The sequence below is a fragment of the Coregonus lavaretus genome (assembly GCF_964263955.1).
Source record: "Coregonus lavaretus genome assembly, chromosome: 13".
NCBI classification, from domain to species: Eukaryota; Metazoa; Chordata; class Actinopteri; order Salmoniformes; family Salmonidae; genus Coregonus; species Coregonus lavaretus.
In genome coordinates, this window is record NC_140000.1 from 31,572,540 (window position 1) to 31,716,718 (window position 144,179).

The 144,179-nt window shown below is 42.7% G+C and overlaps 1 protein-coding gene across 1 annotated transcript; it reads left to right on the forward strand.

Annotated features, from left to right (window-relative positions):
* Window positions 1–9,333: 9,333 nt before the first annotated feature.
* LOC311140570 (2-oxoisovalerate dehydrogenase subunit beta, mitochondrial-like) lies at window positions 9,334–109,490 on the forward strand. The gene is made up of 11 exons (XM_084175686.1): window positions 9,334–9,547; window positions 20,451–20,528; window positions 20,676–20,744; window positions 23,388–23,521; window positions 29,640–29,795; window positions 32,705–32,813; window positions 45,646–45,743; window positions 47,363–47,473; window positions 96,650–96,736; window positions 108,076–108,251; window positions 109,016–109,490. Exons 1-10 carry the CDS (start codon window positions 9,352–9,354, stop codon window positions 108,214–108,216), a joined length of 1,179 nt encoding a protein of 392 aa, XP_084031812.1. The 5' UTR covers window positions 9,334–9,351; the 3' UTR covers window positions 108,217–108,251; window positions 109,016–109,490.
* Window positions 109,491–144,179: the final 34,689 nt, after the last annotated feature.

Here is a 144,179-nt window from a genome sequence, read left to right on the forward strand (position 1 = left end):
CTGCAGATCCTCTCAAGCTCTGTCAGGTTGGATGAGGAGCGTCGCTGCACAGCTATTTTCAGGTCTCTCCAGAGATGTTCAATTGGGATCAAGACCGGGCTCTGGCTGGGCCACTCAAGGACATTCAGAGACTTGTCCCGAAGCCACTCCTGCGTTGTCTTGGCTGTGTGCTTAGGGTCGTTGTCCTGTTGGAAGGTGAACCTTCGCCCCAGTCTAAGGTCCTGAGTGCTCTGGAGCAGGTTTTCATCAAGGATCTCTCTGTACTTTGTTCCGTTAATCTTTCCCTTGATCCTGACTAGCCTCCCAGTCCCTGTCGCTGAAAAACATCCCCACCGCATGATGCTGCCACCACCATGCTTCAACGTAGGGATGGTGCCATGTTTCCTCCATACATGACGCTTGGCATTCAGGCCAAAGAGTTCAATCTTGGTTTCATCAGACCAGAGAATCTTGTTTCTCATGGTCTGAGAGTCCTTTAGGTGCCTTTTGGCAAACTCCAAGCGGGCTGTCTTGTGCCTTTTACTGAGGAGTGGCTTCCGCCTGGCCACTCTACCATAAAGGCCTGTTTGGTGGAGTGCTGCAGAGATGGTTGTCCTTCTGGAAGGTTCTCCCATCTCCACAGATGAACTCTGGAGCTCTGTCAGGCTGACCATCGGGTTCTTGGTCGCCTCCCTGACCAAGGCCCTTCTCCCTCAATTGCTCCGTTTGGCCGGGCAGCCAGCTCTAGGAAGTGTCTTGGTGGTTCCAAACTTCTTCCATTTAAGAATGAAGGAGGCCACTGTGTTCTTGGGGACTTTAAATGCTGCAGAAATATGTTGGTACCCTTCCCCAGATCTGTGCCTTGACACAATCCGGTCCTACGGACAATTCCTTCGACCTCATGGCCTGGTTATTGCTCTGACATGCACTGTCAACTGTGGGACCTTATATAGACAGGTGTGTGCCTTTCCAAATCATGTCCAATCAATTGAGTTTACTACATGTGGACTCCAATCAAGTTGTAGAAACATCTTAAGGATGATCAATGGAAACAGGATGCATCTGAATACTTATGTAAATAAGGTATTTCTGTTTTTTATTTTTAATACATTTGCAAAAATGTCTAAAAACCTGTTTTCGCTTTGTCATTATGGGGTATTGTGTGTAGATTGATGAGGAAAATGTTTTATTTAATCAATTTTAGAATAAGGCTGTAACGTAACAATGTGGAAAAAGTCAAGGGGTCTGAATACTTTCCAAATGCACTGTACATTTCATATATGCTATCGGAGGAACACTCATTTGGTTGTGTTTATGAAGGTCTTAGGTAATATTATAATACTAAATAAAATATATTTCAAAGAACACAATAGCATTTTCATTAGTTTATGTAACTGTAGGCTATATGAACAAAAGAAAAACCACTAAAACACCACAATTTAAGTGTTAAAATCCATGAAGAAAAAAAAAAAACATTACAAAGATCATTCATTATTAATTTGTTATGGGCAGGTCTTAAGAAATGAATTTATGAATTTAAGAAAATGCATTTCAAAAGAACGGAATGGCATATTTTGAGTTTAAATATATTACTGTGCTTTGAGTGTTGCGAGTGCACACGGGGAGCACATGTAATCGCAGTAATTCTGCCCCCCAAAAAAGTTATATTTAGAAATCGATCTCAAGGGGTCTTTTTATTTTTTTTGACCAAATCTTTATTATTTTTATCATTGTCTTGTTAAGGGAAAGGGGGGTGAGATACATGCACAATACACACATTTATATAATTTAATAGTTAGCTTGCATCACAGAACCAAAAAGTAACAATACATGTAGTATGTCGAGAGAGGGAAAAAAAGTGAGCCTCCACCCCAAACTGCTACCCCATTCCCCCAACCCTACCCATCCAGCACGTCTCCCTTCAATAACCCCAGCCCCCCTACCCGGAAACCATGTTTTCCACACCTTCCCACCCCTTCTAGCAGCTAGGGTTGCTTGTCAGAGAATGCCAAGCGTGTGCAAAGCTGTCATCAAGGCAAAGGGTGGCTACTTTGAAGAATCTCAAATATAAAATATATTTTGATTTGTTTAACATGTTTTTGGTTACTACAAGACTCCATATGTGTTATTTCATAGTTTTGATGTCTTTACTATTATTCTACAATGTAGAAAATAGTAAAAATAAAGAAAAACCCTTGAATGAGTAGGCTGAATTGTTGTTACTAATGAATTCATTCAATTCAGTTTCAAATTGTACACAGAAAGTAGGATTTTGTAGTAAGGAAACATTAAAGCGCCATCTTGTGGCTCATTTAGGAGATTCTGACATTTGTATCTGGCAGTAGTTAGTATTACGATCATATAGGCTCATATGTTGAATTTCTATTTTCTTGATCAAAGAAAATAAAGGGGTTGATAATAGTACGAAATCGATTCGGGAGAATGTTTTGTGCCTGTTTGAATAGAAAGTGTTATCTTTTGCTTTAGAGTTATGAGCTCTCCAGGCATCATTGATGTGGTAATCAGAGAGTATATGTTGGAGAGCCTTGGTTGCTGTGGATTGTAGTTTGTCTTATTAGATTTGTCCCGCATGTCCAGAATGGTGTTCATGTCTGTCCCAATAACTAGTTGGAATTCAATTAATTCTAACAATATGCTGTTCAGAGAATAAAAAAATGGAGGATCAATTTTCTTTCCATTATGGATACATTTAAGGAAAGTGATTCTGCCTTCTTGGTCGTCGCCTTTATCAAGGATGGTGATTTTGAGTGTCATATGTATCATTATGATTACACCCTTAGTTTTGTTTGGGGCTGATGAAAAGCAGCCAGTGTGTACAAATGGTTCTCTATTCTATGTGCGTCCTTTTGGAGCAGGTGTGTTTCTTGGAGCGTTGCTGGAACATTTGATAGGACTATTAAGGCCTTTCAAATTCCACAAGAGAATAGCTAGTGTTGCCATTGTTTTTTCAAAAATGTAATTGTTATCTTTAGTGTTGATAAGACCATGGATTTTAAATAAAAAGTAGGACCCACAGGAAAACCCACCCATTGGTCGCTACCCACCCTGAAGACCCTCTCCATAAACCCTTCCCTGCCCCCTCCTTTCTGCCCCCCTTCCCCCCTCCTCCCTAGCCCCCAGCCCCCCCTCCCTGGTTCCCCCCGCCCTGCACAATTATTACAGGGTTGTAGCATAACAGCGAGTGGCAGCCTTACATATGGAGTTTGTTATTAAGCAACATTTTTGGGGTCTTAAGGTATTTAAAAAATATATAATACATAAATAAATAATAAAACTAAATAAGTAACCAATTCAGACCTTTACAATTAAGATAGCAGAATTTATAAGTAAGGGTATGCAATGAGAAAGAAAATGAAAACAAAAATAAGATATGACAGATATGCAAGCTTAACATTAATGCCTAAACAGTCACGTCCACTCCCGCTCCCGCTCCCGCTCCCGCTCCCGCTCCCGCTCTCCCTCTCCCTCTCCCTCTCCCTCTCCCTCTCCCTCTCCGACACTCGACGTCGCCAGTCTAAAAACTGGTCCTGGCAACCCATCCTTGCGCACACCTGGCAATCTTCATTATGCACACCTGCGCCTCATTAGGCACACCTGGACTTCATCACCTCCCTGATTACTTCCCCTTTATACAGCACTCCGTTGTTTTCAGTTACCGGGTAATATTGTTTATGTTTCAATGTTTAGATGCATTTCTTGTTTTGTATCGTTCAATGTTTTCCGTCATTAAACTCACTAACCGCACTTGCATCCTGACTCCCTGCGTCTATGTTAAATAGCTGTAGAACCAATAGCAGTTAATCCATTATTTTCATTTATTATTAGCAATATGCTTTAAATGACAAACTTAAATTTGCCCTCCTTTAAGTGATCTACACTATGTAACAAAAAAGAAGAGGGTAGGAATCAACAGGAAGAAAAAACTAGCAAAAAAGCAATTGTGTAGTAGTCGCTTGACTTCAAATCATACAGCCAGAACCATTTTGGAGTTGGCCGTGCGGTGCGCAATGTTAATCAGCGGCATGGGACCCAGCTTCTCCTGCCCGAACAGTTCATAGAAACGATTGCTCATGAAGTTGGGTTGCCCGCTTCCACACCAGTTTCAAGTTCTGTGACATGCACATTGAATTTACGGGAATGATTTTCGAGTGATTCCGTTTTCTCTTTTAGGATTTTGATTATCCCTTCCAACTTAGCTTGCGCTGTTTCCAGGTCATGGAGTCGCACCTCTGTCGCATTGGCTGTTTTCTCCAGACTTTCCACTTTAGTTGATAGGTATCTACAGAATCTGCTCTTTATGATACTACGGTGCCTCCAGAAAGTATTCATACCCCTTGACTTATTCCACATTTTGTTGTGTTACAGCCTGAATTCAAAATGGATTAAATAGATTTCTCTCTCACCCATCTACACACAATACCCCATAATGACGAAGTGAAAACGTGTTTGTAGACATTTTTGCTAATGTATTGAAAATGAAATACAGAAATATCTCATTTACATAAGTATTCACACCCCACAGTCAATACTTTGTAGAAGCACCTTTGGCAGTGAATACAGCTGTGAGTATTTCTGGGTAAGTCTCTAAGAGCTTTCCACACCTGGATTGAGCAACATTTGCCGATTATTATTTTCAAAATTCTTCAAGCTCTGTCAAATTGGTTGTTGATCATTGCTAGACAACCATTTTCAGGTCTTGCCATAGATTTTCAAGTAGATTTAAGTCAAAACTGTAATTCGGCCGCTCAGGAACATTCCCTGTGTCCTTGGTAAGCATCTCCAGTGTAGATTTGGCCTTGTGTTTCCGGTTATTGTCCTGCTGAAAGGTGAATTAATCTGTAAAAGCAGACTGAACTAGGTTTTACTCTAGGACTTTGCCTGTGCTTAGCTCCTTTCCATTTCTTTTTTATCCTGAAAACTCCCTAGTCCATGCCAATGACAAGAATACCCATAACATGATGCAGGCACCACCATGCTTGAAATTATGAAAAGTGGTACTCAGTGATGTGTTGTGTTGGAATTGGCCTCAAGGTGAAATTCCTGAGCGGTTTCCTTCCTCTCCAGCAACTGAGTTAGGAACAATGACTGTATCTTTGCAGTAACTGGGTGTATTGATACACCATCCAAAGTGTAATTAATAACTTCACAATGCTGAAAGGGATGGGATACTCAATGTCTGCTTTTTTATTCGTACCCATTTTACCAATAGGTGCCCTTCTTTGCGAGGCATTGGAAAACCTCCCTGGTCTTTGAGGTTAAATCTGTGTTTGAAATTCACTGCTCGACTGAGGGACCTTACAGATAATTGTATGTGTGGAGTGCAGTGACTATTATTGCACACAGTGAGTCCATGGAACTTATTATGTGACTTGTTAAGCACATTTTTACTCCTGAACTTATTGAGGCTTGCCATTACAAAGGGGTTGAATAATTATTGACTCAAGACATTTCAGCTTTTTTATGTTTTTGTTTTTTTGTAAAACTTTCAAAAAACATATTTCCACTTGAACATTATGGGGTATTGTGTGTATGCCAGTGACACAAAATATCAATTTAATCCATTTTAAATTCAGGCTGTAACACAACAAAATGTGAAAAAAGTCAAGGGGTGTGAATACTTTCTGAAGGCACTTTCTGAAGTCACTTTTTGGCACTCTTTCATTTCCCTGCCTCTGTGTCAATTCCAAGCTGTGTTGTTAATCAGATTATTCATATACAATAAAAAACAATTGATCATATTCTCACCCATCAGACTATTGTCAAATTAATATTGTCTTTAGGCTAACTCTATTATTATATTTTTAAAATTCGTTTTGGTGTAGTTTAGGTGTATCATCAGCTGTGATGGGCCATCATCAGCTGCACAGGCCTGACAGGCATGGGGGAAAGAATGACATGTCCCCTTAAAACTGCTTATAACACAAATGATGTTTGTGATATGAAGATTCTAACAATGATAGTGTGTTAGACTTATTTAGGAAAGGCCAAGGACGGGGGGAAATAACTTTAAAATGGCAGAGTAATTTAAAAAGTAAATTAGCTTTGAATCAATATAAAGCTCTCCTATTGTTAAATGGTTACATTTGTGGCCCCTGAGCCAGTGAGAGGTTACCAATCTCATTGTGATTATTACTGTTTTACCAGGGCACTATGTTCTAGTCTCAGTCTATTAATTATAGGCCTATGGTCAGGGTGCGAATTATGGGGGCATTAATGAGACATTAGTTCCTCTAAATAATGATAATTCTCCTATTTGTTTAAAATGCAGTGGTAGGGCGGCAGGTAGCTTAGTGGGTAAGAGCGTTGTGCCGGTAACCGAAAGGTCGCTGGTTGTAATCCCCGAGCCGACTAGGTGAAAAATCTGTTGATGTGCCCTTAAGCAAGGCACTTGACCCTAATTGCTCCTGTACGTCGCTCTGGCGTCTGCTAAATGACTAAAATGTAAATATACATTACCATGGTAAATATGAAAATAAACGCTTCCAAATGAAACGAACACCCCCACCTCTCTGTCATGCTTTAACCATTTATTTCTACATGGCTACATGAACTCTCCCTGTCCATGAATGTTACTGTAGAATTCTATAGCTGGTTAGACAGCAGCACTGTCCACTCACTTGTGCTGAATTTCAGCCTCAGCTGAGCTTCTTTAAATGCATAGATTTTCCTTTGTACTTCCTCATTTTCGTAATTTGTTCGCCATGCATCCTTGATAAAAAAGAACCTTTATTCCAATGCATTAGATTTATCCGTTGATTTATCATGGTTTGCTTTTGTCAGTCAGCTGTTTAGAGCACTCATTGCTTTGTTTTTCAGGTGCATGTGGGTATTGGTTCTCCACAGGGGCGCAACTTTGGTTTTAGAAGTGGGGGGACATACATTATTATTATTATTATTATTATTATTATTATTATTTATTTTTATCCAGTCAGATAAACACTCCAAACAGCCTACCCGACCGCTCTGAGGTGACTGCATGATCCTAAAGTACGACAAAAATGCAATTTCAGAATGTGGTCATCCGTGACCAGAAGAAGTAGACCATTTATTTAGCTTTATTATTTTCTATCAATATTTGTAATCTTTCCTGGATCAGATGATGATGGTTGCCAATATCACTAGACAACTAGCCTACAGCTAGACACCAATGCACATCCAATCCATCCAACAAGTATACTTTAATGACAGTAGGCCTATAGTTGACTCTTTCGGTTAGAAGCATTTGATTTTCCAATGGCGTAGGCCTACATTATATGGGATTTGTGTGCCCATGAGAACTGTTTTCACAGCGAAACACAATGAAATGTTACATAGGCATAGTTAAACTTACAGTGCACTTTCTGAGATCTCCAAGATCCAGGATTCATACAAGGTTTAAGTTCAATTTACTAATTAAAACGCAGCTTACCCACATTTTTCAGAAAAATGCATTAAAAGTATAGGGAGCATAACTTTTTCACTGTGACCGGCAATCATAGCTTACCCACCAATTTTTTTTTACCACTATATCACTGGCTTCGTGTAGGCCTATTTGAAGTTCATGGTAATACACATTGTAGCCTAGTCTATTAAATTGACCATGTGTGTTAGGGTGACCATCCCGTTTTCCCTAGGACAATTTCAGCCCCATTTCAGGTGTCCTGACTTTTCAGGCTACAACAAAGGTCAATTTGTCAGCAAGAAGCGTCAATTAATGTAGGCCTAATAAATGGCAATCACAGAATGTCATTAGGCACACTTTTTGGTGTTTTGTAAACAAATGTCTATTTCCATTCATCAAATGGTTGCGAGTGTACATACAGTGCATTTTTTAGATGCTGGAATTATTTTGGAGTGGATGAACATGCACAGGTAGCCTACTTTTTTAAGAGATTTGTTTGACAATCAGATGAAAACATCATGATTGGTTGTGTTCATGCTACATTAAAAGGTAATTAGTTTTTACCTTTAAATTAAGTCTTTATTATTAGGCCCTGCCTATAGTTTATTATGTGTAGGTCTATGTGAGTAGCATGTTAAATGCAAGAGTCATGGATTTACATAGGACTACAAGACTATTTGGTCTATAATGCGAAATCACGTTAGATGGTTTGTTGTTTGTGATCGATTATAGTAGGGTATATGGTAGGATTTTATGAGAATTTAATGATGATTTGAGAGCCCAAATTTTGGCCCAAATAACTTTTTGTTGGACCTGCCGGCCGACAATGGATTTCTGCCTATGCCACTGGTTTAAAATCAAATTTTAAGTACATCAATTGTAGAAATGGGCGCGATTTATGACTTTGTGGCTGTGGTAACTAGTAAAGACCCAGTTTCATCATCCCACAATAAAAAGTAATTCGTTTTTTCATGTTTAGCACAACCAGAAAGAGGAAGAGAGAGGCCCGACTCGACGGAAAAGCTTGAGATTGTTATGCATATTCATTAAATGAGGCGTCTCTCTCCATTGAATACAGGCGGATGACGTCAACAACCCTCATCAAATATTCAATAAAAAGATTACAATAATGAGATGTATCCACCAATCCAAAGAAAGGGTGCTAGACAGCCCGCCGTGCCGCTTTGTGGACAACGATTCCCAGTGTTAGGGCGAAGAGACTATCTTGTTAGTATATCCATAATCTTTGACACAACTTCATTACCTGGGTCAAAGGCTGTGTTCGAGAGAATCAAAACTGTGACGTATCATGGGTCAATTGTGACTGACTGACTGATCAACAAATAATATTGAGTAGTTATTTAGGATGCAAGGTGATTTGTAGATCAGTCAGTCTCGACTCGCTTTTAATGTCGGCTCGCTGTCGAACATGTCAAGGAGGGAGTTCGATTAATCTCTCTCGGGCGCCCGTGTAGGCGTGTTTTGCACCGGCTGAAAGTTGATCGCATTCGATTTGCAACCGGGCTGCCTCCCGGGCTTGAGTCGGCTCAAAATAAAAGTGATGTAATAAACACGTGTAGTAATGAGTTGGATTCTGTGTTTTCCCGTGCAAAAGTGATTGATTTTGATAAAAACGCTTTATCTCCCTTCCCAATAAAAAAATTATAAAACATTTATTTTATGGAAAATATATTTTGTATGTTTCTGGACGATGCCATGCTGCCTTGATTACTGTTCGATTTGAGAAGGGCGCTCCTCCCTACCCGTTTTCGCCAGATGACGTGACGGACATGTCAACGCGGGCCAGCGTAAAATAACTCCCTCAAGTATTCAGGGTCGATGGAGGGCGATTGGACAAGAGGCTGAACCCACCGACACCACCCACTGTTTCAACCAATCACAGCCCCTTTCGTCTAAAAAGGGACTCTGTCATCTTTCTCTGCTTCCTGTTCAGTCCACTCACAACAGTAATGGCGGCTGCTGCACGGTTTCTGCTCAGAGGTGCAGGCTCGAAAGCCTCCATCGCGAATGTAAATAGCGGTGCTCAGAGCTCGTTTGGGATCACTCTGCTGAGGTTATCCCCGAATTGCTCATCCCAAACAAAGACACAAAGAAGGAATGCAGCGCACTTCACCTACCACCCTGACCCTGTCCCCACAGAGTATGGTAAGTGAAATGCCCTTGCATTCTCAAATAATTTGTCATACAGATAACTATCTTTGCTGAAAAGGTCTAATTTTTTTCTAAATTAGTTAGCTAACTAACATGCTAACATTAGCTAGCTAGTTAACGTTATTATTTTTCTGTTGGCAAGTTGGCTGTGTTGCATGCCCGGACTTTTGTTTGGCAGATGTAGACGGCCGTCACATGGGTATTTCTATTAACTAGGGTACCAGTGAGCATTTCGTTTTTTTCATGTGAATACATTAAGATATAAAGGGGGAACATAGATACATTCAATATAGCTAATTCATGAGTTGAATCAAAACCTATGATCAAACCCTTTCTCGTGCTTGGCGTCTTCTTCTCCCGAGTGGCGCAGTGGTCTAAGACACTGCATTGCAGTGCTAGCTGTGCCACTAGAGATCCTGGTTCGAATCCAGGCTCTGTCGTAGCCGGCCGCGACCGGGAGACCCATGGGGCGGCGCACAATTGGCCCAGCGTTCTCCAGGGTAGGGGAGGGAATGGCCGGCAAGGATGTAGCTCAGTTGGTAGAGCATGGCGTTTGCAACGCCAGGGTTGTGGGTTCGATTCCCACGGGGGGCCAGTATGAAAAATGGGGGTAAATTATGGACTGTCGTTTCTCTTTGCTTATTTGAGGTGTTCTTGCCATAATATGGACTTGGTATTTTACCAAATAGGGCTATCTTCTGTATACCACCTCTTACTTGTCACAACACAACTGATATGCTCAAACTCATTAAGAAGGAAAGACTTTCCACAAATTAACAAGGCACACCTGTTAATTGAAATGCATTCCAGGTGACTACCTCATGAAGCTGGTTGAGAGAATGCCAAGAGTGTGCAAAGCTGTCATCAAGGCAAAGGGTGGCTACTTTGAAGAATGTAAAATATAAAATGTATTTTGATTTAACACTTTCTTTGGTTACTACATGATTCCATATGTGTTATTTCATAGTTTTGATGTCTTCACTAATATTCTACAATGTAGAAAATGGTAAAAATAAATGAATGAATGAGTAGGTGTGTCCACATTTTTCACTGGTACTGTACATCACAGAAGACAGAATTATAACAAAACTGTTTGACATAGAAACACCAGCTTTTCTGTGTAAAAAATTAAATAAAAATAATGAAAAATATTAACATTCCACCCATGAGGCCACTAGGTAATTTCACAGTAGGAAAGGGCTACAAACGGCCTTCTTCAAAGGGGCGACGCTTCACGCTGAGTGAGTTTCACAAACCCCATCTGCTGCAAGTCTTCAAGATCCAGCAAGGTTACTCATCAAAAGAATGTGCTTTGGTGACCCATGCTAATGTGATGAGAACCTTGCCTGAGACCTGAAGACGTGTTAGTTTGACATGTTAAGGTGTCCGCATGCTTCCCATTCGAAACAGTTGGATGAGTTTGTGCATATAATGTATTATGACGACATTCTGTGTGGTTTTTGTTCGTTTTGGACTTCGGTGAGGGGTTTTTCGGCTGTTTGGGGACAAATTTTTCTAGAGGCAAGCCGAAGTTCGGAGCTGAAGTCTACACCCCTTCATCGGTGATTGGTCAACAGTAGGGATTCTTCAATAAAGTCTTTGTTGTCATTCAACGAGGGACAACTTGTTTTCATGCAATTTTTTCATTGAGAAATACTGCACCAAACAACTTAGTTGTATGTAAAATTGCACGACTAAGATCTAATTTGCAAAAACATCAAAATGAATGACAGATTTCTTGGGTTAATTAATTTTGGACCATGTTGAGGACTGGCTACGGCATCTCAAAATGGACAAACGGTACTATTGCGCTTTTATTCTCATTTTTTTCAAGCAAATGTTTTTTTTGTATTGTATTTTAAAATAAAATATTATCCTTAAAAAATATATATATTTCCCTTTATTACTTTCCAACCCCACCATCCCCTCCCCAATTGGAGTAAACTAGTGAACAACAATGCTTAGGCCTCTACTTCATGCCCATACATACTATATACATTTTATGGACACAGTCACTAATTATATTTTGTTTGTTGTTTCATGATGTCCATCTGGTATGCTTCTATATGCCATATCTTTCCAACTGTGCTCTTTCACAAAAGCTCACAATATATAACCTATATTATTATGGACACAGCATGTCTTACACTAGTTATCTTGTTGTTATTAGTTGTTGTAATTAGTCCCATCCTTCAGCTCCATTCAACACCTCCCATCTATCTCCCAACACCATCCACACTGGATATCTACTTGCCATATATTTCTCAACTGTACTGTGATGTTTTACAAAAGCTCTGAACCTTTCTATTCTCATTGTTTCTACAATTCTCATTGTTTCTCATTGTTTCTACAGAATTGAAAATAAACATCTTTGCTAAAAGTATTATTATATTATTGATCGATTGACTATGACTTTTCAGATCACCCAGTAGTGCTATCTGCAGGGTCAGCTCCATGCAAATATTGCAATCCTTAGCCATTCCTGGACCTGTGTCCAGAAACAAGCTACAAATGGACAGTACCAAAACAAATGATCTAATGATTCTGTCTCTTCACAGCCAAATCTGCAGAGCTGGGAAGATTGTATCCCCCATACAAATAACATTCTATTGGTAGCAAGAATTTTATATAATAATTTAAATTGAAAAAAGTTTTGAATCCGGCGTCATTTTGCGTATCAGTTCATAAACACTATGCCATGGAATCGGTACGTCAAAAATCTCTTCCCAACTATTTTGCAATCTATATGGGACGGCTGTCAATCTTTTGGTCCTTAAATGAAACTGGTATACTTTTTTATTTATCACAATTTTCTTTAACCAATTATGATATTTAATGCAAGGCCGACAGACAAGTTCCTTACTTTTTCCTTCTTCCACTTTCCTTTTCCATTTTTGCGGTAATGCTGCAATTATTTGGTTGTAATTTTGGGTAGAGCAGACATTTCCATATGTTTTTGTTAGCTGCGTGTGCGACAACTCCACCATTCCTACCGATAATATCATTTACGAAGATTATACTTTTTTTTATTTTTTTATTTTTATTTAAATAACGGTTTTTTATCAATTAGTATATTTGAGTTTAACCACAATATTTGTTGCAATATTTGTTCTGTCATTTTTTGGAGGATTAAATTGAAATTGCAACCAACTTTCTATGGCTTGTTTTAGAAATAGTGATATTTGAGAGATGATTTCCTTTTCAAATACCTGAAAGTGAGGGGTTGTAATCTGAATAAAGGGAAAAAGTCCCTTCTTGAACATTGGGTGAGACAATCTTACTAGTTTGCTAGAGAACCAGTTCTGATTTAAGTATAATTTTTGAATGATTGAAGCTTTTAGTGATAGGTCTAATGCTTTAATATTTAATAATTTCTGTCTTCCTAATTCATATTCATTATATAAATAGGCCTGTTTAATTTTGTCTGGCTTGCCGTTCCAAATAAAATGGAAAAAAAAATTTCTCATATAATTTAAAACTGGGATAATACTGAAGAGTTAATCAATGTGATTTTTCCACAAATTGACAGGTATTTACCTTTCCATGTTGGCAAGATCTTATCTATTTTTGCTAACTTTCTATTACATTTTTTTGGAGTGAGATCATTTATTTCATTTGGGATATGTATTTTGAGTATATCCACATCACCATCAGACCATGTTATTGGTAAACTACATGGTAATGTAAAAATTGTATTTTTTAGTGATCCAATACGTAATATAAGTACATTTATAATAATTTGGTTGTAATCCAAAGAGGTTAGAAAATGTATCTAGATCCTCTGAGGCTGTGGAGGGATTCAAGTTGTGGATTTAAAAGAAAATATGAATCATCAGCGTACAATGACACCTTTTGTTTTTAAGCCCTGGATTTCTAATCCCTTGATATTATTGTTGGATCTGATTTTAATAGCTAACATCTCGATGGCAATAATAAATAGATATGCCGATAGTGGACAACCTTGTTTCACTCCTCTGGACAGTTTAAAACTTTCTGAGAAATAGCCATTATTTACTATTTTACACCTAGGGTTACTATACATGATTTGAACCCAATTTATAAGAGATTGTCCAAAATTGAAATGCTCCAGGCATTGATATATAAACCCCAGTCGTACTTTATCAAATGCTTTTTCGAAGTCTGCTATGAATAGTAGGCCTGGCTTCCCAGATTTTTCATAGTGTTCTATTGTTTCCAGTACTTGCCTTATATTATCTCCAATGTATCGCCCATGTAAAAAACCTGTCTGATTAGAATGAATAATGTCCGACAATACCTTTTTTAAATTCTATGCGCTATACATTTTGCTAGAATTTTTGCATCACAACACTGAAGTGTAAGGGGGCTCCAATTTTTTTAATGGACTGGATCTTTATATTTTCCACTTGTATCCTGTTTCAGTAATAATGAAATCAGGCCTTCTTCTTGAGTGTCTGATAATCTACCATTTACATAGGAGTGGTATTGGTAGTTAGTCTTGTCTCTTCGCTGCAACGCCCCTACGGACTCGGGAGAGGCAAAGGTCGAGAGCCATGCGTCCTCCAAAACACGACCCTGCCAAGCATCACTGCTTCTTGACACACTGCTTGCTTAACCCGGAAGCCAGCTTCACCAATGTGTCGGAGGAAACACCGTCCAACTGACGACCGAAGTCCGCTAGCAGGCGCCCGGCCCGTCACAAGGAGTCGCTAGAGCACGATGAGACAAGGAAATCCTGTCCGGCCAAACCTTCCCCTAACCTGGATGACACTGGGCCAATTGTGCGCCGCCTCATGGGTCTCCCGGTCGCGGCCGGCTGTGACACAGCCTGGGATCGAACCCAAGGCTGTAGTGACGCCTCAGCACTGCGATGCAGTGACTTAGACCGCTGCGCCACTCGGGAGTATGCAAGCACACTTGTTCGGTTTGGCTAGCCGCCAGCCGAACTGAAGCATGCTGACGCCTTTACTTTCATGTCTCTGGCAAGGGTACTTATTATAAGGGTAATGTGAAGGACTGGGTTAAGACTTTGTTAGCCTGCGGAGCTAAGGCCTAGGCATTGGTTCTGTGACTTGGGTGGGTCTCTTGAGGAGGTCAAAGGGGGGTGAAGTGTGTAACAGGTGGTTCGGGGACCACGCTTGCATGATGAGTAACTTGTTAGAGACCTGTTACATTCTGTGGTGCACAGGAGACCTGGGTTAGAACCCCATCAGTCAAACTAACACGTCTTCAGGTCTCGGGCAATAATGTTGCTCATCACATGCTTGGATCACCAAACCACCTCTGTTGCAGTCTCATTGGGGTCCACAGATCTTTCTGCTTCTGTTTGCCACAGGTTCTCAATGGGGTTCAAGTCTGGAGGCTAAATGTTGATTTTTGTGGCCAATTAACAATTTCATTGTGGAATTTGGGTGGCTTGGGTTTATTATCTTGCTGGAAGATCCACCTCCGGCCAAGTTTCAACCTCCTGGCAGAGGCAACCAGGTTTTTGGCAAATATATCAGGGTACTGGGTAAAGTTCATGATGCCGTTGGGCTTAATAAGGGCCCCAGGACCAGTGGAAGCAAAATGGCCCCATAAAATCAAAGATCCACCCACCATACTTTACAGTAGGTATTGGGTTATTCTCTGCTTATGCATCCTTATTTTGATGCCAAACCGACCACTAGTGTGCGTGGCCAAAAAGCTAGATTTTCATGTCATCCAACAAATGTAAACGCCTAGAGTTTGCTAAACGGCATTGGCACTTGGATTGGAATCCGTGATATGGTCAGGCGACATGAAGAATTGTTATGGGGGCCAAATAGCATTTCTTGTCACACTCCCTTATAATGTGTCCTGCCCGTCCTGTGAGCATAGTAGCTTATAGCCCAAACGGTTCAAACGCTAGAGTCAAATTCATAGGAAGAAAATAAATTCAACATTTTGATTTATTAGGATCCACATTAGCCGACGCCAATGGCAACAGCTAGTCTTACTGGTGTTCGACACATAACGAAAAATACATTACAGACAAAAGGTTTTACAATTTACATACATTTTAAAACATTAACGTGTGTGTGCGTGCGCATCTATCTGTTACACATACATGTCAGTACATACAGTGAGGGGAAAAAAGTATTTGATCCCCTGCTGATTTTGTACATTTGCCCACTGACAAAGACATGATCAGTCTATAATTTTAATGGTAGGTTTATTTGAACAGTGAGAGACAGAAAAACAACAAAATGTTCCAGAAAAACGCATGTCAAAAATGTTTATAAATTGATTTGCATTTTAATGAGGGAAATAAGTATTTGACCCCTCTGCAAAACATGACTTAGTACTTGGTGGCAAAACCCTTGTTGGCAATCACTGAGGTCAGACGTTTCTTGTAGTTGGCCACCAGGTTTGCACACATCTCAGGAGGGATTTTGTCCCACTCCTCTTTGCAGATCTTCTCCAAGTCATTAAGGTTTCGAGGCTGACGTTTGGCAACTCGAACCTTCAGCTCCCTCCACAGATTTTCTATGGGATTTAGGTTTGGAGACTGGCTAGGCCACTCCAGGACCTTAATGTGCTTCTTCTTGAGCCACTCCTTTGTTGCCTTGGCTGTTTGTTTTGGGTCATTGTCATGCTGGAATACCCATCCACGACCCATTTTCAATGCCCTCCCTTTGATGCGGTGAAGTTGTCCTGTCCCCTTAGCAGAAAAACACCCCCAAAGCATAATTTTTCCACCTCCATGTTTGACGGTGGGGATGGTGTTCTTGGGGTCATAGGCAGCATTCCTCCTCCTCCTAACACGGCGAATTGAGTTGATGCCAAAGAGCTCGATTTTGGTCTCATCTGACCACAACACTTTCACCCAGTTCTCCTCTGAATCATTCAGATGTTCAATGGCAAACTTCAGACGGGCCTGTATATGTGCTTTCTTGAGCAGGGGGACCTTACAGGCGCTGCAGGATTTCAGTCCTTCACGGCGTAGTGTGTTACCAATTGTTTTCTTGGTGACTATGGTCCCAGCTGCCTTGAGATCATTGACAAGATCCTCCCGTGTAGTTCTGGGATGATTCCTCATCGTTCTCATGATCATTGCAACTCCACGAGGTGAGATCTTGCATGGAGCCCCAGGCTGAGGGAGATTGACAGTTATTTTGTGTTTCTTCCATTTGCAAGTAATTGCACCAACTGTTGTCACCTTCTCACCAAGCTGCTTGGTGATGGTCTTGTACAAGCTGATGGTTTTGTAGCCCATTCCAGCCTTGTGTAAGTCTACAATCTTGTCCCTGACATCCTTGGAGAGCTCTTTGGTCTTGAACATGGTGGAGAGTTTGGAATCTGATTGATTGCTTCTGTGGACAGGTGTCTTTTATACAGGTAACAAACTGAGATTAGGAGCACTCCCTTTAAGAGTGTGCTCCTAATCTCAGCTCGTTACCTGTATAAAAGACACCCGGGAGCCAGAAATCTTTCTGATTGAGAGGGGGTCAAATACAGTGGAGAAAAAAAGTATTTAGTCAGCCACCAATTGTGCAAGTTCTCCCACTTAAAGATGAGAGAGGCCTGTAATTTTCATCATAGGTACACGTCAACTATGACAGACAAAATGAGAAATAAAATTCCAGAAAATCACATAGTAGGATTTTTAATGAATTTATTTGCAAATTATGGTGGAAAATAAGTATTTGGTCAATAACAAAAGTTTCTCAATACTTTGTTATGTACCCTTTGTTGGCAATGACACAGGTCAAACGTTTTCTGTAAGTCTTCACAAGGTTTTCACACACTGTTGCTGGTATTTTGGCCCATTCCTCCATGCAGATCTCCTCTAGAGCAGTGATGTTTTGGGGCTGTCGCTGGGCAACACGGACTTTCAACTCCCTCCAAAGATTTTCTATGGGGTTGAGATCTGGAGACTGGCTAGGCCACTCCAGGACCTTGAAATGCTTCTTACGAAGCCACTCCTTCGTTGCCCGGGCGGTGTGTTTGGGAACATTGTCATGCTGAAAGACCCAGCCACGTTTCATCTTCAATGCCCTTGCTGATGGAAGGAGGTTTTCACTCAAAATCTCACGATACATGGCCCCATTCATTCTTTCCTTTACACGGATCAGTCGTCCTGGTCCTTTTGCAGAAAAACAGCCCCAAAGCATGATGTTTCCACCCCCATGCTTCACAGTAGGTATGGTGCAACTCAGCATTCTTTGTCCTCCAAACACGACAAGTTGAGTTTTTACCAAAAAGTTATATTTTGGTTTCATCTGACCATATGGCATTCTCCCAATCCTCTTCTGGATCATCCAAATGCACTCTATCAAACTTCAGACGGGCCTGGACATGTACTGGCTTAAGCAGGGGGACACGTCTGGCACTGCAGGATTTGAGTCCCTGGCGGCGTAGTGTGTTACTGATGGTAGGCTTTGTTACTTTGGTCCCAGCTCTCTGCAGGTCATTCACTAGGTCCCCCCGTGTGGTTCTGGGATTTTTGCTCACCGTTCTTGTGATCATTTTGACCCCACGGGGTGAGAACTTGCGTGGAGCCCCAGATCGAGGGAGATTATCAGTGGTCTTGTATGTCTTCCATTTCCTAATAATTGCTCCCACAGTTGATTTCTTCAAACCAAGCTGCTTACCTATTGCAGATTCAGTCTTCCCAGCCTGGTGCAGGTCTACAATTTTGTTTCTGGTGTCCTTTAACAGCTCTTTGGTCTTGGCCATAGTGGAGTTTGGAGTGTGACTGTTTGAGGTTGTGGACAGGTGTCTTTTATACTGATAACAAGTTCAAACAGGTGCCATTAATACAGGTAATGAGTGGAGGACAGAGGAGCCTCTTAAATAAGAAGTTACAGGTCTGTGAGAGCCAGAAATCTTGCTTGTTTGTAGGTGACCAAATACTTATTTTCCACCATCATTTGCAAATAAATTCATTAAAAATCCTACAATGTGATTTTCTGGATTTCTTTTCCTCAATTTGTCTGTCATAGTTGACTTGTACCTATGATGAAAATTACAGGCCTCTCTCATCTTTTTAAGTGGGAGAACTTGCACAATTGGTGGCTGACTAAATACTTTTTTTCCCCACTGTACTTATTTCCGTCATTAAAATGCAAATCAATTTATAACATTTTTGACATGTGTTTTTCTGGATTTTTGTTGTTGTTCTGTCTCTCACTGTTCAAATAAACCTACCATAAAAATTATAGACTGATCATTTCTTTGTCAGTGGGCAAACGTACAAAATCAGCAGGGGATCAAATACTTTTTTCCCTCACTGTACACATAACAAGTAGGTCACATGGGGAGCGGCGTTGTGCCGTGAGGTGTTGCTTCACTAAGATGGAATGGAGCTGGGGTTACTGATGCGTATATGGTTGAATCAGCAGCATACATGGACACACATGCTTTGTTTAATGCCAGTGGCAGGTCATTGGTAAAAATACAAAAGAGTAGAGGGCCTCGAGCACTGCTCTGCGGTACACCACACTTTACATGTTTGATATTAGAGAAGCTTCCATTAAAGAAAACCCTCCAAATTCTATTAGATTGCCATAACATGTATTCAGAGCTGAGGTTGAAAAGCCATAACACATACTTTTTCTCAACAGGTTATTGTCAATAATATCAAAGGCTGTAATGAAATCTAACAGTACAGCTCCCACAACCTCCTTATTGTAAATTTCTTTCAACCAATCATCAGTCATTTGTCAGTGCAGCACATCTTCTCTATAAGCATGCTGAAAGTCTGTTGGTCATTTGTTTACAGAGAAATTGCATTGTATTTGGTCAAACAAAATGTTTTCCAACAGTTTGCTAAGAGCTGGTAGCAAGCTGATAGGTCTGCTGTTAGAACCAGTAAAGGCCGCTTTACCACTCTTGGGTAGCGGAATGACTTTGGCTTCCCTCCAGGCCTGAGGACAAAGACTTTCATCTAGGCTCAGATGAAAGATATGACAGATAGGATTGGCTGTAGAATGAGCTACCATCCTTAGCAGCTTTCCATCAAAGTTGTCAATGCCAGGAGATTTGTCAGTATTGAATGATAACAATATTTTTCCACCTCTCCCACACTAACTTAACAAAATTCAAACTTACATTGCTTTTCTTTCAATATATGAGTATGATGGCTCACTGTTTGTTGGCGTTTCCTGCCTAAGTTTGTCCACTTTGCCAATTAAGTAATCATTAAAATAATTGGCAACATTGGCTTCAGAAACTACCAGAAACCTGTTTAACACAGAGCGTTTGATTCTATCTGTTCTCTTCTACCATTCCTTGCTGGCAAAGGACCAGGATGTTGTCTCTGCTTTTTAATATGAATTTAGAGAACTGAATTTGCAAACTGAATCTGAATGCTACGGTGCGACCGTTTTACTCGCATACGTGCCAAATATTTTGCTGTGCGACCTGAAGTTCAAATTTAGGGAGCAGCAGTTAGCGTAGAAAAATGAAGGATTCCATCTTTATTACCTCATATTTTTCATTGTTCTCCTAAATGCCTTTGTGTGCCTACATTTTTCAGCTTAGAACCCTGGAATGCATCTAAGAAGTAGAAAAAAAAAAATATATATATATATATATATCACTTTGGTAAAACTACAAATGATAGTTTGTAAACTTGATACACATACAATGAATGCGATTTTTACCATATTGAAACTGAATATATAAATATAGAATTTGAATATGAACTTACATTTAATTTATAGTCTGAATGCAATATTTACATTTACGTCATTTAGCAGACGCTCTTATCCAGAGCGACTTACAAATAGGTGCATTCACCTTATATTCACTCAATTCAGTTTCAAATGATGAAATACAAGTTAAATTGATGAATTAAATGATTCCATCTGTGCATTACAAATTCAATATCTATATACAAATAGTTTCTGTTGGCGCTTTAATCGCTCCATAAAATTCTCCCAACTTCTTGTAGGCCCCACTACAAAGATGAACTTATTTCAGTCTGTGACCAGTGCCTTGGACAACACTCTCGCCAGCGACCCCACCGCAGGTAATAAAACTGGTCTGGATTGTCATTTTATGTGTTAATGTATTCAGCCATATCTTAAAAGATGTAATGTGTAAATAAGATATGCAATTTAGAAATATTAGGCCTATGTATTAGTGTCAATCAATATGAGATGTATCTGTCCTTCAGTCATCTTTGGGGAAGACGTTGCCTTTGGTGGAGTATTTCGTTGCACCGTGGGTCTCCGAGACAAATATGGTAAGAGGCTGAATCCTTTCCCCTTACTATTTTAGTCAAATATATCAGTATGTTTGTGCTGACTAATGTCAGCACAAACATACTGTCCCACTGATGTCCTGGTTAATGACATTGTGAGACCACCAGATGGCAGCAGAGAACCATTTTCGTGCCCTTGTTGGTCAAAACTCAGTGTGTGTATTGGTCAAAACTGCAAAATTGTGTGTGTCAGTTTGGACGTGTGTGTGATAGTCCTAACATAGCTGTGCTTGTTTACAAAGGTTATTGCAAGGATACACATTTCTATAGAAACTTGATTCAATAATAATCACATTGTTTTTTGTCAGCTATGCCCATGCGTACTGTTAGGCTATTCATAGTACAGTTGAATTCCTCCTCTTATTATCCTAATATGAAATTATTTTTAGAGTGGATTAACTAGTGCGGGTGTACTGCTGCTACAAATGTGCAGGTTTTGAAATGGCCATTATATCTTTTGTGTGCTGCCTCCTGATAATGTAGAATACTTTACCCTCATCTCCATAATGTGGACACCAGTCGTGATTCACCCCTGGCTAGGTGGAAGTATATGATTAGGTTTTGGAAAAGACAATGCAAATCTCCCTCTTTGTGCTATCTTTTGTTGTCATTGACGTCAGAGGTGTTGACCTTCTGCTAGGGATCATTATTTTTAATCTCATCTAGGTAGATTGATGGCGGAGAGGGATTATCTTTTTATATATCCCTCTCTCTTTACCATTATACTACATGCAGGTTTATGGGCAGTATGCTAATCGCTATTTGTGTGGCTGACGCATTCACCCCAGTGATGCATTACTCCGCCACTGAGTAGTGTGCGCACAGGCAGTGTCTCCTGTGCCGTTCACCTGGAAATGACTAGCCACTTCGACCTCAGTCTTTCTATTTCTCCTAAATGAAAATGTGTCAATCATGAATGACTAGCCCATAGATGCCTCAAACATGTGAAAGTGCAGGGCATATTCATCTAATGTGAGCTCCAAACGTATTGGGACAGTGACACAATATTTATGGTACCAAAAGGGATAAATTCACTTGTGTATTAAAGTAGTTGTATCTGGTACCATATTCCTAGCACGCAATGATTACATCAAGCTTGTGACTCTACAAACTTGTTGGATGCATTTGCTGTTTGTTTTGGTTGTGTTTCAGATTAGTTTGTGCCCAATCGAAATGAATGGTAAATAATGTATTGTGCCATTTTGGAGTCATGTTTCTAAACACTTCCACATTACCACCCATACACAAAAATGTATGCACGCATGACTGTAAGTCGCTTTGGATAAAAGCGTCTGCTAAATGCCACATTATTATTGAGTGAGAATCTTAGAGGCAAAAATATCATACCCCCCCAAAAATGCTAACCTCCCCTGTTATTGTAATGGTGAAAGGTTAGCATGTGTTGGTGGTTTGATATTTTGTGTCTTAACATTCTCACTCATCATTATTCACAATTCATTCAGGACTATCTGTAATCATGGTAGCATCCACATTAATGTAGAAGTGACTCCAAAATGACACACTACGTAGTCTGTAACAACCAAAAACAACCAGAAAATGCATCCAACAAGTTTGTAGAGTCACAAGCTTGATGTAATCATTGCGTGCTAGGAATATAGGATCAAATACGAAACTTTTGACTACTACTTTAATACACATATAAGTAAATTTGTGGTCCCCTAAAATAGGGGAACTGTAAAAAGTGCTGTAATTTCTAAATGGTTCACATGATATGGATGAAGATGCCCTCATATTAAAGCTAACAGTCTGCACTTTAACATCATAGTCATTGTATCATTTCAAATCCAAAGTTCTGGAGTACAGAGCCAAAACAACAACAACATGTGTCACTGTCCTAATAAGTTTGGAGCTCACTGTGTGTCACTCATTGACCACCAGATGTATTTGTTGTTTACTCTGGCTGTGTTTTACAAGTACACAGGATTCTGATTGGACTGTGACGGGTTGGCCTAATTATACATTTCTGAGGGCTTGTGGTGCTCTAATGGTGTCCGGTCTGTGGTGAGAGGAGGGCACTTGAGGTCAGGTCTCCCTGGACGGGACAGAAACGAGGTTTGGAGGGATCAAAGAAAGAAAATACTTGCTTCTTGGCAATTAAACAAAGCAAGAGAACCAAAATAACATTCCTCCCCAAATGTAGAGTCCCCAGTCCTGCGGCTCGCTGTCAAGATAATAGAGTGGCGGATGGAAAAATAGTTTTTGTCTTTATTATTCAGACTTGGGCTTTTTAGTGCATCACAGCCTATTTTGCTCCAGTTAAGGAGGAGTCCTCTCTCTCCGAATGTCACTTAACTTATTTTAAGTCCGGATGGTATTTTAAGGAGACACTGCAATGATTATGAAGCAAGTGTTGGGTAGGGGGGGGGCGACTGACAAACCCTGTCATCCATCAGGTGCCCTGGCCCTATTACACTGTATTTTGCTTGGATTTCATCCCTAATTGAAAATGAATGAGTGGATGTTTTTGAAGTCATTAGTCAGCAATGCACTGCATAAACTCTCTCCTTTTGGTTGAAATGGGTGTGCTCTTATTTGTCGTCATCAGCCCCCTTGGTAGATGATAACTGAGTAACCCTCTCCCATCCTCTCTCTCTCGCTCTCCAGGTAAAGACCGTGTCTTCAACACTCCTCTGTGTGAGCAAGGCATTGTGGGATTTGGAATCGGTGCGGCGGTTGCTGGTGCCACGGCCATCGCTGAGATCCAGTTTGCCGACTACATTTACCCTGCCTTCGACCAGGTGAGCCAGTCTGTCTGCGCTCTGTGCATAAAGAATTATGGCTATTTCTATAAACTGTGTAATTTCTCTGTCACTTGTTTGCCTGTTTGATTACGCAGATGGTTTTATTTGTTGTCATCATAGCCCAGCCTCTCATGTGACGGGAACAGATTTGATCAGGGACTACTGGGATCCATTTCTGCTTCACTCATGCATATATGTTTTAAACCACCAACAAACACCTGCCTCATTTGCATCAATGTCAATCTTGTGTAATTAGTGTAAATATAATATTTTCCCCAGTGAGTTCTCTGCTCATAAGTGATTAGGCTTCCACACAATCAAGTTGTAATTAAACGCTATCAAAAAAAGTAAAACATTATAATTGAGGTGCAATTTGGCCAGATGCCAACCAGACACTAGCTTTTAACGCTATTTGCTGACGCTTTTCTGCTCTAAATAGCACGGGTGTTGTTTGAAAGACTGGAAATCTGCCCAAACTATGCCTCCCTCACTGTAAAAATGGTCTCAAAGAAAACACTAGCGTAGCGTGTCTACCTCAGAAGATAGCAATGGGGCTTTAATGTACTGACCTGGAAAGTGAGCGGCTTCGCTATCCGGCCTTGTCTGTTATGTTGGCACACGTTTCCCGGCAGCATGTCCGCACCCTAAAGACGAATGAGTTTCCCTCCCATGTCAAGGCAACCGAAAACAGCTAAATGTTGATAATGGGGAAATATTTCAGACTGCTGCCATATTGCTACAGAGCACAATGGCATTGACATAGCCTGGCGCGTTGAGTCACTCTCACACACACACACACACTCCTCTCCTCTCTCTCTCTGTACTCTCAATTAAAACGAGGGAGTCCAAAATGGCCCCCAGAGATGCTTAAAACCAGGAAAGAATTGTCTACCTGAATATTGGAGGAAATAGAGCCTTGGACACCACCAGTGGAAGGGTCAGGTTCTGTCAACCGTGAATACGTAGGGGGAAAATAGTTCTAAAATCAGGTTCCTAGGGACTTGGAGTTTTTCACCTGTTTTTATGATAGTCGGAATGTATTGGCAAGTATGAAGTATGCTTGAATATAGTAACCACAGACCTAAAAAAAAACTCAAGCTGTGGTCTTTAATAGTTTTTCGTGGTGGGTAAGGTCAGTTGTAGTGTGGTAATATTTGATATAAGTATTTACAGTGCATTCCAGAGCTTGAGAGGATCTGATGAGAAGAATGGGAGAAACTCCCCAAATACAGGTGTGCCAAGCTTGAAGCGTCATACCCAAGAAGACTCGAGGCTGTAATCGCTGCCAAAGGTGCTTCAACAAAGTACTGAGTAAAGGGTCTGAATACTTACGTAAATGTGGTATTTCATATATATACATTTTTTTTAATACATTTGCACTAAAAAACTTTAATTATGCGGTATTGTGTGTCAAATGGCCACCCAGACTATTTACATTGACACATTTACATTTACATTTACATTTAAGTCATTTAGCAGACGCTCTTATCCAGAGCGACTTACAAATTGGTGCATTCACCTTATGATAGCCAGTGGGACAACCACTTTACAATAGTTAATTTTTTGTAATTTTTTTTGGTGGGGTAAGGGGGGGGTAGAAGGATTACTTTATCCTATCCCAGGTATTCCTTAAAGAGGTGGAGTTTCAAGTGTCTCCGGAAGGTGGTGAGTGACTCCGCTGTCCTGGCGTCGTGAGGGAGCTTGTTCCACCATTGGGGTGCCAGGGCAGCGAACAGTTTTGACTGGGCTGAGCGGGAACTGTGCTTCCGCAGAGGTAGGGGAGCCAGCAGGCCAGAGGTGGATGAACGCAATGCCCTCGTTTGGGTGTAGGGACTGATCAGAGCCTGAAGATATGGAGGTGCCATTCCCCTCACAGCTCCGTAGGCAAGCACCATGGTCTTGTAGCAGATGCGCGCTTCAACTGGAAGCCAGTGGAGTGTGCGGAGGAGCGGGGTGACGTGAGAGAACTTGGGAAGGTTGAACACCAGACGGACTGCGGCGTTCTGGATGAGTTGTAGGGGTTTAATGGCACAGGCAGGGAGCCCAGCCAACAGCGAGTTGCAGTAATCCAGATGGGAGATGACAAGTGCCTGGATTAGGACCTGTGCCACTTCCTGTGTAAGGCAGGGTCGTACTCTGCGAATGTTGTAGAGCATGAACGTACAGGATCGGGTCACCGCCTTGATGTTAGCGGAGAACGACAGGGTGTTGTCCAGGGTCACGCCAAGGCTCTTTGCACTCTGGGAGGAGGACACAACAGAGTTGTCAACCGTGATGGCGAGATCATGGAACGGGCAGTCCTTCCCCGGGAGGAAGAGCAGCTCCGTCTTGCCGAGGTACAGCTTGAGGTGGTGATCCGTCATCCACACTGATATGTATGCCAGACATGCAGAGATGCGATTCGCTGCCTGGTTATCAGAAGGGGGAAAGGAGAAGATGAATTGTGTGTCGTCTGCGTAGCAATGATAGGAGAGGCCATGTGAGGATATGACAGAGCCAAGTGACTTGGTGTATAGCGAGAATAGGAGAGGGCCTAGAACTGAGCCCTGGGGGACACCAGTGGTGAGAGCACGTGGTGCGGAGACAGATTCTCGCCACGCCACCTGGTAGGAGCGACCTGTCAGGTAGGACGCAATCCAAGAGTGAGCCACGCCGGAGATGCCCAACTCGGAGAGGGTGGAGAGGAGGATCTGATGGTTCACAGTATCAAAGGCAGCAGATAGGTCTAGAAGGACGAGAGCAGAGGAGAGAGAGTTAACTTTAGCAGTGCGGAGAGCCTCCATGACACAGAGAAGAGCAGACTCAGTTGAATGACCAGTCTTGAAACCTGACTGGTTTGGATCAAGAAGGTCATTCTGAAAGAGATAGCAAGAGAGTTGGCTAAAGACGGCACGCTCAAGAGTTTTGGAGAGAAAATAAAGAAGGGATACTGGTCTGTAGTTGTTGACATCGGAGGGATCGAGTGTAGGTTTTTTGAGAAGGGGTGCAACACTCGCTCTCTTGAAGACGGAAGGGACATAGCCAGCGGTCAAGGATGAGTTGATGAGCGAGGTGAGGTAAGGGAGAAGGTCTCCGGAAATGGTCTGGAGAAGAGAGGAGGGGATAGGGTCAAGCGGGCAACATTTCACAGTAAGGTCTATACCTGTTTGTATTCCGCGCATGTGACAAATAAAATGTGATTTGAGATCGATGAGGGGAAAAAAACAATTGAATCAATTTTAGAATAAGGCTGTAGCGTAACAAAATGTGGAGAAAGTCAAGGGGTCTGAATACGTTCAGAATGCATTGTGTATATTCTCTGAGTGTACAAAACATTAAGAATACCTTCCTAATATTGAGTTGCTTCCCACAGTTGTCAAGTTGGCTGGATGACCTTTGGGTGGTGGACCATTCTTGATACACATGGGAAGCTGTTGAGCATGAAAAACCCAACAGTGTTGCAGTTCTTGACACAAACCAATGCACCTGGCAATTACTACCATACCCCGTTCAGAGGTACTTAAATATTTTGTCTTGCCCATTCACCCTCTGAATGGCACACATAAACAATCCATGTCTCAAGGCTTAATAATCATTTAAAGGTGTCAATCATAGCTTTCACCTGGATTCACTTCGTCAGTCTGTCATGGAAAGAGCAGGTGTTATCAATATTTTGTACACTCAGTGTATATACCTCAACTGCGACCCGTAATAAGACTATGCAATTGGCCTATTAAAATGTTTATCTGACTCCATTTAACATTATAGTAAAACCAAGTGAAATCAAGTATTATGTGTTTAGCTGACTAAGATCAAGGAATGGTCATGAGAAGCAAACATCAAAGCAAGTATTATTTAATAACTTTGAAATGAATGGATTCACATACAATGCATAAAGCTTAAGTTACAAGGCAATACTGACATTAACAAAGCATAATTCTAGGCATATACACTACTGGTCAAAAGTTTTAGAACACCTACTCATTCAAGGGTTTTTCTTTATTTTTTACTATTTTCTACATTGTAGAATAATAGTGAAGACATCACAACTATGAAATAACACATATGGAATCATGTAGTAACCAAAAAAGTGTTTAACAAATCAAAATATATTTGAGATTCTTGAAATAGCCAACCTTTGCCTTGATGACAGCTTTGCACACTCTTGGCATTCTCTCAACCAGCTTCATGAGGTAGTCACCTGGAACGCATTTCAATTAAAAGGTGTGCCTTCTTAATAGTTAATTTGTGGAATTTCTTTCCTTCTTAATGCGTTTGAGCCAATCAGTTGTGTTGTCACAAGGTATACAGAAGATGGCCCTATTTGGTAAAAGACCAAGTCCATATTATGGCAAGAACAGCTCAAATAAGCAAAGAGAAACGACAGTCATTACTTTAAGACATGAAGGTCAGTCAATGCGGAACATTTCAAGAACTTTGAACGTTTTTTCAAGTACAGTCGCAAAAACTATCAAGCGCTATGATGAAAATGGCTCTCATGAGGACCGCCACAGGAAAGGAAGATCCAGAGTTACCTCTGCTGCAGAGGATAGGTTCATTAGAGTTACGAGCCTCAGAAATTGCAGCCCAAATAAATGCTTCAGCGTTCAAGTAACAGACACAACATCAACTGTTCAGAGGGGACTGTGTGAATCAGGCCTTCATGGTGGAATTGCTTCAAAGAAACCACTACTAAAGGACACCAATAAGAAGAAGAGACTTGCTTGGGCCAAGAAACACGAGCAATGGACATTAGACCGGTGGAAATTTGTCCTTTGGTCTGGAGTCCAAATTTGAGATTTTTGGTTCCAACCGCCATGTCTTTGTGAGACGCGGTTTGGGTGAACGGATGATCTCCGCATGTGTATTTCCCACCGTAAAGCACTTAACCAGCATGGCTACCACAGCATTCTGCATCGATACGCCATCCCATCTGGTTTGGGCTTAGTCCCACTAGCATTTGTTTTTCAACAGTACAATGACCCCACACCTCCAGGCTGTGTAAGGGCTATTTGATTAAGAAGGAGAGTGATGGATTGCTGCATCAGATGACCTGGCCTCCACAATCCCCCGACCTCAACCAAATTGAGATGGTTTGGGATGAGTTCGACCGCAGAGTGAAGGAAAAGCGGGCAACAAATGCTAAGCATATGTGGGAACTCCTTCAAGACTGTTGGAAAAGCATTCCAGGTGAAGCTGGTTGAGAGAATGCCAAGAGTGTGCAAAGCTGTCATAAAGGCGAAGGGTGGCTATTTGAAGGATCTCAAATATAAAATATATTTTGATTTGTTTAACACTATTTTGGTTACTACATGATTCCATATGTGTTTTTTCATAGTTTTGATGTCTTCACTATTATTCTACAATGTAGAAAATAGTAAAAGTAAAGAAAAACCCTTGACTGAGTAGGTGTTCTAAAACATTTGACCAATAGTGTACATCCTAAGGTTAACTAACTTACAAGACAAAGCATGAACTAATCAGACCTACTCAGGGCATAGGCCTGGGTAGCTCACAAAAATAAAAATGTCCATACAACCTTATTCCATGGGCAGGATACAGGAGAAGAGCGAGAACAACAGACCTTCATCCCATTTTATACCAGATCTATTCAAAAATATATTGTTGACCAATCCACAGACTAAACCAAACGTAGTAAAACTAAGAAATCAGGTCAAACCAGCCAACATCCTCTAGGAAGCGGGTCACATCTACATGTGATGACCTGAGGGGGTGGGCTGGGTAGGACAATTTCATACAGTGTCGACAGAGTTCACTCTGAACAACTACAAGTAACCATGGAGATCATACATCCATTCTTCTGAGTTCTATTCAGAAGACACATTTTTTTATATAGAATAACACTATTGCAGCCATTGTTGGTATCTAACACATATTTCTGTAGTCAATTCTCTGGTTTCTGTTGGAGAGGGATACAGTTTGGCCCCCTCGGAGGGGGGTAGGGTGTACTGGTCCTTGACAGAGAGCACGTAAATTAGGGCTGAGCCCACACAATCATGTGAGGTCGTAGTCTTTCTGTTGTGGGAGACAAAGGTATTGTTATGAATGTCTAGCTGTGACTGACCAACTTGATGAGTGGTGACGTTATTATTTATGTGTCCCTGTCTGTCCTCAGATTGTAAACGAAGCTGCCAAGTACCGCTATCGCTCCGGCAACCTGTTTGACTGCGGGAACCTCACCATCAGGGCGCCGTGGGGCTGCGTGGGCCACGGCTCTCTCTACCACTCCCAGAGTCCAGAGGCCTTCTTCGCCCACTGCCCAGGCATCAAGGTTTGACTCTCATCCCTATCGCCTTCCCCCTCTCCCTCCATCCCATCCTCCACTCACTTCTCCACCTCACCTGTACTCGGTACTCTTAAAGCACCTTATAACCTATTTACTTCTGCACTGCCCCTTCCTTAATGAGCCTGTCTTTATGGTGTAAGGCACACATATCTGTCTCCCTGTATCAGTTAGCCAACCTCTCTTCACTTCACTGCACTTATTACACATATTTTGGTATAGTCGATCTCAAAGTTTATGCACCTTGCTAAGTCTCCCGAGTGGCGCAGTGGTCTAAGGCACTGCATCGCAGTGCTAGCTGTGCCACTAGAGATTCTGGTTCGAATCCAGGCTCTGTCTTAGCCAGCCGCGACCGGGAGACCCTTGGGGCGGCGCACAATTGGCCCAGCGTCGTCCAAGGTAGGGGAGGGAATGGCCGGCAGGGATGTAGCTCAGTTGGTAGAGCATGGCATTTGCAACGCCAGGGTTGTGGGTTCAATTCCCACGGGGGGCCAGTATGAAAATAAAATAAAAATAAATAATGTATGCACTCACTAACTGTAAGTCGCTCTGGATAAGAGCGTCTGCTAAATGACTAAAATGTAAATGTCAAACACCTACTGGACTGTTTGGATTGATTTGATGGGTGTAGAAAAAGATCTACCTCAAATTGCTGTTGACCTATTCATGCACCCACTCCCTTCATTTCCAAACCCTGCTGGCTGCTGCATATTGCTTTACATCTATAGAAATGAAAGGGAAATTAAGCACACAGACTCTCAAATAAATACCTGACTCACTGTACGCCGGTCGTGGTCATCTGGGGTTCAACTGGCTGATCTGTGAGCGTGTGTGATTAAGCTGGCATTTAATGAACGTACGCTTGGAGGGAAACGAGTGTGTGCTAAAAATGTCAAATATGATTCACCCCCCCCATCATGATAGGAATAAAAGTCTAAAGTTCTCCTACGCAGCCAAGCAGCACAGCACCAGTTAGCGCTTTACAGCCATAGTCAATGCAGTAAACATCCTCTGTTGTCTTTTTCAAAGGTCAAGGTAATAAACACTGTATATTTGCTACGCCATGACCGATAACTACAGACAGAGCCAGGGGGTTAGAGAAGGCTCAAATGTCTAGCTGAGCTTTTCCAGATTTTGGATTGAAAAATAAAAATCCTCAGCAATCTATACACAATACCCCATAATGACATAGCAAAAACTGTTTTTTAGACGTTTTTGCAAATGTATTAAAAACAAAAAACAGAAATACCTTATTTACGTAAGTATTCAGACCCTTTGCTATGAGACTTGAAATTGAGCTCAGGTGCATCCTGTTTCCATTGATCATCCTTGAGATGTTTCTACAACTTGATTGGAGTCCACCTGTGGTAAATTCAATTGATTGGACATGATTTGGAAAGGCACACACCTGTCTATAGAAGGTCCCACAGTTGACAGTGCATGTCAGAGCAAAAACCAAGCCATGAGGTCGAAGGAATTGTCCGTAGAGCTCCAAGACTGGATTGTGTCGAGGCACAGATCTGGGGAAGGGTACCAAAATATTTCAGCAGCATTGAAGGTTCCCAAGAACACAGTGGCCTCCATCATTCTTAAATGGAAGAAGTTTGGAACCACCAAAACTCTTCATAAAGCTGGCCGCCCAGCCAAACAGAGCAATCAGGGGAGAAGGGCCTTGGTCAGGGAGGTGACCAAGAACCCGATGGTCACTCTAAAAGAGCTGCAGAGTTCCTCTGTGGAGATGGGAGAACCTCCCAGAAGGTCAACCATCTCTGCAGCACTCCACCAATCAGGCCTTTATGGTAGAGTGGCCAGACGGAAGCCACTCCTCAGTAAAAGGTACATGACAGCCGGCTTGGAGACTCTCAGACCATGGGAAACAAGATTGTCTGGTCTGATGAGACCAAGATTGAACTCTTTGGCCTGAATGCCAAGCGTCATGTCTTGAGGAAACCTGGACCATCCGTACGGTGAAGCATGGTGTTGGCAGCATCATACTGTGGGGATGTTTTTCAGCGGCAGAGACTGTGAGACTAGTCAGGATCAAGCCAAAGATGAATGGAGAAAAGTACAGAGAGATCCTTGATGAAAACCTGCTCCAGAGCGCTCAGGACCTCACACTGGGGCGACGGTTCACCTTCCAACAGGACAATGACCCTAAGCACACAGCCAAGACAACGCAGGAGTGGCTTCGGGACAAGTCTCTGAATGTCCTTGAGTGGCCCAGCCAGAGCCCGGACTTGAACCCAAGCGAACATCTCTGGAGAGACCTGAAAATAGCTGTGCAGCGACACTCCCCATCCAACCTGACAGAGCTTGAGAGGATCTGCAGAGAAGAATGGGAGAAACTCCCCAAATACAGGTGTGCCAAACTTGTAGCGTCATACCCAAGAAGACCCAAGGCTGTAATCGCTGCCAAAGGTGCTTCAACAAAGTACTGAGTAAAGGGTCTGAATACTTATGTAAATGTAATATTTCAGTTTTTTTATTTAAGAAATTAGCAAAAATGTCTAAAGACCTGTTTTTGCTTAATCATTATGGGGTATTGTGTGTAGATTGACGAGGAAAAAATACTATTTAATACTTTCTGAAAGCACTGTAGAGGATGCCGGCGTCTGCTTTCCACCCAATTGCACATTGTTTGGATCTGGGTTGTTTGTGTGCGTACCAGTTGAATATTATGGTCTGTGTTGGTGCAGATACACCCTATTTGCACTACTAAGTCAAGGCAAGCTGTACTGTTGTCCTGGGTACACTGCCTTAATAGTTGCTGGAACCGTGCTGAAAAAGGACAACGTTATAAGAAAATGTCAGAGCAAGTACGGTTTAGGTTGGCACAATAGTGTGAATGGGTAATATTGTACTATCTATGCATTTACGATGTATTTATTTCACTCCAGGTTGTAATACCCAGAGGTCCGGTCCAGTGTAAGGGACTGCTGCTGTCGTGCATCGCAGATCAGAACCCCTGCATATTCTTCGAGCCCAAGATCCTCTACAGAGCAGCGGGTGAGTGATAGAGCCGATCTGACCCAGGTGATGTGATGTGTGTTTGTAGGCAAGGTGTGTGGTGGTGAAGTGTGTTTACAACAACAAGTCCATACTCAGTTTCCTCAAGCATTCTCAATGGCCTTCTGTCAGCCTTTTCGTCTCCTTGGTGACAGATGGCAAACAAACTATGCCCTGGCCACTTGGCTCTGTACTGAGTGTGAATGAGTTCACCAGATTCAATCGCAAGTGTGAATCAGCTGGTCCAAATGGGCTGTAAACTGCTGACAGCCTCTGGCCTGCCCTGTGTCCTGTCGTCTGGCTGGCGGTCCTCTCTGGCCCTGGCAGGACTGGCTGCATGCTGCCTCGGTTACCTGCCTCAGGCCTACATCGTTTTTTAGGCCTTTAGAGCAGGGATAGACAGCCTTCACAACTGGACGGCCTCTTATTATCCCTCTCAACAAAGCCTATAATTTCCACACATTGCTAGCTTTGGGTGATGAGTCAAATAAATGAAGTTGTGAGATACTCAAGCTGACCATTGAGACTGTTTTGATTAAGGCATTAGAAAGTGATCGTGCCCAGAACATTATTTTTCTTCTCAGGTATTAAAACCACTCGGTCCAAACAAGTCTTTCCCTCCGTCTCTTCTGGGACTGCGTTAAGCTGTGTTTAATCAAATCTCCCCTTACCATACAGGGCTCGACAAACAGGGCTGCCCGCTGGCCCGGGAAGGTTTTGGAGACCGTCCGGGCCAGTCAATCATCTATTGTAGAAATGCTATTTTCAATCTATATAATTGATGAAAAAACAGACAAATTCCCGAAGCTGTTAGTTAATTATGTAGATTATTTATGAGACACACGCACACACAGCCTAGGGGAATAATCTGTCGGGTAGTAAGAGCATGCAGCTCTCAACTGGTAGACGCGTGGAGCAGCTCACAGAATTTAATACGGCAGGACAGCCTGTGTAACTGACACTTTTCTCCATCATGGCATGCGCCACAGACAGACAGACAGACAGACAGACAGACAGACAGACAGACAGACAGAGAGACACAGACAGAGACACAGACAGAGACACAGACACACACAGACAGAGACACAGACACACACAGACAGAGACACAGACAAACCGGTTCCATGATGAAGCTCCACCAGAAATGAATATTATAAAAGATTTCCCTGCACTTAGCCTCTGCCCAGGCTTTCATCAATATTATCTTTCGTCATGATTCGTCTAGTTGTAGCATGTGATTTCGCGCTATAGCCCAACAGTGGTTTTAGCTGAGTTTTTGTTATCCATTAATAAAAACAAAATTTGGGGGGGGGGGACAATAGGGGGCAATACCATCGAATATCATGTACATAGTCACGATAGGACAAAGGTTGACATCGCCCAACCCTAGATTACGTAACAAAGTAAACAGAGAGAGGCAACATACAATAGGCAGTAGTTATACTACTAACTATGAAGAACATTATAAACTGGGTGGTTCGAGCCCTGAATGCTGATTGGCTGAAAGCCTTGGTATATCAGACCGTATACCACGGGTTTGACAAAACATTGATTCTTACTGTTCTAATTACGTTGGTAACCAGTTTATAATAGCAATACGGCACCTCTGGGGATTGTGGTATATGGCCATAATACCACAGCTAAGGGCTGTATCCTAAGAACAACACTTAGCCGTGGTATATTGGCCATATACCACACCCCCTCGTGCCTTATTGCTTAAATATACACATGTCACACAACTCACTTGGTGCACGCACACCATCCCACAAGTCCACAGCAATATGGAGGAGTCCAGTTGTGTTGGGCAGGGCAGAGGTGTAGGAGCTTGCTCCTCTCTCTGCAATTTCTTGAAGGAGACTGAGTAGTGTGAGACCTGGAGAGTCAGAAGGGTGTCCGGCCCCCTAGCATTCTGCTAAATGCGGAGAGGTATGCTGTCATCAATGTGCAGTTTACTTAGCATGAGTGTATGCTTCCAAATTGTAGAATATAGGATATGTGGCAGTGTTGACTCATTTTGCACCTCTGCCATTTCTATGCAAGTCTGAAGTGTATTATTGGCTCTAGTGCAGGGGTTTTTCCTTGAGCGGATGGTCGGAGGGCGGGAACATAGTTGTAAATAATGTGTGCACTGCACATTGTCTGCAAGAATCCCAAACAGATATAGTATTTAACAAAAACAGAATCATTTCAAACCTTGATTACATTGGGATACGATCACAAATGCCTCTCTATTTATGTGTGGGAATACTAGTGAACTTCCTAAATTAAAATAACTTTTTGCTGATTTCCTGGTGATTTTTACAGTCTTTATGTCCAAAGACAAATATTGTATTTTTGCTCAGAGTACTTGGGGGGCCAAATAAAATCACCCACGTGCCGAATCTGGCCTGCGGGCAGCCTATTGGGGAACCCAGCACTAGTCTGACAGTAATATGGTGAGGTGAACTGTTAGACACAGTAATATGGTTTAACAAACAAGTTGAATTCCGCCTCTTTAGGACCTGCAAGGATATGATGTTTCAGTTTTGCTGTGTTCTTGGCACAGAAAAGCAGTTGCCATATTATTTTTCCACTCCTTATCTTTATTTTGGATGTCAAATTGTGTTTGATGCTTCTCAGGAAGTCAAGAGGAGCCTTTTGTTCCTACTGCAGAGTAAAAATTATATTAGTCATGACACTTACTTCTCTCAAAATGTGAATGAAATAACACCTCAGTTATATATCCCACAACAAAACCCTAAATCTTTCTTTCTGTGAGGTTTGTTGTTGCATTTTCAGATGGACTAAACCCAGTTACTTGGAAGTACAGTGGGGTTTGCTGGTCCAAATTGTGTACAGTGTCTATGACTCAGTGAGACTTAATGAAACCATGTCAGAGAGGGAGAGATTGTGTGTCTCTGTGGGGAGAAGGACACAGTCAGACACTTGTCTGACTAAAATAGTTCCATGGTATTACATTTACATTTTTATATTTAGCAGACACTCTTATCCAGAGCGACTTACAGTTAGTGAGTGCATACATTATTATTTTTTCATACTGGCCCCCCGTGGGAATCGAACCCACAACCCAGGCGTTGCAAACACCATGCTCTACCAATTGAGCTACATCCCTAATGGATATTTCTCGTCTATCCTCTTCTCAAAATATCTCGTAGGTATGTTTCCCATAGCGAAATGACTAAATATTGTTCCTTTCCCCAACTCGGTGGCTACAATCGCTTGTCTGTCCCACAGGGCTCTCAGAACTGGCAGCAGTTAGGGAATTACTTTAATTTCTGAAAAGAGCAGAAAGCACTACCTCTCGTGCGGGGTCCTAATCCCTCTGAGCAATGCTTGTTTGGATGATGAGGTCATGTAATGTTTTTAATTGAAGCAGTCCATTTCGTTTCTTACCAGCCAGAGGGGATGGAACCACAAGCACTGGCTTCATCAGGACCGTAGTTAAATATAGGCTAGTTAGTGACAGAGATTCCCCCTATTAAGATTATATTTTTTATGAAGACTGTTATACATCACCATTGTCACGTGAGCTTATGATCTCTAAGCTGGATGTTGAGTGTACTTCCTTTAAGTGAATTGGGGACTTGATTCTGAAAAAGGCAATCACTGCCTGACATGGGTCTTCTTGAGTAAGATCAGTCATTACTAAATGACTGCTGTGTCACGGTCTGAAACGGGAAAGCTCTGTACAGCAGAGAAGGTTGATTTTAAATTCCACTAAATAAAGATCCCTGAAGCCAGTCACCAGCAGTTCACTGGTTTGTTCGTTGGTGGTAGGTGTGGGATTTTACTTGTTGCGGCTTTCTGTGTAAGGTTAACTTAGTAGATTTAGGAAAAACCTACGAATTTCAGTTTACTGTATGTTTACTTATTATAAGTATCTCAAGATGTTCCGAGAGGGAAATAATTTGAAATTCCATCATTGGAGTTGGTATTTTGAAAGAGTGCATTTTCTTTTCCCAATTCCACATTTTTCTGAATCACCCTGATGATTAGATTACTTGCTCTGAGAGATACTGATTAACCAAAATAAACACCCTCTCATCCCTGACATCACTTAAATCTGGAAGCCATTTAATTGTAAATAAATGTCCCATGTGGCCTATAGGTGATTCTATCACACCCCATTCAGTCCATGATTAATTTGAACCATGTACCAGCACACACTTCAGGATTGGGTTGTAAAAAAAAGGCTTGCCAGAGGTAGCTCTTTCGACTCGTTTGAAATTGCTGAAGAAACTTGAAGTCGGCAGCCTGTTTCTTAACCTCTAGAGGGGGAATGTGTGGAAGTCATCCAGACTGTTCCGGGAAGCGTAGAGTGGAGTCGCAAACCGTAATGTCTCCCGTGAGTATCAATAGTACGCCCAATGACATTTGCAGTTCATGTGTTACCATGCAAGAGACCTTTAAAGAGCACAGGTCTCCCCAATAAACCCCCACACACACCTTCTATTTTATCTTGCTCGTCAGGGTCAAAGCTGTGTATGATGAGCACCAAAGACATGTGTAATGTTGTTACCACATAACTACATGATAGGCTATGTTTTTTTTTTCTTTTTTTTTTTTTTTTTGGGGGATGGATCAGCTTAATATTGCAGATAGATTGCATCTTCTATCAATGTAATTGTCTGCATCACTTCCAATCCCCCATGTTTATTTTTATTTTTTATATATATATTCCCCTTTATTACTTTTCAACCCCACCATCCTTTCCCTACTTGGAGTAAATTAGTGAACAACAACGCCCAGGCCTCTACTTCCGGTCTATACTTACTATCTACACCTTATGGACAGAGTTAATTTTACAATAATTCTATATCTATATATATATATATATATATATACAGTGGGGAAAAAAAGTATTTAGTCAGCCACCAATTGTGCAAGTTCTCCCACTTAAAAAGATGAGAGAGGCCTGTAATTTTCATCATAGGTACACGTCAAATATGAGAGACAAATTGAGGAAAAAAATTCCAGAAAATCACATTGTAGGATTTTTAAGGAATTTATTTGCAAATTATGGTGGAAAATAAGTATTTGGTCACCTACAAACAAGCAAGATTTCTGGCTCTCACAGACCTGTAACTTCTTCTTTAAGAGGCTCCTCTGTCCTCCACTCGTTACCTGTATTAATGGCACCTGTTTGAACTTGTTATCAGTATAAAAGACACCTGTCCACAACCTCAAACAGTCACACTCCAAACTCCACTATGGCCAAGACCAAAGAGCTGTCAAAGGACACCAGAAACAAAATTGTAGACCTGCACCAGGCTGGGAAGACTGAATCTGCAATAGGTAAGCAGCTTGGTTTGAAGAAATCAACTGTGGGAGCAATTATTAGGAAATGGAAGGCATACAAGACCACTGATAATCTCCCTCGATCTGGGGCTCCACGCAAGATCTCACCCCGTGGGGTCAAAATGATCACAAGACCGGTGAGCAAAAATCCCAGAACCACACGGGGGGACCTAGTGAATGACCTGCAGAGAGCTGGGACCAAAGTAACAAAGCCTACCATCAGTAACACACTACGCCGCCAGGGACTTAAATCCTGCAGTGCCAGACGTGTCCCCCTGCTTAAGCCAGTACATGTCCAGGCCCGTGCTAGAGTGCATTTGGATGATCCAGAAGAGGATTGGGAGAATGTCATATGGTCAGATGAAACCAAAATAGAACTTTTTGGTAAAAACTCAACTCGTCGTGTTTGGAGGACAAAGAATGCTGAGTTGCATCCAAAGAACACCATACCTACTGTGAAGCATGGGGGTGGAAACATCATGCTTTGGGGCTGTTTTTCTGCAAAGGGACCAGGACGACTGATCCATGTAAAGGAAAGAATGAATGGGGCCATGTATCGTGAGATTTTGAGTGAAAACCTCCTTCCATCAGCAAGGGCATTGAAGATGAAACGTGGCTGGGTCTTTCAGTATGACAATGATCCCAAACACACCGCCCGGGCAACGAAGGAGTGGCTTCGTAAGAAGCATTTCAAGGTCCTGGAATGGCCTAGCCAGTCTCCAGATCTCAACCCCATAGAAAATCTTTGGAGGGAGTTGAAAGTCTGTGTTGCACAGCGACAGCCCCAAAACATCACGCTCTAGAGGAGATCTGCATGGAGAAAGGGCCAAAATACCGTGTGTGAAAACCTTGTGAAGACTTACAGAAAACGTTTGACCTGTGTCATTGCCAACAAAGGGTATATAACAAAGTATTGAGAAACTTTTGTTATTGACCAAATACTTATTTTCTACCATAATTTGCAAATAAATTCATAAAAAATCCTACAATGTGATTTTCTGGATTTTTTTCCATCATTTTGTCTGTCATAGTTGACGTGTACCTATGATGAAAATTACAGGCCTCTCTCATCTTTTTAAGTGGGAGAACATTCACAATTGGTGGCTGACTAAATACTTTTTTTCCCCACTGTATGTATATATATATATATATATATATATTTATTTTTTTGCTCCTGAACTTCTTCTACTCTCAACCTCTCCGATCATTTTCATGATGTCCATCCGGTTTGCTTCTAAATGCCATATCTTTCTAACTGTGCTCTTTCCCAAAAGCTCCCAACATACAACCTATATACTTATTATGGACACAGTATGCTTACATTATTAGCTATCTTTGTTATTATTTGTTGTTATTTGTTATTAGTCCCATCCTTCAACTCTATTCAATACCTCCCATCTATCTCTTAACACCATCCATATAGGATTTCTATTTGCCATATATATTTCAACCGTACTGTGATGTTTTACAAAAGTTCTGAACCTTTCTATTCTCATTGCTTCTACAGATTGTGAATTAAAAATAAACATTTTTGCTAAAAGTATTATTATATTATTGATTGATTGACTATGACTTTTCAGATCACCCAGTAATGCTATCTGCAAGGTTAGTTCCAGGTAAATATTGCAATCCTTTAGCCATTCCTGGACCTGTGTCCAAAAACAAGCTACAAATGGACAGAACCAAAACAAATGATCTAATGATTCTATCTCTTCACAGCAAAATCTGCAGAGCTGGGAAGATTGTATCCCCCATATAAATAACATTCTATTGGTAGCAAGAATTTTATATAATAATTTAAATTGAAAGATTCTAATTTTTGAATCCGGTGTCGTTTTGCGTGTCAGTTCATAAACACTATGCCATGGGATCGGTACGTCAAAGATCTCTTCCCAACTATTTTGCAATCTATATGGGACGGCTGTCAATCCTTTGGTCCTTAAGTGAAACTGATATACTTTTTTATTTATCACAGTTTTCCTTAACCAATTATGTTCTTTAATGCAAGGCCGACAGACAAGTTCCTTACTTTCTCCCCCTTCAACTTTCCTCTTCCACTTTTGCGGTAAGGCTGCAATTATTTGGTTGTAATTTTGGGTAGAGCAGACATTTCCATATGTTTTTGTTAGCTGCATGTGCGACATAACTCCACCAGTCCTACCGATGATATCATTTACGAAGATTATACCTTTTTTAAACATTCTGTCAAAAAATAAAGGTTTTTTGTCAATTAGTATATTTGAATTTAACCACAATATTTGTTGCATTATTTGTTCTGTCGTTTCTGGAGGATTAAATTGAAATTGCAACCAACTTTCTATGGCTTGTTTTAGAAATAGTGACATTTGGGAGATTATTTCCTTTTCAAATAACTGAAAGTGAGAGGTTGTAATCTGAATAAAGGGAAAAGGGCCTTTCTTGAACAGTGGGTGAGACAATCGTACTAATTTGCTTGAGAACCAGTTCGGATTTAAGTATAACTTTTGGATGACTGAAGATTTTAGTGATAGGTCTAATGCTTTAATATTTAATAATTTCTGTCCTCCGAATTCATATTCATTATATAAATATGCTCTTTTAATTTTGTCTGGCTTGCCGTTCCAAATAAAATTGAATATTTTTTTCTCATATAATTTAAAAAACTGTTTGCTAGGCGTAGGCAAGACCATAAGCAAATAGGTAAACTGGGATAATACTAAAGAGTTAATCAGGGTGATTTTTCCACAAATTGACAGGTATTTTCCTTTCCATGGTAGTAAGATCTTATCTATTTTTGCTAACTTTCTATTAAAATGTATTGAAGTGAGATCATTTATTTCCTTTGGGATATGTATTCCGAGTATATCTACATCACCATCAGACCATTTTATTGGTAAACTACATGGTAATGTAAAAATTGTATTTTTTAGTGATCCAATACGTAATATAGTACATTTGTCATAATTTGGTTTTAATCCAGAGAGGTTAGAAAATGTATCTAGATCCTCTATGAGGCTGTGGAGGGATTCTAGTTGTGGATCTAAAAGAAAACATGAATCATCTGCGTACAATGACACCTTTGTTTTTAAGCCCTGTATTTCTAATCCTCTGATATTATTATTGGATCTGATTTTAATAGCTAACATCTCAATGGCCACAATAAATAGATATGCCGATAGTGGACAACCTTGTTTCACTCCTCTTGACAGTTTAAAACTTTCTGAGAAATAGCCATTACTTACTATTTTACACCTAGGGTTACTATACAGTGGGGAAAAAAAGTATTTAGTCAGCCACCAATTGTGCAAGTTCTCCCACTTAAAAAGATGAGAGAGGCCTGTAATTTTCATCATAGGTACACGTCAACTATGACAGACAAAATGAGAAAAAAAAATCCAGAAAATCACATTGTAGGATTTTTAATGAATTTATTTGCAAATTATGGTGGAAAATAAGTATTTGGTCAATAACAAAAGTTTCTCAATACTTTGTTATATACCCTTTGTTGGCAATGACACAGGTCAAACGTTTTCTGTAAGTCTTCACAAGGTTTTCACACACTGTTGCTGGTATTTTGGCCCATTCCTCCATGCAGATCTCCTCTAGAGCAGTGATGTTTTGGGGCTGTCGCTGGGCAACACGGACTTTCAACTCCCTCCAAAGATTTTCTATGGGGTTGAGATCTGGAGACTGGCTAAGCCACTCCAGGACCTTGAAATGCTTCTTACGAAGCCACTCCTTCATTGCCCGGGCAGTGTGTTTGGGATCATTGTCATGCTGAAAGACCTAGCCACGTTTCATCTTCAATGCCCTTGCTGATGGAAGGAGGTTTTCACTCAAAATCTCACGATACATGGCCCCATTCATTCTTTCCTTTACACGGATCAGTCGTCCTGGTCCCTTTGCAGAAAAACAGCCCCAAAGCATGATGTTTCCACCCCCATGCTTCACAGTAGGTATGGTGTTCTTTGGATGCAACTCAGCATTCTTTGTCCTCCAAACACGACGAGTTGAGTTTTTACCAAAAAGTTATATTTTGGTTTCATCTGACCATATGACATTCTCCCAATCCTCTTCTGGATCATCCAAATGCACTCTAGCAAACTTCAGACGGGCCTGGACAGGTACTGGCTTAAGCAGAGGGACACGTCTTGCACTGCAGGATTTGAGTCCCTGGCGGCGTAGTGTGTTACTGATGGTAGGCTTTGTTACTTTGGTCCCAGCTCTCTGCAGGTCATTCACTAGGTCCCCCCGTGTGGTTCTGGGATTTTTGCTCACCATTCTTGTGATCATTTTGACCCCACGGGGTGAGATCTTGCGTGGAGCCCCAGATCGAGGGAGATTATCAGTGGTCTTGTATGTCTTCCATTTCCTAATAATTGCTCCCACAGTTGATTTCTTCAAACCAAGCTGCTTACCTATTGCAGATTCAGTCTTACCAGCCTGGTGCAGGTCTACAATTTTGTTTCTGGTGTCCTTTGACAGCTCTTTGGTCTTGGCCATAGTGGAGTTTGGAGTGTGACTGTTTGAGGTTGTGGACAGGTGTCTTTTATACTGATAACAAGTTCAAACAGGTGCCATTAATACAGGTAACGAGTGGAGGACAGAGGAGCCTCTTAAAGAAGAAGTTACAGGTCTGTGAGAGCCAGAAATCTTGCTTGTTTGTAGGTGACCAAATACTTATTTTCCACCATAATTTGCAAATAAATTAATTAAAAATCCTACAATGTGATTTTCTGGATTTATTTTTCTCATTTTGTCTGTCATAGTTGACGTGTACCTATGATGAAAATTACAGGCCTCTCTCATCTTTTTAAGTGGGAGAACTTGCACAATTGGTGGCTGACTAAATACTTTTTTTCCCCACTGTACATGATTTTGACCCATTTTATAAGAGATTCTCCAAAATTGAAATGCTCCAGGCATTTATATATAAATTCCAGTCGAACTTTATCAAATGCCTTTTCGAAGTCTGCTATGAATAGCAGGCCTGGTTTCCCATATTTTCCATAGTGTTCTATTGTTTCCAATACTTGCCTTATATTATCTCCAATGTATCTTCCATGTAAAAAACCTGTCTGATTAGAATGAATAATATCCGACAATACCTTTTTAATTCTATGCGCTATACATTTTGCTAGGATTTTTGCATCACAACACTGAAGTGTAAGTGGCCTCCAATTTTGTAAATGGACTGGATCTTTATATGTTCCACTTGTATCCTGTTTCAGTAATAATGAGATCAGACCTTCTTCTTGAGTGTCAGATAATCTACCATTTACATAGGAGTGGTTAAAACATGCTAATAACGGTCCTCTTAGTATATCAAAAAAGGTTTGGTATACCTCGATTGGTATGCCATCCAACCCTGGAGTTTTCCCGGACTTAAAGTCTTTAATTGCATCCAGAAGTTCCTCCTCTGTAATTTCACCTTCACATGAGTCTTTCTGTGTGGCTGTTAATTTGACATTATCAATAGAAAAAAAATCTCTACAATTAGCTTCAGTTAGAGGAGATGGAGGCGACTGAAAAGAAAACATATGCTTAAAATACTTTGTTTCTTCCTTCAAAATATCATTAGGTGAATTATGGGTGACTCCGTCAATTGTAACCAGTTTCATTAAGTTCTTTTTGGTAGCATTCCTATGTTGAAGATTAAAAAAGAATTTTGTGCATTTTTCCCCATATTCCATCCAGTTTGCTTTATTTTTATAATATATTACACTTGATCTTTCTTGAATAAGTTTTTCCATTTCTTTTTGTTTTTCCTCTAATTTATTCTGAGCCTCTATGTTACAGTTTTTATTGCCATCTATCTGTTCTGTTAGACTTTCTATTTCCTTTCTTAGTATAAACTCTTTTGACCTAAATTGCTTTTGTTTTCGAGATGAGTACTGAATTGCATGGCCTCTAAAGGCACATTTAAAGGTGTCCCATACAATAAGGGGATTCGCTGTACCTATGTTATGTTGGAAAAAGTCAGTTATAAATTCCTTTGTTCTAATTATAAATAAATTATCATCTAATAGGCTTTGATTAAATTTCCAATATCCTCGCCCACGTGGAAATTCAGTCAGAGTAATGTATATGCCTATTATATGATGGTCCGACCGCATTCTGCCCCTATCAACACTTTTTTTACTTTTGGTGCCAACGAGAATGAGATAAGAAAGAAGTCAAGACGACTAGCTTGATTCAGTCTCCGCCATGTATATCTCACTAGATCAGCATATTTAAGCCTCCATATATCTACTAGTTCTAATGTATCCATGACATTCACAATTTCCTTAAGAGCATGTGGGTGATTGTTTGTGGTGTGATTTCCTTTTCGGTCCATTGAGCTATTTAAAACGGTATTATAATCCCCCACCATAATAATATTGTCTTGAGTTGCTTGCAGGCTTGATAATTTATTATATATATTGTCAAAGAATTGTGGATCATCATTATTTGGTCCGTAAAGGTTAATGAGCCATATCTGTTTATGGTCCAATACCATATTTAAAATAATCCATCTACCTTGCGTATCTATTTGGACAATTTGCACATTCGGATCGAAATTACTATTAATTAATATCATCACCCCTTTTGAAGTTCTTTGCCCATGGGAGAAGAAGGCTAGGCTATGTTGGTTCCTTAGGTTTTTTGCTACCAAGTGTTTGTTATGAAGTCCAAGATTACTACAAATAGGGTGTCAAAGGGTTAGTCTCTTTGGAAAAGGATCCAAGAGAAAGTCTGATTAATTAATATAATGTCCCTTTGAACTATATCCCATCCCGCAAATGTTTTGTTGACCACATTGATCAGGGTAACTGGCCTATAGTTGGCACTAGATATTGTTAGTGCATAGATTTATCTTATTATTATAATAATAATAATAATAATAATAATAATAATAATAATAATAATAATATATTTCATTCAGCAGACGCTGTAATCGAAATCGACTTAGTCACGCGTGCATACATTTTACTTATTGGTGGTCCCGGGAATCAAACCCACTATCCTGGCGTCGCAAGTGTCATGCTCTACCAACTGAGCTACAGAGGCCCATAGAGAGGCGCACACAAGGCTCCACGTGATTGATGAGGTCTGGAAAAAGTATCTCAAATGGGCCAGAGACTTTGTTCCTGACTGGAAGCACAGATTGAAGGCTTTCATTTATGAGTGTGCCGGTCATTTCCGTGCTTGTCATCCTTACTTGACAGAGCAAACACAGTTTGCCATAACAGAATGATTAATGTGTGTTCGGGATTGACCCCCAATTATATTCATGGTGTGTGTGTAGTACTGTAGTTGCATATGTGCACCGGGTCATGTTGGCCGTACTGATAAAATACTTGGGCTCTTTCTAAATTGTCCCCCCCAGAAACCTCTCCTTCACTGCACTGATCTGCAAGAACTGACCGGGTGAAAGCCAGCCTAATTCCATAGGGTTTTCACCTGTCAAGTATTTTACAATCAGTGCAGATGAAGGGGAGGAGATGAGGAGAGGACAGGTTTTGAAACAATTGCGATAGAGGTCGTGTTTGCTTTTTCTTTGTGTGTTTTGCAGTGGAGCAGGTCCCTACAGAGGCCTACACCATCCCACTGTCGCAGGCCGAGATTATACAGGAAGGAAGTGACGTCACTCTGGTCGCGTGGGGAACACAGGTGAGACGTGAAAGAAGGAGCCATGGGTTGATTCTACATACTCGAGCCATAGAGGAGATGGAGCTATATATCCATCTATGACTGTGCATGAGTCATGACCTTAGCCGGAAGTCATTGTTTATGGCATGGTATGTAGGCGGGCAGAGTAGGGACATCCGCGTTACATCTTGGCTCTTTGACATTTAAGCCGGCAGGGACGAGCCATGGATTATCTCCTAGCTCCATCACAAGCCCACGCCTCTCAACAGGGGGTTTCCCACCAGGGGTTGGTGGTTTATCGTATCTACACTGACGTCTCCGTTGGACCGACGCTGCTCCACAGTGTTAACAGTCCACGTCAACACAAGGCCTTCCATTGTCTTCAACTCCTATCCCCCTGATTTATTTTCCTCAGGAGAGGATTATGGTCTATGTAGCTCTCTTGGTGTCGTCGCCCCTCACAAAGATTCTGCTAGCCCACTTAACAGGCTTAATCCACCCAGAGAAAGAGACTAATGTAGGTACAGCTGAAGAGCAGAAGGGGTCTAAGCCTGAGGGTGTGTGTGTAGTACGGAATGACGGGGAAATCAACTCTATCAAAGCCATCATTTTGTAAAGATGAAAAATCCACCCGTTGTTGAAATCGGGGCTTCTTTTTAAAATGCCACTCCTTTCCCCACCCCATTACTCCGGTAATCCATCAGCCCTCCATGGACGAGTGAATAGAAAACAACTCCCAGTGAGTGGAACAGTCGGAACCGCGCCTGGAACCTGCCGTGAAGGCCTGTTAATGAGCGAAACAGAGCGGTTCATTTTGCTAGTGCTGAAAATCCCTACTGTTATATTGTAAGGTTTTATTGCGCACTCTAAACCTGTTTATACTGTCTCTTGACAGAAGTACTAGGCTATATCATTGCTTCAGCAATATTCAGTATTTTTATTTTATTTTTTATTATTTATTTATTTTGTCATTTAGCAGACGCTCTTATCCAGAGCGACTTACAGGAGCAATTAGGGTTAAGTGCCTTGCTCAAGGGCACATCGACAGATTTTACACCTAGTCGGCTCGGGGATTAGAACCAGCGACCTTTCGGTTACTGGCACAACGCTCTTACCCACTAAGCTACCTGCCGCAAGGTTGACTAACGCCAGAATAGTTATCTTTTTAAATGCCTTTTGTAGACTTGTCTAAATGGACTGGAAGCCTATAGATTGGTGTTCCTTATTTATCAATTGGCTATCTGATTATGACTCATGGCTATCACTCAAGACCCACACATTAATAGATTTTATTCATCAACCCTCACACACATTCATAGACACACTCAAAGCCTTGCTGCACAGCTTGGGGATAATAACAATGTAGCCAGTATGTCCTGCTGTTAGATTCCCGATTTATTCACAGGCACAGCAGTCATTTATCTGGAAACAGAAAGCTTTGTAATCTGCCAATTAACATGGAGTCTATCCAAGCAACTTTCTCCATTAGTCCAAACTGACTTGAACGTTAATAAGGGGTGCTGTGTATTGCTTTTCAGTGGATTCTAAAAGGGGTTCTTGATGTTATTATAAAGTGTTCTAATATCCATTGTGGATTAGAATGGAATACACTGTCTTGATCTCTGACTCCTGCCTTGCAGATCCATGTGCTGAGGGAAGTGGCCAACATGGCTCAGGAGAAACTGGGTGTGTCCTGTGAACTCATAGATCTGCAGACCATCTTGCCTTGGGACACTGAGACCGTTTGCAAGGTAAGACGCACACTAGGGTATATCATTTGTACACAGACACTCTCTCACACACACACAAACACACTTACTAGTTACCTGTCGAAAAAAATGTAATCAGTAATGTAACTTTTTGATTACCCAAACTCATCTGATTACTTTCAGTTACTTTTAGATTACTTTCCCCTTAAGGCATTAGAAGACAAAAATGAATTACCAATTGATCTATTGCAGGATAAATCAATGTTAGAGTTTACATAGTTGGCCATAAATGGATGTTGCATTTTACTTTATGGGTTGGTTCTGTAGGCTTCTTCTAACCCACTACTACAGATAATAATGTGATTATTTCCAGTCATTCCAATTAATGTAATACACCTTGATCTTCAAGAATAGGACTTGGAAATGTAGATTAGTCAAAATGTTTTACCCAAAAACTAACTGTTATTTGTGATTTTGTTGTCATGAAGGACTGATTTGGGCTCATTGCTTCGTGTTGAAAAAAAAATGCTGCTGTCATGGAATGGCATGCTTTGAGTACTACAGAAAAGTGCTATTTGCAAATGAAAAATCAATGCTGTATGCTGCATTTGCTATAGGCCTGTTTACGTTTTTGTTGGTGACACTTTGATATCTCAATAATTTGCAGCTGTTTAAGTCTATCAAAAGTGTGCGAGTTTGAGCATGTGTCTGTTAGGCCTATGCTAGCAGATACCCATAGACGTCCAATCATTGCACTAACGCTAGTTAGCATTGGCTCGCGAAACTACCTCTAACTTCCTTAATACTGGACACAGAGACATACAAATAGTTTGTCTGACTCTGGGTAAGTAGATGCAGTGGCTTGCGAAAGTATTCACCCCCCTTGGCATTTGTCCTATTTTGTTGCCTTACAACCTGGAATTAAAATTGATTTTTTGGTGGGTTGTATCATTTGTTTTACACAGCATCCTTACCACTTTGAAGATGCAAAATATTTTTTTTTGTGAAACAAACAAGAAATAAGACAAAAAAACAGAACCTTGAGCGTGCATAACTATTCACCCCCCCCAAAGTCAATACTTTGTAGAGCCACCTTTTGCTGCAATTACAGCTGCAAGTCTCTTGGGGTATGTGTCTATAAGCTTGGCACATCTAGCCACTGGGTTTTTTGCCCATTCTTCAAGGCAAAACTGCTCCAGCTCCTTCAAGTTGGATGGGTTCCGCTGGTGTACAGCTATCTTTTAGTCATACACAGATTCTCAATTGGATTGAGGTCTGGGCTTTGACTAGGCCATTCCAATACATTTAAAGCAGTATGCTTAGTGTCATTGTCCCAGTCTCAAATCTCTGGAAGACTGATACAGGTTTCCATGTACAGTGGGGAAAAAAAGTATTTAGTCAGCCACCAATTGTGCAAGTTCTCCCACTTAAAAAGATGAGAGAGGCCTGTAATTTTCATCATAGGTACACGTCAACTATGACAGACAAATTGAGAAAAAAAAATCCAGAAAATCACATTGTAGGATTTTTAATGAATTTATTTGCAAATTATGGTGGAAAATAAGTATTTGGTCACCTACAAACAAGCAAGATTTCTGGCTCTCACAGACCTGTAACTTCTTCTTTAAGAGGCTCCTCTGTCCCCCACTCGTTACCTGTATTAATGGCACCTGTTTGAACTTGTTATCAGTATAAAAGACACATGTCCACAACCTCAAACAGTCACACTACAAACTCCACTATGGCCAAGACCAAAGAGCTGTCAAAGGACACCAGAAACAAAATTGTAAACCTGCACCAGGCTGGGAAGACTGAATCTGCAATAGGTAAGCAGCTTGGTTTGAAGAAATCAACTGTGGGAGCAATTATTAGGAAATGGAAGACATACAAGACCACTGATAATCTCCCTCGATCTGGGGCTCCACGCAAGATCTCACCCGATGGGGTCAAAATTATCACAAGAACGGTGAGCAAAAATCCCAGAACCACACGGGGGGACCTAGTGAATGACCTGCAGAGAGCTGGGACCAAAGTAACAAAGCCTACCATCAGTAACACACTACGCCGCCAGGGACTCAAATCCTGCAGTGCAAGACGTGTCCCCCTGCTTAAGCCAGTACATGTCCAGGCCCGTCTGAAGTTTTCTAGAGTGCATTTGGATGATTCAGAAGAGGATTGGGAGAATGTCATATGGTCAGATGAAACCAAAATATAACTTTTTGGTAAAAACTCAACTCGTCGTGTTTGGAGGACAAAGACTGCTGAGTTGCATCCAAAGAACACCATACCTACTGTGAAGCATGGGGGTGGAAACATCATGCTTTGGGGCTGTTTTTCTGCAAAGGGACCAGGACGACTGATCCGTGTAAAGGAAAGAATGAATGGGGCCATGTATCGTGAGATTTTGAGTGAAAACCTCCTTCCATCAGCAAGGGCATTGAAGATGAAACGTGGCTGGGTCTTTCAGCATGACAATGATCCCAAACACACCGCCCGGGCAACGAAGGAGTGGCTTCGTAAGAAGCATTTCAAGGTCCTGGAGTGGCCTAGCCAGTCTCCAGATCTCAACCCCATAGAAAATCTTTGGAGGGAGTTGAAAGTCTGTGTTGCCCAGTGACAGCCCCAAAACATCACTGCTCTAGAAGAGATCTGCATGGAGGAATGGGCCAAAATACCAGCAACAGTGTGTGAAAACCTTGTGAAGACTTACAGAAAACGTTTGACCTTTGTCATTGCCAACAAAGGGTATATAACAAAGTATTGAGAAACTTTTGTTATTGACCAAATACTTATTTTCCACCATAATTTGCAAATAAATTCATTAAAAATCCTACAATGTGATTTTCTGGATTTTTTTTTCTCATTTTGTCTGTCATAGTTGACGTGTACCTATGATGAAAATTACAGGCCTCTCTCATCTTTTTAAGTGGGAGAACTTGCACAATTGGTGGCTGACTAAATACTTTTTTCCCCACTGTATTTAGCGCCATCCATCATTCCTTCAACTCTGACCAGTTTCACTGTCCCTGCCGATGGACATTCCCACAGCATGATGCTGCCACCACCATGCTTCACTGTGGGGATGGTGTTCTCGGGGTGATGAGAGGTGTTGGGTTTGTGCCAGACATAGTGTTTTCCTTGATGGCCAAAAAGCTAAATTTTAGTCTCATCTGACCAGAGTACCTTCTTCCATATGTTTGGGGAGTCTCCCACATGGCTTTTGGCGAACACCAAATGTGTTCGCTTATTTTTTTCTTTAAGCAATGGCTTTTTTCTGGCCACTCTTCCGTAAAGCCCAGCTCTGTGGAGTGTACGGCTTAAAGTGGTCCTATGGACAGGTACTCCATTCTCTGCTGTGGAGCTTTGCAGCTCCTTCAGGGTTATCTTTGGTCTCTTTGTTGCCGCTCTGATTAATGCCCTCCTTGCCTGGTCCGTGAGTTTTGGTGGGCGGCCCTCTCTTGGCAGATTTGTTGTGGTGCCATATTCCTTCCATTTTTTAATAATGGATTTAATGGTGCTCCGTGGGATGTTCAAAGTTTGGATTTTTTTTTTATAACCAAACCCTGATCTGTACTTCTCCACAACTTTGTCCCTGACCTGTTTGGAGAGATCCTTGGTCTTCATGGTGCCGCTTGCATGGTGGTGCCCCTTGCTTAGTGGTGTTGCAGACTCTGAGACCTTTCAGAACATGTGTGTATATATACTGAGATCATGTGACAGATCATGTGACACTTAGATTTCACACAGGCGGACTTTATTTAACTAATTATGAGACTGAAGGTAATTTGTTGCACCAGATCTTATTTAGGGGCTTCATAGCAAAGGGGGTGTGTGCACACACCACTTTTACATCATTTATTTTTTAGAATTTTTTGAAACAAGTTATTTTTTTCATTTAATTTCACCAATTTGGACTATTTTGTGTGTCCATTACTTGAAATCCAAATAAAAATCAATTTGAAATTACAGGTTGTAATGCAACAAAATAAGAAAAACGCCAAAGGGGATGAATACTTTTGCAAGGCACTGTAAAGGGCATCATTGCCAAAATCCTGAGGTGTCCCTTTAAATTAAACTTGTTTTTGACAGTATGGAGCACAATACCACAGAGGAGTATAGAAGGGAGGAACTCCCTCAAACGTCAAATCAAATGTTATTTGTCACATGGTTTGTAAACAACCTGTGTAGACTAACAGTGAAATGCTTTCTTACAGGCCCTTCCCAACAATGCAGAGAAAAATATAGGAACAATTATAACTCAAGGAATAAATACATAATGAGTAACAACTTGGCTATATAAACAGGGTACCAGTACCGAGTCGATGTGCAGGGGTAAATATGTACATATAGGTAGGGGTAAAGTGACTAGGCAATAGGATAGATAATAAATGCTGGTAGCATCAGCGTATGTGATGAGTCAAAAGAGTTAGTGCAAAGAGGGTCAATGCAGATAGTCTGTGCAGCTATTTGGTTAACTATTTATTAGTCTTATGGCTTGGGGTAGAAGCTGTTTAGGGTCCTGTTGGTTCCAGACTTGGTGCATCGGTACTGGCAACTGCTTGGCATCCGACCGCAAGTCGCTACAGAGGTTAGTGCGTATGACCCAGTACATCACTGGGGCCGAGCTCCCTGCCATCCAGGACCTCTATACCAAGCGGTGTCAGAGGAAGGCACCTGTGTCTTGGGTGGCTGGAGTCTTTGAAAATGTTTAGGGCCTTCTCTGACACAAGCGGTAATGAAGCCAGTCAAGATGCTCTGAATGGTGCAGCTGTACAAAGTTTGTGGTTCTGAGGGCCCATGCCAAATCTTTTAAATTTTTATTCCATAGGCTGGGATCCGCACTATGCAGCTGTTGCAAGAGCGCATTTTTCACAGACTGCCCACTGGTCGCAAAAACAATGATTGATAGGCAGCTTAAACTTCTTCAATTCAACCATTATTGAGTTACACATATACATTTGTGAACAGCCATCCACAACAACCACAATCCGTAAGGCGCAAATGGCTAAATGAGAGGGCAGCAGTGTGATTCACATCAATGCGCTATGTAGATATCAATAATACATAGCCCGTAGGCTACATCACTGCTGTCGTCCTTACCCTTAGGGTTTATTCAAATTGAATAATCTTTGGATGCCGACAGCGGTCGCACCATTGTAAGACATAGTTTGGACTGTAGGCTACAAAATCCTATTCCTGCTCTTTTCCACGATCCATCAAAAAGCATTTGGTGTGTCATCATAGTGGTCTCTGATATATGGTCAGACTTGCTCAGGCAGAACAAACTTCAACTTGAATTTTTGTTGTTGTTGCAAACATCCTTTCGGAATTAAAAATGTATTCCAGAAACAATCATATAAACTCAGCAAAAAAAGAAAAGTCCCTTTTTCAGGACCCTGTCTTTCAAAGATAATTAGTGAAAATCCAAATAACTTCACAGATCTTCATTGTAAAGTGTTTAAACAGTGTTCCCATGCTTGTTCAATGAACCATAAACAATTAATGAACATGCACCTGTGGAACGGTCGTTAAGACACTAACAGCTTACAGACAGTAGGCAATTAAGGTCACAGTTATGAAAACTTAGGACACTAAAGAGGCCTTTCTACTGACTCTGGAAAATGCCAAAAGAAAGATGCCCAGGGTTCCTGCTCATCTGTGTGAACGTGCCTTAGGCATGCTGCAAGGAGGCATGAGGACTGCAGATGTGGCCAGGGCAATAAATTGCAATCTCCGTACTGTGAGACGCCTAAGACAGCGCTACAGGGAGACAAGACGGACAGCTGATCGTCCTCGCAGTGGCAGACCATGTGTAACAACACCAGCACAGGATCGGTACATCCGAACATCACACCTGCGGGACAGGTACAGGATGGCAACAACAACTGCCCAAGTTACACCAGGAACGCACAATCCCTCCATCAGTGCTCAGACTGTCCGCAATAGGCTGAGAGAGGCTGGACTGAGGGCTTGTAGGCCTGTTGTAAGGCAGGTCCTCACCAGACATCACCGGCAACAACGTCGCCTATGGGCGCAAACCCACCGTCGCTGGACTAGACAGGACTGGCAAAAAGTGCTCTTCAATGAAGAGTCACGGTTTTGTCTCACCAGGGGTGATGGTCGGATTCGCGTTTATCGTCGAAGGAATGAGCGTTACACCGAGGCCTGTACTCTGGAGCGGGATCGATTTGGAGGTGGAGGGTCCTTCATGGTCTGTCGCGGTGTGTCACAGCATCATCGGACTGAGTTTGTTGTCATTGCAGGCAATCTCAACGCTATGCGTTACAGGGAAGACATCCTCCTCCCTCATCTGGTACCCTTCCTGCAGGCTCATCCTGTCATGACCCTCCAGCATGACAATGCCAGCAGCCATGCTGCTCGTTTTGTGCGTGATTTCCTGCAAGACAGGAATGTCAGTGTTCTGCCATGGCCAGCGAAGAGCCCAGATCTTAATCCCATTGAGCACGTCTGGGACCTGTTGGATCGGAGGGTGAGGGCTAGGGCCATTCCCCCCAGAAATGTCCGGGAACTTGCAGGTGCCTTGGTGGAAGAGTGGGGTAACATCTCACAGCAAGAACTGGCAAATTTGGTGCAGTCCATGAGGAGGCGATGCACTGCAGTACTTAATGCAGCTGGTGGCCACACCAGATACTGACTGTTACTTTTGATTTTGACCCCCCCTTTGTTCAGGGACACATTATTCAATTTCTGTTAGTCACATGTCTGTGGAACTTGTTCAGTTATGTCTCAGTTGTTGAATCTTGTTATGTTCATACAAATATTTACACATGTTAAGTTTGAAAATAAACGCAGTTGATAGTGAGAGGATGTTTCTTTTTTTGCTGAGTTTAGTTTTTCAAAAGTATCTGTAATCTGATTACAATATTTGAACTGGTAATATTTACAGTTAGTTGTTTTTTTTACTTCCCCAACCCTGCATACACTCTCTCTCTCACACACACACAATACTACTAATCAGCTCCAAATGATTTTAATTTGGGAAATCTGTTCTTAAGTATTTCCACGCATAATCAAATGTAAGCAAGATTTGAAGTTATGTTTTAGTCAGGTATTATATCCGTTTGGACTTCTTGCGGTCAATTTGCAGTCTACAAATTATTTGTCATTATGTTCCGAACCCCCTACCATCCGCTCAATAAAAAATTGTCCCGCAGCTGAATCTACACTGAACAAAAATATAAACGCAAAGTGTTGGTCCCATGTTTCATGAACTGAAATAAAAAATCCCAGACATGTTCGATACGCACAAAAAGCTTATTTCTCTAAAATGTTGTGCATCAATTTGTTTACATCCCTAATAGTGAGCATTTCTCCTTTGCCAAGATAATCCATCCACCTGACCGGTGTGGTATATCAAGAAGCTGATTAAACAGCATTATCATTACACAGGTGAACCTTGTGCTGGGGACAATAAAAGGTTGCTGAAGAGAAGTTCTGTCTGTAATAAAGCCCTTTTGTGGGGAAAAACTCATGCTGATTGGCTGGGCCTGGCTCCCCAGTGGGTGGGTCTGACTGCTAAGTGGGTGGGCCTATGCCCACCCATGGCTGAACCCCTGCCCAGTCATGTGAAATCAATAGATTAGGGCCTAATTTATGTATTTCAATTGACTGATTTCCATACTAGAACTTTAACTCAGTGAATTTCAAACACAAATTCAACCACAAAGACCAGGGACGTTTTCCAATGTCTCGCAGGCACCTATTGGTAGATAAAAATAAAAAAGCAGACATTGAATATCCCTTTGAGCATGGTGAAGTTGTTAATTACACTTTGGATGGTGTATCAATACACCCAGTCACTACAAAGATACAGGTGTCCTTGCTAACTCAGTTGCCGGAGAGGAAGGAAACCACTCAGGGATTTCACCATGAGGCCAATGGTGACTTTAAAACAGTTACAGAGTTTAATGGCTGTGATAGGAGAAAACTGAGGATAGATCAACAACATTGTAGTTACTCCACAATACTAACCTAATTGACAGAGTGAAAAAGAAGAATGCCTGTATGTAATAAAAATATTCCAGAACATGCATCCTGTTTGCAACAAGGCACTTAAGTAATACTGCAAAAAAAAAGTGGCAACGCAATTCACTCTTTGTGCTGAATACAAAGTGTTATGTTTGGGGCAAATTCAATATAACACATTACTGAGTACCACTACCCATATTTTCAAGCATAGTGGTGGCTGCATCATGTTATGGGTATGTTTGTAATCATTAAGGGGTGTTTTTCAGGCAAAAACATTTACGGAATAGAGCTAAGCACAGGCAAAATCATGGAGGAAAACCTGGTTCAGTCTGCTTTCCACCAGACACTGGGAGATGACTTTACCTTTCAGCAGGACAATAACCTAAAACACAAGGCCAAATCTACACTGGAGTTCCTTTCCACAAAGACAGTGAATGTTCCTAAATGACTTAAATCTACTTGAAAATCTATGGCAAGACCTGAAAATGGCTGTCTAGCAATGATCAACAACCAATAATGGACAGATATTGCACAATCCAGGTGTGAAAAGCTCTTAGAGACCTACCCAGAAAGACTTACTGCTGTAATCACTGCCAAAGGTGCTTCTACAAAGTATTGACTCAGGGGTGTGAATACTTATGTAAATGAGATATTTCTGTATTTCATTTGCAATACATTTGCACTTCAAATGTGCCATATACTGTTTTGTTTGTGAACATGGTAAGCCGCTGGGGACATGGCGCTCTCTGGCAAAAGTGTCGGATTGATTTTTATATTGCCTGTTTTATCATGCAATTTTAAAGTCCCTCTGGTGCAGCACATGACACAGTCTGTAAGCTCTGCGAGGCCCGCCGCTGCCAAGTAAATCTTATAACTGACAGTTAAGGCACAAGATGAAAATTGTGGTCGCAGGCCTGTAATTTAATTGGGAGCCCAATTGGAATCGATGGCATATTATTATTGTCTTGGCACCGGGGCGCTTCAAATGAAGTGAGCAACAGTCTGTTATGGGCTGTTTGTTCAGAGACAATTTTCTCAAATAAACGGGGTGATTTTCAGCAACGGCCGCCCCATTTAAACCGTCTCTATGAAATTGAATAGTGTGTTTATACACCGCTTATGGTTCTCGGGGGCAAGGTCGCCGTCTCCACCTTGCCAACAACACTTGTCTTCCTCTCCACTGTTTTCTCTTCCCTCCTCTCCTTCACCTAAATGTGTTGTGGATGATCCATCCTCACACCTTTTAATTTCCCTTTTCCCTGCCAGTTTATAGCCCCCTATCTCCTCATTCTCTTATTACATATTAGTCTGTTTTCTATTGATAAGGCCATTATGTCCTCACTCAGTCCTATAGCCATAAAATTAAAATGCCGACAACACTGCCTGGGAATGTGGTGTTGTGCAGCAGTCTCTCAGCCTCAGTGTGTTGCCCTGTGTCATTATTTTGTGGTTGAGTAGAGAACCTTTTAATCATGCAATTAACTGGAGAGGATGAATTAACCACAGGCTAAATAATCACCATGTTCTTTGTACCCGATTGCCATGAATGCAATGTTAAAATATTTTGTTTTATCTTTTACTAAATCTGAAGCATAAAGAACTTCATGTCCAAATGTAAAATTAGGAACAAATGTGGGTCTCTGCAACAAAAAAAAAACAGACCCACAATTCCTCTCAAAGTAAAAGCAGATAATCCCTTTTTTTATGTTTTCAGACAGTGGGGCCAACTAATGAAAACAACCCTGACATGAAATAGAATATTGGCTCCTTTTATGCACAAAAGGTGGGTTAGTGGACAGGGAAATGGGGTTTGGTTACCCAGAAATGGCTATGCTGAAGTACTGTTTTTTTGTTGTTTTGTCTGTCTAAGCATTGCCTGTTTTGGTCACAAAGCACAGAAAATCTAATCATCATTGCAAATGGTCTGCCCTGACTGAGTGTATACTTTATCTTCCCACCTGTGGCCAATGGTCTGCCTCTGCAATGATGAGGTGTGTGTGTGTGTTGTGAAGACTAGACACAAGTATTCATCCACTGATTGCCTTAATGGAATTTTTTTGTGAAATACTCCTGTCGTCTTAGTTAGGAAGTGCTGGCTGCTGAGCGGTTGAATTACAGGTTTTGACCAGTGTAGGTCCCCTTAGGCGCTACAATGTATAGCACATGAAGGTCGCCTTTGAAACGAGTGTACTTTTCCATATCTGCATTTGAAGAGCTAGATTGATGCTACTCGCATTGCACAGCAATTTAGGCGGCATAGCTGCCTGACGATAGGGAAAATATTTCACTTTTATGGTTGGTTTCACTAACCCATATTGAATAAATCCAAGAGTAACAGAGAACTACAAATTTCATTTCATTAGCATTGACGTAACTGGGATTTCAGACACCAGGCCAGGACTATTGAATCTGAGTGGAACCTTTTAAATCAAATGAACTGCTGTCCAGGAAAATTTGTAAATGAAACAAAATTATCATTCATCCTACCTAAAAGTGCAATCTAGTCCAGGTCCCTGCTTAATCTCTAATGTGAAACAGACCCATTATGTGTGCTTACTCTACTCTTTGTGCCTTTGTCACCCCTCCGCCTACCCATTTCCAATCCTAAAGTAGGCCTTATATTCAAAGGTTGAGTGGAGAGTGAGGTCAAACCCTGGTACCCCTGGTCACACTGACTGACTGACTGACTGACTGAGGGCTAGTCCTGGGTGCCCTACATGTGTTTGTTGGGGCACAATTGTCACAAACCTCTTCTGTCCTCTTGACTCACCCTCCCGCCGAGCCCTCTGACTCACCAGCTATTTTGGATTTACAGAGGACGACTGTGGCCAGAATTACCCAAGTCACACAGCCCTCTCTGGTCTCAGAGCCTTAGATCTTTTGCTACTTAAGGGGCGATGTGACATTTAATCAAAGGATTGCTCAGAGGAATAACTCACAGAGCATTGTGACCTCAATTTTTATCCTGTTCCATCTGAGTTGGCTTTCTCAGACTCCATTGGGAATTCCTAGGATTCAGTATGTGCCAGTCTATATGCTGAGGTATGAAAAAGAAAAACTGGCATAATTGCCGCCATCAGAGGCTAGTAAATGGTATTATTCTCTGATCCATTGATTTTGATTTGTCAGTGCTATTCTTGGCCTCAAGTACAAAAATTCAGAGTCGCTTTTTAATTCAATGGTTGTTCGCTTGATCTCCAGCGTTTCCAGGAATACCTACGTGCGCTAACATCGTCTTGCATGAAATGGGTTGATAGGCTCATGTACACACACGCACAGCTAGTTGTTCCATGGACACACATCCAAACACTGGAGGCCAATTAGGACTTCATATAAATCTATGAGTCACAGTCGGTCCTGCATATCTCAGCATCTTTCAACAATGGACATCCATGGCCAGATTGACCATGATGTCCATATGAGTCAGTTAAATCAGTTCTTGTCTGTTTGAGCCTGGTGGGTCTTATAAATGAGTGTCCGTGTGTGTGTGTCTCAGTGCATGGGATCATTAACACAATAGCTCTGGGTTTCCTGTTCCCTCCATCCAGAGCCATCCTCCCTGGCGGTAACCAGCGGCGACACAGGGATCTAAATATACAGTCAAGTCTCTTGTTGACGAAGGGAATGGACAGAAATTGCTGTAGAAATGCAGGGAAAAACTGTATTTTGTCCCGCTGTCTGCGGCAGTCCAGTAAATGTAATAGTCGTTCATTTAAGGGATAAACAAAATGGCTGGTTTGGCCCTGCCAGACCCACAGGCTCAGATGATATAATGTGGAAAGTCTCCATCTCTCTTGCTCCTGGGTCAAAAGCCAGTGTGGCAATTTATATAAAACCCCATATCATCCTCTTTGACGGACCTTCAGTCTCTTGTTGTTTTGAGTGGCCTACATCTTAAGTGCTCTTGAGCTGGCTCTTGTACAATCTGAATTTGATCAGACATTTCTACCGCATTGTACAGCTCTTTGTCCATATTCAATAATAGTCCTGATTCAAATTAGTGCCTAGTCAGTGATTCAGAGCCATTTTCCAGTTCTGGTCAGACTCAGATCTGGCCAGTGTGAAACCGCTTGTTGAGGGAGTGCAGTCAGTAATAGAGCGGTGGCTCAGTTAGCGGTGATTGGAGATGGCACTTCCCATGCTGCACACACCAGACCCATCAGCCAAAAGGCCTGGGACCTGGAAGGCTTTGAGGAGCTCAGGCCCTCTCCCTACAATGAACCTCTTATTACTTTCCACCCATAGCTTCAGCTCTCTCTATTGAAAATAGCTATTTTGACTGCTTCGTCCTCCATGACACACAATACCCTTCCAGACTGGGCCTTTCCAAAGCAAAGAAACTGGCTAACGTGATCAAGATGTGGCTCTGGCTCTTGCGTTAAGGTTCCAAGCTCCATGCACGCGTGTCCCCTATAAAATGCATTTGAGAAAATTCACGGTAAATTATGTATTTGTTTGATTTTACAGTGAGACTCAGAAAGGCGTTTTGTACCCCGGCCCTATTCCTTCATGCACTATTCTTTAGTATCTGGACGGCAGAGTTCATGTACTGTTTCATTTCGTTGTGTCTGTGGGTTTAAAGACATTTTAAAGACTTCTTCTCAGGCTCATTTTAAGGTCACCAAAGCACTGATGAAATAAGTTGTTCCACTATGAACTGTCAAGATTAGCTTATTTCATCTGGGATTGATCTCACAGCAGAGGGCCATGGAGCTGACATTATAATAAGATAGCATATCCCTTGGGTCACGGCTGGGAAACACTATTTTAGAAATCTCCCTGTCTCCCATCTCTCCTCACACTTGGTCATCGATATCCCCTTTTACTTGACTTATTTTACCCCTCTTGACTTCTCTTGTATACTCTCCCCTCTCTCAACATCGCTATTGTCATTGCACACAATATTTCTTCGCTGGTTTGTGAATTCCATGCTGTCCATGCTGGTTTGTGAATCTGCAAGTCCTATCTGCTCCCATAAAACAGACCGTTCCCATTTCCCCAGCCCCAGCCTCGGCACACATTCCACATCATATGGTGTCCCTTAATGACCCCTGGAAATGTGTGTGTGTGTGTGTTCTCACTTCTCCTTCCTCCTCTCCAGAAATATGTACGACTTTGCCAAAGAAAAGCCAGAACACCCACTGTGTCAGAGCAAAAAGTAAAGGAGAGCGAAGACTTAACACAGACCACTCTGACTTTCAGCAGCATGGAGGAAACTCCTCTATTTCACCCTTCTGCTACATCAGATCACTGCTGCCACAGATGGAGATTGCTGCTGGTGTGTCCTATTTGACAAGTAGAAAGGGATGCGAAAACATGGAACAGCCAGTGATATGTTCTCCCTGTCTGCTCTGAGTGAGTGATGTGGGCATAGCGTGTTTGCTGAACTTGGTTACCCGAGGGGCTGGTGTTCCCGGCAGTCGGCACTTGACACTGAAGGCTAACACTTGCCATGGTAACAGAGATGTGTTGGCAGGTGGCATAGCGTGGCAGGTGGGCAGGTGCTGGCTGGCCGTGCCTTTTCATTAGTTTATTCAAAGTTTACTGGGAGTGGAAAATGTTATTTTAAAAGCCCCAGGGTTGCATGGGTACTTAAAAAACCCCACTATGGATAATATACAGCTTCTGTAGTTACAACCACATCTTTTACAGTGGGGAAAAAAAGTATTTAGTCAGCCACCAATTGTGCAAGTTTTCCCACTTAAAAAGATGAGAGAGGCCTGTAATTTTCATCATAGGTACACGTCAACTATGACAGACAAAATGAGAGAAAAAAAATCTAAAAAATCACATTGTAGGATTTTTCATGAATTTATTTGCAAATTATGGTGGAAAATAAGTATTTGGTCAATAACAAAAGTTTCTCAATACTTTGTTATATACCCTTTGTTGGCAATGACACAGGTCAAACGTTTTCTGTAAGTCTTTACAAGGTTTTCACACACTGTTGCTGGTATTTTGGCCCATTCCTCCATGTAGATCTCCTCTAGAGCAGTGATGTTTTGGGGCTGTCGCTGGGCAACACGGACTTTCAACTCCCTCCAAAGATTTTCTATGGGGTTGAGATCTGGAGACTGGCTAGGCCACTCCAGGCCCTTGAAATGATTCTTACGAATCCACTCCTTCGTTGCCCGGGCGGTGTGTTTGGGATCATTGTCATGCTGAAAGACCCATCCACGTTTCATCTTCAATGCCCTTGCTGATGGAAGGAGGTTTTCACTCAAAATCTCACGATACATGGCCCCATTCATTCTTTCCTTTACACGGATCAGTCGTCCTGGTCCCTTTGCAGAAAAACAGCCCCAAAGCATGATGTTTCCACCCCCATGCTTCACAGTAGGTATGGTGTTCTTTGGATGCAACTCACCATTCTTTGTCCTCCAAACACGACGAGTTGAGTTTTTACCCAAAAGTTCTATTTTGGTTTCATCTGACGATATGACATTCTCCCAATCCTCTTCTGGATCATCCAAATGCACTCTAGCAAACTTCAGACGGGCCTGGACATGTACTGGCTTAAGCAGGGGGACACGTCTGGCACTGCAGGATTTGAGTCCCTGGCGGCGTAGTGTGTTACTGATGGTAGGCTTTGTTACTTTGGTCCCAGCTCTCTGCAGGTCATTCACTAGGTCCCCCCGTGTGGTTCTGGGATTTTTGCTCACCGTTCTTGTGATCATTTTGACCCCACGGGGTGAGATCTTGCGTGGAGCCCCAGATCAAGGGAGATTATCAGTGGTCTTGTATGTCTTCCATTTCCTAATAATTGCTCCCACAGTTGATTTCTTCAAACCAAGCTGCTTACCTATTGCAGATTCAGTCTTCCCAGCCTGGTGCAGGTCTACAATTTTGTTTCTGGTGTCCTTTGACAGCTTTTTGGTCTTGGCCATAGTGGAGTTTGGAGTGTGACTGTTTGAGGTTGTGGACAGGTGTCTTTTATACTGATAACAAGTTCAAACAGGTGCCATTAATACAGGTAACGAGTGGAGGACAGAGGAGCCTGAGTTACAGGTCTGTGAGAGCCAGAAATCTTGCTTGTTTGTAGGTGACCAAATACTTATTTTCCACCATAATTTGCAAATAAATTCATTAAAAATCCTACAATGTAATTTTCTGGATTTTTTTCTCTCTCATTTTGTCTGTCATAGTTGACGTGTACCTATGATGAAAATTACAGGCCTCTCTCATCTTTTTAAGTGGGAGAACTTGCACAATTGGTGGCTGACTAAATACTTTTTTCCCCCACTGTAAAAGATGTGGTTGTAACTACAGAAGCTGTATATTATCCATAGTGGATTAGCGTCACTGTCGCTCCATCTGTCAGTTGATTTATTTGTAGCAGTGAATGGAAGACGTTACAGACTGTGTACGGTTTATGGCCATATCTTAACCAAGAAAATATCAGTTAAATCAGTATCGGCCTAGAATTTGCATTTTTTTGCGCGTCCCTCACATAGACTTGTATAAATTATCCCTAATGCACAGTGGAGAGGTCTGTCTGCCTACCGGCCCGCTGGTGACACAAGTAGGGGCCTACCCTTTTTGGTACGATAGTGTGAAAAGGTCATAAAGCTCCTGTGTTGATTTAATGTGTATACTTCCTGGGAAAACGATTCCTCTTAATAGAATTGTGTTCCTTTCAGTTAGACTGACTCGGTGTTGGGCCTAATCCCTCGAGGTGACGCAACCCATTTGGCTGAACCCATAAGAGGCAAGAGTCCTCTAAGGACTAGATTTGTGTGTTTGTAGATCTGATCTCTGCTAAATGTGTCTATTGTCAGAGCCAGTGACAGAGAAATAGATGAAGGTATGAGAATGGAGGGGGGGGGGCGAGGGGCTCGGCAGCGTGGCATGTTCTCCAGCACTGTGTTTCTGGGAAGTGGTACTGCTGACTGTATCGGGAGCTCTGGAGCCTGTTCACTTGCTGTAGATAAGACTTACCACTTACCAACCTGGCCCACCTCTCACACTAAGTGCCTCGTCCACTAAGTGCTGTCTTACTCAAAGAAAGCTAGCAAATATACTGTACCGGCAGTGGAACGGTGTGTTCAGACTTTGTTTGTCATGAACTGGGATGGAAGCAATGCGAAATGCGAACACTTTTAGGATTGAGTTTTTTGGACACTATGTCACAAGTAACATGCTTTTCTCAGTCTATGGCTGTAGTGGTACTGTAGTTTTGTGGTAGTAAATATTTTGGACTTTTGATTATTTATTTTTTGGACTGTTTACTTGGATTGGCCTTCAAAATTAGCTTGGCCTTTCAAAATCAAGTTTTAATGTCACATGCACAAGTACAGTGAAATGCCTTTCTTGCAAACTCAAAACCCAACAATGCAATAATCAATAACAATGTATTACTAGAAAAAACACACGAGAAATAAGAATAGGAAATATGAAATACACTAAGTATGTAAGGAAGCATACTATATACAGGAAATATTTAGAAAGTCAGATCCAATACCATATTTACATGTGCAGGGATACTGGAGGGATGGAGGTAGATATGTATAGGGGTAAGGGGACTAGGCAACAGGATATAAGATAAACAAACAGAGTAGCAGCAGATTGTATGTGAGTGGGTGTAAATAAAGGTAAATAAAGATACAAGGTAAACTCAGATAGTCCATGTAGCTATTTATCAGTCGAATTGCTTAGGGATAGAAGCCGTTCAAGAGCCTGTTGGTGTCAGACTTTATGTACCGATACCTAGTCTATGGCTTGGGTGGTTGGAGTCTTTCCGGTGCTTCTTTTAACACAGCCTGATATAGTGGTCCTGGATGGAAGGGAGCTCGGCCCTAGTGATGCACTCGGCTGTCCACACAACCCTCTGTAGCGCCATGCGATCGAGGGTGATGCTATTGCCATACGAAACAGTGATGCAGCCAGTCAATATGCTCTCAATGGTACAGCTGTAGAACCGTTTCAGGTTTTGAGGGACCATGCCAAACTTTTTCAACCTCTTGAGGGGAAAGAGGCACTGTCGCGCCTTCTTCACGACTGTGTGTGTGTGTGTTTGGACCATTTTAAGTCTTTAGTGATTTGGACACCGAGGAACGTGAAGCTGTCTACCTGCTCCACTGAAGCCCCGTTGATGTGGATGGGGTGTGCTCGCCCCCCCCCCTTTCCTGTACTCCATGATCAGCTCCTTGGTCTTGCAATGATGAATAGAAAATATTTAGCCTACTATATTAATTATTCACTGCATTCTGATATGGAAACAAATATTTGAAATGAAGATTAATATGCTTATTTATAGTTATTGGATTAGATGGATGCCATGTTATGATGCTGAGGTTAAACAAAAAGCCACAACGCTACTGTGGTTAGTTCCAAACTTCCAAACCATGACCTCGTCATTTTTGCTTAATAAGTACATCTTTCAGTAAAGACCCTACAATGAAACAAATCTACACTACATGACCAAAGGTATGTGGACACCTGCTCGTTGAACATCTCATTCCAAAATCATGGGCATTAATATGGATCTAGCAAGGCAGAAATTTGACGAATTGACTTGTTAGAAATGTGGCATCCTATGACTGCCACGTTGAATGTCACTGAGCTTATCAGCAAGGCCATTCTATTGCCAATGTTTGTCTATGGAGATTGCATGGCTGTGTGCTCGATTTTATACACCTGTCAGCAACGGTGTGGCTGAAATGGCCGAATCCACTAATTTGAATGGGTGTCTACATACTTTTGCAGATTTTCCCCTCAGGTTAGCAGCCTGCTTTCTAGAGGAGAAATTCAAAGAGAAGCCTTGTGGACGCTGGACCCGTAGAACCAGATGTTTTAGTAACCTACATTGTTGTTGATATTGGTCTGTGCTGCTTCTGTTTTTGAGTAATGATAAAGGTGCACGTTCGATTAAAGGGTATTGGCTTGTGCAGGCGAGTACTGGAGCAATGACGTTAGCTCCTTGAATACCGAACAAATATTTAGAACTGGAATCCTAAAAGCCATTTTGGATTTAGAATGTGAGTACCATTTTATTTTAAGCAGGCTGTACTGCTGTCTGACTGCTTGCTCTCTTCCACTGGGGCCTCAGGTACCGAACCATCTTTCTTCTGTGATTCTCTTCATTTATGAACATAACATGGACTGCATCCAAACACCAGGTCCTTGGGCGGCCACATGGACATGTGTCGAAACGAGTCAGTTGGCAAACAGCGTCGCATAACTGAATTAATTAATTAATTAATTAATTGAACTGTCGTAAGGTTGCGAGGTGACAGTGCGCGCAAGTGTGTATGTTCGAGGCTGAGACTGCATAGTGTGAGACTGGGACACAGCCGGCTTGAGTTAAGTTGTTGACCACTAAAGGAGGCTGACATGTCTAAGCATCTCTCCACTCACTGGCAGGAACCCATCTTACATTAGTTTAGATATGCATTAAAAAAGATTACTTCAAACAAGCAATAACAAACACAGAACATGGCCCCAGTATTGTGTCGGAGACATCGCTTTCCAATTAAAGTGGATTTATGACGAGCCTGCTCCAACAGAACGCTATGCCTTCCAGGAAATGAAGTTCAATGATTTCATAAATTATTTTATTAATCCTTTATTTATGGGTCGTTCCACGAAAAGCGTGCATTTTGGGTAGTGTAATGCAGATTATTTTTTGTGTGAACATTTCTAGCCCACCTATCTATCTATGTGGGTTACATGGTTGATGTGTCATATGCTACACTGTTTTCTACCACAAAACACCAGAAAATTGCCAAAAAATAGTCAAACCAGCTCACCTGCTTTTACACTATGATTTGACTTGGATGTATAATGTTTCTTCAGCAAAAATATTTTAAGAAGGAATAGTTTCACCATATTAAAACAAGTGTTCAGTTCACAGGGTTTAACCTAAAATGAGGGACAAATGTATCACTAATCACATGAAATGAATAATAATCTTCTGAAATGACTTTGTCAAAGCAACTAAATAACAATGATGGTAAATATCTGGACATTTTGGGGTTAAGTGGGTTAAAATGTTCCTCGAAGTGACGTGAGTGGGAGGCATTGGGAAGGGTGGGGGTGGGGTGGGGGGGGGGGGGGGGTGAGGGATCAATAGGGAATTTTCTGGAGGATTTGTTGTTGTAGTTTTATTGGTTTCTCAGTTATAGACTGAATTGTAAACCAATTTACAATCATAACATCATATATAATTATCAAATAGTAAAATCCTAAACTAGCAAAACACTTAATATAATACAATGTTAAAATATGCAATATATACAAAACAACAATACTACAACAACAATGTTTGGGGTGGCAGCCTGAGTACAATATATTTATATTCCGGACATTGCCCGTGAAATTGTTCGTTCTGAAATTTCTATTTTTATACGATTATGTGCAATGTTCCATCAATTTTTTTGCGGCACTGAACATATTTCAGGTCTGCTGAGCGCAAACTTGAACGTTGTAATAATTCTGTGCAACTTCCAGCGCACGTTTACTGTGAACACTGAGGCTGTACCCGTTTGAAGTCATAGTTTTAACAGTGGCCATGTAGGCCATAATGAAGGCCTACCAGAGTGGCCTACCATCAAAAACAATGGAGAGAATGCATCCCATAACATTTTAACATGTAAATAGCCATTCTATCATTCAGCCTACAGTAACAGCCAATGTAGGCCTACATTCCATGAGACTCGCTTTTCAAAGATGTCTAGAAATGTACACATTTTGTGCTCTTGTAGGAAGCAATCACATCCTTATTGCTGACTACAAATGATCTATAACTGGGCTAATAACTCACTAACTAGCAAAGGATATGAACAAAATGTGCACACGTGGCTACATGCAACTCTTGCTTTGATCTCAAAACAAGCGCATCTACTCACGAATGCTCATGCTGTAAACACAGTCCAGTTCAAAGTAAATGGCACAGATCCATATAGGGCAATGGTCTATTTGCATATAAGCCTACTGCAGCTCTGATTGTTTATGCCACACTGGTCTGTGTAAAGTACAGGCTGAGTAGTGCATGTCAATGCAATAGAATCCTACTCCGATGCGTTCTGCCTACAACAAAATCTCTTGCGTAGTTTGTTTTGTTTCGGTATGTTGTATTGAAAGTGGCTAATATTGCATTGATTTGATCACAATTGCCACAGTAAAGGGAAACATTCATAGTGTTAACAGGGAAAACTGTAGAACAGTGGTCACCAACCTTTTCTGAGTCTAGATCACTTTGAGTCAAAATTCAAGCCGAGATCTACCGGGCCATTTTTTAAAATTATATTTCCAAATTTGATGTAGGCTATATGATCACAACGGTAATAGAACCGTTGTTGTATTACTTGTGAGGCACAGCTGAGTGAGCATACATTTTAAATAATTTGCTTTTTATTTTACTGGACTGATGGTGACTGCATCTGATGGTCAGTCTCAGCGGAGGTAGAGAGCGGCAGACTGAGGGTCCGCCTCTCAACATCACTCCGCTCTCCCTTTCCTCCACTGACACTGACCAAAAATGGACACAGTCTTCCAGCTGATGGCGAAACTCGAGTCGCACCGCATTATTTCTGCCTCCTGCACCAATTCATGTTACGCCTATGAACAGAGAAAGTTAAATATTCCTTGATATTAAAAAAGACCCAAGCTGCTAATAATAACAACAATGCAAGCCTATATATACACTTTCCTACTCATTCATTACTGCTGCAGTGCTTGTTGTAGTGCTGAGTGGAAATATGAAGAACATGTGTTTTATGGCTTATAAAAGTGTTGAATACAAAGTGTTGACAGTCCTGAGTAAGAACTTAAACATGAACTCACTCATAACAACAGCATCTCTTTGCTGTATTCGTTGACAGTCTCTCTCTAGTCATGGTTTTAAACGTTTTGAAATCTCACAGTATCAACTTTGCTGTAGCTTTCTTTTATGCACTTGATTTGCTCACTGGGCCCGCCGGGAAGGCAGAGTTTGTACCTTCAGACACATGAAATCATTCAAAATGGCAACTGTTCGCCTACCCGGTGCACAGGGCAGCTGAATCGGGTACACTAGCCGCCAACAGCCCGTGACCATTTTTTAAAAATAGGAACAAAAGGCTTTATAGTTTATTTTTATTTTACAGACATGTTTGGCGATCGTCTAGGAATGCCTTGCGGTCGACCGGTTGGTGACTACTGCTCTAGAAAGTTGAGTGAAGTTAAATCTCGTGCTTCTCTGTGGGCTGATATTTCTGCTTGGCTGTCCCTGGGAGCTGCGTGGAAGTCTCGGGGTTAGTGTGCGCACGCGCTCAGTTTAGAGGGAACAATGATTATGTGTGTGTTGTCTTTTTGGATTATGTGTGTATTGTTTCGTATTGCTAGGTATTACTGCACTATTGAAGCTAGAAACACAAGCTGCAAATCTTTGTACGCGACTAAACTTTGATTAGATTTTGGGTACAGGCTACAATTTGTTGCGTGTCCCCCATGCTACTGCGCGGTTATCACCTCGACTGTTCTCGAGGATTCAGTGCCCGTTTTGAGGGAGGGAATATCCTCCTGTCTCCAGGCGTGGACAATCAGAGGGGTTTCTATGTCGGATCCAGGACGGCTGGTACAGCCGGTATTTCCTGGTTTCCAAAAGGGGTTGAGACTTTACGCCCCATTCTAGACTTACTGTACAGTGCGTTCAGAAAGTTTTCACACCCCTCAACTTTTTCCACATGTTGTTGTGTTATAGGTAGAATTTAAAATGGATTAAATTGCGATTTTTTAATATATATTTTTTGTCACTGGCCTGCACACAATAACCCATCATGTAAAAGTGGAATTATGGTTTTTGAAATTTTTACTAATTAATAAAAAATGAAAAGCTGAAATGTCTTGAGTCAATAAGTATTCAATCCCATTGTTATGGCAAGCCTAAATATGTTCAGGGGTAAAAATGTGCTTAACAAGTCACATAATAAGTTGCATGGACTCTCTGTGCAATAATAGTGTTTAACATTGATTTTTTTTATGATTACATCTCTGAGCCCCACACACAAGGTCCCTCAGTCGAGCAGTGAATTTCAAACACAGATTCAACCACAAAGACCAGGGAGGTTTTCCAATGACTTGCAACGAAGGGCACCTATTGGTAGATGGGTAAAAATAAACAGACATTGAATATCCCTTTGAGCAAGGTGAGGTTATTAGACTTTGGATGGCATATCAATACACCCAGTCACTACAAAGAAACAGGCGTCCTTCCTAACTCAGTTGCCGGAGAGGAAGGAAACTGCTCAGGGATTTCACCATGAGGCCAATGGTGACTTCAAAACAGTTAGTTTAATGACTGTGATAGGAGAAAACTGAGGATGGATCAACGACATTGTAGTTACTCCACAATAGTAATCTAATTGACAGAGTGAAATGAAGTAAGCATGCATCTTGTTTGCAACAAGGCACAAAAAATTGTGGTAAAGCAATTCACTTTTTTGTCCTGAATACAAATTGTTATGTTTGGGGTAAATCCAATACAACACATTACTGAAAACCACTCTCCATATTTTTAAGCATAGTGGTGGCTGCATCATGTTATGGGTATGCTTGTAATCGTTAAGGAGAAGAAAAAAAGCAGAATGGAGCTAAGCACAGGCAAAATCCTAGAGATAAACCTGGTTGTCTGCTTTCCACCAGACACTGGGAGATGAATTCACCTTTCAGTAGGACAATAACCTAAAATACAAGGTCAAATCTACACTAGAGATGCTTACCAAGAAGACAGTGAATGTTCCTGAGTGGCCGAGTTATGGTTTTGACTTAAATCTACTTGAAAATCTATGGCAAGACCTGAAAATGGTTGTCTAGCAATGATCTACAACCAATTTGACAGAGCTTGAAGAATTTTGAAAATAATAATGGGAAAATGTTGCACAATCCAGGTATGGAAAGCCCTTAGAGACTTACCCAGAAAGATTCACAGCTGTAATCACTGACTCAGGGGTGTGAATACTTATGTAAATGATATATCTGTATTTCATTTTCAATCAATTTGCAAACATTTCTAAAAACATGTTTTCACTTTGCTATTATGGGGTATTATGTGTAGATGGGTGAGAAAATATTTAATCTGTTTTTAATTCAGGCTGTAACACAACAACATGTGGAATAAGTCAAGGGGTATGAATACTTTCTGAAGGCACTGCATGTGTCCTCAGCAAGCATCTGTCTATGAATTCAGAATACTCAGAAGCTTCCGGTTATTACAGTCGACTGGCTGGGGGCAAGCAGAGTTAAACACATACAGTGCATTCGGAAAGTATTCAGACCCCTTCATAAATGCCTTATAAGTATTCAGACCCTTTGCTATGAAAATCGAAATTGAGCTCAGGTGCATCCTGTTTCCATTGATCATCCTTGATGTTTCTATGACTTGATTGGAGTCCACCTGTGGTAAATTCAATTGATTGGACATGATTTGGAAAGGCACACACCTGTCTATATAAGGTCCCACAGTTGACAGTGCATGTCAGAGCAAAAACCAAGCCATGAGGTCGAAGGACTTGTCCGTAGAGCTCCAAGACAGGATTGTGTGGAGGCACAGATCTGGGAAAGGGTACCAAAAAATGTCTGCAGCATTGAAGGTCCCCAAAAACTCAGTGGCCTCCATCATTCTTAAATGGAAGAAGTTTGGAGCCACCAAGACTCTTCCTAGAGCTGGCCGCCCGGCCAAACAGCAATCGGGGGAGAAGGTCCTTGGTCAGGGCGGTGACCATGAACCCGATGGTCAATCTGACAGAGCTCCAGAGTTCCTCTGTGGAGATTGGAGAAACTTCTAGAAGGACAACCATCTCTGCAGCACTCCACCAATCAGGCCTTTATGGTAGTGGCCAGACGGAAGCCACTCCTCAGTATACTGCATATGACAGCCCGCTTGGAGTTTGCCAAAAGGCACCTAAAGGACTCTGACCATGAGAAACAAGATTCTCTGGTCTGATGAAACCAAGATTGAACTCTTTGACCTGAATGTCAAGCGTTAAGTCTGGAGGAAACCTGGCACTATCTCTACGGTGAAGCATGGTGGTGGCAGCATCATGCTGTGGGGATGTTTTTCAGTGGCAGGGACTGGGAGACTAGTCAGGATCGAGGGAAAGATGAACGGAGCAAAGTACAGAGAGATCATTGATGAAAACCTGCTCCAGAGCGTTCAGGACCGCAGACTAGGGACAAAGGTTCACCTTCCAACAGGACAACGACCCTAAGCACACAGCCAAGACAAATGCAGGAGTGGCTTCAGGTCAAGTCTCTGAATGTCCTTAAGTGTCCCAGCCAGAGCCCAGACATGAACCTGATCGAACATCTCTGGAGAGACCTGAAAATAGCTGTGCAGCGACGCTCCTCATCCAACCTGACAGAGCTTGAGAGGATCTACAGAGAAGAATGGGAGAACCTTCCCAAATACAGATGTGCCAAGCTTGTAGCGTCATACCCAAGAAGACTCCAGGCTGTAATCGCTGCCAAAGGTGCTTCAACAAAGTACTGAGTAAAGGTCTGAATACTTACAGTGGGGAGAACAAGTATTTGATACACTGCCGATTTTGCAGGTTTTCCTACTTACAAAGCATGTAGAGGTCTGTCATTTTTATCATAGGTACACTTCAACTGTGAGAGACGGAATTTAAAACAAAAATCCAGAAAATCACATTGTATGATTTTTAAGTAATTAATTTGCATTTTATTGCATGACATAAGTATTTGATCACCTACCAACCAGTAAGAATTCCGGCTCTCACAGACCTGTTAGTTTTTCTTTAAGAAGCCCTCCTGTTCTCCACTCATTACCTGTATTAACTGCACCTGTTTGAACTCGTTACCTGTATAAAAGACACCTGTCCACACACTCAATCAAACAGACTCCAACCTCTCCACAATGGCCAAGACCAGAGAGCTGTGTAAGGACATCAGGGATAAAATTGTAGACCTGCACAAGGCTGGGATGGGCTACAGGACAATAGGCAAGCAGCTTGGTGAGAAGGCAACAACTTTTGCCGCAATTATTAGAAAATGGAAGAAGTTCAAGATGACGGTCAATCACCCTCGGTCTGGGTCTCCATGCAAGATCTCACCTCGTGGGGCATCAATGATCATGAGGAAGGTGAGGGATCAGCCCAGAACTATACGGCAGGACCTGGTCAATGACCTGAAGAGAGCTGGGACCACAGTCTCAAAGAAAACCATTAGTAACACACTACGCCGTCATGGATTAAAATCCTGCAGCGCACACAAGGTCCCCCTGCTCAAGCCAGCGCATGTCCAGGCCCGTCTGAAGTTTGCCAATGACCATCTGGATGATCCAGAGGAGGAATGGGAGAAGGTCATGTGGTCTGATGAGACAAAAATAGAGCTTTTTGGTCTAAACTCCACTCGCCGTGTTTGGAGGAAGAAGAAGGATGAGTACAACCCCAAGAACACCATCCCAACCGTGAAGCATGGAGGTGGAAACATCATTCTTTGGGGAGGCTTTTCTGCAAAGGGGACAGGACGACTGCACCGTATTGAGGGGAGGATGGATGGGGCCATGTATCGCGAGATCTTGGCCAACAACCTCCTTCCCTCAGTAAGAGCATTGAAGATGGGTCGTGGCTGGGTCTTCCAGCATGACAACGACCCGAAACACACAGCCAGGGCAACTAAGGAGTGGCTCCGTAAGAAGCATCTCAAGGTCCTGGAGTGGCCTAGCCAGTCTCCAGACCTGAACCCAATAGAAAATCTTTGGAGGGAGCTGAATGTCCGTATTGCCCAGCGACAGCCCCGAAACCTGAAGGATCTGGAGAAGGTCTGTATGGAGGAGTGGGCCAAAATCCCTGCTGCAGTGTGTGCAAACCTGGTCAAGACCTACAGGAAACGTATGATCTCTGTAATTGTAAACAAAGGTTTCTGTACCAAATATTAAGTTCTGCTTTTCTGATGTATCAAATACTTATGTCATGCAATAAAATGCAAATTAATTACTTAAAAATCATACAATGTGATTTTCTGGATTTTTGTTTTAGATTCCGTCTTTCACAGTTGAAGTGTACCTATGATAAAAATTACAGACCTCTACATGCTTTGTAAGTAGGAAAACCTGCAAAATCGGCAGTGTATCAAATACTTGTTCTCCCCACTGTATGTAAATGTGATATTTCAGTAATTTTTTTCAAATACATTTGCAAAAATGTCTAAACCTGTTTTTGCTTTGTCATTATGGGGTATTGTGTGTAGATTGACGAGGAAAAATAACAATTTAATCAATTTTTGAATAACGCTGTAACGTAACAAAATTTGTCTGAATACTTTCCGAATGCACTGCACATGCTGGTGTCCCATACTCAGTGTCTAGGCTTGATAGGAAACCAGAAAAAAAGCTGTCTGACCTCATTAGCCCAATTTCAGCTGCGTCACGCAGTGCGTTTTTTGCCAGTGCCTACGCCTACTGGGGATGATGGCTTCTGTGATAGAAGCCCTTCCCCTAGGGCTGTTGTTGCATCCTTTCCTGTGCTGTGTGCTAGTCGCTCACCTAGACTCATCTCACAGCTTAAACCAATCTCTTCGGGTGTCTACGTTGGGCCTACAGGCCCTGGCCCAGTGGTGGGACCTCTGTTATTGTCAGTGGGCTCCAATGGGTTCAGTTGTACCCCGCAGGGTGATTATGACAAACACCATACCCCCCCCCCCCCCCCCCCCCCCCCGAAGGTGGGGTGCACTGTACGATGGCAACTCAATTCGGGGGGGTATGGACAGTGGCGCGGAGTGCACTGCATATTAATTACCTAAAGCTCCCAATATAGGCACTTCCTCCTGACTTTGTCGGGCCGGCTTTTGCTGGTCAGAACCGGCAATATTTATGGTGGTGGTGGCATACATCAACAGACGGTGAGGGACTCTGTCTCTCTCCCTCCTAAGCTTGGTGCTCCCCATTGTGCGCACATGCTCTCGCTTCGGGAGACGCAGGTCCCCGGTTGACTCAACTCTGGCGCAGATCTTCAACCCATGGGGGGCCCTCTCTCTCCCTGGGTGGTCTCCCAGATATGTGGAATGTTCGGCAGGGCCAACGTAGATCTTTACACATTGCGAGGACGCACGCTTTGTCTGTTTCTCTCTAAGAGACCCGAGCGCTTCATTGGGAACGGACACACTGGAGCACCAGTGGCCTCGGACCCTCCTTTATGCATTTCCCGCCGTGGAGCTGGTTCAGCCCACATGTAGAGAGTGTGCATGGAGGGCTTGTTGTTGAATCTTATGGCTCCCCGTTGGCCAAGCAACCTTGGTGGGGACCTGTGGTAACTCCTGTTGCGCAGGGACCTGTGGTCCCAGGCGCATGGTCAGGGTTGTGTCACAAAACTGATGTGGATGCAGTGGTGGAGTCAAGCGCAGGACAAGGAGGCTAAGTCCAAAATGACTTTACTGAATAAGCACAAAGTCAAAACAACAGGCCTCAAAACAAAGGAGGCGAACGATTACGCACACACGCGTAAAACACTAAATATTAAACGAGACACCAATTGGACAGGCGGACAATTACACACAACTGCAAACAAACCAAAAGGGAAACTTATAGGTGACATAATCAATACTCAATACGAAACAGGTGCACACACAAGACCAGACCAAACAACTATCGAAAACATCCAGCGGTGGCAGCTAGTACTCCGGGGACGACGAACGCCGAAGCCTGCCCGAGCCAGGAGGAGGAGCAGCCTCGGCAGAATCCGTGACAGGTTGGCATGCAAAGCCGGATATTTGGTTCCTAAGAGGGCCAATCTGATGGCTAGAGGGTTATCTATCGCTACTGTTCAGTCCGCAAGGGTGCCCTCCACGAGGGGGCTGTAAACGTGGCAAGCGTTTGAGCTTTGGTGCCAAAATAAAGGAATTGTTCCCTTTCAGAGTTCTCTGGGGGACATTTTAATGTTCCTACAGGAGCTTTTCGAGCAGGGTCATTCATTTACATTTTACATTTTAGTAAATGGCGTATAGAAGCAGGGGTCAAGGGTTACCCAGCTGTGTACGCTCTTACTCCACCTGGCAGTTTCTTGGGCGTTATTTAAAGGGTTGACTGTAGGAGATATTTGTGCTGCGGCAAGTTGGGCATTACCACACACTTTTGAGGTTTTATTGCTTGGATGTCACTGCTCCCAGTGTAGCCCACAGTATGCTTACGACTGGGACAGGGGAAAGTCACTAGGCAGTGCGCCGTGGGCGCAATACCCAAACTGTCACATGTTGTGGGGTCAGGTCTGGGTGGTCTGCCATGGGCCGTTTAATTTAGTATCCGTTGGGGTAGGGTTCCATTTCACCATAGTATGTTGTACCGAAGTTGACTGACTGAAAGGGAACGTAACGTTATGACTATAACTACTGTTCCCTGAAGGATTGAAAAGAGGTACAACACCTGTTTGGCCCCGCAGCCAGTTCCTGGGCTCAGTGAAGAGCTGTATTAAATTGAAGGAACAAATCCAAGCCTTGCGCTTATCACCTGTGGAGGGCGGGGCTTCCAATGAGGCACGGATTTCATTGGCCTTGTAAGGCGTGATTTTAGTTCCTTCAATCGAAGTCTTGCGAGTGCGACTCCCCATAGTATGTTGTACCTTGTTTCCCTCCTTCAGGGAACAGTAGGTATAGTCATAACGTTACGTTTTGCAAGAGCAACCTGTTAAATCTTAAAGTTATATGAACTATTGGCTTCATAAAAGCAGGCGTGGTATACAAGATATTATTTCACAATTAGGAAAACAAATCTCGGGCATGTTAGCTTTATGGTATACTTAATCAACCAGCAGGTGGTCTCCAGATGATTTCTGGGGATCTGCATATTTTCTCTACATTTTATGGGACATTTTTCAGAAGTGAGTAAGTATTTCCCTCCAACACAAGAATAGGAATAGCTTATTTCCCAAAAGGCAAACTAGCATAACTGTAATGTCCATATGCCAACTAAGTTAAAGTATAGCTTGCATGGTATTTCTTCAAGATGTTTTGAAAAACATAAATACTTCATTTAGATGCCTAAAATAAGTGTTCAGCATCAGTTCCTACTGTATGTTATGTCATTTGACTGAACATCAGCCTTTGCATAGCTGGTCCAGTGTGAGGTGATGAGACTGGCAGCTAATGATTAGCAGACGCTCTCCCCTGGCAGGCCCAAGGTTAGAGCCTGTATCTGCTTACTGGGTCGCACTTATAATATCTTTGGCCCGTCATCGGCCAAAAGGCACTGGAAACAATCGCTAGAGGAAATGGCACACGAAGAAAGAGCCCAGTGGTTTTGGGGCTGGCTCCTACATATTTATTGTTATAGCCGATGTCTGTAATTACAATATTAACACAGTACTCTGGTCTGGCCCAGTGGGGTTGCGTGCCTATTGGCCAGTGTGTCATAACTTTGTCATGTGTCCTTAATGTGGTGACGTTTCGGCAGTTATATCAGTGGAAAATGACTCATGGTTGTTTTTCGGTGGCGGCTCCAGCTTTCCCCCCCTGCTGTGTCGCTTGCTGCCTAGTGAAAGTATGGCATAACCCGACACTGCCAGAGGCATAGGCCTGTGGTGGACTGGTGATTAGCTTTTCAGACTACAGGGACTTATTCAGGTGAATACAGTTTTATCCATAGTGTTATATTAAGCACATTTGTTGGTTTGTTTTTACTGCCTCTGTTTAAAATGTATATCCTTCTTTCCTTCTCAACACTGTTTGTGAGATTAGTATGGTGTCTCTTGATCTCCAGCTCTTCATTCATTCTCTCTCTCATCACCTTTTCCTCCTCTCCCCCCCCCATCCCTCTACCCATCCATTGTCTCCCTCTCTGACTGCTTTCCCATTCATGCAGCCAGCATTCCACATTCCTCTCCTCGGCACTGGAGATTTATAGAATTCCTCTCTGTGTCACCAGCTAGCGGAAGCCAGGCTTACATTAGCTAAATCCAGGCATTAAAAAAAGGGTGAGAGGAACAAGGGGCTCTTTATCCTTTCTTTTGGAGGTGCTTTTTCCTGGAGGGATTCAGGGATGTGGTGCACATTGACTCTAAAGTGATCTAACTGGTCACTCTGAGGAAGCTCACGGCTAGGGTTGACATACAGTCAGTGTGGGTGCCGTGAAGCAACCCTACTCTAAACCAGTGAGTGATGCACACCAATTGGAACCTTACAGATATACACACATTGGCACAGATGCGCACACACACACACAGTGATGGAGAATAGGCCTAGTCAATAATTAGCCACCGATTCCCAATTACACATTCCCCATTGTTTTCCCAGTTTTTGGTTTCATAAGTTGGCACGACCAGCACTTACAGCAGGGGCTGATGGTGTTCTCTTAAGATTGAACCCGTGAAAGCAAAAGCCATTTAACATTTGATGCGCGGCTGGGTCGTCAGTTTTCCACTCAGCGGTAGGAGACTTTTGGATGGGGGTCTGGACAGATTGAGATCATTGAGGTCAGCATGGAGCATGGACCGATAGCAGCAGGCCTGAGTGGAAAAAATAACGAGAGCGAGACAGGGCTGTTAGTCATGAGGATGGTACTGGGATCCAGCATGGCCTCAGAGAGCGAGAGAGGGAGGGAATGCTCTGTGTTGTTTAGGGGACCTTCTGGCCCATGCTAGGTTAACTCGTGTCATATGAGGTGAGCTCTCTGCCTAGCTATACCTGAAATTATGAACTGGCCTTCGGTTCACGTACAGAGCCGAAAGCCCTTCAGCTGCTTTTCTAGCTCTTTGTATTTGGCAGCTGCCTAAGCAGATGGTGAGGGTGCAGACTTTGACCTCTCACCCATCACTCATAGTGGAGGGAACTCACAGAAGGCTCAGAATGCCATCCCCGAAAACATTATCTCCTCACTGCCTCATCACACTAGAGGCAAAGTGGGAGAGTCTGTAGCAGCAATATTGAGCCCGAAGCTCACACTTTGCATGACATTCTCAGCTCTGATATCATAGTTGTCAGGACACATCAGGACCTTTTCATGAGACGTCCCTGACGTAGTACATTACAAGCTTTTAGTGTACAAGCTTTTAGTGTATGCTGCCTTATAGGCAGCATAATTATGGGCTCTTATACTCAAATCAAATCCCATTTTATTGGTCACATGCCGAAAACAACAAGACTTTACAGTGAAATGCTTACCTACGAGCCCATTCCCAACAATGCAGAGTTAAAAAGTAAGACAAATATTTGCTTACTAAAAAAGGAAATAGTAACACAATAAAATCATAACGAGGTTATGTACAAGGAGTAACTTGCTGTAAATTTACAGGGATGCTGTAATGTTTTACAGTAAGGAAAATAGTACTGTAAAGCAAAATTACAGTATTAAACTGGCAACTCTTTTGCCAGGATAATGCTGTAAATTTACAGTGAAATTCTACCGGAAATCTAAATGTAAGAAAAACATTACATTTGTACATAAAATACATTTATTCAAATTGGTAACAACATTAAAAACGAATTAACAACAGAATTGACAATAGAAGTAACAACAAGTTAACACACGTAACCAAATAAGAGAATCATTACAACACTAATGTAAAAACTATATTGTGTGCCTGTGCGTGTGAGCTGTGGGGGAGAGAGAGACAGAGAGAGGGAGACGGAGTTAAAATTGGGATTGGGTACAATTCTAGATCTTCAGATTCAGAGCTCCGAGCTCCAACATGCAGGACTAGTGAAATAAAACAATGAAAATGGTAATAAGAAAAATTGAAAAAGTACTATATACATAATAACTGTAGCAGTGATAAAACATTAATGGAAACTGGGAGAACAGGCCATGGCTGAGGTCCCTGATGATCTTCTTGGCCTTCCTGTGACACCTGGTGTTGTAGGTGTTCTGGATGGCAGGCAGTGTGCACCCAATGGTGCATTCGGCTGCGTGTATCACCCTCTGAAGCGCCTTGCAGTCCGCAGCGGTGGAGTGTGATGCAGCCCGATCTAGGATCATGGGCAAATCTGTTTGGGGTAAGGGGGTCCGGTCCAGAGGTGGTGAAACGCACAACAGGACAGTTTGGGCCGGAGAGCATCCAGGAGAGAGAAGTCAGCGCACCATCAGCTGTTCCTCATGGGGCTCCGAATCAAACCTCCTCAATTCTGATTCGTCAGCTCTTCTCAACCCTAGGACAAGCATAGAAAAAGAAAGAATAGAATGAGAGACAGAGAGCACCAGGGCTGTTACTCTGTGGGTAAAATGTCAGGGGACAAGGGACATATCAATCTGGTGTCGTGTGTGTGCGTGTGTGTGTGTGTGTGTGTACTTACCTCACTAGAGGTCTTCATTCAAACTCAGTGAGCTCTTGAAAGAATGGGGCAAGGTAGGGATTGAGAACAAACAGCTGGCTTCCTCTGGGCCACCTTGTCATGCACTTTGTCCCATCTTCAGGATTCATCATCTTGGTTTGATTTTGAACCTACAGCATATATCCAATATAGTTTATGAAATCAATTGAGGCATTGAACAAATACAAATAAGACGGCTAGATACACCTACTTCAAACCCTAGCAAACTAATACAACATTGCTATAGCCTACACAATATCACAGATTACTTGACCAGACTCAACATTTTCCTTTCTAGCTGTGCCACCAAATGTTTGCATACTACTGGTAAAGTGAACAGGTTTAGCTAATACTGTAACATTATGGAACAATGTTTTTTTAATTAAACAAATGGTTAGAGGGAGAGGCAAATGTGGTCCTCTGTAGCTCAGCTGGTAGAGCACGGCGCTTATAACGCCAAGGTAATGGGTTCGATCCCCGGGACCACCCATACACAAAAAATGAACCGAGTCACACAGGGTTGTGACGGCTAAGGAAGACTCTGTCCCGGTGTTTTTGGCATTTATGCTTTCCCCATTGAGTAGAATATATCACGGTGACATCTAGATGGCCTACTTGAAATACTGTATAATCCTGGGTGTGGAAAAAATTGGCCACGTTATTAGTTTCCGCCGACACTGTGTCAGGCTACAGCTGACCAGTGGCACTGCACTTTAGGTCTGCAGGCACCTCGATACATCATGGTGCACTGGTCATTCGCATCAGCTTTAGCGGCTCTTGAATGGCCCACATAGTGGTTTATGTGTAAAATGCATCCCATCAATCCGGAAAAATATGGGTCATCTTTTGGACTGCTAGAAACAAGCCATTTTCTCTGTAGTAATGGTGGAAACATAAGTCATGAATCTGCGCTCAGTGTATTCTGTATGCACACAGAGGCTGCGATACAGCCTATAATCACAATATTCTCTGGGTGATGTTTTTCTAGGTCACATAGCTAGATATTTACGAGCAATTCAGAGCAGACCGAAATGGCTTTTGTCAATTTGAGCTAGCTAGCAAACGTTAGCCAGCTATCTCGCTAGGTTAGCTAAGGAAACATGCAGTAATTCAACGTTTGCTAGCAATAAATATACTTATAAACAAGGCAAGGTACCTACCCAGCAGCTGCTGAAAATACTCTTCCACTTCACAGCCGCTTCAAGAAGATATTTACTAAAATAGTCTGAGCTTCATGTGTCTCACCCTGAAACGGTCATTTGAATCTACAGTAGGCATAAACTATTACTGTAAAGAAATACAGTATGTTAAAGTAATTTTTACAGGAGGCTTCCAAATTACAGTTAATAACAGTATTTTCTGCATTTTACCCAAAATGCTGTGCAATCTACAGCATGAATGCTGTAAAACACATTTATGGTATTAACCTGTTCATCCTATAGTGTTTACCTGTTAAAATTGCAGAAAAGTCTTCTAGTGTAGTCATTTAGACAAGTTACCTTGGCATTCTTAGGCACAGGGACTATGGTGGCTTGCTTGAAATACGTAGGTATTACAGACTGGGTCCAAGAGATGTTGAAAATGTCAGTGAAGACACTTGCCAGCTGGTCAGCGCATGCTCTGAGCATGAGTCCTGGTAATCCGTCTGGCCCTGCGGCCTTGAGAATATTAACCTGTTTAAAGGTCTTACTCACATCGGCTACAGAGACCGTAATCATACAGTCGTCCGGAACAGCTGGTACTCAGGGAAACTCCCCTTTTTGTTACATTTCCCAACGTTTACAGGCACTTAAAGAGAAAAGTTGATTGTTTTTAGTGCCTCTCCGTTCCACTGCTCATGCCCTAACAGAGCTGCTCGTCAGGTCCTGTGGTCTGTGCTCCGAGTTGTTGATGGCGGTATGGTTTAAGGGCAGAAAGGTAGTTTAGTTGACTTGAATTGGGTTTAATGGGCCGTTATGGGATGTCGGGAGTTATTTCTGTCTGAGGTCTCCCCTGGCGTCCTGGCTCCTCTCTCTGTAGGCAGGCTTGGCCAAGGGCCCAGTGCTGAGACTGTTCGTGTGTGTGTGTGTGTGCATGTGCATTTTCCTCCCACACTGTACTTTAACGGGCCTCCCATTCACTGGGCACTCACCCCTCTCGCTAATCGTGCAGCGCCACTTAAAAGGACTGAGTAAAAAGTCAAGCTGCGCCGAGACTACCATTTGTCATTGAGATCATAAGGCGGCCGTGTGAGTTAGGACCCGGCAGCGGCGATTACAGGGTGGGCGGGGCGACTCAAAGCCCAAACGGGCCACAATTCCTCGCTGGCGACAGGGTTCACCATCTTCACTTCCTGTCCTGGGGTTTTGACGGAGTGCCCTGTGGAAGAGGAGGGTTGGGGAAAACGCTTGGAGCTTCTTCCTGCCGGTGCTCTGGCGGCTCTCCCGGGATGGTTTTTTGTGTGTAGCATGTGTGCTGGATTTAGTTTTTGTTAACCATGCTATTTATTTGTTTTTTTCTTGGAAAGAGTTGTACCAACTTAGCTGTGTGAATTATAGGCTAGATCTCACATGTACATTTTATTCAATTTTTCTCCTAATATAAAACGTAATGTGTTGGACTTTTGGCAATACGAAACACATGAATTTCTTCTGTACCACTCAACCGCAGTGTTTGTTCGCTTCTCTCAGACTGCACACAGTCCTACAGAGTGAGAGTCCATGATGAGTTTGTAGTTGTACTTTGTGGGAGTGTGTCTTTCATATTGCTTTCCCGCAGACATCAATATCGGCTTCTGAAGATTTTCAAAGCAGCCAGGAAAATCTATTGAACTGCCATCTGAAAAGATGTAGCGTGTGGCGGTGCAATATTGCCAGGTCTTGGGCGATAATAGAACTGTTAATCAGTCGAAGTTCAACTGCAACAATTGATTTCCTGGCAAGTTTCTGTTAGAAAGAGGGATTTTAGCCTACAACCGTGTCTATATGAGTGGACCCAGTGACCCTGAGGCAGAGTTGGACTGAGTGGGTCTAGCCTGAGACTGTGCCACTGGGTTAGCTGGCTGGGCTAGCTGCATGTTGGTTGGTGGTAGTGTGGTTGGGACCGGAGCGTAGGCTGCATGGCCTGGGACTCCGAGGCAGAGTAGAGCGAAGCTGAGCGCTGCTCATTATGTTGGGTGTGTATGGGAACGCCTGTAAACATGACAGTCCCTCTCCGGCGAGCAGGCCCGGGTTAATGACAGCCCTGCAGCACAATGAGCAGTAAAGTGCAGCCACCACTGTCGCCACCCAACCACCAGGACCTTCCTCCTCCCAGGCCGGGACTGCGACGCGACGCGACAGACCAAGAGTGGACATTAACCCCTCTGTCCCACCTATTGAAATAGAATGCCTACAATGGGCATCCATTCAATTCCATTTTTATTTTCTCACGCTCTATCTTGCCGCCCTCTTTCTGCCTTCCCTTCCTTCCCCCTCTTCTCTCTCCCCTTTCATCCCTCTCTTTTAAGTCTTCCATATTTTCCAGAGAGGACGTTAACCTCTTTCCCACCATAGACCACTCTGACTCTCTCTGCTCTCCTCCTTTCTGCTCTCCCTCATCCACCCGACTGACTCTGGGTTGTCACCATCCACCCAACTCTGCCTACCTGCTACACTCCTCCAACCACTTCTGCCTTTCATTCCTTCTCTCAGATTTCCCTTCCTTTTCCCTCTTTCACCCTTCCTTTCCCCTTATTTAAATTTCTCAAAATTTCCCCCTTTACCTTCTTGTCTTCCTCTTCTCTCTTTTCACTCTTTCATAGAGGAGGTGGAGGATAGATTTATCGTACAGTCTCCTAGCTCCGTACTCATCGTCTCAGAGGTTTTTGAAAGTTCTAATTGAGTCTTGATTACACGCATCACACACACATACACACACTCATCCACTCTTCCACTCCTCCTCATCTCCTTCTCCTTCTCTGTCTGCTCTCTTTCTTACACACACACACACACAGACACACTGACTCATCAGGCCACCGTCCAAGTAGTGAAATCGTAGCAATAAAAGCCTCCTTCCAGTATGCATATCTGTCTTTGTCTGCCTGGAGTGTACAGTGAGATTCATGGCCTGTTTGTGTGCTCTCATTGCTCCAAGCATATAATTCTCATGTGGATAAAGCCTACTGCTCATATGTGGGCCCTCTGCTGTGGCTCCACCACTGTTTATAAGGCAAATTGACATTATGACATTGGGTCCAAGTTCACCAACATGAAAGACTGGTTTTGATGAGTGAAATAAATTGGTAGTGTGCTTCTGAAAAAGGGTCACTGGCTCCTCTGAAGAGGAAGAGTCAGGGTTAAAGGTCCGGCCACAATTACTATGTTTGAGTAAATGAGTACACTACTGTCAGATTGTGTGTGTGTGTGTGTTTGCCGATGTGTGTGTGTCCAAGAAAAGTGTCTGGCCCATCCCTGTCCCCTGGGTGAGGCAGTGATTTGAGATGAGTGTGTAGGACAGTGCCAGTGTTGAGGTCAGCAGTATAAGCTGAGGTCTGACAGCAGCCGCCATGGTATTTGCCCTTTTTAAAAGCGCTGTGTGCCAGACACTGAGAGAGCGAGAAAGACAGAACACTGATAATGGAACACTAAGAAAAGGGACAGAAGGAAGATATACAGACAGACACCGACGGATGGACAGACACAGACGGACAGACACACGGATGGACAGACAGACCGACACACGGACAGACAGCCGGAGGACAGACCGACACGGACAGACAGACAGAGGACAGAAATACGGACGGAAGACACACAGACGGACAGATGGAAGACAGACAGACGTACAGACACGGACGGAAGACACAGACGTACAGACACGGACAGAAGATGCACAGACATACAGACGGAAGACACGGACAGATGGAAGACACGGACAGACGGAAGACACGGACGACACAGACACGCGTCTGTCCGCGTCTTCCGTCTTCCGTCTGTCTGCGTGTCTGCGTCTTCCGTCTGGACAGAATGTAAACAGACTGACGGAAGACTGACTGATGGAAGACTGACTGACTGAAGGAAGGCAGACAGACAGAAAACAGAAGGAAAATAGACAGACTGAAGGAAGACAGACGGACGTATTAGAGAGGTTGAGAGAAAAGTAGAGATCAGATGGACATAAGAGCCGTTTCTTCTCCATATTTTTTTTGTCTGTCCCACAAAATCTTCTTCCAAAAGGATAAGCAGTGATTTATAGCTTTAAACGGTCTAGCTCACAATAAAATGTACGTTTCTTCATAACAGAAGATTGCTGGGTATGATCTAGCATTTGAGGCAAGAGATCTGGGAGCTGGAATAATCCTCAGTTTGAATCTGATAGTGTTTATTTTATTACATTTTTGTGACTATTAATAAGAGTGTGATCTCACATAATCTTGGCCCAAGCCTCACCTGGCTCTCATATTCCTATTTAGCCGACATAGTCCATCATTTTGGGCACCACTGCTTTACATTCAGTAATACCCCTGTGGCGTGGTCCAGACGTGAATAGCTACATTTTCTCTTGTCTATTATTGTCACCGCGTGCACTGGAATCACAGTCAAAATCACACACCAGAATACCCGTTGGCCCCCGGGGGGCCAAGCATCTGAAGAATGTGCTTGTGTTGGAGTATGGTGTGCAGCTCCACTCCTGGCACGAGCTGAGGTAGAGGCAGGGGTGAAGTGAAACGCTTATTTAAACACAATCTCTGTGTGTGTGTGTGTGTGTGTGTGTGTGTGTGACAACAAGCAGGAGGAATGGGTTCAATTTAGCTGCAGGGTGTGGCAGGGAATTGGGCGGTAGCCTCACTTATTCACTCTACCTGTGAGTAAAATTACGTAACATGTCACACCATGATATTGCTGCCCTCACTCACTCCTTGCCTGATTGGCTCTCTGCTTTACCTGTTAGCCAGGCACCATTACCCTCTTGTTCTCCCAATTTCCAGATCTTTATACCAAAATGATATAGCCTGCGGTGCTGTGTTTTGCATCTGAAAAAGGCATTTTTTTAAAAGGTATTTCACTTTTTCACCTGGTAGCCAGTTACTCAAGCACAGTAGACAAATCTAATGGCAATTATTATTTTAAAGGGATGGTACAAAAATCTATTCCCGATCACACAATATGAGTGATTGGACAGTCCTACTCCCAACCGGAGTGCTATACCTAGAAACGCCATGGCTGTCAAAGCAGGCATTCGTCCCATAGGTTGACTCTGGAGACTGTCATGGTGAGATCCCCATATTAGTATGTGGTCTCTGACCGAGTCAGTGTGTCACAACCAAACCAGGGACCTCAGCAACGTAAACAAACACTCAACCAACCTCTTTAACATCAGAGACGCCCAGAACGCTTTTGGTTCTGATACTGTATCTGTGGTCCTTGGGTGTAAACAAATGTTTTTGGCTATGTTTTTGGCACTTTCTATATCCATGTGTTGCGTATTTCTAGGGAATGTTTTGAGTGAGGTCAGGAGTCCCCACACCAAACTAAAAATAACGCTGTACAGTGGGGAAAAAAAGTATTTAGTCAGCCACCAATTGTGCAAGTTCTCCCACCTAAAAAGATGAGAGAGGCCTGTAATTTTCATCATAGGTACACGTCAACTATGACAGACAAAATCAGAAAAAAATATCCTGAAAATCAGGATGTAGGATTTTTAATGAATTTATTTGCAAATTATGGTGGAAAATAAGTATTTGGTCAATAACAAAAGTTTCTCAATGCTTTGTTATATACCCTTTGTTGGCAATGACACAGGTCAAACGTTTTCTGTAAGTCTTCACAAGGTTTTCACACACTGTTGCTGGTATTTTGGCCCATTCCTCCATGCAGATCTCCTCTAGAGCAGTGATGTTTTGGGGCTGTCGCTGGGCAACACGGACTTTCAACTCCCTCCAAAGATTTTCTATGGGGTTGAGATCTGGAGACTGGCTAGGCCACTCCAGGACCTTGAAATGCTTCTTACGAAGCCACTCCTTCGTTGCCCGGGCGGTGTGTTTGGGATCATTGTCATGCTGAAAGACCCAGCCACGTTTCATCTTCAATGCCCTTGCTGATGGAAGGAGGTTTTCACTCAAAATCTCACGATACATGGCCCCATTCATTCTTTCCTTTACACGGATCAGTCGTCCTGGTCCCTTTGCAGAAAAACAGCCCCAAAGCATGATGTTTCCACCCCCATGCTTCACAGTAGGTATGGTGTTCTTTGGATGCAACTCAGCATTCTTTGTCCTCCAAACACAACGAGTTGAGTTTTTACCAAAAAGTTCTATTTTGGTTTCATCTGACCATATGACATTCTCCCAATCCTCTTCTGGATCATTCAAATGCACTCTAGCAAACTTCAGACGGGCCTGGACATGTACTGGCTTAAGCAGGGGGACACGTCTGGCACTGCAGGATTTGAGTCCCTGGCGGCGTAGTGTGTTACTGATGGTAGGCTTTGTTACTTTGGTCCCAGCTCTCTGCAGGTCATTCACTAGGTCCTCCCGTGTGGTTCTGGGATTTTTGCTCACCGTTCTTGTGATCATTTTGACCCCACGGGGTGAGATCTTGCGTGGAGCCCCAGATCGAGGGAGATTATCAGTTGTCTTGTATGTCTTCCATTTCCTAATAATTGCTCCCACAGTTGATTTCTTCAAACCAAGCTGCTTACCTATTGCAGATGCAGTCTTCCCAGCCTGGTGCAGGTCTACAATTTTGTTTCTGGTGTCCTTTGACAGCTCTTTGGTCTTGGCCATAGTGGAGTTTGGAGTGTGACTGTTTGAGGTTGTGGACAGGTGTCTTTTATACTGATAACAAGTTCAAACAGGTGCCATTAATACAGGTAACGAGTGGAGGACAGAGGAGCCTCTTAAAGAAGAAGTTACAGGTCTGTGAGAGCCAGAAATCTTGCTTGTTTGTAGGTGACCAAAAACTTATTTTCCACCATAATTAGCAAATAAATTCATAAAAAATCCTACAATGTGATTTTCTGGATTTTTTTTCCTCAATTTGTCTGTCATAGTTGACGTGTACCTATGATGAAAATGTAGGCCTCTCTCATCTTACAGGCCTCTCTCATCTTTTTAAGTGGGAGAACTTGCACAATTGGTGGCTGACTAAATACTTTTTTCCCCACTGTATATCAGCTGCGGTGCTTACCCAAAAAGGTATTGCAGATAGGGTATGTTTTGATACATTGGGAGTTCACTTGCCAAGTGGTTTAGAAGGTGGAGGAGCCAGGTGATAATTTGCCTCCTGTCTGTTCTAGTTGCAGTGTGTCACATGCCTGCAGTAGACCCTCTTGTATAGGGGAATGAGGGAATCACAGCTTTCGCTGTATAGTCCATTATCTCTGTGGAAAAAATATTCTCATTCCAAACCGGAGAAGGAATTTCACTCCACTCACAGCCATAGCTCAGGGCTGTACGTTCCAATAGAAACACTTCAGCTGAACCAGTCTAGCAGGTTTATACAGACTGGATTGATGGAGTTGCTAACTGTACTTCCGTCAAGTATAATTACTATACCTGTATTTGTCTCCTAATCAAGAGTAGGGAAATAATCTATTGAGGATAGAGCGATGTGATTAGGAGACGATGGAGCAGAGATGGAGTTAAGGAGAGACAGACGAGGTTTGGATGAGATCAGTCTATACGATAGTGTTAGTTATACGCTGTGGTCTGTTGCATCTTCCCCCTCCACCTCTTCCTCCTCCTCCACCTCTTCTTCCTGCTGCTGCTGTAATGTAGGGTTAGAGTAAAGCCAGATGAGCAGCCTGGGAGATGTGATATCCATGATCATCCTGCTCTCTCAGCATGTCATCTAGCTCATTGTCTACCAGCCTAAATCAAACCCCAGCAGCATTTCAAAAGAACACCTCCTACTGCTCTCCAACATCCATACCACACAAAGCCTGGCCATGCAAACATACTGTAACTGCTATCATGTGGAATCAAATAATGGCGTTATGTTCCTGAGGTATAGAAGATGTCAGTTATAACCCTTGCTCTGGTAAGGTCCTAGAGCAAAAATGCAATCCAAAATTGTCATATTGTCCAGCGGTTGGAACCGAAATTAAACTTTTTTCATTCCGTTCCACTGTTCCAACCAGCAAAATAAAGTTCTGAACCACTTCGAACCACAAAAAAAGTACTGGTTTATATTGTTCCTTTGTTCCTTTTTTAACATGTGAAATATTTTTTTTTACATTTAACTCAAGCTAGTTGTTTACATGTGTGATGGACAGCCAAGTGTATAGTATGGCACAAGATGCAACAGAAATGTTGTGGGTGGGGAAAGAGCGCGAGAGTGTTGAGGAGGAGGCTTGAAACACTGGGCATCTTGTTATGACGCATTATTTGAATTAAGTCCACATAATTCTACCTAGGAGGAGCGGCTTCTATGGAGGAACTTTGAATGTCCTTTGAGCTAGCTAGCTAACAAGCTTGAGCTAGCTAGCTAGCTAAGAAGCTTGTGTGTGCAGAGTGGCACCAGAATTAAAAACACTTCTTACCTTTTTGTAGTTAATAAATCCAATGTGAAACGTGATAGCTAGGCCTATAGGATCCTTAACTAGCATTGAAAAAGCTCATCCTTACTCGAGCTAATTACAAATCTCGCTCCCTATCTTCTGAATAATGCTTGTACATCAGTACAGTAGCCTATGCTTCGGCGGGAGAGGGGCAGGTAGCCTAAACACGTGCGCACACACTGGCAAATATTTTCAGCTTGCAGGCAGACACTTGAATAAGGTTCTGAGTGATAGAGTGAGGGCTTTGCATAGGCGCTTTGTTGCATTTTTTTTGTGGGGCTAGAAACATTTTTGTGGCACGTAAAATAACATTATTAACCGGTTCCCAAGCTTTAAAAATAACAGTTCTGTTCCGGAACAGTTCTGTTCACTTTCAATTTAGGTTCCGTTTCTGTTCCTTTAAAAAAATATTTATTTTCAGTTTTTTGGTTCTGTTCCCTGAAAAGGTTCCAACCTCTGATATTGTCCTTTGTTGAGCTTTGTACGATTTGCACAAGACTTTGAACCGTGTGTTTTTGAAAGGTTGTATCTTATCTTGTCAATTAGAAAATGAAATTGTAATCCAAATATGGTCTGTCCCAGTTTCTGATGAGAAACAATTATTCGGTTGATAAATTTATGGAAATAATTGTCCCTGAAAGAAAGCACAAGAAAGTCTTAAAATTAGGAGTATGAAAACGCTGCTTAGCTAGCCTGTATGTTTCCATAGCATAGAGTTTCACACTAGCCCACACAGTGATGTCACCCCACAATAGCATAAGTAGCCCCCTGTCTAAGACCCCCGTCTCATTCCCCCTTGTGAACAGTGATATGGCAGTAAAGTGGTATGTGATGCGCCTTTACACGCCCACGCCCCTTACAGAGCACCTTCATTTTTTTTTGCAGTACGAGTTCTATTTTGGTGGCCTCTGGTACATTCTAATGCCTTGATTCCATCTGAAATACACAGCTAAATGATTGAATACTTTAACAACTTTATCTCCCAGATTCGTAAAATGAGTTGTGGTATTGAGTAGAAAGACGTGACTTTAAAATAAAAATGACTGAAAATGTATGAATTCAATGTGTTAGTTGTTTTGGATATTGCCTAGGCTTATATGATCATGACTATTTTCTAAATAAGATAACCTTTTTTAACATTAATTCTGTTTTCTCTTAAGATTAGTCATATTTACAGTTTTACTGCAATATATGAATTGCCACAATGATGTTTGTTCTTCAAATATGTATAGTATTGGCTCTACTGCTGTGGACACTCAGGGTAAGGAAATCAATATGTCTTTGTCATTTGGGTGAACTATCCCTTTAACAGTTTGGCCTGTCAATCGATCACTGTGGATGGGATTGTCAGTGGAGGGGGCAGGATGTTTGTGAGTCAGAGTTGGTAGGGTTTCAAACCTGTCAATCAATCACTGTGGGTGAGACTTTGAGGGAAGGTGGTAGATTAGTAATCTAGTCAGAAAAACTAGTCTAATCTTTCAAATTAATTTACTGTGGCAAATACTAAATCTGGTCTACTCTTTCAATTTAGTTTATTGTGGCAAAAACCTACGAATAAAGGTTGTGTTCTGTCAAGTAAATATGGATTCCCTGTTGAGAAACAATATACACTGCTCAAAAAAATTAAGGGAACACTAAAATAACACATCCTAGATCTGAATGAATGAAATAATCTTATTAAATACTTTTTTCTTTACATAGTTGAATGTGCTGACAACAAAATCACACAACAATTATCAATGGAAATCAAATTTATCAACCCATGGAGGTCTAGATTTGGAGTCACCCTCAAAATTAAAGTGGAAAACCACACTACAGGCTGATCCAACTTTGATGAAATGTCCTTAAAACAAGTCAAAATGAGGCTCAGTAGTGTGTGTGGCCTCCACGTGCCTGTATGACCTCCCTACAACGCCTGGGCATGCTCCTGATGAGGTGGCGGATGGTCTCCTGAGGGATCTCCTCCCAGACCTGGACTAAAGCATCCGCCAACTCCTGGACAGTCTGTGGTGCAACGTGGCGTTGGTGGATGGAGCGAGACATGATGTCCCAGATGTGCTCAATTGGATTCAGGTCTGGGGAACGGGCGGGCCAGTCCATAGCATCAATGCCTTCCTCTTGCAGGAACTGCTGACACACTCCAGCCACATGAGGTCTAGCATTGTCTTGCATTAGGAGGAACCCAGGGCCAACCGCACCAGCATATGGTCTCACAAGGGTTCTGAGGATCTCATCTCGGTACCTAATGGCACATGGAGGGCTGTGCGGCCCCCCAAAGAAATGCCACCCCACACCATGACTGACCCACCGCCAAACCGGTCATGCTGGAGGATGTTGCAGGCAGCAGAACATTCTCCACGGCGTCTCCAGTCTCTGTCACGTCTGTCACGTGCTCAGTGTGAACCTGCTTTCATCTGTGAAGAGCACAGGGCGCCAGTGGCGAATTTGCCAATCTTGGTGTTCTCTGGCAAATGCCAAACGTCCTGCACGGTGTTGGGCTGTAAGCACAACCCCCACCTGTGGACGTCAGGCCCTCATACCACCCTCATGGAGTCTGTTTCTGACCGTTTGAGCAGACACATGCACATTTGTGGCCTGCTGGATGTCATTTTGCAGGGCTCTGGCAGTGCTCCACCTGCTCCTTCTTGCACAAAGGCGGAGGTAGCAGTCCTGCTGCTGGGTTGTTGCCCTCCTACGGCCTCCTCCACGTCTCCTGATGTACTGGCCTGTCTCCTGGTAGTGCCTCCATGCTCTGGACACTACGCTGACAGACACAGCAAACCTTCTTGCCACAGCTCGCATTGATGTGCCATCCTGGATGAGCTGCACTACCTGAGCCACTTGTGTGGGTTGTAGACTCCGTCTCATGCTACCACTAGAGTGAAAGCACCGCCAGCATTCAAAAGTGACCAAAACATCAGCCAGGAAGCATTGGAACTGAGAAGTGGTCTGTGGTCACCACCTGCAAAACCAGTCCTTTATTGGTTGTGTCTTGCTAATTGCCTATAATTTCCACCTGTTGTCTATTCCATTTGCACAACAGCTTGTGGAATTTATTGTCAATCAGTGTTGCTTCCTAAGTGGACAGTTTGATTTCACAGAAGTGTGATTGACTTGAAGTTACATTGTGTTGTTTTAAGTGTACCCTTTATTTTTTTGAGCAGTGCAGAATTGCAGAATAACATTTTTAAAAATTAAAAATGTCAGGGGGAGGACACCCAAACTCCCTGCCAGGTTGTGCACCCCCACTTTTATACAAAGTCAGGCGACCATGAATAGACCAGAGGAGGCTGGTGGGAGGAGCTATAGGAGGACAGACTCATTGTAATGGCTGGAATATAATTATTGGAACGCTATCCAACACATCATACCTTTTGGAAATCACATGTTTGACTCAGTTCCATTTATTCCATTCCAGCCATTACAATGAGCCCATCCTCCTATAGCTACTCCCACCAGCCTCCACTGGAACAGACCTACAGGTATGAATGAAGCAGGTGCTAAAAATGGGCTTTGCTACACCGAATGCAACAGTTGACTACTCCAGTTTCGACACTTTAATCAAATCAGTAGGCCTATATCAATATATTTAATAATACCATATACAGTGCCTTCAAAGTATTCATAACCCTTGACTTTTTCCAGATTTTGTTGTGTTACAGCCTGAATTAAAAATGGATTAAATTGAGATTTTGTGTCACTGGTCTACACTCAGTAGTACCCCATAATGTCAAAGTGGAATTTTGGTTTTTGAAGTGTTTACAAATTAATAAAAAATGAAAGCTGTAATGTCTTGAGTCAATAATTATTCAAACCCTTTATGGCAAGCCTAAATACGTTCAGTAGTAAAAATGTGCTTCAAAAGTCACATAAAAAATTGACTCTGTGTGCAATAATAGTGTTTTACATGGTTTTTGAATGACTACCTCATCTCTGTACCCCACACATATAATTACCTGTAAGGTCCCTCAGTCGAGCAGTGAATTTCAAACACAGATTCAACCACAAAGACCAGGGAGGTTTTCCAATGCCTTGCAAAGAAAGGCACCTATTGGTAGATGGGTAAGAATAATAAAAGCAGACATTGAATATCCTTTTGAGCATGGTGAAGTTATTAATTACACTTTGGATGGTATATCAATACATCCAGTCACTACAAAGATAGAGGCGTCCATCCTAACTCAGTTGCCAGAAAGGAAGGAAACCGCTCAGGGATTTTCTCATGAGGCCAATGGTGACTTTAAAACAGTTACAGTGAGGGAAATAAGTATTTGATCCCCTGCTGATTTTGTACGTTTGCCCACTGACAAAGAAATGATCAGTCTATAATTTTAATGGTAGGTTTATTTGAACAGTGAGAGACAGAATAACAACAAAAAAAATCCAGAAAAACACGTCAGAAATGTTATAAATTGATTTGCATTTTAATGAGGGAAATAAGAATTTGACCCCTCTGCTAAACATGACTTAGTACTTGGTGGCAATACCCTTGTTGGCAGTCACAGAGGTATTCTTCTTGAGCCACTCCTTTGTTGCCTTGGCCGTGTGTTTTGGGTCATTGTCATGCTGGAATACCCATCCACGACCCATTTTCAATGCCCTGGCTGAGGGAAGGAGGTTCTCACCCAAGATTTGACGGTACATGGCCCCGTCCATCGTCCCTTTGATACGGTGAAGTTGTCCTATCCCCTTAGCAGAAAAACACCCCCAAAGCATAATGTTTCCACCTCCATGTTTGACGGTGGGGATGGTGTTCTTGGGGTCATAGGCAGCATTCCTCCTCCTCCAAACACGGTGAGTTGAGTTGATGCCAAAGAGCTCCATTTTGGTCTCATCTGACCACAATACTTTCACCCAGTTCTCCTCTGAATCATTCAGATGTTCATTGGCAAACTTCAGACGGGCATGTATATGTGCTTTCTTGAGCAGGGGGACCTTGCGGGCGCTGCAGGATTTCAGTCCTTCACGGCGTAGTGTGTTACCAATTGTTTTCTTGGTGACTATGGTCCCAGCTGCCTTGAGATCATTGACAAGATCCTTCCATGTAGTTCTGGGCTGATTCCTCACCGTTCTCATGATCATTGCAACTCCACAGTTCTTTTGTGTTTCTTCCATTTGCGAATAATCGCACCAACTGTTGTCACCTTCTCACCAAGCTGCTTGGTGATGGTCTTGTAGCCCATTCCAGCCGTGTGTAGGTCTACAATCTTGTCCCTGACATCCTTGGAGAGCTCTTTGGTCATGGACATGGTGGAGAGTTTGGAATCTGATTGATTGATTGCTTCTGTGGACAGGTGTCTTTTTTATACAGGTAACAAACTGAGATTAGGAGCACTCCCTTTAAGAGTGTGCTCCTAATCTCAGCTCGTTACCTGTATAAAAGACACCTGGGAGCCAGAAATCTTTCTGATTGAGAGGGGGTCAAATACTTATTTCCCTAATTAAAATGCAAATCAATTTATAACATTTTTGACATGCATTTTTCTGGATTTTTTGGTTGTTATTCTGTCTCTCACTGTTCAAATAAACCTACCATTAAAATTATAGACTGATCATTTCTTTGTCAGTGGGCAAACGTACAAAATCAGCAGGGGATGAAATACTTATATCCCTCACTGTACATAGTTTAACGAGTGTGAGAGGGGAAAACTGAGGATGGATCACATTGTAGTTACTCCACAATACTAACCTAATTGACAGAGTGAAAAGAAGGCAGCCTGTACAGAATAAAAATATTCCAAAACATGCATCCTGCTTGCAACAAGACACTAAAATAATACTGCAACAAATGTGGCAAAGCAAATCACTTTTTGTCCTGAATACAAAGTGTCATATTTGGGGCAAATCCAATACAACACATTACTTAGTACCACTCTCCATATTGTACAATAGAGACTTACCCATAAAAAATCCCTTTAATCCATATTCAATTCAGGCTGTAATACAACCAAATGTGGAATAAGTCAAGAGGTATGTATACTTTCTGATGGCATTGTAAATGTCATAACATTAGCTTTTATAACTCTCAATCTTTTCTTTTATCATATTTTGGAACAGAATCAGGCTCTCTCTCTCCACTACCTATTGTTCATACAGTGAAGATTCAACATCTTCATCTGTTTTCTAATTTATCTGCAGATAATCGCCGAAAAGCAGTAGTAGCCTACCAATATGCAAATGAGGGAGCCCAATGAACGGCTCTCTCAACGATTCAGTTCCGTTCACCTAAACGATCCGGTCAAAAAGAGCCAATTGTTCGTTCGCGAACAACCCATCAGTAGGCTACACCGACGAGTCACTGGCAGTGGCAAATCTCGACATGGGCTTTGAATCCTAGGAAAATACAAACATGATCTTTGGTTTACTTTTCCGGATGCGATACTATTGACATACAGCATAACTACGTTGTATGATTTATGAATAACAAAGGGAAATAGGAGGTTTACTTTATTCAGTCATTGCGACACCTTTTATAAACTAGGCAACACTTGCAGTTCGGTCGTCAATCAAACCACAGGCCTTTGTGCCCAATTCTGTGGCTGGCTATAGTAGGCCTATGAAACAGGCAAAATAAAATTAATGAATGTGCCACAGTACAACAATTACGTGGATTTCAACTCATAATTACCACTTACATTACATGGGACGTGTAAATTCACTCACAGGAGATGATGCTCGTGTTCTCCCTCCTCCGTGAAATCAAATTCAACTGCAGCCAATCAGAGCGCACAACAATAACACGGATACCGAGAGGCGGGACAGACAGCAGACTGACAAACCAGCAGTGTCCCTGTCATCGCTCGCTTTGTGGCTGACAGGCGCCTGTCCTATCACTAGAAGATGCATATTGTTCATTCTATTGGGAGAAGTCTATACAGACTTTTCTGGCTAGCGAATTGAAACTTTTAAATGAAAAGAAGCCTAGTTAATCAATTAAGTAGAAAAAGTAGCTGGCTAACAATGAGTCTGAGGCTATTTAGCCAAAAGCCAGCGCTTATGGAAAATACTGCACTCATTTGTGCGCACACACACACACGCTACACAAATGCTTTTAGAATGGGATTTGCTTGTGCGTGCTAGTGCGTGTTTGTGAATGTTTGAGTATTTATTATCTCCGGGGGGCTATTCATTGTGTGATGAATTGTTACTCATGGGCTGACTGCACTAACTGTACTAAAATGTATCAAATGTGAAATAGGGGTCCCTCCGGGAAAAAGGTTAGGAACCCCTGTGTTAGAACATGCTACAAACTGTATTTGCATACTCAAATCATGTTCACCCTCTACCTCATTGTACATTTGTCATGGTACCATAATACGATGCTTGTCTCGTTGCCTGCCACATGCTTGCCTTAGACACCAAAGGCAGGCTCTTCAGTCCCAGCTGGGGAGAGACATTATGTGTACAGTAACCACAGATTTTGTCTATGGGTGATGTGTCACACTGTATTGATCAGACTGTGTGTGTTGTGTTTTTCAGTCGGTGGCCAAAACCGGACGGCTGCTTATCAGTCACGAGGCTCCAATCACCGGAGGCTTTGCTGCCGAGATCAGCTCCACAGTGCAAGTAAGTGTGTTTGTGTGTGGTCATGCATGCAGAGGGTTCTATTGGAATCCGAGGGGGCCTTCAGAGGTGAGATGTGGGACGAATTGCACATGGACAGTAGGGTATCTATGTCTGTGTGGATGGGGGTTTGGGTTGAGCTTTCTCGGTTTGAAATGCGAAATGAAATTCAAATGTCTGTCAGTAGGTGTCCTCGGGGTCAGGCAATAAATCTGAGCTTAAGAGGCACTGACATGTCATACTGAAACTCGCTAGACTTTGTCCATTGAAATTAGTAATATACAGTGAGGGAAAAAAGTATTTGATCCCCTGCTGATTTTGTACGTTTGCCCACTGACAAAGACATGATCAGTCTATAATTTTAATGGTAGGTTTATTTGAACAGTGAGAGACAGAATAACAACAACAAAATCCAGAAAAACGCATGTCAAAAATGTTATAAATTGATTTGCATTTTAATGAGGGAAATAAGTATTTGACCCCCTCTCAATCAGAAAGATTTCTGGCTCCCAGGTGTCTTTTATACAGGTAAAGAGCTGAGATTAGGAGCACACTCTTAAAGGGAGTGCTCCTAATCTCAGCTTGTTACCTGTATAAAAGACACCTGTCCACAGAAGCAATCAATCAATCAAATTCCAAACTCTCCACCATGGCCAAGACCAAAGAGCTCTCCAAGGATGTCAGGGACAAGATTGTAGACCTACACAAGGCTGGAATGGGCTACAAGACCATCGCCAATCAGCTTGGTGAGAAGGTGACAACAGTTGGTGCGATTATTCGCAAATGGAAGAAACACAAAATAACTGTCAATCTCCCTCGGCCTGGGGCTCCATGCAAGATCTCACCTCGTGGAGTTGCAATGATCATGAGAACGGTGAGGAATCAGCCCAGAACTACACGGGAGGATCTTGTCAATGATCTCAAGGCAGCTGGGACCATAGTCACCAAGAAAACAATTGGTAACACACTACGCCGTGAAGGACTGAAATCCTGCAGCGCCCGCAAGGTCCCCCTGCTCAAGAAAGCACATAGAAGGCCGTCTGAAGTTTGCCAATGAACATCTGAATGATTCAGAAGAGAACTGGGTGAAAGTGTTGTGGTCAGATGAGACCAAAAAGAGTTGATGCTCTTTTGCATCAACTCAACTCGCCGTGTTTGGAGGAGGAGGAATGCTGCCTATGACCCCAAGAACATCATCCCCACCGTCAAATATGGAGGTGGAAACATTATGCTTTGGGTGTGTTTTTCTGCTAAGGGGACAGGACAACTTCACCGCATCAAAGGGACGATGGACCGTCAATGTACCGTCAAATCTTGGGTGAGAACCTCCTTTCCTCAGCCAGGGCATTGAAAATGGGTCGTGGATGGGTATTCCAGCATGACAATTACCCAAAACACACGGCCAAGGCAACAAAGGAGTGGCTCAAGAAGAAGCACATTAAGGTCCTGGAGTAGCCTAGCCAGTCTCCAGACCTTAATCCCATAGAAAATCTGTGGAGGGAGCTGAAGGTTTGAGTTGCCAAACGTCAGCCTCGAAACCTTAATGACTTGGAGAAGATCTGCAAAGAGGAGTGGGACAAAATCCCTCCTGAGATGTGTGCAAACCTGGTGGCCAACTACAAGAAATGTCTGACCTCTGTGATTGCCAACAAGGGTTTTGCCACCAAGTACTAAGTCATGTTTTGCAGAGGGGTCAAATACTTATTTCCCTCATTAAAATGCAAATCAATTTATAACATTTTATACATGTGTTTTTCTGGATTTTTTTGTTGTTATTCTGTCTCTCACTGTTTAAATAAACCTCCCATTAAAATTATAGACTGATCATGTCTTTGTCAGTGGGCAAACGTACAAAATCAGCAGGGGATCAAATACTTTTTTCCCTCACTGTATATTAGATCAAGCCAGTTGAAACTAATACTCAACCTTGTCTTTGGATGAATTTTTGCTCATGGACTGTACTGACTGTGCTGGAGGTGTATCCCCTCTCCCTCCCTCCATTTTTCCCGTCCCTCCCTCCCTCCCTCCCTCCCTCTGTCTAATGAAGACTCTGCTCTGGCCTGGTCAGGGCATGATCAAAGTATGTGCTGTGTTCCCTTCAGGGAGAAAGTGAGAGGGCAGTATTTTTCACCTCCATGAGTTATTCCTGAGTTATGATTATGACCCTTGTCGGCAGGCGAGTATTCACTCTTTTTTTCCTACACCACACTCAAAGGTGTCCGGATAATGGCATGCTATGCAGTGTAGGCATTACCTCAAGTAGATGCCCTGTGTGTCTGCATCAGCACTGGTGTAGCGCTGAGATGAGGGCCCTGGAATTGGTCCTTCTCATCTCCCTTGCTGTCACTCATGTTGTTGTTGTTATCCGCAGACCTGCTTATTGGTAGGGTTAATGGTCTATGAGTCATACCAATGTTTTCACATGTTTTGTGTCCCGAGGTAACCAGCCGTATTTTTAGTCATGAACCAAAGTGTATGGTGAATATAACTATTTATAGCATTTAATACTTCGTTTTTTTATGTGTAGAGCCATTAGCTTTATGAGCTTTGTGTATGGTAAGGTATTGTTGAGACTGCTTTCATCTCGCGCTAAATGAATCCTCAACCACTACTGAGAATAAATGATCACAAACACTTGCACCTCATGTCTAATGTCTAAGTGTATCCAGGTGTTTGTCGTCCAAAAGCAGGGAAAACACACACACACTCTCATGGCCTAGTTCCCTTGGCAACTTGACAGTTCTAGCTCTGGAGGGCCCACTTGCCTCCTGTCCAGATGGCCCAAGGGTGGCGGTCAGTACTGCGACTCGCCGGACTGTGGTGACTCACCCGGTAATAACTGGGATGTGGCGTGGGTTCCGTGCTGATAATGCGATGAAACAGAAAAGGCGCTAAAAATAGGGCTTTTAGTAGGAAGGTGCTGAGCTGTCGGACCTGGATCAAGCCTCTGGGAACTACAATAACAACGACAACAACAACATATCAAGTGCTTTCAAGGGAACGACCAGAAAGGGAGACCTAAACCACCCCTTAGCAAGAGTCAAGAGCAGAGATGAAGACCTGCAGCACCAGAGCTTAGAGCAGAGAGGGAGACCTGCAACACACCTCACCACCAGTCAAAAGCAGAGAGGGAGACCTGCATCACACCTCGCCACCAGTCAAAAGCAGAGAGGGAGACCTGCACCACACCTCACCACCAATGTCAAAAGCAGAGAGCGAGACCTGCACCACACCTCATCACCAGAGTCAAAAGCAGAGAGGGAGACCTGCAACATTCAGGGGCACAGGGCGGGAATTAAGGCCTGTGATACAAATGGGTTACTACATTTGACATTTTAGTCATTTAGCAGACGCTTTTATCCAGAGCGACTTACAGGTAGTGAGTGCATAAATTTTTTTTTTTCATACTGGCCCCCCGTGGGAATCGAACCCACAACCCTGGCGTTGCATGCTCAGCTGTCAGAGTCCAGGGCTCCTTTGTGTGAAATATACATTGAACAATGTGCAAATAGATTTTCTTAGAACTGACAGGGCTTAGAGTATGCCTTGATTTATCCACCCTGGAGCTTGTTGTTTAATTTGGACTGTTGAAGAATAAATAATTTAAATCAGGCCATCACTAGGCTTATCCCAACGTTCAGCTGTTTTGTCTTAGCTAATTCCCAGCTGTTTTGTTATCTGGCTTTGAGCCGTGTGCAAAAGTCTTTCCACCCCTTTCCATGCTTTAAAGTGACTCCAGGAGTGGTTGTACATAATGGTTCTGTAAATGTATTATGTCTGGACAGGAGGGCGAAACTAAAGGATAATCAGGTCAAAACCAACTGCCTCAGGGCAGTGTGAGCACGGTCCAATTATGGATTAGTTTGACTTTCTTTCAAATTTGGAACAGCAGTTAAGGGTTTGAAAGTTTCCATTCGGTGGATTGGCTGCACCTCACAAACGATGCCGTGTCATTGTTTGCCTTGAAATAAGGTGTTGTCATTGACTGACCTCATATCAGAGCTTCTCTGCTGACTTACAATGGATCTCAGGGATACAAAGAGTGCCATGGTGAAGTTGAGCAGCCTCTCCCATATTACTGTGCATACAGCTTTGTTACAATTAACAAATAGACCTCGCTGTGCTACATATAGTATTTATAGGCTAGACCCCTGGGATTGGACCGTACAGTAGAGGCTGTGCTTACAAGCAACACTGTGACTTTAAGTCTCTGTTTCACACTATAGACGGAAGTACACTTAGGGATGAAGCGTTACTTGAGATACACAAGCAAAACTAGAGTTTCCATATTATTATTTATTTATTGATTGATTAACAGTTCATGCTGCATCTCCCCAGTCACTGCAAACACCAAACCCGGATTATACACTGCCTTTGGTCCTGTAACCTTTGCTGTAGACCTACCACAGCTTTCAGACACGTTGGAATCATCCACTCTTTTTGCTCTGCCGAGTTCTTTCCGTTATTTGTGTGTAATGGGAATGGAGTGGAGTCCAGCATCGAACTCCAACCCAACGCTGACCGCTGAGCTGTGGTAGTACAGGTCCGGGCCTCACATCAAAGATGGCCGTCTTCCATTCCGGCCCAGTTGGGGTTGGTCGAAGATGAAGGCCTGCGTTTTTCTGCCATAAATGCCTTCCGAATCAGAACCAGAACCCTTGTTTGGCTGTCAGGCCGTTTAAAGAAGGCTGGTTTGTTTCCTCAGGCGCTGTTTTTTCTGTGCCTTCCACTGTAAAACCATGGCTGGATGCCCCTTGTCTCTCTCCCTCACAGGATACACTGATCCCCTTCAAAAGGGATGTGTTTACGGAAGAGACCTGTTAGGCTACACACACTGAGGAAAGTGAAATTAGATGTCCATATTCTGCCACAGCCTGTAGGCTATGATGTATCGCTCCAAGCTCCATGTTCTCTTTTTTGCCAGTTGATGGGTTGAATGGCCACAGCCTAGCATGAAACCCTCTTTGGCCGGTATGGGTATTAATTCATCCATACTGGTCTATCCTTTACCTGTAGAGGTAGCTTTGAATCTAAATTGCAAGGAATTTCCCCAAATTTGACCTTCAACAGGATGATCAGAGAATGTGTGATTCATTTTTCCTTCCAGGAAGTTGCTCAGTAAGTAACACAGGAAGTCTATAATGAACTCCTCCAATCAGTCTCTAAAAGCTTCAGTGTTGATGAACCCACTATCTACAGCGGTCTTTGAACCCTCTGAAACCATTGTTCATATGGAAGCAAACAAACAAATACTTTTAAGATCAAAATCTAGATGGATTTTCCAAGATGTCTTAAAAAATAAATATATATACACTCCCAGTCAAGTTTGGACACACCTACTCATTCAAGGGTTTTTCTTTATTTTTACTATTTTTTACATTGTAGAATAATAGTGAAGACATCAAAACTATGAAAGAACACGTATGGAATCATGTAGTAACCAAAGAAGTGTTAAACAAATCAAAATATGTTTTATATTTGAGATTCTTCAAATAGCCACCCTTTGACTTGATGACAGCTTTGCACACTCTTGGCATTCTCTCAACCAGCTTCATGAGGTAGTCACCTGGAATGCATTTCAATTAACAGGTGTGCCTTCTTAAAAGTTAATTTGTGGAATTTATTTCCTTCTTAATGCATTTGAGCTAATCAGTTGTGTTGTGACAAGGTAGAGGGGGTATACAGAAGATAGCCCTATTTGGTAAAAGACCAAGTCTATATTATGGCAAGAACAGCTCAAATAAGCAAAGAGAAACGACAGTCCATCATTACTTTAAGACATGAAGGTCAGTCAATACGGAACATTTCAAGAACTTTGAAAGTTTCTTCAAGTGCAGTCGCAAAAAACATCAAGCGCTATGATGAAACTGGCTCTCATGAGGACCGCCACAGGACTGGAAGACCCAGAGTTACCTCTGCTGCAGAGGATAAGTTCATTAGAGTTACCAGCCTCAGAAATTGCAACCCAAATAAATTCTTACATTTTAGTCATTTAGGAACTATTGTCATTTTCAATGGATGTAAAAACAGACTTTGTTTACTTGCTGTTTGAGGTGAAGAAAAAAATACTTTGAGAAGCTCCGCAGTGGTGGTGAGTTAAGACAATCGGAAATAGTATCAGATCCCCAGATGGGCACATTTATAGGCCTACATTTGCTCGCAGGCCAGGTAGCAAAGGCCTACTTCTATATGTAATCAGGTGCGTGTCCTTTCTCAAGATTGATAGGAGCGCTCCAAACAAAAGACAATGAATAAATTGACAACTCGTAAATGGAATGAAATAAACCAAAACCTGTTTCTCACAAGTGTAGCCTTGGTTGTGCGCTCTGCAAACAACGTGTCCACTCCTATAATGAGAACAGTAAGACTGTCATAATAATATATTGAATGCATTAACAAAAATTACTGTAACCAAACAAACATTGTAGATTAGAAATTATGGGAATTAACAGTAAATGTAGGCCTACTACTGGTGTGCCATCCCCGCGGCCTCCAAAATGGATTAGTCCGCTCAGACAGGCGTGAATCAGACAGGTGTCTCGTGTGCCATAAAAAAGAATATATATTTGTGACTGCTCGACTAAAAAAATCTTGGTCGACCAACAGCCTATCGACCAAACAATCAACCAGTTGACTAAATGGGGTCAGCCCTAAAAATGTCCAAAGGAAATATGAAATTCAGCATTATTTCAACCACCCAATTTAATATAGGATTAAAAATATTTCTAATATTTCTACCTGGAACTTTCAACGCAATTTCAACATATACAGTTGAAGTCGGAAGTTTACATACACCTTAGCCAAAAACATTTAAACTCTGTTTTTCACAATTCCTGACATTTAATCCTAGTAAAAATTCCCTGTCTTAGGTTAGTTAGGATCACCACTTTATTTTAACAATGTGAAATGTCAGAATAATAGTAGAGAATTATTTATTTCAGCTTTTATTTCTTTCATCACATTCCCAGTGGGTCAGAAGTTTACATACACTCAATTAGTATTTGGTAGCATTGCCTTTAAATTGTTTAACTTGGGTCAAACGTTTCGGGTAGCCTTCCATAACCTTCCCACAATAAGTTGGGTGAATTTTGGCCCATTCCTCCTGACAGAGCTGGTGTAACTGATTCAGGTTTGTAGGCCTCCTTGCTCGCACACTCTTTTTCAGTTCTGCCCACAACTTTTCTATAGGATTGAGGTCAGGGCTTTGTGATGGCCACTCCAATACCTTGACTTTGTTGTCCTTAAGCCATTTTGCCACAACTTTGGAAGTATGCTTGGGGTCATTGTCCATTTGGAAGACCCATTTGCGACCAAGCTTTAACTTCCTGACTGATATCTTGAGATGTTGCTTCAATATATCCACATACTTTTCCTTCCTCGTGATGACATCTATTTTGTGAAGTGCACCAGTCCCTCCTGCAGCAAAGCACCCCCACAGCATGATGCTGCCACCCCTGTGCTTCACAGTTGGGATGGTGTTCTTCGGCTTGCAAGCTACCGCCTTTTTCCTCCAAACATAACGATGGTCATTACGGCCAAACAGTTCTATTTTTGTTTCATCAGACCAGAGGACATTTCTCCAAAAAGTATGATATTTGTCCCCATGTGCAGTTGCAAACCGTAGTCTGGCTTTTTTATGGAGGTTTTGGAGCAGTGGCTTCTTCCTTGCTGAGCGACCTTTCAGGTTATGTCGATATAGGACTCATTTTACTGTGGATATCGATACTTTTGTGCCTGTTTCCTCCAGCATCTTCACAAGGTCCTTTGCTATTGTTCTGGGATTGATTTGCACTTTTCACACCAAAGTACGTTAATCTCTAGGAGACAGAACGCGTCTCCTTCCTGAGCGGTATGACGGCTGCGTGATCCCATGGTGTTTATACTTGCGTAATATTGTTTGTACAGATGAATGTGGTACCTTCAGGCGTTTGGAAATTACTCCTAAGGATGAACCAGACTTGTGGAGGTCTACCATTTTTTTTCCTGAGGTCTTGGCTGATTTATTTTGATTTTCCCATGATGTCAAGCAAAGAGGCACTGAGTTTGAAGGTAGGCCTTGAAATACATCCACAGGTACACCTCCAATTGACTCAAATGATGTCAATTAGCCTATCAAAAGCTTCTAAAGCCATGACATCATTTTCTGGAATTTTCCAAGCTGTTTAAAGGCACAGTCAATTTAGTGTATGTAAACTTCTGACCCTCTGGAATTGTGATACAGTGAATAATAAGTGAAATAACCTGTCTGTAAACAGTTGTTGGAAAAATTACTTGTGTCATGATCAAAGTAGATGTCCTAACCGACTTGCCAAAACTATAGTTTGTTAACAAGAAATTTGTGGAGTGGTTGAAAGTTTTAATGACTCCAACCTAATTGTATGTAAACTTCCGACTTCAACTGTACATAGTTCTGATGATTATGTTGAAATTGGATTGATGTAACAACCTGTTTAGTCAGGTTAAGTCAATGTTTACAACGCTGGTTCAAATTAGATCAAAACGGAACTGGTTGATTTCTTTTTTCAAATCCAATGTATTTTCCACGTTGATTCCACACACAATACAATTACAAATTATGTTGAAACAACGTTGATTCAACTAGTGTGTGCCCAGAGGGCAGTGTGTGATTTGTCATTGTTGGTAGTCCCATTTGGTAATATTGGAATTACCATGTCACCCTGGAGTGACATTCCCCAATCTGTGGCTGCCGCTGACAAACTCTGTTTCCGTGTGACAGGAGGCAAAACGCGCAACTACAAATCTAAACCCCCGCCGGTTGGTATTCTTCAATCTTGCCTCCTCAAGAGATGCAGTCCGTAGTTTGTCCTGCCATTTTGTCATATTTATATGCAGACATTTATGTCAGATTGCATATAATGGTGTGTTTTCTCCAAAGATAAACAGCGATTTGAGTGAAATCTGAGTTCTGTGGCACTTCACTATTTAGCTGTGGTGACAAGCAACCAGACTGTTCTTTCCTCCTGCTTCCAGTAAGTGTATTTAGAGGAGATTACAGTTTGGAATCTGACAGGAAAAAGCCTTTAGTACTGTCTATGTCTGCCTGTGGATCGTAGACTGTCTCATGAGCCGTTCTCCGTTAATGCTCTGCATTCTAGACACACAGATGGTCCTCTATCATGACTCTGAAATGACAGTAAATTGGGAGAGATGGATTAGGCTACATGGCCTATGCTACATGTTTTGATTCTTTCAAAAAGTCTTAAAGTATTTATCACACTTCTGATCTAACTCTTCAAAAATGCAGGCCTGACCAGACTCATCTTATTTGTTTTGAGCTTCATCTTCATGATTAAGTGTGATGTCAATCTGTCACTGAAGTCCACTGCAGGCCCCCTCCAGCCGCCACACAAGTGTCTGCCTGTTACACTGTTAAACTCCTAGCCCCCAGGACCAGAAATAGCTCTCCACTGAGCAACATGGCAAGGAAACCTGTTCAGAGAATGCAATTAGTCATCGCAGCTCAAATGTTTTATTTTCCTTAGTAACGTATATGCCACTGCCAGACATTGTGAGCGTCCTTTCTGAGCATTTTATATCAAGAAAATCATCCACCCAAGTGTTGAAGCGCTATTAAAGTTATTTAAGGCTGAGAAAAACTCTAATTATGGGCTTATAAGATTTTGACCTTACAGAGGCTAAATTGATTCACGTTCTTGCCCCAACAAGGTGCAATGGGTGAATAGAGATATTTGAATATAGAATATGGGAACTTATGGTCTTATACATACAATGCATCATGCCCAGTCTCCCAGCTCTGCCCTAGACTGTTGGAGGGGACAGAAGGAAATCTCCACAGAAACCGTTTGGCCCACTTGGCCAAGGAGAGGCAGGCTGGCTGGGGTTGGATGGGGAGGGGATGCTGGCTGGCACTAGCTGCAGGCATCCATAAAGGCTAATCACCACTAATTGCCGAGGCGGAGCAGGGCTGCCTGTTGTGGGCTGAGTAATGCCCCCCCCCCCCCCCTTTTATACACTACAGTGGACCATGAGCCATACACATGAGCACACATCACTTTCCCTGCATACTGTAAACCTCTAAAAAACAGAATTGCTTGTAACACTGATTTATGACATCTGTTATACCACAGTGGTAATAGTGTGTACTGCATATGTATTCCTGTCTTGTGGTACAGTAAACCCTTATGACCCAGAGGACCATTTTGTCTGTCTGCTAATTCCCTTTAATTAAATCAAAGCATCCTGAGACCTGCCGCTGCTGGCAATGCTAAAGCTATAGCTGTGAATTAGACCCGGCGGGCCTGGCATGGTACTGGGGACGCGGAGCCGACACGCATCTGCAGGCTCTCTGTTGTGTTTTTTACAGTTAGTGAAATAAGGCGATGCACAAAGGCTTTCTCATGGAGCCTGACGTTCTCCTGAACCCTGCCAGATGTTTTGGAGGAGATGAAAAACATATTACTGCAGAAACATGCAAATACAACACAATGTCCACAGAGTATGGCTTGCCTTCGTTTAGCTAGGGGTCTGCAGAATATGTGATAAAAGCTAAATGACTAACATTCCCTACTCGTTTTTGTCTCAGTTTTCAAGTTTGTGACTGATTTCTCTTGTGTAGGTTTGATTGGGTGGGCTGTGAGCACACATCACATTAAAACTGAAAGAGGGTATTGTGTGTGTGTCTATGAATGCTAGTTACTAAGACCTTATGGTTCATTTGGCTCAGCGATGGCTGTTCTCCCCTGTGGAGGCTATTGGCCTCTCCATCGCATTCAGATGCTGTGGGAGGAGGTCAAAAGCCAATAGAGACATGAGTGATTGCTAGTTTTCCAGCGCTGCTTAAACACAAGCTGTGCGTTGGCCAGCTCTGAGCTGGGATTTTAAATAAGCCATTTGTCTCCAACTCTTAAGGGTGGTGGTTGTGAATCCACTGAAGCTGTTAGCAATGTTCCAGTGAAGCATTTCTAGTGTTACTGTGGCTACAGGCATGACAGTGAAACTGATTCCACTCCACTGTCTCTCTGTCAAGCACAGAACAGGGGCCTAGAGTTTTTCCTGGTCAGGTTATGTGGTCAAGAAAAACTCTGGCCATATGTGTGTACCGCAAAGTCAGATAAACAGTTGCATTAACTGGGTCATGTTTAGGCACAAGAAGGATGGAAACCAAGTAAAACGGGGAGGTACTATTTGAACTTGTCTGACTAGAAATACTTTCCAACGGTATGCCCTAATAAATACGAATTGTTGCGAATACCCAAACACCTGCGGAGCCTGTCGTCCATGTCAAAAGGGATGTGATGTGTGACTACTGAGATGCAGAGTGAGACTGACCACGTACCTGTTGTGTCTCTGCATGTCCACAGGAGGAGTGCTTCCTCAACCTAGAGGCGCCCATCGCTAGAGTCTGCGGCTACGACACTCCCTTTCCTCACATCTTCGAACCCTTCTACATCCCAGACAAGTGGAAGTGCTTTGACGCCGTCAAGAAGTTGATCAGCTACTGATCTCCAACTACTGATCCCCAACTACTGATCCCCAGGTGAGTACCACATTGGAAATTGATGTGTTGTCTGTCCTCTGGGGTTTGTAGTTTTTAACTGTGCAACTTTGTGAACCCTCCAAAATAAATAAATCAAGACCATATGTTCACCTCCAACCACTTTTTAACATGGATTCATAAAGAACAATGAAGATTATATCAGAAGCCTTATATCAGGTCTGCGTTCAGGAGTTGCAATGTTCGGGAACGTTGCCAATAGAAATGTATTTTGTAGAGCTGACATGATTCCCTATTTGACTGAGGAACACGCCTGTTCTGCATGATATATTTCTATCTGAAAAATATAAAATTACACCCCACTGAACGCAATCCTGATGTCTGTGCTACTTGCAATTGTCCTCAAACATCTCACTATGGCTGACTGACAACCCATCTAGATTTAATGATTATGGTTCGTGTCTCCAATTGAACTTGTGTAGCTCAATGCTGTTATTTTATAGTTTGTGTATTGCAAATGATTATCTTTATTTGTGGCAGAATTTATGAGTAATTCACCGTGAAATGGAGAGCACTGTCGTCATTCGCCTCGATCGGCTGTGTTTAATCCCCTTTTTAATTGCCTGTGTCGTTTTGAGCACCAGGTTGTAAAAACGAGCCTGGGAAGAAGTCAATAAAGGGATGGTAAATTGAATTCTACAGGAGTCAACCCCCGCCTTTCTCTCGCTCTCTCTCTCCCTCTGCTATGTCAAGTAAGATATCTGGACTGACGTACTGAACCTTTCTCTTCTTATTATTCTTCCCAGAGCCACCTCTCAGAGGACCTAGTCCCAGAGTTCTCTCTCGCCATTGTTCTCACCAATGGACATCATCCAGAAAAATACACTTTGTCGGCCATCCAATCAGGAAGCAGCATCCAGACGGGGCTCTTGGCCATCTGTGTGCAAGCACAGACTGTTACTTCTGGTTTAGTGAACCTTTTCTGTAAATGGGGGATAGGTGTCCTCTTGGTCGACTCTCTTACTACTGTACGCTTTCTAGCTTCCATGGTCAATCAGACCCACACAGACAGTGTCACAGACACTAATGTGAGTATCAGTGAGTGTTATTCTATAGGAACTCTGACTGTTAGAATAGTTGAATGTCTCTCTGCCCCAGTCTTCCCCGTTTGATTTTACTCTTTGAATGACTCTTTGCCTTTCTAATCTTAGTTTTGTTTGTTGACTGTACTAAAAATAATGGACCTGTGGTTTTTTTATGAAAATAAAGTATTTGACCTTGCAGTGGTACATTGGCCTCATTATGTTTGACTGTTTTTTTAAAGGGCCAATCTGAAGTAGCTACATCCATTTTTTTTACTTAGAAATGAATGATATGTACCCATTGATTCTTGAAGAATATAACTTATAAATGTCTCATCAGTTCAACAGTCGTAACCCATCAAAACCCACAATATAAGCTTGTTTTACTACAATGTTTGTAAACACAGTCAATGTAAACAAACACTGTATAGCCTCAAAACATGGTTACTATAATTTTATATCATGGATGGTCAGCATCCATAGCTGTCTATGAATTTGAGTGGTTACATTTCTCCAGTCCCATCCCTCAGCTTTTTGGCGAAACAGTGGTGGGGAGGGTGCTTTGTTATTGTTTCAACTGCTGATTGCCACTTTAATGTCTTGATGGTTTTCATAGCTGAGATGGTAAAGTTTATACTGGTTAATACAACTTTATGATGAAGCTATGGAGGTGACCTTTGAGAATAGTTGAGTAAAGTCTACTGAATCTGTTGTGGAATACCTAATCTGGGTTGTGCTCATTAGGGCACTAAAAGGAAAAAGTCCAGATAGTTTCAGTCCACTTTCTTACACTTGGTGTAACTAATGAACACGACCCTGGTAAATGATAGTAAACATGAGTGCGGCGGATTGAACACAGAAAAGGATGACTGAATCGGGTCCCGTGACAAAGTGTGTGTGTGTCACCACGTCCTCTCCAATGCCTTCAAGTATCCTATCAATCACCCTCTGATGTCCCAACCCTCAGCCAGATGCACACAAAAAAAAGACTCCTAAGGCCCGTAGACAGCCTGACCCACTATAATTAATATATCTAACCACAGCTCAGACCCTGAGACTAGAGATTAGCTTTATTGGGGCTTCAAGGAGGCGTATGGGATTTTCAAGGTGGAAGACTCACAGATAGAGCTAGGCATCGTTATTAGGGTATCTAGATTAAACACTACAGAATCCCATGACTTTTAGGTGTTCCTACAAAGTACCCTGAGAATCTGTAACTGCACACATGGGTGTTCAGAGTCAGACACTTCAACACACACACACACAGAGAGAGAGAGAGACTAGTGCACAGTTAACTCCCATGCAGTCCGAGTATTCAGCCTTTCTATATCTTTTCCCTTATCAGTGGTGCATGTTGCAACAGCACCTCACCTTGCAGCATATTCACTTTAGGCCTCCAGTGCTCCTCTGTCTCACCCACAGAGTAATACGATGTGAACGATTTGAGGAGAAAGAGCTGAGGCCTCATTCATGAAACTACACTGAACAAAAATATAAACGCAACATGTAAACTGTTGGTGACATGTTTCATGAGCTGAAATAAAAGATCCCAGAAATGTTCCATAAGCACAAAAAAAATGATTTATCTCAAATTGTGTGCAGAAATGTGTTTACATCCCTGTTGGTGAGCATTTCTCCTTTGCCAAGATAATCCATCCACCTGACAGGTGTGGCATATCAAGAAGCTGATTAAACAGCATGATCATTACACAGGTGCTTGTCACACAACACAATGCCACAGATGTCTCAAGTTTTGAGGGAGTGTGCAATTGGCATGCTGACTGCAGGAATGTCCACCATAGCTGTTGCCAGATAATTTAATGTTAATTACTCTACCATAAGCCCCCTCCAATGTTGTTTTAGAGAATTTGGCAGTACTTCCAACCGGCCTCACCACCGCAGACCATGTGTATGGTGTCGTGTGCGTGAGCCATTTGCTGACGTCAACAATGTGAACAGAGTGCCCCATGGTGGCGGTGGGGTTATGGTATGGGCGGGCATAAACTACCGACAACGAACACAATTGCATTTTATCAATGGTAATTTGAATGCACAGAGATACCATGACAAGATCCTTAGGCCCATTGTCGTGTCATTCATCCGACACTATCACCTCCTGTTTCAGCATGATCATGCACGGCCCCATGTCGCAAGGATCTGTACACAATTCCTGGAAGCTGAAAATATCCCAGTTCTTCCATGGCCTGCATACTCACCAGACGTCACTCGTTGAGCATGTTTGGGATGCTCTGGATAGACGTGTGCAACGGCGTGTTCCAGCCATTGAAGAGGAGTGGGACAACATTCCACAGGCCACAATCAACAGCCTGATCAACTCTATGTGAAGGAGATGTCACGTTGCATGAGGCAAATGGTGGTCACACAAGATACTGACTATTTTTCTCATCCACCCCTACCATTTTTTAAGGTATCTGTGACCAACAGATGCATATCTGTAGTCCCAGTCATGTGAAATCCATAGATTAGGGCTTAAAGAATGTATTTAAATTGACTGATTTCCTTATATGGACTGTAACTCAGTAAAATCTTTGAAAGTGTTGCTTGTTGTGTTTACTTCTGTTCAGTATAATAATATGCACAGATTGTATCTTAAATTGTACGTACAATAAAGTCCATGCCAAAACTGATTCATAAATTGTGAACTTGACATGAAAATACTTGATTTATAATATTATATGTATAATACAGACAAATTGAGGAAAAAAAATCCAGAAAATCACATTGTAGGATTTTTAATGAATTTATTTGCAAATGATGGTGGAAAATAAGTATTTGGTCACCTACAAACAAGCAAGATTTCTGGCTCTCACAGACCTGTAACTTCTTTTTTAAGAGGCTCCTCTGTCCTCCAATCGTTACCTGTATTAATGGCACCTGTTTGAACTTGTTATCAGTATAAAATACACCTGTCCACAACCTCAAACAGTCACACTCCAAACTCCACTATGGCCAAGACGAAAGAGCTGTCAAAGGACACCAGAAACTAAATTGTAGACCTGCACCAGGCTGGGAAGACTGAATCTGCAATAGGTAAGCAGCTTGGTTTGAAGAAATCAACTGTGGGAGCAATTATTAGGAAATGGAAGACATACAAGACCACTGATAATCTCCCTCGATCTGGGGCTCCACGCAAGATCTCACCCCGTGGGGTCAAAATGATCACAAGAACGGTGAGCAAAAATCCCAGAACCACACGGGGGGACCTAGTGAATGACCTGCAGAGAGCTGGGACCAAAGTAACAAAGCCTACCATCAGTAACACACTACGCCGCCAGGGACTCAAATCATGCAGTGCCAGACGTGTTCCCCTGCTTAAGCCAGTACATGTCCAGGCCCGTCTGAAGTTTGCTAGAGTGCATTTGGATGATCCAAAAGAGGATTGGGAGAATGTCATATGGTCAGATGAAACCAAAATATAACTTTTTGGTAAAAACTCAACTCGTCGTGTTTGGAGGACAAAGAATGCTGAGTTGCATCCAAAGAACACCATACCTACTGTGAAGCATGGGGGTGGAAACATCATGCTTTGGGACTGTTTTTCTGCATAGGGACCAGGACGACTGATCCGTGTAAAGGAAAGAATGAATGGGGCCATGTATCGTGAGATTTTGAGTGAAAACCTCCTTCCATCAGCAAGGGCATTGAAGATGAAATGTGGCTGGGTCTTTCAGCATGACAATGATCCCAAACACACCGCCCGGGCAACGAAGGAGTGGCTTCGTAAGAAGCATTTCAAGGTCCTGGAGTGGCCTAGCCAGTCTCCAGATCTCAACCCCATAGAAAATCATTGGAGGGAGTTGAAAGTCCGTGTTGCCCAGCGACAGCCCCAAAACATCAATGCTCTAGAGGAGATCTGCATGGAGGAATGGGCCATAATACCAGCAACAGTGTGTGAACACCTTGTGAAGACTTACAGAAAACGTTTGACCTGTGTCATTGCCAACAAAGGGTATACAGTAATCCCTCGTTTATCGCGGGGGTTACGTTCCGAAAATGACCCGCGATAAGTGAAATCCGCGAAATAGAAAACTTTTTTTTTTTTACAATTAGCAACTATTACATGTATACAAATACAGTGACTCACGTGTAGGCCGTTTCACTGCTCTTCAGACTGGGCCGCTGCATCCTGACTGCGCTCTGCAGTGTTCTCTTCTTCTGAAGCCCGCGGTGCAGGTGTGTTTGTTCGGGAGAAGAACATAGTGATAGGCAGCTGTTGTCGCTCTTTTTTCTTCTTTGCAAAAAGATCCTTGTACACCGACATGCCACCATCGATTACGTTGGAGAACTGTAATGAACGGCTCATCAAAGGGTCCCATTCCTCAGCTACTCGCTTAAGTTCAGTGGCCATTCGCACCATGGTTGCTAAGCGACCAAGCGTTAGTCCTTCCTCCTCATCTCTCGTGTCCTCTTCTCCCTCTTCTCTTTCATCGTCGCTTTGTGGCTTTGTCATTTACCTTCCCTTAGCATGTCCAGAAGTTTAACTTTATCTGAGATAGGTAGCATCTTCCGCCGTTTGGGCCCATCCGCAGGTGCTTTTGTCGGTCCAGGCCGTTTCGTCGACATTATGGGTTTAGGAGATGTTCGAAATTACAAGATAATTTGGCCAACTTAATGTAAATTTGCCAAGCTGTTTTATGTACGTACACATAACTGCACGAGACGACAAAATGATAGCACAATTCGTAGCATGTTTTGATACAAGAAGCGGGAGTGAGTTTTTAGCGAATCAGAATGCAGAGCACAATGCACCAAAAAAAAAAAAATGCATTATGAAAATCCGCGAAATAGCGAATCCGCGATAAGTGAACCGCGAAGTGGCGAGGGATCACTGTATAACAAAGTATTGAGAAACTTTCGTTATTGACCAAATACTTATTTTCCACCATAATTTGCAAATAAATTCATAAAAAATCCTACAATGTGATTTTCTGGATTTTTTTTCCTCATTTTGTCTGTCATAGTTGACGTGTACCTATGATGAAAATTACAGGCCTCTCTCATCTTTTTAAGTGGGAGAACTTGCAGAATTGGTGGCTGACTAAATACTTTTTTTCCCCACTGTATATGTTTAGTTGAGAGCAGTGAAGTGTACTATCGGTCAGTGATCACGATTCTTATACATGTGCCACTGTTAGATGTTCGCTAGGCTCAGGGCTGGAGTTATGGGCGGGCCTTAGGAGGCCTGGCCCAACCTACTGTACCTCCTTGCCAATCCAAATAAAATATTTTAATATTGATTTGACCAATATGCACACCAACAGAAAGACTCATCAATCTCAGATAAAGTATTAGAGAGAGCGAAACCGCACCGTGATTTGTTTGACAGTGAGATGAAAACATCATGACTGGTTGTGTTCATGCGACTTTGAAAGGTAAAACATTTTTACAGGTAAATTACATGTCTTTACTATAAAACCCATTTATAAAATGTAGGAGGTCCGTGAAAAAAAAACATGCCCTATGGAAATCAAATGCCCGTCCAACTGATTTGTTCTGGCCGGCCCTGAATAGGTTTAAAGGGATAGTTCGGGATTTCGGCAATGAGGCACTCTATCTACTTTCCCAGAGTCCGATGAACTCGTGGATACCATTTTTATGTCTCTGGGTGTAGTTTGAAGGAACTTGCTTTCTAGCGATTGCACAATTGCTAACTAGCGATAGCGCAATGACTGGAATTCTAAGGGAACAGCTAGCATGCTAGCTGTACCTGTAGACTTCCAGTCATTGTGCTAACGGCAGTTAGTATTGGGTTGCGAAACTACCCCTTACTTCCTTCATACTGGATGCAGATACAAATGGGGAAGTAGATGAAGGGCCTCATTGCCAAAATCCCGAACTATCCCTTTAACGTACAGTATGAAACATATGGCCCCAATAACAGGGCCAGCTTCCCCCTACACGTAAAGTATGAGCCTTCGGAAAGATTAGGGATAGAATGCGTGAAACATCCTGAGATTATGTAAGATTGATGTTTTTGGGGGTGGAAAAGTATGTGTTGTTTGTTAAGATTAATAATCTCAAACACTTTGCAACGTTGAAACCGCTACACACAGTGACTAAGTGCATGAAAGGAGTGGCCAGCTGTGGCCGTGGCCAAATATACAGTACGAGGCTTCATCCCCAAAGATTAATTTGCTCTCCAAGTGTAAAACTCAAACCATCGGCACGCTTTGGAGGAGAAAGGTGAATCGTACATCAAAGCAGCACTAACAAACACTGAGCGTACAGTAATTCTTTCCTCATGGCCAGTGCCATATGAGATCAAACGAAGCGGACGGAGCTGGGTCTGCCTTGTTCAGATGATACCCTGGACATCTGGGCTGAGGAGATCTGGACACTGGGGAAGTGTCTCGTGGGCCTAATCAGAAACACAACATGTGTTGGACTTTGTTCTGAGAGGACTGTGACTGCTAGTCAACATGCACTTCTGGCTTTTTCTGTGTTCTTTGGATGTCATTTTGACTGCGATGTAGGCCACACATTGGAGTGACGTGTTGTTGAGAGCAATTGTTTTAAACATGTTGCTTTCTTTGCATGCTGTGATGTCCTGTTCTGTTCCCTAAAAAAATTCTGAAGAATTCTAGAAGACATCGAACAAAAGCAGGTCGAACTCTAAACTCTGAAGGACATTAGTTGAGGTATTACAGTGCCTTGGACTGATTCTAAGCAGGGCTTTGCCGAGATAAATATATTTATTCTCTGTTGACAATGTCTCCTACAATCACTATAAAGTAAGATGGATGCCTTGACCTCTTCTGCAACCGTTCAACACCTCCTATCATTAAGTTCTTGTGGTTCACATCAACAGGAAGCTGCGGCTTTGACCTTCAAAGGCGGCCAAATAAACAGAGAAAGTAACAAATGTTGAACCATTAAGACAATGACACTAATCACCCAGTGTCTGCCAACCTCATGTTCGCTTCGCCAAGAATTCTCAGCACTCCCCGACTGCGAAACCCCAGAGAAAATGTAAAGATAAAATAATGTCTGTGATTTTGGTTAGGGCAAAAGCTGGGCCTGTAACCGCTGTGGTGAGATGGCCCCACCCTAGGGCGTGGCAGGCAGCAGAGATGACCTCTTGTTGGGATTGTATAATAGCATCGATGCTCTGACACTGTGTCATTAGGCACTATATTTACATGAAACACGAAACCACCCGGTGGGCAGGCTGGTCACCGTTCAGTGTATCCCTCCACTGCAAGGGGGAAAGGATCCACTGTGGTCCCTTTTCAACTCTAACTGGTGTTTACTGAGGGGGGAAAGCATCAAGCTATTCATGTTATTGTTATATGACCGCTGTGTCATTGAAAATAAAAAATATTGCTTATGACAAACTTCAGCGAAATTTTTACTGTCACATATTTCCTCCCTGCCTTCCCTGCTATTCAAAGTCAAAGAACCACTGTAATATTGTATTATTAGTATCATTATTCACATAATAAACAATCATGTTTTGGTGAGTGTTTCAAATGCATAGAAAAGTTGAATTGACTAAGAAAGTCAATAAAATAGTGCATTTATTGACATATGTGATGCAACAGATTCTAATGAAAAAGCACTAAGACATGCTATCAGTGGCCTTGTGAGTCGTGAGGTCAGTCTTGCATTACAACTTTAATTGAATTTGGTGAACTCATCCTCAAGAAACATGTTCACATCTGTGGGCTTGATATAACAAAATGTCATTATATTCCCTCCTGTGTATTATTTATAATTAACTAGAATCCAATTTGTCACAATTGTGACTGGTTAATAATAAATGTTACAGAGCTTGATACTCTTTCCCAATATTGAAAGTATTCTCAAGATACAATGTGAGGATCACGTCATGTACCATTGAAATCTTTGTGATGTTGATTGATTCCCCATTTCTCTGCCTTAGTAAGATGCCTCTGTGACTGGGGGCAGGTAGCCTAGCAGCGGTTAAGAGCATTGGGCCAGTAACCGAAAGGTTGATGGTTCGAATCTCTGAGCCAGCAAGGTGGAAAAATCTGCCGTTCTGCCCTTGAGCAAGGCAGTTAACACAACAACAACTGCTCCCCGGGCACCGATGACGTTGATTATGGCAGCCCCCTGCACCTCTCTGATTCAGAGGGGTTGGGTTAAATGCGGAAGACACATTTCAGTTGAATGCATTCAATAGTGACTAGATATCCCCTTTACCCGTTCCTGTTAGTGCATTCAGACAGACTACAGCTGAACAGTGAGGAAACTGACAGACGCCAGTCCTTTCCTGTTCTGATTGGTCAAAGCTCTGACGTTCACACCGCATACTCTTCCAATACACCGCTTCATCATTCCCATCCATCCCATGATTCCTTAAATCTTCCCAATTAATTTCAGATGCTGTTGCAGAGCTTCAGGGAACATTGTGATGCGGGAAGAATAATGGAAAACAGGTTAAAAAAGTTTTTTATTGCTTCCTTAGGATCAAGCAAGGAATGTGGTGGACATACAGTGGGGAAAAAAAGTATTTAGTCAGCCACCAATTGTGCAAGTTCTCCCACTTAAAAAGATGAGAGAGGCCTGTAATTTTCATCATAGGTACACAATTGAGACAAAATGAGGAAAAAAAATTCAGAAAATCCCATTGTAGGATTTTTTATGAATTTATTTGCAAATTATGGTGGAAAATAAGTATTTGGTCACCTACAAACAAGCAAGATTTCTGGCTCTCACAGACCTGTAACTTCTTCTTTCAGAGGCTCCTCTGTCCTCCACTCGTTACCTGTATTAATGGCACCTGTTTGAACTTGTTATCAGTATAAAATACACCTGTCCACAACCTCAAACAGTCACACTCCAAACTTCACAATGGCCAAGACCAAAGAGCTGTCAAAGGACACCAAAAACAAAATTGTAGACCTGCACCAGGCTGGGAAGACTGAATCTGCAATAGGTAAGCAGCTTGGTTTGAAGAAATCAACTGTGGGAGCAATTATTAGGAAATGGAAGACATACAAGACCACTGATAATCTCCCTCGATCTGGGGCTCCACGCAAGATCTCACCCCGTGGGGTCAAAATGATCACAAGAACGGTGAGCAAAAATCCCAGAACCACACGGGGGGACCTAGTGAATGACCTGCAGAGAGCTGGGACCAAAGTAACAAAGCCAACCATCAGTAACACACTACGCCGCCAGGGACTCAAATCCTGCAGTGCGAGACGTGTCCCCCTGCTTAAGCCAGTACATGTCCAGGCCCGTCTGAAGTGCATTTGGATGATCCAGAAGAGGATTGGGAGAATGTCATATGGTCAGATGAAACCAAAATATAACTTTTTGGTAAAAACTCAACTCGTCATGTTTGGAGGACAAAGAATGCTGAGTTGCATCCAAAGAACACCATACCTACTGTGAAGCATGGGGTTGGAAACATCATGCTTTGGGGCTGTTTTTCTGCAAAGGGACCAGGACGACTGATCCGTGTAAAGGAAAGAATGAATGGGGCCATGTATCGTGAGATTTTGAGTGAAACCCTCCTTCCATCAGCAAGGGCATTGAAGATGAAACGTGGCTGGGTCTTTCAGCATGACAATGATCCCAAACACACCGCCCGGGCAACGAAGGAGTGGCTTCGTAAGAAGCATTTCAAGGTCCTGGAGTGGCCTAGCCAGTCTCCAGATCTCAACCCCATAGAAAATCTTTGGAGGGAGTTGAAAGTCTGTGTTGCCCAGCGACAGCCCCAAAACATCACTGCTCTAGAGGAGATCTGCATGGAGGAATGGGCCAAAATACCAGCAACAGTGTGTGAAAACCTTGTGAAGACTTACAGAAAACGTTTGACCTGTGTCATTGCCAACAAAGGGTATATAACAAAGTATTGAGAAACTTTTGTTATTGACCAAATACTTATTTTCCACCATCATATGCCAATAAATTCATTAAAAATCCTACAACGTGATTTTCTGGATTTTTTTTTCTCATTTTGTCTGTCATAGTTGACGTGTACCTATGATGAAAATTACAGGCCTCTCTCATCTTTTTAAGTGGGAGAACTTGCACAATTGGTGGCTGACTAAATACTTGTTTTCCCCACTGTATAATACTAAGGAATTGGAACACTAAGATATTTTCTTGAGGTCAACCATTTAAACTCCAGTATTAAATCCACACGCCGGTCTCCAATGTACATGGAAGGAATTACATCCCCTAAGGAAAGACCAATAGGCTAATGATGTTAATCGAAGACTGAAACCTCTTGGTGTTGAAGGTTTTACAAATACATTTAAACTCAAGGAAATGAGCATTGACAGGAGAAAACCCACTAACCAGCTGTTCATCTGTTCCCCTCCAGACACAGACATAGACACACACACACTCATTCTCCGTTTGTTGACTGGAGTCACAGGGGACTTCTAGAAAATACTGTCCTCATCTCGATCATTTAAACTTCCATTACTTCATCAAACATTCACCTGAAATCTGACACACACACACATACACTTAGTGCTCTCAGCCCATTAGGGCACTGATGGCAGAGCATGAAGAGCAACAGAAGAGGTTCAGTGGGCACACAGGTATCCTAGCAGCAGCGTACTGCTATCATCAAACCCCAACTAAATACTGTCTGTCTGTCTTTCTCTCTCGGTCTTTCTCTCTTTACTGTGTTCTTCCTTTCTTGAGCTTTAGTCCGTTTGCGTGTCATGCTGTGATGCCAGCTGACGGGGATAACGAATGGTTGCTAGGGGGACACAAAAACATTGGTCAGCGGAGGTCATTTGGCTTGGCCGACCGTTTGACGGGGTGATTGTTTTTCTACCGATGACATCCTGTTTGAGACAGAGGGCAGCTCAGTCTTGTGACGTAAGTGGCACTGATTTGTGTGGCAATTAAATAATTTCCAAACTCTAATTGAGGGACCCTTGCATGTCGTGCTCCACACTTGCCCACTTAAGCCCCATGGCAAACAAGAAATGTGAGGTTTTCACCAGTTGCTCTGTAACATCTTTCTACACCAAGGACACGCTTTTAAATGTTTAGCATTGTGTATGAAAGCTGATACAATAGAAATGCCTACCATCTGTGCAGAACTGTCTGAGAAGGCAACATAGCGTTTGAAAAGTTTTAACCAGAAGCACCAGCACTGGGTTGACCGTGTAAACACAAACTCATGCTTTTAGTGAGTAAACAAACTTTTCGAGAAGTTTTGGGAAACTGGTTATAATAACATCAGACTGAGCAGCATTACTCTCTGTGGCCTAAGATAATAAATACACCTCACACCATAGACCTAGGACTAGGAGTGAGGCATACAGTGTACATTTTAGGACATCCCTGGGTAGTGTGGTCATAGCTGGTGTGTGCAGTTTGTGTTCAGACTAGCGGTGTTTACTTACTTACTTAATCCTCTTCATTCCCGGAGGAACATAAGGCCTGTACTAAAGCTTTCTAACGTTGCCGGTCTTGGTCTGTTTTCTTTGCCTCAGGCCATGACAAGCGGATCTTCTTAAGTTCTGAGTCTACACCTGCGCCAGGTCATTGTTGGACGTCCTCTTCTTCGCTATCCTTGTGGATTCCGTGTGACCAACCCATCTCTACTTCCGCTGTTGTATGGTGCTCGAAGCATGCTTCTTCCACAGGTCTATAATAGAGATCCACTGAGGCCACCATATGCGCAGGAGTTGACGAAGACTTGTAGCTTGTATTCTAGGCTCTTGATCGGAGCGGTATGTTTAGTGTACAGTCCCTCTCCAACAGTGTATGCTCAGAACAAGCCTTGCAAAGTGTGTGTAGTGTGTGTATTGTGTAGCGAGAGCATCAGTGTCCAGCATATGGTCAGTGTTGATGCACTCTAGCAGTCTGAGTCAGAGGTTTTAAGGGTGGCCAAGTGGAGGTTAGAGGTCAAGTGAAGCAGTCGGATGTTGTGAGATGTTGACAATGAAACGGAGGAGGAAGACTATCTCATCTCCTTCCAAGCTTTGATGTCCATCTGTGGCCATGCTCACTGGGTTTGTTTTAATTTAAACCCAAAGTAATCTGAGTATGATTTATATGCACAAATGTACACTGAACAAAAATATAAAAGCAACATGTAAAGTGTTAGTTCCATGTTTCATGACCTGAAATAAAAGATCCCAGAAATGTACCATATACACAAAAAGCTTATTTCTCTAAAATGTTGTGCACAAATGTGTTTACATCCCTGTTAGTGAGCATTTCTCCTTTGCCAAGACAATCCATCCACCTGACAGGTGTGGCATATCAAGAAGCTGATTAAACAGCATGATCATTACACAGGTGCACCTTGTGCTGGGGACAATAAAAGGCCACTCTAAAATGGGCAGTTTTGTCACACAACACAATGCCACGGTGGTCTCAAGTTTTGAGTGAGCTTGCAATTGGAATGCTGACAACAGGAATGTCCACCAGAGCTGTTGCCAGAGAATTGAATATTAATTTCTCCACCATAAGCCGCCTCCAACGTTGTTTTAGAGAATTTGGCAGTACGTCCAACCGGCCTCACAACCACAGACAACGTGTATGGCGTTGTGTGAGCTAGTGGTTTGCTGATGTCAACGTTGTGAACAGAGTGCCCTATGGTGGTGGTGGGGTTATGGTATGGGCACAATTGCATTATAGATGGAAATTTGAATTCACAGAGACACCGTGATGAGATCCTGAGGCCCATTGTCATGCCATTCATCCGACGCCATCACGTCATGTTTCAGCATGATAATGCACACCCCCATGTCGCAAGGATCTGTACACAATTCCTGATAGCTTAAAATATCCCAGTTCATCCATGGCCTGCATACTCACCAGACATGTCACCCATTGTGCATGTTTGGGATGCTCTGGATCGACGTGTACGACAGCGTGTTCCAGTTCCCGCCAATATCCAGCAACTTCGCAAAGCCATTGAAAAGTGGGACAACATCTCATAGGCCATAATCAACAGCCTGATCAACTCTATGCGAAGGAGATGTGTCGCACTGCATGAGGCAAACGGTGGTCACACCGGATACTGATTGGTTTTCTCATCCACGCCCCTACCTTTAAAAAAAAAAGTATCTGTGACCAACAGATGCCTATCTGTATTCCCAGTCATGTGAAATCCATAGATTAGGGCCTAATGAATGTATTTCAATTGACTGATTTTCTTATACAGTGGCTTGCGAAAGTATTCACCCCCTTGGCATTTTCCCTATTTTGTTGTCATACAACCTGGAATTAAAATAGATTTTTGGGGGGTTTGTATCATTTGATTTACACAACATGCCTACTACTTTGAAGATGCAAAATATTTTTATTGTGAAACAAACAAGAAATAAGACAAAAAAAACTGAAAACTTGAGCGTGCATAACTATTCACCCCCCCCAAAGTCAATACTTTGTAGAGCCACCTTTTGCAGCAATTACAGCTGCAAGTCTCTTGGGGTATGTCTCTATAAGCTTGGCACATCTAGCCACTGGGATTTATGCCCATTCTTCAAGGCAAAACTGCTCCAGCAATCTTTAAGTCATACCACAGATTCTCAATTGGATTGAGGTCTGGGCTTTGACTAGGCCATTCCAAGACATGTAAATGTTTCCCCTTAAACCACTCAAGTGTTGCTTTAGCAGTATGCTTAGGGTCATTGTCCTGCTGGAAGGTGAACCTCCGTCCCAGTCTCAAATCTCTGGAAGACTGAAACAGGTTTCCCTCAAGAATTTCCATGTATTTAGCGCCATCCATCATTCCTTCAATTCTGACCAGTTTCCCAGTCCCTGCCAATGAAAACATCCCACCATGCTTCACTGTGGGGATGGTGTTTTCGGGGTGATGAGAGGTGTTGGGTTTGTGCCAGACATAGTGTTTTCCTTGATGGCCAAAAAGCTCAATTTTAGTCTCATCTGACCAGAGTACCTTCTTCCATATGTTTGGGGAGTCTCCCACATGGCTTTTGGCGAACACCAAACGTGTTTGCTTATTTTTTACTTTAAGCAATGGCTTTTTTCTGGCCACTCTTCCTTAAAGCCCAGCTCTGTGGGAGTGTACGGCTTAAAGTGGTCCTATGGACAGATAGTCCAATCTCCGCAGTGGAGCTTTGCAGCTCCTTCAGGGTTATCTTTGGTATCTTTGTTGCCTCTCTGATTGATGCCCTCCTTGCCTGGTCCGTGATATTTGGTGGGCGGCCCTCTCTTGGCAGGTTTGTTGTGGTGCCATATTCTTTCAATTTTTTAATAATAGATTTAATGGTGCTCCGTGGGATGTTCAAAGTTTCGGATATTTCTTTATAACCCAACCCTGATCTGTACTTCTTCACAACTTTGTCCCTGACCTGTTTGGAGAGCTCCTTGGTCTTCATGGTGTCGCTTGCTTGGTGGTGCCGCTTGCTTAGTGGTGTTGCAGACACTGGGGCCTTTCAGAACAGGTGTATATATACTGAGATCAAGTGACAGATCATGTGACACTTAGATTGCACACAGGTGGACTTTATTTAACTAATTATGTGACTTCTGAAGGTAATTGGTTGCACCACATCTTATTTAGGGGCTTCATAGCAAAGGGGGTGAATACAAATCAAATCAAATCAAATCAAATTTTATTGGTCACATGCGCCGAATACAACAGGTGCAGACATTACAGTGAAATGCTTACTTACAGCCCTTAACCAACAGTGCATTTATTTTAAACAAAAAAAGTAAGAATAAAACAACAACAAACAAAAAAAGTGTTGAGAAAAAAAGAGCAGAAGTAAAATAAAGTGACAGTAGGGAGGCTATATATACAGGGGGGTACCGTTGCAGAGTCAATGTGCGGGGGCACCGGCTAGTTGAGGTAGTTGAGGTAATATGTACATGTGGGTAGAGTTAAAGTGACTATGCATAAATACTTTAAAATACACACCACTTTTCCGTTATTTATTTTTTAGAATTTTTTTAAACAAGTTATTTTTTTCATTTCACTTCACCAATTTGGACTATTTTGTGTATGTCCATTACATGAAATACAAATACAAATCCATTTGAAATTACAGGTTGTAATGCAACAAAATAGGAAAAACGGCAAGTGGGATGAATACTTTTTCAAGGCACTGTATGAACTGTAACTCAGTAAAATATTTAAAATTGTTGCATGTTGCGTTTATATTGTTGGTCGGTATAAATATTATTTCCACTATAGAGTGACGTCCAAGAGACAAAAATAACTTCCTTCAGGAAACTGGCAAAGTTCACATATTTCACATTTAAATATAAAACAATTACCTGGTTAAAAACATCAGATATGTATAGATTTGTAGTTTAATCTTCATTACCTTCATTTAAAAAAATGAAAGTTAAACATTTCACATGTTTTTTGTCTCGTTTAACCCTATACCAAATCACACTACATATGCATTCTACTGCATTCAAAAGTATGTCTCTGTTCTCAATCTGCTTCTACGCTTTTGTCCACCGCTGCAGAACATTGCCAGTCTAGGCTTGTGGCATGAGGCTTGTATTCTCCTGCTACTGGCTTATGTACTTTGACTTTTCAAACACCCTTGTAGACACAGACCACTTGATCCACTCCCGATCTACAGATCTGTCAGACGTAACTTACTGATCATGGTGCTGAAGGATCTAAAGGAACACGATTTCTGCGAGGAGAACAGAGAGGGATGAGTTATCTGAGGTCAGCGAAGGAGAGAAATGTTTGAACAGTAAAAACATTCCACCTTCCTGGGGACTGAGTCACAGACACTTGAATCAGAACCTGGCAGTTACCAAATACAGCTGGGAATGATGGGAACTGATTGACCCGAGGAAAGTGGAGATTTGTGCTGGAGAGAATAATTCGATTATTACCCCCTGCCAATATCCACACAGGGAACTTCGTAAGAATACAAACTCTTTTAGAAAAACGTTAGATGCTTATGTCAACTCTGAGAAGGCAAAGATAGTGAGTAAATATGAAATATTTTCAAGGGGACAAATACAGCTGTTGTTTGGATGATAAGATATACGCATGTTTGTTGCCCTAAGTAAGGGATCATCCTAGATTTGACAAAGTCATCAAATCAAGGTCAGGGAGAGGTCTGTCAGTAGACTGTGTGGAAATCAGTTTAAGAAATCAATGCCAGCTGGAAAACCCTCAAAATACAGATCCATCTGTATGAGAGTATAATATTACAACGCACTGAATGGTCATAATACTGTCAACACGTTTTCTTTGACAAATATTCTCATAGTAATGACTGGTTTATACAGAGATCAAGATCCAATGCATTGCAAAGATCTTTCACATACAAATGGAAAGTAAGACACAATGCATGTGTGCATGGGGTTACCGTCTTACTAAAGAACTCAGTGACAGAATGAGACAGGAATGTAACACACTAGTACAGTATGTGTAGCATATTACGTCAGTGACATTGTCTTTGCACATGTTAACAAGATGACCAGAGGCTGCCTTGTGTAAAATAAGTGGATAATTGTTTTTTATTATTTTGTAATTTTTATTATAGGACAAAAATATTGTTTTTTTACAGCTTTTTATTTTTTGTTACATGGACATTCTACACACATTTTACATACATGGCACTTTTTTTACACAGTAGTTACATAGAAAAATATAGTTATTTGATATATATTACATCTGAATAGATAGTACTTAAACACATCCGGTATACATTATACGTATATAGTATTTTCAGTCATAACTATTATAGATCATGGGCTTTTAAAAACCAATCCCTCAGCTGCTCTCAGCCCATCCCACCTATCTCTGTAAAACACCCTCTTTTGATTTCCATGTGTCATATATTTTTCAACTGTGCTGTGATGTTTCACATAAATTCTGAACCTTTCTAATCGCATACTATCTACAGATTGTAAATTAAAGATGAATATTTTTTACTAAGAGTGTTATTAAATTGTTGATTGATTGACTATGGCTTTCCAAATCTCCCAACAGTGTTATTTGTAGGGTTAGTTTCAGGTAAATGTTGTGATTTTTCAGTGTCCCTGAACCTGTGACCAGAAACAAGCTACATTGAGGCAACACCAGAATAAGTGATCTAATGATTCTGTATCTTCACAGCAAAATCTGCAGATCTGAGATGGTTGTATGCCCCATATACAGTGGTGTGAAAAAGTGTTTGTCCCCTTCCTGATTTGGTATTTGTTTGCATGTTTGTCACACTTAAATGTTTCAGATCATCAAACAAATTTAAATATTAGTCAAAGATAACACAAGTAAACACAAAATGCAGTTTTGAAATGAAGGTTGTTATTATTAAGGGAAAACACAATCTAAACCTACATTGCCCTGTGTGAAAAAGTGTTTGCCCCCCCTGTTATAACAGAACTCAACTGTGGTTTATCACACCTGAGTTCAATTCCTCTAGCCACACCCAGGCCTGATTACTGCCACACCTGTTCTCAATCAAGGAATCACTTAAATAGGACCTGCCTGACAAAGTGAAGTAGACCAAAGGTTCCTCAAAAGCTAGAAATCATGCCGAGATCCAAAGAAATTCAGGAACAAATGAGAAAGAAAGTAATTGAGATCCATCAGTCTGGAAAAGGTTATAAAGCCATTTCTAAAGCTTTGGGACTCCAGCGAACCCCAGTGAGAGCCATTATCCACAGATGGCGAAAACATGGAACAGTGGTGAACCTTCCCAGGAGTGGCCGGCCGACCAAAATTACCCCAAGAGCGCAGCGACGACTCATCCAAGAGATCATAAAAGACCCCACAACAACATCCAAAGAGCTGCAGGCCTCACTTGCCTCAGTTAAGGTCAGTGTTCATGACTCCACCATAAGAAAGAGACTGGGCAAAAATGGCCTGCATGGCAGAGTTCCAAGACGAAAACCACTGCTGAGCAAAAAGAACATTAAGGCTCGTCTCATTTTTTCCAGAAAACATCTTGATGATCCCCAAGACCGTTGGGAAAATACTCTGTGGACTGACGAGACAAAAGTTGAACTTTTTGGAAGATGTGTGTCCCATTACATCTGGCGTAAAAGTAACACCGCATTTCAGAAAAAGAACATCATACCAACAGTAAAATATGGTGGTGGTAGTGTGATGGTCTGGGCCTGTTTTGCTGCTTCAGGACCTGGAAGACTTGCTGTGATAAATGGAACCATGAATTCTGCTGTCTACCAAAAAATCCTGAAGGAGAATGTCCGGCCATCTGTTCGTGACCTCAAGCTGAAGCGAACTTGGGTTCTGCAGCAGGACAATGATCCAAAACACACCAGCAAGTCCTCCTCTGAATGGCTGAAGAAAAACAAAATGAAGACTTTGGAGTGGCCTAGTCAAAGTCCTGACCTGAATCCTATTGAGATGCTGTGGCATGACCATAAAAAGGCAGTTCATGCTCGAAAACCCTCCAATGTGGCTGAATTACAACAATTCTGCAAAGATGAGTGGGCCAAAATTCCTACACAGCGCTGTAAAAGACTCATTGCAAGTTATCGCAAACGCTTGATTGCAGTTGTTGCTGCTAAGGGTGGCCCAACCAGTTATTAGGTTGTAGGGGGCAAACACTTTTTCACACAGGGCCATGTGGGTTTGGATTTTGTTTTCCCTTAATAATAACAACCTTAATTTCAAAACTGTATTTTGTGTTTACTTGTGTTATCTTTGACTAATATTTACATTTGTTTGATGATCTGAAACATTTAAGTGTGACAAACATGCAAACATAAGAAATCAGGAAGGGGGCAAACACTTTTTCACACCACTGTACATAACATTCTGTTGGTGGCAATAATTTAGTTGAAGAACGTATTGAATGAAGCGTTGTTTTGTGTATCAGTTCATGTGCAATGGAATTGGAATATCGAAAAACTCTTCCCAGCTATTTTGCAACCTGTATGGCGCCGCTGTCAACATTTTGGTCCTGAAACTGGTATATTTTTGCCAATTTTGGTCTTTAATAAAGGGCAGACTGTCAGTGGGTGCTGTAGGTGGGTGTGGTGCAGGAATCAGGCGCAGGACGCAGAAACTTAGTCCAAAAGACTTTAGTGAACAATCACTTAGAACACGAGCCAAAAAGCCCGGAGGCGAGTAAATACGCACACAGGCGTAAAACAAAATGCGCACTAACATGTGCGAGAACCCTCTCCAAACAGAGGAGGAAACAACGAAGCACAGACAACCAACAGTAGCGCAATCACACACAACACCTGACAAACACAACGAGAACTTATAGGACAATAATGAACGCTAAACGATAACAGGTGTACAACATCAAGACAAACCCAAACGAACATCGAAACATACAACGGTGGCAGCTAGTACTCCGGAGACGACGACCGCCGAAGCCTGCCCGAGCAAGGAAGAGAGGCAGCCTCGGCCGAAACCGTGACAGTACCCCCCCCTTGACGCGCGGCTCCAGCCGTGCGCCGACCCCGGCCTCGGGGACGACCAGGAGGACGCGGAGCAGGGCGCGTCGGATGAATACGGTGGAATTCTGTCAGGAGAGACGGGTCCAAAATGTCTCTCCTCGGCACCCAGCACCGTTCCTCCGGGCCGTACTCCTCCCACTCCACGAGATATTGGAGACCCCCCATCCGACGTCTCGAATCCAAGATGGACCGCACGGTGTACGCCGGTGCCCCCTCGATGTCCAATGGGGGCGGAGGAGTCTCTCTGATCTCATCTTCCTGGAGTGGACCAGCTTCCACCGGCCTGAGAAGAGACACATGGAACGAGGGGTTAATACGATAGTCACTAGGCAGTTGTAATCTGTAACACACCTCGTTCAATCTTCTCAGGACTTTAAACGGCCCCACAAACCGCCGACCCAGTTTCCGGCAGGGCAGGCAGAGGGGCAGGTTTCTGGTAGAGAGCCAGACTCGATCACCAGGTGCGTACACCGGCCCCTCACTGCGGTGGAGATCGGCGCTCGCCTTCTGACGATGGATGGCCCGCAGCAGATGGACGTGTGCAGCGTTCCACGTCTCCTCCGAGCGCCGCACCCACTCATCCACCGCAGGAGCCTCGATCTGGCTCTGCTGCCATGGTGCCAGAACCGGCTGGTAACCTAACACACATTGGAAAGGGGTTAGGTTAGTTGAGGAGTGGCGTAGGGAATTCTGGGCCATTTCTGTCCAGGGAACATACCGTGCCCACTCCTCCGGCCGGCCCTGGCAGTATGATCTAAGAAACCTACCCACATCCTGGTTCACGCGTTCCACCTGCCCATTACTCTCTGGATGGTAACCCGAGGTAAGGCTCACCGAGACCCCCAAACGCTCCATAAATGCTCTCCAGACTCTGGAGGTGAACTGGGGACATCGATCAGACACAATATCCTCGGGTACCCCGTAGTGCCGGAAAACGTGGGTGAATAGAGCTTCGGCGGTCTGTAGGGCAGTAGGAAGGCCCGGCATAGGGAGCAAACGACAGGCCTTAGAGAACCGGCCCACAACGACCAGTATAGTAGTATTCCCCTGCGAGGGGGGAAGGTCAGTGATGAAGTCCACCGAGAGGTGAGACCATGGTCGTTGTGGAACGGGCAGGGGTTGTAACTTACCCCTAGGCAGATGTCTAGGCGCCTTACACTGGGCGCACACCGAGCAGGAGGAGACATAAACCCTCACATCCCTGGCTAACGTGGGCCACCAGTACTTAGCACTAAGGCAGTGCACTGTCCGGCCAATACCAGGATGTCCAGAGGAGGGTGACGTGTGAGCCCAATATATCAATCGATCCCGAACCTCGAGCGGGACGTACGTCCGACCCTCCGGGCATTGAGGAGGACTAGGGTCGGTGCGCAACGCCCGCTCGATTTCAGCATCGACCTCCCACACTACCGGTGCCACCAGACAATACTCCGGCAGTATGGGAGTGGGCTCCACGGACCTCTCCTCCGTGTCATACCACCGAGACAGTGCGTCTGCCTTACCGTTCTGTGACCCAGGGATGTACGTGATCTTAAATACGAACCGGGCCAAAAACATGTTCCACCGCGCCTGGCGAGGGTTCAGTCTCCTAGCTGCCCGGATGTACTCCAGGTTACGGTGGTCAGTCAAAATGAGAAAAGGGTGTTGAGCCCCCTCAAGCCAATGCCTCCACACCTTTAGGGCCTGTACCACGGCTAACAGCTCCCTGTCCCCTACGTCATAATTTCGCTCCGCCGGACTGAGCTTTTTAGAATAAAAAGCACAGGGGCGGAGTTTAGGTGGTGTGCCGGACCGATGCGAAAGCACGGCCCCTATACCGACCTCTGACGCGTCCACCTCTACCTGAAATGGTAAAGCGGGATCCGGATGCGCCAGCACCGGAGCCGAAGTAAACAGGTCCTTCAGTCTCCCAAAAGCCCTGTCCGCCTCGGCTGACCACTGCAAACGCACCGGACCCCCCTTCAAAAGAGACGTTATGGGAGCTGCCACCTGTCCAAAACCCCGGATAAACCTCCGGTAGTAATTTGCAAACCCCAAAAACTGCTGCACCTCTTTAACAGTGGTTGGAGTCTGCCAATTACGCACGGCTGACACCCGGTCAACTTCCATCTTCACCCCTGACGCAGACAACTGATAACCCAAAAAGGAGATCGACTCCTGGAAGAACAGACATTTCTCTGCCTTGACATACAGGTCGTGCTCCAACAGCCTCCTCAACACTCGGCGCACCAGGGCCACATGCTCGACTCGGGTAGACGAGTACATAAGAATGTCATCTATGTACACGACCACCCCCTGCCCCTGCATGTCCCTGAAGATCTCATCCACGAATGCTTGGAAAACTGAAGGAGCGTTCATCAACCCGTATGGCATGACAAGATACTCGTAATGACCCGAGGTGGTACTAAACGCTGTCTTCCATTCATCGCCCTCTCTAATGCGTACCAAGTTGTAAGCGCTCCTGAGATCTAATTTTGTGAAGAAACGCGCCCCGTGCAATGACTCCGTCATGGTCGCAATCAGAGGAAGTGGATAACTGTACTTCACCGTGATCTGATTGAGACTACGGTAATCAATGCACGGGCGTAACCCTCCATCCTTCTTCTTCACAAAAAAGAAACTTGAGGACGCAGGGGAAGTGGATGGCCGTATGTATCCTTGTCTCAGAGATTCGTCTATGTAAGTCTCCATAGCTCTCTTCTCCTCTTGAGACAGAGGATACACATGGCTCCGTGGGAGCGCAGCTCCTGCCTGGAGGTCTATCGCACAATCTCCCTGCCTATGAGGAGGTAACTGCGTCGCCCTCGACTTACTGAACACAATAGCCAAATCCTCATACTCGGGGGGAATGTGCAATGCGGGCACCTGGTTTGGACTCTCCACCGAGGTAGCCCCCACGGAAACACCTAAACATCGCCCCACACACTGGGCAGACCACTCCATCAGAGCCCTCTCCTGCCACGAAATAGATGGATTATGGATACTCAACCAGGGCATTCCCAGCACCACCGGATACGCAGGAGAGTCGATCAGATATAGTTGGATAATCTCCTCATGACCCCCCTGCGTACACATCCTAAGTGGTGCTGTGACTTCCCTGATCAAGCCCGATCCCAACGGACGGCTATCTAGGGCATGAACGGGGAATGGGACGTCAACAGGAAGAAGGGGAATCCCTAATTCTGAACAAAATGTTCTATCAACAAAATTCCCAGCTGCGCCTGAATCTACTAGCGCCTTATGCTGGGAATGAGGTGCAACCTGTGGAAATAGCACAGGTATACAGAAGTGCGCAACAGAGAGCTCTGGGTAAGTGGGGCGCCTACTCACCTGGAAGGACTCCCCAGTGCGGAGCCTGCCGTCTTCTCCCCTAGGAGACCCTCCCCAGCACCTAGCCGCGGTGTGTCCTCCACGGCCACAGTTGGTGCAGGGGACGGCCCCCCTCGTGCTCCGACCCCTCCTCTCTCTAGCGCCAGCACCCCCGAGCTCCATAGGGCTCGGCTCGGAGGTGCTGGAGGATGGAATGGACGGACCCCCCTCGGAACGTCCGCAGGTAGCCAGCAGGGTGTCCAGCCTGATGAACATGTCCACTAACTGATCGAAAGTGAGGCTGGTATCCCTGCAGGCCAGCTCCCGACGGACGTCCTCTCGTAGACTACAGCGGTAGTGATCGATGAGGGCCCGCTCATTCCACCCTGCATCCGCCGCTAGAGTTCGGAATTCTAAAGCGAACTCCTGGGCGCTCCTCCTCCCCTGCCGGAGGTAGAATAGACGCTCTCCCGCCGCTTTCCCCTCAGGTGGATGGTCAAACCCAGCCCTGAAGCGGCGGGAGAACTCTGAGTAGGTGATAGTGGAGGCGTCTATTCTCCTCCACTCGGCGTTGGCCCATTCCAACGCCTTGCCGGTGAGACAGGAGATGAGGGCGGACACGCTCTCGTGTCCCGAGGGCGCCGGGTGTATGGTGGCCAGGTATAGCTCCACCTGTAGAAGGAAGCCCTGACACCCGGCAGCGGTCCCATCATATGCCCTCGGGAGCGAGAGCCGAATTCCCCTGGGTTCCGGAGCTTGTATGGGCTGACTGGCCGATGGTGATGGCACGGAAGGTGGAGGGGTGGGTGTCCCTCTGGGCTCCCAGCGTTGAAGCGTGTTGATCACGTCCTGAAGGGAGGTCCCGATACGTAGGATCTGGTCGTTCTGCTCGCGGACCCGCTCCTCCAGAGACTCAGGTGCTGCTGCGGATCCTGCTGATTCCATCTTTGGTGTGTGATTCTGTCAGTGGGTGCTGTAGGTGGGTGTGGTGCAGGAATCAGGCGCAGGACGCAGAAACTTAGTCCAAAAGACTTTAGTGAACAATCACTTAGAACACGAGCCAAAAAGCCCGGAGGCGAGTAAATACGCACACAGGCGTAAAACAAAATGCGCACTAACATGTGCGAAAACCCTCTCCAAACAGAGGAGGAAACAACAAAGCACAGACAACCAACAGTAGCGCAATCACACACAACACCTGACAAACACAACGAGAACTTATAGGACAATAATGAACGCTAAACGATAACAGGTGTACAACATCAAGACAAAACCAAACGAACATCGAAACATACAACGGTGGCAGCTAGTACTCCGGAGACGACGACCGCCGAAGCCTGCCCGAGCAAGGAAGAGAGGCAGCCTCGGCCGAAACCGTGACACAGACAAACAAGTTTCCTACTTTCTCCCCCTTCCACTTGCCTCCTCCATTTTTGTGGTAATGCTGTAATCAGTTGGCTGTAATTTTGGATATAGCAAACATTTTCATATGTTTTTGTTAACTGCACGTGTGGCATACAAGTGCCTTCAGAAAGTAAATAATAATATAATAATATGGCATTTAGCAGACGCTTTTATCCAAAGCGACTTACAGTCATGTGTGCATACATTTTTACATATGTATGTTAAGTATTCATACGTTAAGTATTCATACCCCTTGATTTATTCCACATTTTGTGTGTCAGCCTGAATTCAAAATTGATTAAATAGATTTTTAATGACAAAGTGAAAACATGTTTTTAGAAATGTTTGCAAATGTATTGAAAATGAAAGGCAGAAATATATTATTTACATAAGTATTCACACCCCTGAGTGAATACTTTGTAAAAGCACCTTTGGCAGCTATTACAGCTCGAGTCTTTCTGGGTGAGTCTCTAAAAGCTTTCCACACCTGGATTGTGCAATATTTGCCCATTATTCTATGTCAAATTGGTTGTTGATCATTGCTGAAAAAACATTTTCAGGTCTTGCCATATATTTTCAAAACTGTAGCTCGGCACTAAGGAACATTCACTGTCTTCTTCATAAGCAACTCCAGTGTAGATTTGGCCTTGTTGTATTGTATTGTCCTGCTGAAAGGTGAATTCATCTCCAAGTGTCTGGTGGAAAGCAGACTGAACCAGGTTTTCCTCTAGGATTTTGCCTGTGCTTGGCATCATTCTGTTTCTTTTTTATCCTGAAAAACTCCCCAGTCCTTAACGATTACAAGCATACCCATAACATGATGCAGCCACCACTATGTTTGCAATATGGAGAGTGGTACCCAGTAATGTGTTGTATTGGATTTGCCCCAAACATAACACTTTGTATTCAGGACAAAAAGTTAATTGCTTTGCCACATTCTGTGCAGTATTACTTTAGGACCTTGTTGCAAACAGGATGCATGTTTTGGAATATTTTTATTCTGTACCGGCTGCCTTCTTTTCCCTCTGTCAATTAGGTTAGTATTGTGGAGTAACTAAAATGTTGTTGATTCATCCTCAGTTTTCTCCTCTCACTGTTTTAAAATCACCATTGGCCTCATGGTGAAATCCCTGAGTGGTTTCCTTCCTCTCCAGCAACTGAGTTAGGAAGGACGCCTGTATCTTTGTAGTGAATGGATGTATTGATACACCATCCAAAGTGTTATTAATGACTTATTTTTACGCATTTTCCAATAGGTGCCCTTCTTTGCGAGGCATTGGAAAACCTCTCTGGTCTTTGTGGTTGAATCTGTGTTTGAAATTCATTGCTCGACTGAGGGACCTTGCAGATAATTGTATGTGTGGGGTACAGAGATGAGGTAGTCATTCAGAAATCATGTTAAACAGTATTGCACACAGAGTGAGTCCATGCAACAATGATACAGGTGTCCTTTCTAACTCAGTTGCCGTAGAGTAATGAAACCACTCAGGGATTCCACCATGAAGTCAATGGTGACTTTAAAACAGTTACAGAGTTTTAACGGCTGTGATAGCAGAAAACTGAGGATGGATCAAAAACATTATAGTTACTCCACAATACTAACCTAAATGTCAGAGTGAAAAGAATGAAGCATGTACAGAATAATAATATTCCAAAACATGCATCCTGTTTGCAATAAGGCACTAAAGTAACATTTCAAAAAATGTGGCAAGGAAATGAACTTCATGTCTGGAATACAAAGCATTATATTTTGGGCAAATCCAACACAACACAGTACCACTCTTAATATTTTCAAGTATGGTGGTGGGGGTATGTTAGGGGGATGCTTGTCATCGGCATGGACTAGGGAGTTTTTTGGGATAAAAATAAACAGAATAGAGCTAAGCACAAGCTAAATCCTAGAGTCAAACCAGGTTCAGCCTGCTTTCCAACAGACACTGGGAAACAAATGTACCTTTCATCAGGACAATAACCTAAAACACAAGCCAAATATACACTGGAGTTGCTTACCAAGATGACATTGAATGTTCCTGGGTGGCCTAAATCAGCTTGAAAATCTATGCCAAGACTTGAAAATGTCTGTCTAACAATGATCAACAACCATCTTGACAGAGTTTGAAGAATCTTTCAAATATTTTTTTTATGCACTTTCCTCTATATGAGTATTCTGACCTTGAATTTAAGCATGAGAATAGCATGTTATTCTCCCACTATTCATTCGTGGTGGAGATCTAAGAAATTAAGGTGTGGCGGAGGTGTGTCTACATATAAGCCATATTCTGACCTTGACTTAACTCCACCACCTTCACGCAGCCAAGACAGAAAGATAAACGCGGTCAGAGACCCACTAAAGCAACTCTGCCCCCTCAAGAGTCTGAGCCTGTCTGGCAGGGTTGGTCCAACAAAGCCAAAGCCCCCGGATGGGTGAGCATAATATACAAGGAATTTCTCAAAGCTGCTAAGGAGAACCTTGATGACCTTATAGCTAGCCGTTGGGAATTTCGGTGGGGTGGTGGCAGTGCTGGCAACACTAGCTGCAGTAACCCATGGGGAGGGGGTCACACTCGGACAATCAGAGAGGGGGCAAATTATTGTGGCCCTGTTGGCACAAAATGATCAAAACGTCTGACCGCACAGAGATGCTTGGGAAAATGGTCACAACGGGGGACCAGCGTGTGTGTGTTTCAGGGTAGGGGGGTGTATCTGAGCTCCATCAGCTAGGACTTGACATTGGTTAATCCTATCTCTCCATTCTTGCTAAATTTTGCATGCCTTCTCAAACAGCTACAACTGTATATGCCACAGGAGGTTGGTGACACCTTAATTGGGGAGGACGGGCTCATGGTAATGGCTGGGGCGGAATGAGTGGGGCTCAGGGATGCCACATCAAGTCTTCTCTTGAGTTGGGCAACTGTTGAACATCTGAGCTTGTGGTTGTTTGTGGAGGAAGGGTGTGTGTGTGTGTGTGTGTGTGTGTGTATCCCACATCTGTTGTATGGGGTAATGATGTTAGGGACAATACAGGATGAATCACAATAATTGTTTGCCAAAATCATAATTGCTTGCCAAAAATAGAAAATGTGTAGTGCCAATCCTGGTTATTGGTAAAAGTCCTTCGTATGAACTGCCTACATTATTACGCATATTATTTGTTAATTGTGGAAATAAATTAAGAAATGCACGATTTTTTTTATCTCTTTAAATAACTGTATACAATACAATCGAGGTGAGGGCGTTGGAAATGCTTTTGGCAGTTAATCTGCTTCTGTTCTGTGGGTGGCACTGTGTGCTCTTTTTAAAGGTTGGGTCCACATCTCTCAAAGGCCCTAGGATGGACAGGGGTGGTCTGCCAGTCACTGGGACGACATTCCAACTTGGGATGGGGGGAGGTTTTAGCAGGTGGAATAGTGGAGAACAATTGGAGGTTTACTCAGTAGCAGTGCAAATACAAATGCCTCTCACTTTCGGTTATTTGAAAATGAAATAATCTCCAAAATATTGCTATTTTAAAAACAAGCCATAGAAAGTTGGTTGCAATTTCAGTTTCATCCACCAGAAAAGACAGAACAAATATTACAACAAATATTATGGTGCAGCTAAGAAAAATGTATGGAAAAGTCTGCTCTACTCAAAATTACAACCAACTAATTGCAGCATTACCGCAAAAATGGAAGAGGCAAGTGGAAGAAACAAAATGTGGAAAAAGTCAAGGGGTCTGAATACTTTCCGAATGCACAGTAGTAATTGTTTTAGAATGTTTTTTCCTTATGATCCCTGGAGACGAATGTGAGACCAGCCATATGGAAGCAAACTGAAAATCATGTCAACATGACATGTATTGTGGCTCCTTTTCACAATTAAAAATGCTATAAATAGCTGTGCCGTTATTCAGAATTGTAATTTTGGGCCCTCATAATTTGCGTGGATGAAATTTGGACACCCAAGCTATAGGTGTAAGGTTCTGTATTTGTTTTCTTAGTTCACCTTTTGTTCTTGTACGTAGCCCTGTTTCTTTGTGTTCTTGAACATAGCCCTTTCTTTAATTTTTGTTCATTGATTTCACCTGTGTAAGTTACTCACCTGGTCTCATCAGCTCCTTATTTAGTTCAGTTCTTTCTGTTTGTGCCTTGTGAGGTGTTGTTTGTTTTGACTCTACTAAGCCTTTTTATAGCTTGTTTGTGAGAACCAGTTATAGCCTTCAGTCCTAGTTTTTGATTCTCCTACCTGTTTGCCTACCTGTGTATGACCATTGCCTGCCTGTGACCACGATTCCTGCTTTTTGCGAAGGCGAAATAAACACCTGCCGCGCTCTGTGCGTGAATCTACACCTTTTTCTCCCTGAGTATTTATTACAATAGGTTTCTGTAGGGCTTAACCTGCCAAGTTGATGTATGCACTTTAGAATGTTTTAATTATAGCCTTTGCCCGGGATTTTTGTATCATGTTAAATATTAGCCATTATTGGGAGCCACCGTCAATAATACCCACATACATTTATAACTGTCACTTTAGTGCTCATTCTCTTTAATTTGTAGTTTACATTTTGAATCATTCTATTCCGTTAACCTTTCTTTCCTCTGTTACCTCCGTGTAAGTTGTTCCCGAGGGTCGCTAGCATTAGTGGATCATAGGCTAATGTTGTGCAATAATTTGGGACATGTAACCTATTTGAATCATTATGGAACTCAGACCACACGTAGCAGGTTAAACCTGGAGCCTGGCGTAAGGCTCACAACAACTGGACCGTTGTCATACAGTTCCATGATTAGTGAGAATTAGGGTAGATTTATGACTACTGTTTAACCCCTATTGTGCACCTTTTTTTTCTCCACCTTCCAATATTTCATGGATTGAACTTGAATATGACAACTTTCAGGATGAATCAAACCACTGTATTTTTTATTCATCAGTATATTTTGTGCGTAAAGGCTCTCCAAACCTGTTTTTTTTATGATTCATACATACTTTCCTAAACCTAAACTTTGCCTAAATAATCTACAAGATCAGAGTATTTTTTTATTTGCCAGTTGGTGCTGAAACAGAGACGAAGATGCATAGATGGCATTCTTTCATTGATCCCTATTTTCTGAACCCGTTCTCTCTATGTATTTTAGTCTGTTGACAAAATAAAGATACACCGTATTTAAAGGGATGGCTTAAGATAATTGTACTGAAAACCCTATTGAATTAAAACTTAATGAGAAAATCTGTGGGAGGGTTTTCAGCGGTTGAATTGCATTTATTCAGCGCGCGGAAGGGAACCACGCCTGCAAAGCCCATTACGCGACTGAATAAGGTAAGTCTGAATACCAAATACTGAGAAGTGTGTAGGAAAGGGTAAATTCCTAAGTCAGAATCGGCCCCTTTGTCATTATAGGGTATTTTGTGTAGATGAGTGAGAAAATAAAATATATTTAATCCATTTTTAATTGAGGCTGTAACACAACAAAATGTGGAATAACTCCAGGGGTATGAATACATTCTGAAGAAACTGTACTTTGAACAAGGTTTCATTTTCAATTAACTGAAAGTTAGAGGCTGTAATCTGGATAAAGGCAAAAAGGCAATTTTTGAACAAGGAGTGAGACATTCTTATTAATCTACTGGAGAAGCTTTTTGTGAGAGGTTTGATGCTTTAATAGTTAATAATTGTAGCCCCCCCTCCCCCAAACTCGTATTAATTATATAAATATGCACGTTTAATTGTGTCTGGCTTACCTTTCCAAATAAAGTGAAATATTATTTGCTCATATAATATAAAAACAATTTGTCTGGAGTAGGCAATGCCATAAGTAAATAAGTAAACTGTGATATGACTAAAGAGTTAATCAGTGTGATTTTCCATAAATAGACAGGTATTTACCTCTCAATGGTTGCAAGGTCTTGTCTATTTTTGCTAACTTTCTATAGGAATTTGTTGTAGTGAGTTCATTCGTTTTTTTTTTGGGATATGAATACCAATTATGTCTACTTCACCATCAGACCATTTTATTGGTCAACTACAGGGTAGTGTAAATGTTGTGTATTTTAATGATCCAATATGTAATATAGTACACTAATCATAATTAGGTTTTGGTCCAGAGAAGCTAGAGAAATTATCTAGATCCTCAATGAGACTGTGCAGTGATCCAGATTGCGGACTTAAAAGAGAAGTTGAGTCATCAGCATACATTGACACTTTTGTTTTTAACCCCTTGACATTATTGTTGGATCTGATTTTAATAGCTAACATTTCGATGGCCAAAACAAATTGATATGGAGACAATGGGCAACCTTGTTTAACTCCTCTTGACAGTTTAATACTTTATGAGAAGTAAGCATTTTTACTATTTTACATTTGGGGTTGCTATACATAACTTTTACCCATTGTATAATAGATTCTCCAAAATTAAAATAGTCCAGGCATTTATATAAATATAAATTATAAATTAATATTATATATTATATTATATAAATTGTTGTTATACTTTATCAAAGGCTTTTTCAAAATTTGCCATGAAGACCAGGCCTGGTTTCTTCGATGTTTCATAGTATTCTATTGTTTCAAGTAATTATCTTATATTATCTCCAATGTATCGTCCATATAAAAAATCTGTCTGATCAGGATGAATAATATCAGATAAAACCTTTTTCATTTTGCATCACAATATTGAAGTGTGAGGGGCCTCTAGTTTTTTTTTAAATGGAATGGATCTTTATACTTACAACCTGGGTGCAGTTTCAGTCATAGTGAAGAAAAGAAAAGGTTTGATATAACTCAACTGGTATGCCATCAAGCCCTGGAGTTTTTCCCAGACTGAATGGAATTCATTGCATCAAGAATTTCCTCATGTGTAATTTGGCTTTCACACCAGTCTTTCTATACAGTTGTTAATTTTACATTATTATTAGGAAAATTTTTTTTACTGTTAACATCATTCAGTGGAGATGGAGGACACTGAAAAGAGAACATATGCTTAAAATATTTTGTTTCCGCTTTCAAAATGGTTGACATGAATAATTTGGTGCATTTTTCAACATTTTCCATCTAGTTTGCTTTATTTTCTAAATATATTACACTTGATCATTCTTTAATAAGTTCCTCCAGTTCTTTTTGTTTTTCCTCTAACTTATTCTGTGCCTCTATGGTACAGTTTTTATTGCCATTCAACTATGCATCCAGATGCTGTTAGTTCCTCTATTTCCTTTGTTAGTCTAATCTCTTTTGACCAAAATTGTTTTTGTGTTAAAGAGGAGTATTGAATGGCCTCTGAAGACACATTTGAAAGTATCCCATACAATAAGGGGCTCTGCTGTATCAGTGTTATGCAGGAAGAAGTCAGGGATGAGTCGGATGGCAGAGTGAAGGAAAAGCAGCCAACAAGTGCTCAGCATATGTGGGAACTCCTTCAAGACTGTTGGAAAAGCTTTCCAGGTGAAGCTGGTTGAGAGAATGCCAAGAGTGTGCAAAGCTGTCATCAAGGCAAAGGGTGGCTATTTGAAGAATCTCAAATGTAAAATATATTTTGATTTGTTTAACACTTTTTTGGTTACTGTGTGAGTCAGGCCTTCATGGTCAAATTGCTGCAAAGAAAAACACTACTAAAGGACACCAATAAGAAGAAGAGACCTGCTTGGGCCAAGAAACACGAGCAATGGACATTTGACCGGTTGAAATGTGTCATTTGGTCTGGAGTCCAAATTGGAGATTTTTGGTTCCAACTGCCGTGTCTTTGTGAGACGAGGTGTGGCTGAACGGATGATCTCCGCATGTGTATTTCCCACCGTAAAGCATGGAGGAGGAGGTGTTATGGTGTGGGGGTGCTTTGCTGGTGACACTGTCTGTGATTTATTTAGAATTCAAGGCATACTTAACCAGCATGGCTACCACAGCATTCTGCAGTGATACGCCATCCCATCTGGTTTGGGCTTAGTGGGACTATCATTTGTTTTTCAACAGGACAATGACCCATCACACCTCCAGGCTGTGTAAGGGCTATTTTAAGAAGGAAAGTGATGGAGTGCTGCATCAGATGACCTGGCCTCCACAATCCCCCGACCTCAACCCAATTGAGATGGTTTGGGATGAGTCAGACCGCAGAGTGAAGGAAAAGCAGCCAACAAGTGCTCAGCATATGTGGGAACTCCTTCAAGACTGTTGGAAAAGCATTCCAGGTGAAGCTGGTTAAGAGAATGCCAAGAGTGTGCAAAGCTGTCATCAAGGCAAAGGGTGGCTATTTGAAGAATCTCAAATATATCATATATTTTGATTTGTTTAACACTTTTTTGGTTACTACATGATTCCATGTGTGTTATTTAATAGTTTTGATGTCTTCACTATTATTCTACAATGTAAAAAAATAAAGTAAAAATAAAGAAAAACCCTTGAATGAGTAGGTGTGTCCAAACTTTTGACTGGTAGTGTATATCTCACTAATTCTAATGTGTCTATGATAGTCATGATCTCCATAAGTGCATGACGGTGAGAGTTCCTTTACAGTCCATTGAAAGTACTTAAACATTTGTTATAATCTCCCACCATAATAATATGATTGTTTGTTGCTTGTGAGCTCAATAGATTGTTATAAATATTTTTGAAGAAGTGTGGATCATCATTATTTCGACCGTATAGATTAATGAGCCAGATGTGTTCATCATCCAATAGCATATTTAAAAGGATCCACCTTCCTTGCGGATCTGTTTGGACAGTTTACACATTCGGATCGAAATTATTGTTAATTAATATCATCACCCCTTTTGAGTTTCTTTGCCCATGACAGAAATACAGTATACAGTGGGGAAAAAAGTATTTAGTCAGCCACCAATTGTGCAAGTTCTCCCACTTAAAAAGATGAGAGAGGCCTGTAATTTTCATCATAGGTACACGTCAACTATGACAGACAAAATGAGAAAAAATAATCCAGAAAATCACATTGTAGGATTTTTAATGAATTTATTTGCAAATTATGGTGGAAAATAAGTATTTGGTCACCTACAAACAAGCAAGATTTCTGGCTCTCACAGACCTGTAACTTCTTCTTTAAGAGGCTCCTCTGTCCTCCACTCGTTACCTGTATTAATGGCACCTGTTTGAACTTGTTATCAGTATAAAAGACACCTGTCCACAACCTCAAACAGTCACACTCCAAACTCCACTATGGCCAAGACCAAAGAGCTGTCAAAGGACACCAGAAACAAAATTGTAGACCTCCCTCCCAGTTATTTTCCCACACAACCTCATCTGTAATTGTAGAATGAGTTTCCTGTAAACAATGGATATTATATTCCTTATCTTTTAGCCAGTTAAAGAATGATCGTCTGTCACGCCCTTACCTTGAGAGCCTGGTTTTCTCTAGTTGGTTTGGTCAGAGTGTGAATTCTATGTTATGTATTTCTATGTTGGCCGGGTGTGGTTCCCAATCAGAGGCAGCTGTTGATCGTTGTCTCTGATTGGGGATCATACGTAGGTAGCCATTTTGCCTACCATTAGTTGTGGGATCTTGTTTCTGTGTGTTTGGCTTGTTTGACGTATAGCCTTTAGAACTTCACGTTCAGTTGCTTTGTTATTTTGTCAAGTGTTTATTATTAACATTAAACATGTACGCATACCACGCTGCACCTTGGTCCAATCCTGTACACAACGAACGTGACAGAAGATCCCACCACCAATGGACCAAGCAGACAACATGGACATGGGAGGATATTTTGGACGGTAAGGGATCCTGGACTTGGGAAGAGATCCAGGCAGGCATGGATCGCCTTCCTTGGGAGCAGACGGAGACAGCGAGGGAGAATCAACAGCGACGCCGAAGGTGCCGACGACGAATGAGGCCCGAGAGGCAACCCCAAGCACATTTTTTGGGGGGGCACACGGGGTGGTCGACGAGGCAGCAGGAGGCCGTGAGGGAGAAGGAGTCAGTGGATTCACTGAGAGAGGAGTTGGCCAGGCAGAGAGCTCAGTACTTAGAGCAGAGGCTGGCGAAGCCAGGTTGCAGAGCAGAGCCTACTCTGCTTTGAGGAGCATGTGACCGTGCAGGCACCAGGCTATGCGCCGGCGTTGCGCACTGTGCCGCCAGGGCGCCTTCACAGACCCGTGGTGCGTGTCCCCAGTGCGGTAAGGCCCGTGCCTGCTCCTCGCACCAAACCAGTGGTGCGTGTCTCCAGTCCGGTACGGCCCGTGCCTGTTCCTCGCACCAAACCAGTGGTGCGTGTCTCCAGTCCGGCACGGCCCGTGCCTGCTCCTCACACCAAACCAGTGGTGCGTGTCTCCAGTCCAGTACGGCCCGTGCCTGCTCCTCGCACCAAACCAGTGGTGCGTGTCACCAGCCCGGTACGCCTCGTACCTGCTTCCCGCACCAAACCAGTGGTGTGTGTCTCCAGTCCTGTACGGTCCGTACCTGCTCCTCGCACCAAACCAGTGGTGCGTGTCTCCAGTCCTGTACGGTCCGTACCTGCTCCTCGCACCAAACCAGTGGTGCGTGTCTCCAGTCCGGCACGGCCCGAGCCTGCTCCTCGCACCAGACCAGTGGTGCGTGTCTCCAGTCCGGCACGGCCCGAGCCTGCTCCTCGCACCAGACCAGTGGTGCGTGTCTCCAGCCCAGTACTGCTGGTGCCAGAGCAGTCCGCTCCACCGGTGCCTAGTCTAGCTCCGGTCAGCTGCTCCACTCCAGTGCCAGAGCAGTCCGCTCCACCAGTGCCTAGTCCAGCTCCGGTCAGCTGCTCCACTCCAGTGCCAGAGCAGTCTGCTCCACCGGTGCCCAGTCCAGCTCCGGTCAGCTGCTCCACTCCAGTGCCAGAGAAGTCTGCTCCACCTGTGCCCAGTCCGGGTCCGGTCATCTACTCTCCC

Coding starts and splice junctions, on each gene's coding strand:
- LOC311140570 (XM_084175686.1), top strand. CDS start 9,352: ATGGCGGCTGCTGCACGGTTTCTGCTCAGAGGTGCAGGCTCGAAAGCC. Junction 9,548..20,450: donor CCCTGTCCCCACAGAGTATG/GTAAGTGAAATG, acceptor AACTTCTTGTAG/GCCCCACTACAAAGATGAAC. Junction 45,744..47,362: donor TGGTCGCGTGGGGAACACAG/GTGAGACGTGAA, acceptor CCTGCCTTGCAG/ATCCATGTGCTGAGGGAAGT.